This window comes from Raphanus sativus, chromosome 2, assembly GCF_000801105.2.
Source record: "Raphanus sativus cultivar WK10039 chromosome 2, ASM80110v3, whole genome shotgun sequence".
In the NCBI taxonomy this organism is placed as follows: Eukaryota; Viridiplantae; Streptophyta; class Magnoliopsida; order Brassicales; family Brassicaceae; genus Raphanus; species Raphanus sativus.
This window is the reverse complement of record NC_079512.1, coordinates 38777162-38919355: the sequence shown is the minus strand read 5'-3', so window position 1 is coordinate 38919355 and position 142194 is coordinate 38777162. Positions and strand designations below refer to the sequence as shown.

Genomic DNA, 142194 nt, shown 5'->3' with positions numbered 1-142194 from the left:
TAAGGCCGAGGATTGTGACCATCATCGAAGAAGAAGCTGATCTTTTCGGAGAAGAAGAAGGCTTTGACGATGAGTTCTTGAGATCTTTTGGAGAATGCCTGCGTTGGTTTAGGGTTTGTTTCGAGTCGTTGGAAGAGAGTTTTCCGAGGACGAGCAACGAGAGGCTGATGCTTGAACGTGTGGCGGGACGTGCGATCGTTGATTTGGTGGCTTGTGAGCCGTCGGGTTCCACGGAGAGGAGAGAGACGGCGAGGAAGTGGTCGAGGAGGATGAGGAACGGAGGGTTTGGGGCCGTGGGGTATAGTGATGAAGTGGCGGACGACGTCAGAGCTTTGTTGAGGAGGTATAAAGAAGGAGTTTGGTCGATGGTACCGTGCTCTGATGCACCGGAATATTCCTTGTTGGAGAGATCAGCCGGTGGTTTGGGCTAGTGCGTGGCGGCCAACGTAAAAGGGTTTAGGGTTTTTATATTGATATATATGCACGCGCCTTGTTGGTTAAGATAGTTGTTTCACACGTATGGGAATGGTTAATGATGGCTTGGGATTGAGAGTTTACTACTGAGATAATGCGTTCATAATATGAAATTTGCTTTTCGATATATTTTTTGCTTTCTTCTTTGAGTTAAGTTTTGTGATTAGTTTGATTTATGCTAAAGAATTTAATTTTTCCTCTGTAATGAAGGTGTTATTTTTCGTACACTATAAGCTCTAAACGATATCCTGTTTTTTTTTCTTCTTTTTATTTTTTAATATGTCAGTCAGCATTTGATATGAATTAGTTACTGTTAAATTGAATGATTAATTTTTTTTTGAATATATGTTAAATTTATTCAAAAGAAAAACTACTTTCTTACATCAAGTGCAAACTGTTTTTTGAGAAAACTAGAACTTAATTGTAACCCAAGTCTCTTATCTTGTGGCAAATCACATAAACGATTAACTGGAATTCAGAATTCATAATGGATACGAACGTATATTAATGCTACAGCAGCACTTCAAATTCAGCAAGATTTATTACGAATTTAGGTATATAATTTATTTATTCCATGTTACTAATAGATCAAAGAGAGGTGGTTCTACTTCATTTCATTCTGGTTCTTGTGAAGAGGTTCCTCTACATTCCTCTCCTACTTTGGTTGAGGAATCTTTTTGTGGAATCTCGTGAATGTAGCTATTATAGTGGCATGCACGCTTCTGAAAGTGTATTAGCTGTTTTTGATCATTCGTAAACATAAACAAATTGTTTATGTTACAAGCAAGTGGCTAGTGTCTAACTACAAGCAATGCAAGCAATTTGACGTTTAGGCAACACCTGAATATTGCAATTATTAACAGTTCTTACCGTTCACATTCTGATGTGTGGTATGTATTGAACAAAAGTAAAATAATCAGCATTCTTTTTTTTGTGCAAACGGGCTTTTATAATTGATTAAGAAATGTTAATGGCCCATAAGGCCTGCTTAGCCACAAGGTCGGCCCTGACATTGTTTAGCCTAGGAATGAAATTGAAACTAATCGACTTGAATGAAAAAGTAGAGTGGTAGATGTCTCGAAGGATTCCAAAATCTCCGTCTTCATCTCTTTACGGTTGATGATATTGATGAGAGTTTGAGAGTCTGAGGAGAGTGAGATTTCTTCGATCCTGCAAGAGAGGGATTAATTACTCAGAACGGGATAGCTATTCATTTGTCGTTCTTAATGGATACCATTTATTTGTATTGGCTTTGCAGTAATGCATCTTTCAACTTTTGCTTTATAAAAGAGGTAAAGGGACCAATCTTTTTTGTGATCCGTGTATACGTACATATATACATATGTTATGTCTTCAATGGATTGCACATGCATGTACTTAGAAAAGTTCATGTCCCCTTACCCATCATGTTTTTATTTAGTGAACAGCCCATAAAAAGTAAATAGTAATTGAGATAAATAGTTAGTCCATTGATTCCATCGTTTCAACACTTCCATATATGTGCCTTTTAATTTAAGAAAATAAAATATGAAAAGTAGTGGGAACTGCTTTTGAGATATGTGGCTGGTTTTACTACAACTCTCTTTCCCTCATCTTTTGACGAGGCTTTGGCCTCCCCCATGTAATGGTACGATCTTTTTAGCTTCGCTTTTTAAGCTAATCTTTTTTCAAAAATCTAGCTTCTTCTGGTCTGTTTTCTTGTTTATAAAGTCATGCAAAAAGCAAATTAATACAATAAAAATCTACTGGCTGTCCCATTTTTGCTTTAATTCGAATCGAAACCTTGCTGGGTCCCTTGTACCACGACTTGACCATTACTCATCGCTAACTACAAAATGCTTCAATTCATAGGGAATATCATAATTAATCCTCATGATGCAAAGGTTTATTTTTAGGGCACTTGAACCTATTTAACTATTTCTTTATGGACGATACTCATGTTAATTTCATTGAAAAATTGATTGTTAACATTTTAAACACGAAATTTATATTTGTTTGTCAGTTTAATGTCGAGTTTCGAACTGGGAAATATAACTTCATCCGGTAAGCAGTCTTTTGGTCTCACTAAAGAAGAAGCTGAGAAGATTATGGAGAAACTCAAAGCGGTTGGTGCTACTGTTGTTTTGGAATGAATTTAAAGTCACAAATCCGGAATCAAACAATATGGAAATATTATTACAATATTGCTCAGAGTTTGCTTTCTTGCTGTTTTATATTCTCAGCACTGAAATGCCACTCCGGTCAGGTAGTAACTTTTTCATGTAGTACTTGGATTTTCTAGAGAGGTTAATTCTCTGTCTTCTCTTCTCTGGTATCACCTCGATTGAACATTCTTGAAACCCGCGTCTCACAAACCAATCTGCTGTTCGTGTTGTTAGTAGAAACAGCTTCTCTAACCCGAGTGATGAAGCTTTTTTCTCTATGTAATCTGCAAGAAACAGATTCGTGTGTGTCATTGATGTTTTCTCTAGCTTTTTCGGTAGCTTAAAACGTTTTTTACCTAGCAGTTTATCGCCTTGGCCTTGACCGCGGCAATCTGATGCAACTGCAATGGCTGCTACTTCTCCGCATTTGTCTTCAAAGAAGGGAAACAGAGCTGCACAGGCGATGATCTGACCTTCTCTTTCCACAACCACGAACGACTCCAAAGCTCGCAGTAACTGCACTCAAAGATCAAATCTTTTAACAGCGGAAACGATAAAACACTGAGATGGGTTTGTGTTTAACCTCCTCATCGGTTCTGCGAACCAGAATCCCAGATTCCTCCAAGGGTTTGATGATATGTCTAATGCCCGCAAGATCATCCACTTTGGCATCTCTGGTTCCTTCGTACACATCACTGTGGACAAAATGCACATAACAATCAGTACAGTCACTGTAAGAACGATAAAGACCGAAAACAAATGTGTATACCTAGCAACCATAGTCCCCATTCCATCTCTTTTGAAAAGTTCCAACAACAGAACGCCACTTATAGTACCATCCAACAAGTGTACTCTTTTGACTCCACCCTTCGAACCAAACGGTTTCAGATAAAAATAGTTGCCGGTAAGAAACAAGACAAAAGGTTTTCATTAAACACTCACTCTGCAGACAAACGCAGCAGCAGCCAACTCAGAAAGATAACCGTTTAAACGGCTTAGTCTCTCCTCACCACCGATAGCAAAACCTTGCTCACCGGACCATAATCCGTTCCCATTCTCAAATCCAACACCGTTCTGAAAGATTCGAGTGTGGTTTCCGTTTCCCCAAAATGGTGGTCTCCCGTTATGAGAAGGATAAGTATCCTTGCCGTTGGTGTTGTTGTTGTTGTTAGGAGGTTCGTTGTGATAAGTGATACTTCCATCTCCAACAGCTTTTACATAATTAGCAGCAATGTCGCTTTGTTGTGCCCGTTTTCTCACTAACATATCTGCTTCTTGGAGTGTCAAGAAACTAATCAGATGCCCACTCTCATCAAGAATTGGACCGTCCATAATGCAGATAAGCTTATCTGCTCCTATAGCTAATGCACAAGCTGTAGCAACCTCATAGGTACTGCCCAAGTAAAAAGGACTGTCAATACTAGAAGAGTCTAAATCTTTTTTAAGGTTAAGTAGAGTGAGCATACTTGCAATTCAAAACTTCTCCAGAGCTTGAGTGGCCCAAGTTCCTCAACAAGACTACAGAACCACCATCAAGCCTCTCACAAATCCGATCTACATCGATCTTCTTCACTTCCCCTGTCGCTCCAAAATCAACACCATCAACAACACCTCTTCTCTGTCCCCATCAACAACAAGATAAAATCAGTCATAGAAATTCAAAGTCTGACTGAACGAACAAATGAAGAAAGTAGAAAACCTCACTTTTGCAGCAAAAAAGTTACCAGTATCAACCCTGACACCAATATCATGCAAACGACTACTATCACCATGCCTACGGATATTGCAAATAGAAGGTCCAGGAGATAGTTTGGCCTCAAGCATCACTGATATTGCTCCAGCAGCTTCCTTAGCAGCCTGCAAAGATGCTTCATCAGTTACTCTGTAACGTCCCACATATGTAGCCTCGCGTCCTGCAACTCACCCAATTTTTAGGCTCCTAACCCAACATTGTGACAAAAGTAGAGACAAGGTTTTATCTATTTCTGACCTCTCTCAGACAAAAGCTGGTCAATTTGCTCTTGGGTTCCAGGAACTAGCACAAATCTTATTCCCAGATGATGAAGAAACGCAATGTCCTGCACACAGCTTTAACTGAAACAAACCGTCGAACACTTTGTGTGCATCTTTAACATAAATAGAAAAAAAAAGAAACCTTTAAAATGGGATCACAGTAAGGGCCGGAAATGATCTCGCCGGAGATAACAACGACGAAGGTGCAGCCACGGTGGGCCCATAGATAAGGCCAAGCTTCACGGAACCAACGCACAAACTCTTTGTCGTCAACTGGATGCTCAGCCTCCACATCACCGCCTGCCCTCGTCGCGTAGTCGTACATATTGCATTTCGTTGACAGAGAAGATACAGAAGCAACCGGTCTAAACCATGGAGAGATAAAAACCGGGTAGGGGTTCAGCTTATTATTGTTCGGTCTGAAAGACGAAGGTTCGCTTCTTGTTTGGCGAAATTGGAAAGGAACGTACAAGTTTGAAGAAGAAGCGGAACCTAACAATGCTCCTCGCTCCATCATCTTTAGGAGAATTCAGCTCAAATTTTCTTTAAAAAAATTGAATTAATCCGGCAGGAGACGACGGTATAGAGTCGGAGATGGCGGTGGTAGAGTTTGTGTCTTCACGTGGGGTCAATGTTGTTCCATTCATGTTAATGAAATGATTGGAATTTGGTTCAACCGGTCACTCCTGCTACACTATAGTCAATCTCGGTCTGCATCCTAGGGAAAGTGGGTGTGTTGTGTTCACTGATAAATGGGCTTTTAGTGAATATTTTTGTGTGCTCTAGTGGGCTAAACCCATTTAATGTAATACCATATTGGGCTTTTAAGGAATGTCACTAGAGTAGAGTTTTGAGGAATGTTTTAAATGTTAAAATTGTATAAACCCCGTAAGCCCATTTAAAGTGTCACTAGATTGGGCTTTAAGGAATGTTCGTATATTGTCTTTTTTCTTTTTTTGATCAAACCTGTCATGATACAGCTTTTATATAAAGTGAATCATGACTAAAGAGTGACAAGTTACAATCGTCACAATGTGTATATTTTGGGATTACGTACCGACATAAGACTAAAACGTGGAAAATAACAAGCCAAAGAGAACACGAAAATCTCTTGGTTATCCGAATCAAGTAAAAGTACATAATATTCCCACGAGACACCTAAAGATACTCACTCCTGCACGGTGGATATTTCATTATGTTGATTGTTACCTGTTAGGTCCTTCATTTATGCAAATCATACATAGACAACTCACTATGACTTTTTTTATCACTGAAACAATTCACTATGTATGTCGCGATGGAGTCACCATCAATCCTTATTTTCCCTTCAAATACTCAAGAAAGCATTGCATGATTAACTGTTTGATTTTTGTTAGATAGCATTTTCATGTAGTTTCTATCAGAAATTTCATCTATTTTCGTATAATTTACGCGCCAAATACCTTAACTTATCTTATAAATTATAACACCTCGAGAAAGAAAAAAAACAAACATTATTGTATTTGTTAATCGAAATCGATGTTTTCCAAATTCCTCGTACGGCGAAACATCAAAACTAAATTCTTGGCCCAAACCCAAAAAAAAATAAAAATATAAAAGGGGTCCACGGTAATATATGGAAACAGGAAAAAAAAAACAAGTGGTCCTAATTTGAAAAGATGTAAAAATATCAAACCACAAATATAATAATAGCTTCTTTGTGGTTTCAGAGAGCCTCCTCCTCTTCTTCATCCATTCTTTCTCGTTTTCTCGCCTAACGTATCAAAACAGGATCTCTCTCTCTCTCATCCCTTAAGATCTATTTTGATCCACTTTCATTCCCTCTCTCTTGCTCGTGGTGATCTCCCTCTCGCCAACTCTTGAACACACACTATTGGATTAAGGTAATCTTCTCTCAATTTCCTTTGAACCCTTTCTATATTAAAGCTTATGTCAGATCAAAAGCACGATCCTTTAGCTCAATCTCCACATTTAACTCCATCTCTCTGCTCCGAGTTCTTCGGAAGTTTCTCAAGATTTTACCATAAAGCACTGGTTCACCTTTGAATTAGATTTACATATGTGTTGGTTGAATTGATAGAGACAAAAATGGCAGAAGAGATCAAGGAACGTTTACAACCAACAACAAAGGAGAAGAAGAAACAACAACAAGAACAACACAAAAACGTGAAAGGGAAGAGACTATGGCAGAAAGTCAAGTACCAACTCGTGGAGTACCACGCTTTGCCTGCTTACCTCAGAGACAACGAGTACATCCTTGGCCACTACCGTTCCGAATGGCCCCTCAAACACATCCTCCTCAGCATCTTCTCCATCCACAACGAGACCTTGAATGTCTGGACGTAAGTTTTTGATTTCAACCTTTCTTGTTTTGTATTGTATCCTTTGTTATCAGATCTTGAAATGTATTTTTGGGATTTTGCAGGCACTTGATTGGTTTTTTCCTGTTTCTAGCACTTACTATATACACAGCTACCAAAGTCCCAAGCGTTGTGGATCTTCAGCACCGTTTACCTCATCTCCTCAGGAAAACTGATCTTCACAAACTTCACTCTGACCTCATGTCTCGCCTTCCTTCTTCTCCTTCTAAGTGGCATCTCATGGAGCTTCTCTATAACTGTCTCCCTGACAGATTCTCTCTTGCCAACTCCACCGACATGTGTGTTCTGGTAATCAAGACACAATCTTTCTTGATTATTATAAAGGATATGAATCAGTGTTCTAAAATGTGGTGTTGGCGTCCGCTATACCGTAACATTTTCATGTTATATAGTGTTTTTATGTGATTTTTATAGTTGGGAGTATAATAGCTTTTAGACGGATATTATGCCCTAGATCCTAGACGGATTTTAAATATTAATATTCAAAAAACTAAATTATTAATATCTTTTTTTTTTTTTTGGTAAATTGCATTGCAGCATTCAGTGAAGGAAGATGTTGCAAACATGATAGCTCCTTTGATCCTCAGGCCAATCACTCGATGGCCCTTCTACGCATTCCTAGGCGGGGCTATGTTCTGTCTATTAGCAAGCAGCACCTGCCACCTCCTCTCCTGTCACTCAGAGCGAGTCTCTTACATAATGCTTAGGCTTGACTACGCTGGGATCGCAGCTCTCATCTCCACTTCCTTCTACCCTCCCGTCTACTACTCTTTCATGTGTGATCCTTTCTTCTGCAACCTCTACTTAGGATTCATTACAATCCTGGGAATCTCCACGGTCCTCGTCTCCCTCCTACCCGTCTTCCAGAGCCCTGAGTTTCGTGTAGTGAGGGCCTCTCTCTTCTTTGGAATGGGGTTCTCCGGAGCGGCACCGATACTACATAAGCTGATCATCTTTTGGGACCAGCCCGAGGCGCTTCACACGACGGGGTATGAGGTTTTGATGGGTTTGCTTTACGGGTTAGGAGCTTTGGTTTATGCGACTAGGATCCCTGAGAGATGGATGCCTGGTAAGTTTGATATAGCTGGACATAGCCATCAGTTGTTTCATGTTTTGGTGGTTGCCGGTGCCTTCACACATTATAGAGCAGGGCTTGTGTATCTCAAGTGGAGAGACATTGAAGGATGTTGAAAGTATTTGATGGAATCTTCTAATGTTTTTAATCAAACGAAAAAAAATTGGATTGTGTAAAGTGTCTTGATGTGTAAGAAAATGTTATTAGTTTTTCCACTTGTCCTTTGTTCCTAAGCTTAACCATAACTTTAACACAAGGTGGTTTACTCCATGCTTTGCACCATATAGAACATTAGTGAAAATCGGAATAAGAAGAAATAGATTAAGTCGATGAGGGAGGAGGATCTTGGAGAGTTTTGAAGAGTTTGAAAAGAAGTCTTAAACAACACATGGTGGCTATAGTAATCGTGTTAGATTGGCGGGTTGTGTTAAGATATCGCTTGAAAGGCCCAACATGTTAACGTGTTACGTGAGATTAAAGTCAAACTTGAATTTTTATTTTTGGGCCAAAGTTGCCAATATAAAGGCCCTATGCAATACAGGCCACACGATGAATAACTCGAACTCACAGATTCACAGGTGTTAGTTGGTCTATTTCATTTTTTTGTTCTCGGCCCATGATGGAACTACACTCGGAAAACAAAAAATCTCAAACGATACCCGAGAAACCGGCCGAGCTTAAAGTTGTAAAGCAAAAAGAAATAGACACGTAACAATAGGCATGAATAATAGAGAATTGACCATATGCATGCATGGACATACACGAAACACATCTGTCCGTACTGAGATATAACTATTGTTCTAAAAAGCGGTTTAGGTTTAGGCGGCCGTCTAGGCGGTGCTTAGCTGCTAGTCATTATAGGACCGTGACGATTACTCTTTAAACCGTCTAGATAATTATAATATTGTAATAATAAATAATATATAATTTATTGTTAATAAATTTATATTAATATATTGTAATATTTATTCTTATGAAAATAATTTTTATCATATATAAATAATAGTTTTTACTATTATTAAATATAAAATATTACATATATTTAATATATTGCTATAATTTATAAACGCCTAAACTGTTTAACTAATAATCTAGGCGTCCACTTAATCGTTCTAGGCGGTAGGCGTTAGGTCGCCGCCCGCTTAGCGCCTAGAAACTAATGAGAACCCTAATGACGCCACGCGGTAAATCTCAACGAACGTATCCACCACAAACATATAGAAAGCGAAAAGACAGTTCTAAAAAGCCATAATTAGTGGATGCATAACGTCGCTTTGCATCCACCCATTAACTCATACGTAAGCACGCACACACATTAAATAAAATATGTGTGCATCCATTAACTCATACAAAAACCTACAACACTAAAAACAGAAATAGTTGCTGTTATTACAACTTCTCATGGTAATGTAGAAACGATTTGTGATATATATATACACAATGGTTGTATATATAAACATAAAATATTTACAACTATATTTTTTAGAAAGAATGTCAGATATTCTTTTTGTTTCATAATAATTATCATTTCAACATTCTTTCTTGCTTCACAAAAATATTATTTTAGAATTTCAATGCAAATTATATCTGTTTTCAGCTGAAAATTAATTGCAAATTACATTGATTATATAAATAATTTTATTTATCTTAAATATTTTTGGTCAAATAAATATAATTAATAGTAAACTAAATAAATTTTAATAATTTTTTTAATCTGTGTAGAAATGTCAACATATCATTTTTATTAAATAGATAGAATACAAAAATATCAAAATGACTTAGCAACACATTTAGTTTTTTTTTTTAATTTACAAAGTTGTCGTTATATGGCTCATTTTTGGTAGTGGTAAATAAATTTCCGAGAGTTATTGAAGTTACGATTTTTGATGATTTTATATTTTTTGTTTCGTAATTAATATTATTTTAAATTTTTTATTTTATTTCAAAAATGTTATTCTACAATCTCAATGTAATTTTGTACATTAAATCTAATTTTACCAATTTGACTAACTAATAAATTTTTATTTAAACTTAATCATACATTAAATAAAAATATATTAGTTTATTATACAAATTTTTTAATATCCATGAAAAGTGTCGAATTGACAATTATTAAAAAGAGAAATGGTAATAGATTACTTTTATTAAAGTTTTGGCCCCTCGACTTTAATTAAAGGATTTAACTAAACTTTATATAGGAAATATGACCTAACCCGTATCCGTCGGCTTCATGTATATACAAGCGGTGTACGTAATTAAGGACAATGATATATATACAATCAAAACTGATGTCTTTTCCTCAAGCAAAAGAGAAGTTCGTTGACTAAAAGAAGTGTAGAGAAGAAAAAAAAAAAGAAGTATAAAGATTAATGCAATCTGAATGATTCGCAATATTGCATGTACGTTTGAATTATATCCAAGAAATTTATTACATATAAAAATCGGTTGCTCTGCTAGTATTTCTTCGTCTATAACAGCGATGCGAGGATTTTCGTTGAAACTCCTTTTTCTATGATTCTTGTAGTTTTTCTTCATAGTACAGTAGTTAATTTCATCGTCTATTGATTGGAGTTTTGGTTTCTCTGATCTTCACTGTTTAAGAAGGGGATCAATGTTGTTATGCCATTTTTTTCGTTTTGAAATCATTATCTTTTGAGTTAAATATTCGTGTGAGAAAGAATTATAATTAGAATCGAATGTTTTAAACTTCTGGTTTTTTCTGCCGGATCTGATTTGTCTAACTGCTAGGCTCATTTTGTTGGTGTAGGGTTTCAAGGACCTCGTCGTGTTAGTCTTTCGAGTTGTTTTGGATCTGGAGTGAATTCCCCCAAATAGTGGCCAGAGATCTAGTCAATTCGAATTACTTATATTTTTAGGATCATTTTCAGAATAAATCTCGGTCCTTAAAATTATTTTTCGATCAATTTACTTTGTAATTATTGTTCATGTTAGAGCATCCAACATAAAACTTTATATTTCTCTCCAAAATGGAGTAAATGTGAATATGTAGTAAAAATGTTTTAGTCCTACTATATTTTCCATTCCATAATAGAGTAATGAACAAAAAAATAGATTATTCTATTTATGGAGTATATTTCATTATTGAGTGGGATATAGAGTTGGGTTGGAGCATTTCTTACTCCATATTTACTTTTACTCTATTTTGGAGGAAAATATGGAATTAGATTGGAGATACAGTTACAAGCTTCATTGATGTATTAGAATTGAATAGTTAGATAAACTTTAATCGAACTCTATGTTGATTATTAAACCTTGTCATTGAATCACTTTTTATCTTTTTTGCAGCTTTTTTTTACTGTTGTTTAAGTTAGCAAATTGTAGATGCAGTAGATTTCATCCTTCAAAGACTAATATATTTTATATCATTATTTTCATAATGAGTATTCACATTTTTATCAGAAAAAACTATATATAAAATTTTACACATGCCTAATAATATGTAAGGAAATATCAATGTAATTATATAATTTTCTATCATTTTTAGCAGAGGTTTTTAGTTTAGAGATTTGTAAAAATGCGACCCCGTTTCTCAAAATAATAGCATACGTACATGTATATGCGCAACGGAACGTTGATTCATACTATAACAAAATGAAATTTGGATGTTTTTGAAAAGCTAAAATCTAAAGCTTTTTTATTCGACATTAAAGTTTGATTTCACATGAGACCGAACCAAAGACTTTATAATGTACAGATTCACATAATCGTATATAGAATAAAGTACAAACTGAGTGTGCAAAATGATTATGACACAAATGTATAGTTATGTAATATTTTTTTTTATCAAAGTTATGTAATATTATAAATTTAATATAATTATCAAAATATTTTACTAATAATTTTAAAATAGATATTTTATACGAATATGATTACAAAAAACATAAATATAATTACAAAAAAATATAAAAATTAAATTTGTAAAAAAATACAAAAAATATCCATCTTTTGAAAAAAACGGATCAGAATTAAAGTTGATTTCACATAAGATCGAACCAAAGACTTTTATAATGTACAGATTCATATAATCGTATATGGATGTATTTATATATATGAACTGGAACATTGATCTCGATAAAATTAAATTGGAATTATTAAAAGCCATTATATGAAGCTTTTTTATTGAACACTAAAGTTTGATTTCACATGAGACCGAACCAAACACGAGACTGGCCAATTAGAAAAGGTTGGTGTATAATAAATAAGTATACTTGTATTTGTTGTCTTTTATGCTTTATTATATACGTATGAAATTCATGTGGATGTTGCTCCATACTACCTCTGTTTCATTATAAGTGTCGTTTTAGACTTGTGCACACAGATTAAAAAAATATTTAATTTTGCATATTTTCAATATAAAAACATCATTACCGATACAATTCAACCAATAGAAAAATAGAATGGAGAATAAAGTTAATAAGTTTTGCATTGAAATTCTAAAACGACACTTATTTTGCAACGAAAAAATTCTCTAAAACGACACTTAATATGAAACGGAGATAGTATATACTTTTCAATCCTAAATGAGCTAACTAAAGTTATTCAGTTTTTCTTTTTGCTTGAATTTGGTAGTTATTCCGTTTTCTAATACTAGTATAGTTATAATAAATGGTAGTTCAACATGAAAACATTAGTTGATCATAAATTTGTAAATGATTGTGTGATCTAATAAACACATATTTCCATCCTCGTTAATTATTTTTGTCTTGCAACAAACAACAAAAATTAGAACGTTCTTAAATACTGCAATATATATATTATATATATATATATATATATATATATATATATATATATATATATATTACGTGTGTGTGACATTATGAATGATATGCAGCATTTTAACCATAAAACAATCCAGCCTTCAAGCTACTGCTTCTCTTTATGTATTATCTTGGTTTTTTATTAACTAGATTATGTTTTTCAATTTTTTAAAAAGTTATTACAGAATTAATTATCTCGATTTAATATTTGATAAAAACATCAATTTTCACATTTCTTGGTTTCTCAATATTTCTATTGAATCAACTAAACCTAAAATCTAGCTCTAAATTTTCTATATACATTGGTATACTATTAACTTTTCACATTTCTCTGTCCTCAATATTTCTTCTGAATCACCAACTACACTTAAAAATCTCTGGATTTTCTATATACTTTGAATCAGCATATTAGTGGTTTAACATTCAATGTTACCTTGTAGCAAGCAAGTAATATACTTTTGGTCGTAGGTTATAGCCGTATAGGTTTCTTTACATAAAAGCATTGGTCTCATATCTCATGCAAAGCACCAGTTGGGTTCAGTTAATTGGAAAGGGTTCCTTAGATTCTCTATTTCTTTTCAGTTTAATTAATTTTACTCCACTCTTGGTCTGCTTTATTTTTCATTTTAGATTGAAATGATGATTCTTGTCCATCTTCAGTGTCCATCCCGTGTAAAAAGAAATCGAGAAGATTTTTTCTTTTTCTTTAAGAAAGATGACTACCCCTTTATCCAAAAAAAAAAGATGACTAAACAGTGAACCAATGAACCAATCTATCGTGGCTGTCCATGTCACAACAACAAAGTATATGCTCACAAAACAAATATAGGGGTGGCGGCGAATACAAATGGTTTTAGCAAAAAAAAAATAATACAAATGGTTTCTGGATTTGAAGAAAGAAAAAGAGTTAATTGTGATAATATCTTATATATAAAAGCTTCATAAAGTTGAAGTAATGCTAAACCCCACCCCAAAAAATGCTAAATGTTCATTCGAGATAAATAAAAAGAATTATGATCAAATAACTTGTGAAATGTTGTCCTTAATGTAAGTATAATATTTTAAAATAAAGGGTTTGTTCAATATTTTCTTTCTGCCGACAATTGGAGCCACAATAATTAATTTCAAATAAAATTAGACGAAGTATTCAATTTCAATTTGAAAGGTATACCTTTTCTAGAAATATAACAAAATATGTCATTTACAATTAGGTCTGTCACTCTTGTGTAGATATTAAAACGTGTAAAATGTGGACTGTTATCTTCACCACCAAGCTATTACATACATTTGGTTACTTGAAAATTCAAAATTTCTATAAAACAAACAATTGCTATATGGACCTCAAACGAGCAATGGTACCCCACAAAATATTTTATGCTTTTTACAAAAGCTGGCTCCTAAAATTAAAATTGCAAGTTTTTAACCCCACCATAGTGCAACATGACTCAAAAGCTTTTTATACGGTATAATATACGGTCAATCGGTCATATACCGTATTTACATATGACTAAAATACCCCTCTTTGTTTGCCCATAAATATCAGCCTCCAACAATGCAATTCTTCCCTTTTCCCCTTCTAATCACTCATCTCTCTATTAGAAAAATTAAGTAATTATGTTGTCTACTGTACCGGCCTTTTCCTTCCTGGAACCGGGTACGGTTAATCAATTTTCGGGTTTCCAAACTGGATTCACTCCTTGGGAGTGGGACTGCTTTGATCTCTTTTCCGTGAACCAATTGTCTATTGAACCGGCCGTTCCCAGCCCTTGTTATGGTGAATCCAACTCTGGTCTCGTTAGAACTAATTCTGGTTTTGATGATAAAACCGGTTCTGACGAATCTTGTGCCGGTTTCACCAAACCCGGTTTTGACGACACCGTCAGTTCACAGTGCCTCCTACTATGCACTCAAGGAGAAAAACCGGACCCGGACGACCCAGAACAATTGACAGCCATCGCCAAACCTGATTCAGGAGAGCAGAATCATAACCGGAATAAACTGATCAATCCGGAGATGACCGACGAGAGGAAGAGAAAGAGAATGGAGTCAAACCGGGAATCAGCGAGACGGTCAAGAATGCGTAAGCAGAGTCACATTGATAACTTAAGGAACCAAGTAAATCAGCTGGATCTGGAAAACCGTGAGCTCGGTAACCGGCTCCGGTTAGTTATATACCACCTTCAACAAGTGAACACGGACAATAACAGGCTCGTGACGGAACAAGAGATGCTCCGGTTAAGATTCTCGGAGATGAGGCGGATTCTGATTCTCAGACAACTTCAACAACAACAACAACAGTGGGAACTCAATAACAGGAGAATGATCATGTATGAACAAAACCCATCTACGATCATATGATTTAAGTAAATAAAAGATTTGAAAATCTAGAACATTAAGATCAAAGAAAAAAAAATATCTCTCTATGTAGATGAAAGGTTAGGAAGAGAAAATGATGGTTTTCGAATTTTCCTTTCTATTTGCAACTCAGAGAGAAGAATGAAAAAAACTTTTTTTCTGTTCCACTATCGTAGGAATATATAGTTGTAGTGGTTTGACAAATGACTCAAAGAGTCATCATATTAGTGCAATGCAATGATATAATATTATTATTCGTACTTAGTGGAAAGCTTTTATGCGCATTAACATGACATCAATGCCAATGCACGATGCTAAAGTAATCATTTACTATTATTTGTATTATTAAGTTAAAGCGCTAAAGTATTACACCAGCCAACATAAATATTTAAAAGTTTCTTTTTTCTTGTCAACATTTAAAAGTTAACAAGCTATCTCAAATTCCCCTAATTAAATTTTATCACTAAATAGATACTGATCAATCTGCCAACCATCATTAGTTCACTACCTCTTATCAGCCCAAAAATTGCAGGATCTGTAATCTCGGCCCAAAACAATCATTGGATATTCAATCCCGATAAAAGTTTAGATCGTCAAGTCCATACTGAAGAGCACCTAAGTAAGCCCTAACCTTTCTTCTTTTAAGGCTTAGGCTTGGAATGGTCTCTTGCTGGAAAAGAAAAAGGTCTTTTTGGTTCACTTGTAGTCACAATTACAGAGCAAGAAAGCCCTAGTTTGGATCTAAGCAAAGGAATCAAAGGTATTAACTTCAGAATCAAGACTGTTATTATATTAGGTTATCATCAAACTTGAAGATCAAGAAATCGAAAAACAAAGAAAAAAATAGAGTTTTTGGAAGAACAACAGCAGAACAAAAAAAGAGCAATGCACCAAGAAACAAATTAAAGGAAAAAAAAAGACAAAGCCTGCTCATGACACTAGTTTCAGGTTGTGTAATGAAAGTAGTCAACATTGTTGTTTCTGTTGTTCTCCGCAATGGGGCTGCTTACAGAGCTGCTGTTAGAGAGTGAGCAAAACGTGGACTTTTGCAAAACCCCTGTAGGAGACGAACCCAACGTGGGACTACTCGTTGTGCTGTTGTTGTTAAGTACTTCTCCTAATGGACCTCCCAAGGAGTTTCCCCACGAGATTGGAATCCAAGTATTCACCTTTCTCACAGACTCGAGCGTCTCCTGCTGGCTTTGGATCGGTAGGTCAAACTCGCGTGATAGCCTGAGAGGCGAGAGCGTGACTTTTTCTTGAGCTTGAGCGGTGGAGGAAGGAGATGATGATGATGCTACTGGAATTGACATTGAAAGCTGCGTCCAATCTGATTTCAACTCTTCAGGCCAAGAGTTGTTGTGACTGTGATTACCCGAAGTCTTGTTGTCTAGGTACGATGATGTGAGCAATGAAGGAGAGGTAACGTGACCAAACCCAAAAGGGATGTTGTTGTTTCTCTCTTCCTTGGGTTGCAAGTTAACGATGGATGGATATATCGCATTCTGGACTCTGTTTTTTTTGCAAGAATATGTGTAAGCAAAGCTATGAAGAACATGCAAAGTATTGAAAGATACTTATATTACCTGTTGGTAGGCATTTGAGAAGCAGTGGGGAGGGAGCGGTTACGAGATGCAACCGCTTTGGAGGGAGCAGGGGCGGGGGTTAGGCCAGGTTGGACTTCCACAGGCTTTCTTGAACGGTGACGGCCTCTGTTGATGTGTCTTTCACAGTACTTCTGATCAGGAACAGCGTCTTTCGAGCACCGCCATTTCTTTCCATCTGTTCTACGGCATCTCCCTGGCTCAGGATCCATGTTTCCTCCTGCGAAACCTAGATGGAATGTTCCCCATCCAACTGCAAAACATTCGTTATCTCATTAACCAATGTTTGATAAGACTTTTCAACCAAAATGACATTAGAGAACATTTTAAAGTTGGCAAAAAAATCTTGAAAACAGATTATTGGATTGATGTTCTTTGAGAGCTTACAAGAACTGGGAGGCAATGATCCATAAGGGTAAAAGGACTTCTGGATAGAGATGAGCAAACTAGAAGGAACAGGGACATTGGCTGTGATATACTTATAAATCAAGGCCTGTTGCTCTAGCTCAGCCCATTGAGTCAATGTGAAAGGTCCTTTCCCTTGCATGCTCATCATTCCACCAGAACCATATCCTCCTCCTGCCACCATTCCACACAACAAAAGAAAAAGATTCAAAACTTTTAACAGTTTTCACATAAACCCATTTCACCAAATCTAGTCTAAACCCAAACCCATGTTTTTGTTTTACAAAAAGATTATTTAAAAACAAAAAAGTACCTCCTGAGCTTCTACAATAAGGAGGTGGAAGCTGGTGAAGAAACGGGGAGAGAGAGTTCTTGTTGCTATCCAAACCGACATATTTAGTGAAGTCGTAAGCTTCTGGTTTATCTGAGAAGCTAAGCATGTGTTCTTGCCGGCGAGAGTCAGAGGAGAGAAGAGAAGCAGATCTTGTAAGAGGAATGCCTTGATGAAACAGCATTGGTCTGCTATAAGCAGCTGAAGGTAAGTGTTTGTCTTCTGCTATTGTCAATGTTGTTCTAGCTAGCTTCGTGCTTTGTTGCAAGCAATCCTCACCGTCGAAACCGGATCTGTCTTGTTTGGATCCTCTAAGCTCTTTTAGACTTGGTGACCCGTTCACATTACCAGCAACCGACCCAAGATCCATTGAAAAGTTATTAAGAACTTTAATAAAAAAAGAAGCTAGATAATGACTTGAGAGAGACTTGCCATAGGAAGAAGAGAGCTTGAGCAGAGCTCGAGAAGATGAGAGATGGGGAGAAGAACGAGGCAGAAGTGTAACATTTTGTGTATACTATTTAGAGATTTTTTCTTTTTTAATGTGAGAGAGATATTATTATTTTTTTATAAATGAAAAAGATAATAATACTGAAAGATAATTGGTTGAGAGAGATGAAGCTTTGGGAGGAGACAAGAATGGTGTACCTAAAAATACATTCCGGATCTCGGACATGTTACAACATATATATCCCATGCTTTTTATTAATAACTTTGCTTTATATTCTTCTTCTTTGTTTAGTTCTTTTGCTTTATGGGTAAACAAAAATTTTAGCTTATAATTTCCTCCTTTGAGACTATTATTTCAAGTAATTACATGGAGTATATATATCGACATTGGTTAAATATTAAATATCCGAGTGGAAGTCTTCGAGTTTTGTAAAACATGGTCCCAAATCTCATCATTTAAGTATGGTCGTAGTTTCACTGTTGGAACGTAAGATGTTCAACAATGTAGGCTATTTTTTATATATTTTGACATTATATTTTAGCAAAAAAAAAAATGTAGGCTATTTGAAGTATTGGGACATTTTCCCAGTTTGTATGATTTATTTATTGGGTTTTTGTTTTGGATTTTACTTTTTACTAGATTTTCTTTACTTGTGATCTATATGCATGCTAGCTGTAACGGTGTTGAAAACAGGAAAAGTAGCTGTAACCTGTGGATTTATTAGATAGTTTTGGTAACATTCGTATAAAAGTTCTTTATGATTTATAAACATTTTGTATATGATGTATACTTATAGTGTTGTAATTCTTAACTGTATATTTACGGTGGAGCTTCACTGGAATTTGCAGAAGGAAACAAAGGGTATGCTTTGAGTGAGATTTACAATACATATGTATAGTGTGTATCTAATTTATACTCTTTTAAGTTAGATTTTATTTATCTTTTTTGCATCAGTGAGATTTTTTAATCTCAGAAAACAAATAATAGAATTGTCCTATTCAAGTAATGAATAATAGAATTGAGTGGAGTACCAAATATTTACCAAGAATCACGTGGTTCCAATGATATTTTTGGACCATCTTTGTCTTCGCCTTGATGATTTTGGTTATATGGAGTGGGCCACTTTATTCTTGATACAATGTATTGAGTGATATTAGCATCAACTGCGAGTCTGACTACTACATGTAAATAGGTGTAATTAAGAAAAAAAGTGTAACCTTGTTTCATTAATGTGGTTAGTAAGCGTGTTTGGGTTCGATGTGGAATTATGTGCAACAGTTTATTACGACAGCGTTACAAATTATCGAGGTTAACGTGTGGCTAAAATAATTTATTTACTACAGCAAAATATAACTACGAAACGTTGGGTCCAAGCTTGCTAAGCGATTTGAACAGCATCTTCGTTAACTTATATCTCATGAGATAATATAGAAGACTAACACGATACAAGTGCTATCTATGTATTATAACAATACAAAACTTCAAATAGTAAAAACAATTCCAGTGTTGATTATACATATCAAATGGGATAAGTGTAGATTGCTTTAGTATGTCATAAGAGCTGTGTAAGGTTGCAATGTTGTTTGAACTCTGGTTTAACAAATGTACAAATAAGAAAGACAAACTTTGCACACAAAAATAAAGAAGCATAGTACTATTTGTGAATTCGACTTAACAAGAGTTGCATAAGTAACTTACGTCATCTCACCAACAATGATTTCGGAGTTCACTATAAGATCATCTCCAATCCCACTTTATTTTTCACTCTAAAATAGAGTTTAGAGTAAAAAATGCTTCAATGGTATTCTATTTTTCACTCTATAATAGAGTGAAAAATAGGTTTACTCCAAATATAGAGTATGTTGTTTTTTTTGTTCATCACCTTATTTTCTACTCTAAAATAGAGTACCATTGGAGAAAACTTCATCTCTATTATAGAGTCACTCTGTTTTAAAGTAGAAAATAGAGTGAACCGTTGGAGATACTCTAACTTGAGACTACAAATGATTATCATGAGAGAATGTCAAAAGAAACAAAAATGATCGTCTAAATACAAAATTTATGTTTCTTAATTAGACTTGCTTTACATATGTAAACAGTAATAGTTTGGAAATATTAGATCATGGTATATGGACCTATGGTAGGAACTTTTGTGAGCTTTCATTCACATCCAAAGTAAATATCGCAATTTATTTTAAGTTCGAGATCATTTGTATTATTTTGAGGGAGAAAAAGAAAATGCATATCAGAATATTGACGCAGCTTATGGAGAAAGCTGAATTTAATAATGGAAAGACACATAGTGTTACTACCAATACCGTCCGACAAGAAACGTATATGTTAGTTAAAGCTTTGCTTGAATGTCCTGAAAGGAAACTAAAGTCACGAGTGGTGCGCATGCATCGACGATGTATATAATCATTACTTTAGCACACATACGATTGCAAATTAACATTTGATCGAGTTAACGTTAACCATCAAATTCGGTGACAACATTGCTTGTATTAAGTCCATTTTCATAGTATGTAATTTGTAAGACTAACATAAAAGTGCAAATCCCAAACTCTAATAAATAAATGTTCTGGAGTTTAATGCAGATTAAGAAAATATTTAATGATTATAAATATAATACTACTCCCTCCGTTTTTTTTATAAGTCGTTTTAGAATCTTGCACATAGATTAAGAAAAACATAAATTTCTTATATTTTCTAGACAAAACATCATTAATTATTTACATAACCACAAATCAACCAATGAAAAAATAGAATACATATTATCAGTAGTCATACAACATTAACTGTTAATAAATTTTACATAGAAAACCGAAAACGTCATATAATTTGGAACAAAAAAATTTCTCTAAAACGACTTATAAAAGAAAACGGAGGGAGTATATTATTATAACTATTTTCTAAAATTTTAATCCAAACAAAATTTAATAAAATATAATTAACTTCTTTAAAATTTATAATTTACTATTATTATCTAATAAAAATTGCAATGAAAATATTAAAAAATATTTTTTGAAACATTTTCTCTATAAAAACAGTAGAGTGTTATATTATGGTTTAATAATTTTAAGGTTCTTTAGTATATTACCAAAGAAATTCTAAGTTATATAAAATTAAACTCTTTCGTATTTGTAACATCAGTGTTTTTAGCAAGATATGCACAATTACTAGATAGTTGTTTTGTATTCGCTATATGGCTTATATTTGTTCCGTAGAGACGAGTATTCGGTTTGATGATATCTTGTGCATTTGCATGTTTTTAGCTTTGATATCTTGCACATTTTGATCATTTAGAATAGGATTTAGGCTTCTTTAGCTTGCATTTTGCATGCATAAGTCCTTATCAGGTGTTGGAGCATGCTATGGAGTTTTTGGAGGTGTTTGAGATGAGTTATGGATCAAAAGGGGTGAAAGGTGGGGATTGTGCAAATTAGCGTCTGGAGCGGGGTGTTTGGAGCGGGTTCGCAGGTCCGCTGTGATCCAGAGCGAGGTCGGAACGAGTACTTGGAGCGGCGTAAGTAACACCGCTCGGGTTTACGACGAGAAACGGTGTGAAGTGGCTGGAGCGGGGTCTTGGAGCGGAGTCACGACACCGGTGTGAGGTCCGGAGCGGGGTTGAGCAGCCATACGGAGCGGAGTCACCAAGGCCGCTCGGGTTTACCACAGGAGACGAAGCAAAATGGCCGGAGCGGGGTTAGCCAGCGGGGTTGCGACTCCGCTGCGTGTTTTTACTTATGCGACTTGTAATGCTTTTAAGGGTTTTTTAGACCTTTTATTATCAACCATTAGGGTTTGGAAGGATCATATAAATACTTTTTAGACCCAAATGATGGGATTATCTTATTATCTCTGAAGAAAACACAAACCTTTTGGTGATAAAGTTCTTTCCTTTGAATCAAATCATCATTTTGTTCTTGTGTTCTTGAGTTATTTTGAGTTCTTATTTTCTTTCTTTTCATGATTAAGCTTGAATCTCTTATGGGTTTGAGAAGGATCATGGTGATTAGTGAGTAGTCCTCTTAGGATTCATGGGTTAGGGAGATCAAGGGTGATTAAGCTAGATCTAAAGGGTTTTATGTTCTATCTATCTATTTCCTTGCTATTAGAGTAGTCTTATTGCTTCTTTTGAGTTGGCCTCTCAAAGGTTGATCTCTAGACATTTCACACCCGGAAGGTGTTTGATGAAATGTCTGAGTCAACTCTTCTAAGCTCTTAACACACTTTGCCAAAGGAATTTGTTGTTAAAGGTGTTAAGATGGCTAGTAGGCTTGTTTTTAATGATTGCTTTAGCAATATTCAACCAAAGGAATTTGATGCTTGAGTTGCTTTAGCAAATGAACATTCATCTAGGGATAGAGCTTGTTTAGCATTGTGTCTAGGCCTAAGATTGCTAGATTGATTGAAAGTCATCCCCTTTAGTTCAAAACTTGATCACCCAAGATCTAATCCCTATTCCCATGAGTTCTCCCATCTCATAATCAAAGAAAGTTTACAGTTTTACTGCATTTTAGTATTACTCTAGTTTAAAACTCATCTCACTTTTGGTTGCGCTTAGATTAAGCATGGATTTGTATTCTCAGTGCATTGAAATCACCTAGGATTGGTTCGACAACCTTTTATACTACTGCATTTGATAAGGACCTGAAAAGTCCTGTTATCAAATTGGCGCCGTTGCCGGGGATGTTGTGATTTTGACATTGGGATTTAGTCATTTGCTTGAGACTAAGTCATTTTTATTGTTATTGTGATATTGGCTCTGCTTTTTCCTCTTTCTTTTTCATTTCAGGTGTATGAACTTGAGAAGTAGAGGGACTACAAACCTCACTCCTCTAGTACCAGACATCCGGGCTTTGGAAAGAGAGAATACAAGAAGAAGGAGAGAAGAGGAGCAACAGGCTCATTTCAACAGATTGGGTTTTGATATGGCTCACCATCAGAACCAGAATCAAGATGGGGAGATCCCTTTGGGAGCTGCCCAAGAGGGAAATGGTCAAGGAGCTGCCAACCTTCGACCACAACACCCACAGCGCCAAGCTCGCGCCATTGGAACCTATGATCGTCCTCACATTCATGGTCATAGGTTGGGAATCAGAGCACCACCGGTGGAGAACAACAACTTCGAGATCAAGTCAGGGCTACTCAACACAATTGAGCACAACAAGTTTCATGGCCTGGCAGCTGAAGATCCTATCGATCATTTGTACAAGTTTGATCAGTATTGTAGTTTGTCCAAGACAAATGGTGTCTCTGAAGATGCATTCAAGCTGAAGTTGTTTCCCTTCTCTTTGGGAGACAAGGCACATCAGTGGGAGAGGTCTGTCCCAAGTGACACTATCACCACTTGGGAGGGATGTAAGGAAGCCTTCTTGGAGAAATTCTTCTCTACCTCAAGGACAGCTAAGATAAGGAACGAGATTTCTGGTTTCCAGCAGAAGAATCTAGAGAGCTTCAATGAGGCATGGGAGAGATTCAAGGACTACCAAGCTCAGTGTCCTCATCATGGTTTCAGCAAGGAGAGCTTGCTTAGCACTTTCTACAGAGGAGTTCTCCCATCTTGCAGAAACAGGCTTGACACTGCTAGTAATGGTTTCTTCTTGGGCAGAACGGTGGAGGATGCAAAGGAACTGGTGGAGAACATGGCAAAGAGTGACTCAGTCTACAATGAGGAGTATGATAGAGCCAACAGAGGGGATGACCAGCAGACAAGGAGAGATATCAAGTCTTTGCAAGACAAGTTGGACTTGGTTCTTTCAAACCAATCCAAGAAGGAGCAGGTTAGCTTTGTTGGTGATCCTAGTCAAGAGGTTCCTCCTAAGGTGAATGAAGTTGATGGTTTAGAAGGGCAAGAAGAGCTTTGCTTCATCAACAACAATGGTACATGGTACAGAAAGGAGCCCAACTTTCAGTACAACAACTACCAGCAAAGACCTTATTCCAACAACCAACAAGGTGGTTACCAGCCTAGGAACAACCAACAAGGAAGCCATCAACCTCAGCAAAACCCTCCTCCTGGTTTCTCCAATAAAGGAAACCAGTCTACTCAAGCCCAAGGAAGTTCTTCTCAACCTAAGGCTCAAGACACAAGTGTGGAATCAATGTTCAAGCAACTACTTGAAGCTCAATCAAGAAATGAGAAGCAAATTGGTTATGAGTTGAAGAACATCCACTCAAAGATTGATGGGAGCTACAATGAGCTCAACAACAAGTTCAGAGCTTTGGAGAATCAGTTTGCCTCTATGAGTTCTAACTCCAATCGCCAACAAGGAACTCTTCCCGGAAAGCCTGAGCAAAACCCAAAGGAGACAATGAAAGCAATCACTCTAAGGAGTGGCAAAGAGTTGCCTTCAAGAGTTCTCACCAAGGATGATGAGAAACAAGGTGGGGAGGTGGCCATCAACACAGATGATGATGTGGTGATTGTAGATGAGAAGACCAATGATGAGATCTTGGAAAAGATAGTAGAAGCTAAGGGTAAAGGGAAGATTGGAGAAGAGAAGAAAACAGTGAAACACGGTGAAGTTGCTACTCCATCAAAAGAATCTTCTTTTATCCCTCCTCCTTATGAACCCAAGCTCCCATTTCCTGGAAGATTCAAGAGGCAACTGTTGGAGAAGTACAAGGCACTCTTTGAGAAACAAATGAGTGAAGTTCAGGTCACAATGCCTGAGACTAAGTCATTTTTATTGTTATTGTGATATTGGCTCTGCTTTTTCCTCTTTCTTTTTCATTTCAGGTGTATGAACTTGAGAAGTAGAGGGACTACAAACCTCACTCCTCTAGTACCAGACATCCGGGCTTTGGAAAGAGAGAATACAAGAAGAAGGAGAGAAGAGGAGCAACAGGCTCATTTCAACAGATTGGGTTTTGATATGGCTCACCATCAGAACCAGAATCAAGATGGGGAGATCCCTTTGGGAGCTGCCCAAGAGGGAAATGGTCAAGGAGCTGCCAACCTTCGACCACAACACCCACAGCGCCAAGCTCGCGCCATTGGAACCTATGATCGTCCTCACATTCATGGTCATAGGTTGGGAATCAGAGCACCACCGGTGGAGAACAACAACTTCGAGATCAAGTCAGGGCTACTCAACACAATTGAGCACAACAAGTTTCATGGCCTGGCAGCTGAAGATCCTATCGATCATTTGTACAAGTTTGATCAGTATTGTAGTTTGTCCAAGACAAATGGTGTCTCTGAAGATGCATTCAAGCTGAAGTTGTTTCCCTTCTCTTTGGGAGACAAGGCACATCAGTGGGAGAGGTCTGTCCCAAGTGACACTATCACCACTTGGGAGGGATGTAAGGAAGCCTTCTTGGAGAAATTCTTCTCTACCTCAAGGACAGCTAAGATAAGGAACGAGATTTCTGGTTTCCAGCAGAAGAATCTAGAGAGCTTCAATGAGGCATGGGAGAGATTCAAGGACTACCAAGCTCAGTGTCCTCATCATGGTTTCAGCAAGGAGAGCTTGCTTAGCACTTTCTACAGAGGAGTTCTCCCATCTTGCAGAAACAGGCTTGACACTGCTAGTAATGGTTTCTTCTTGGGCAGAACGGTGGAGGATGCAGAGGAACTGGTGGAGAACATGGCAAAGAGTGACTCAGTCTACAATGAGGAGTATGATAGAGCCAACAGAGGGGATGACCAGCAGACAAGGAGAGATATCAAGTCTTTGCAAGACAAGTTGGACTTGGTTCTTTCAAACCAATCCAAGAAGGAGCAGGTTAGCTTTGTTGGTGATCCTAGTCAAGAGGTTCCTCCTAAGGTGAATGAAGTTGATGGTTTAGAAGGGCAAGAAGAGCTTTGCTTCATCAACAACAATGGTACATGGTACAGAAAGGAGCCCAACTTTCAGTACAACAACTACCAGCAAAGACCTTATTCCAACAACCAACAAGGTGGTTACCAGCCTAGGAACAACCAACAAGGAAGCCATCAACCTCAGCAAAACCCTCCTCCTGGTTTCTCCAATAAAGGAAACCAGTCTACTCAAGCCCAAGGAAGTTCTTCTCAACCTAAGGCTCAAGACACAAGTGTGGAATCAATGTTCAAGCAACTACTTGAAGCTCAATCAAGAAATGAGAAGCAAATTGGTTATGAGTTGAAGAACATCCACTCAAAGATTGATGGGAGCTACAATGAGCTCAACAACAAGTTCAGAGCTTTGGAGAATCAGTTTGCCTCTATGAGTTCTAACTCCAATCGCCAACAAGGAACTCTTCCCGGAAAGCCTGAGCAAAACCCAAAGGAGACAATGAAAGCAATCACTCTAAGGAGTGGCAAAGAGTTGCCTTCAAGAGTTCTCACCAAGGATGATGAGAAACAAGGTGGGGAGGTGGCCATCAACATAGATGATGATGTGGTGATTGTAGATGAGAAGACCAATGATGAGATCTTGGAAAAGATAGTAGAAGCTAAGGGTAAAGGGAAGATTGGAGAAGAGAAGAAAACAGTGAAACACGGTGAAGTTGCTACTCCATCAAAAGAATCTTCTTTTATCCCTCCTCCTTATGAACCCAAGCTCCCATTTCCTGGAAGATTCAAGAGGCAACTGTTGGAGAAGTACAAGGCACTCTTTGAGAAACAAATGAGTGAAGTTCAGGTCACAATGCCTATCATTGATGCTTTCATGCTGGTTCCTCAATACAGCAAGTTCTTGAAAGATGCTGTAGCCGCAAAGAAGAAAGAAATGGAAGGCATGATGATCCTTACTCATGAGTGTAGTGCAATCATCCAGAGATTGAACATACCAAAGAAGCTAGAAGATCCAGGATGCTTCACACTCCCTTGTGCCATTGGTCCTATAGAGTTTGAGAAGTGTCTTTGCGATCTTGGGGCTAGTGTCAGTCTCATGCCTTTGTCAGTTGCGAAAAGACTTGGATTCACTCAGTACAAGAAGTGCAGACTTTCATTGGTATTGGCTGATCGATCAGTGAAGTTCCCTGTTGGTATCTTAGAAGATCTCCCAGTGATGGTTGGAAATTGTGAGATTCCTACAGACTTTGTGGTGCTTGAGATGGATGAGGAGGCTAGAGACCCTTTGATCCTTGGTAGACCATTCTTAGCTACAGCAGGAGCTATAGTGAATGTAAAGGAAGGAAAGATTGATCTCCATCTGGGCAAAGGGCATGTTCTCCACTTTGACATCAAGGAAATGATGAAGAAGCCAACTGTGCAAAACCAAGCCTTCTACATAGAGGAAATGGAAGCTCTAGCTGATGAGCTTCTTGAGGAGTTGGGACTAGAAGATTCTCTACAGCATGCTTTGACTATAGACAAAGAGGTTCAAGTAGTAGAGAACAAGGAGAGTGCAGCCTATGGGAGAATGTTGGATTCGCGCAAGGGGTTTGTGGATAAGGAGCAGTATGAGGAGCTACCACAAGCATCTTCAGCTACTCAACAAGAGGACAGTCATCAAGATGACTGGAGTGAGCTCAAAGCCCCTAAGGTGGAGCTTAAACCCCTTCCCCATGGTGTAAGGTACGCCTTTCTTGGCCCTAATGAAACTTACCCTGTCATTGTGAGTAGTGAACTTACTGAACTTGAGCTATCTGAACTTTTAAATGCTCTTAAAAGATTTAGAAAAGCAATAGGGTACTCTCTTGATGACATCAAAGGAATATCACCTACTTTGTGCATGCATAGGATACATCTTGAGGATGAATCTATGACTTCTATAGAACATCAAAGAAGGTTGAATCCCAACTTGAAAGATGTTGTAAAGAAAGAGATTCTTAAACTCTTAGATGCTGGTGTGATCTACCCTATCTCAGATAGTAAGTGGGTATCTCCTGTGCATGTAGTCCCAAAGAAAGGTGGTATCACTGTGGTTAAAAATGAGAAGGATGAATTAATACCAACTAGGACCATAACTGGTCATAGGATGTGTATTGATTACCGAAAACTTAATTCAGCCTCTAGAAAAGATCATTTTCCATTGCCATTCATTGATCAAATGCTTGAGAGGCTTGCAAATCATCCTTTTTATTGCTTTCTTGATGGGTATTCAGGGTTCTTCCAAATCCCCATACATCCCAATGATCAAGAGAAGACAACATTCACATGCCCCTATGGCACCTTCGCTTATCGAAGGATGCCATTTGGGTTATGTAATGCTCCAGCTACCTTTCAAAGGTGCATGATGTCTATCTTCTCTGACCTCATTGAGGATGTTGTGGAGGTGTTTATGGACGACTTCTCTGTCTACGGATCCTCGTTTTCTGCTTGTTTGTCAAATTTGTGCAGGGTCCTACAGAGATGTGAAGACACCAACCTTGTGCTGAACTGGGAGAAGTGCCACTTCATGGTTAAAGAAGGGATTGTGCTTGGGCACAAGATTTCAGAGAAAGGCATTGAGGTGGACAAAGCCAAGATTGAAGTGATGGTGAGGCTGCCTCCACCAAAGACAGTGAAAGACATTAGAAGCTTCCTTGGTCATGCCGGGTTCTACAGAAGATTCATCAAAGACTTCTCCATGATTGCAAGGCCATTGACCAAGCTGTTGTGCAAGGAAGCCACCTTTAGTTTTGAGGTTGAGTGTCTTGAAGCCTTTAAGAAGCTGAAGAATGAGCTTGTTAGTGCACCTATTGTCCAGCCACCAGATTGGAATCTCCCCTTTGAGATCATGTGTGATGCTAGTGACTATGCCGTTGGAGCAGTTTTGGGGCAGAAGAAGGACAAGAAGACACATGTGATCTACTATGCTAGCAGAACTCTTGATGATGCCCAAGTGAAGTACTCTACAACAGAGAAGGAGTTGTTAGCCATTGTCTTTGCCTTTGAAAAGTTCAGGAGCTACCTTGTGGGGTCTAAAGTGATTGTCTACACAGATCATGCAGCTTTGAGGCACCTCCTAGCCAAGAAAGATGCCAAGCCAAGACTGTTGAGGTGGATTCTACTGCTTCAAGAGTTTGATCTTGAGATTAAAGACAGGCCTGGAGTTGAGAATGGTGTGGCTGATCACTTGTCTAGAATGAGAATAGAGTGTGGTATCCCTATTGATGAAGGACTTCCAGAGGAACAGCTTATGGCTATTAGAGCAGTGGTTGCAGTTTGCGAGACTGGTAAGAAGATTGAGGAAGTCAAGGCAACAAATGAGAAGGAACCTTGGTATGCTGATTTTGTCAACTATCTTGTTACTGGGAAAGAGCCACTGAATCTTGAAGGCTATGCCAAGAAGAAGTTTTACAAGGAGTTGAAGAGGTATTATTGGGATGAGCCCTTTCTCTACATACTTTGCAAGGATCAGCTCTATAGAAGGGCAGTGGCTGAAGAAGAAATAGATGGGATCCTCACACACTGTCATGGATCATCATATGGAGGTCACTTTGCTACATTCAAGACAGTTGCTAAGGTGTTACAAGCTGGGTTTTGGTGGCCACACATGTTCAAGGACACTCAAGACTTTGTTTCCAAGTGTGATTCTTGCCAAAGGAGAGGAAACATCTCTAGGAGAAGTGAAATGCCTCAGAACCCAATACTTGAGGTGGAAGTGTTTGATGTATGGGGAATAGACTTCATGGGCCCTTTCCCTTCCTCTTATGGCAACAAATACATCCTTGTAGCTGTTGACTATGTCTCTAAATGGGTTGAAGCAGTGGCAAGCCCCACAAATGATTCAAGAGTAGTAGTCAAGATGTTCAAAAGCATAATCTTCCCAAGGTTTGGAGTCCCTAGAGTGGTTATAAGTGATGGGGGATCACATTTCATCAACAAGTTATTTGAAGGCCTCCTAAGGAAGAAGGGTGTTAAGCACAAGGTAGCCACACCATATCATCCTCAGACTAGTGGGCAAGTGGAGCTTTCCAACAGGGAAATCAAGAGCATACTGGAGAAGATTGTGGGTACTAAGAGGAAAGACTGGTCAGACAAGCTTGATGATGCACTTTGGGCTTATAGGACAGCATACAAGACTCCCTTAGGCACCACACCTTTCAACCTTGTCTATGGAAAAGCTTGCCATCTACCAGTTGAGCTTGAGTATAAGGCAATGTGGGCTGTGAAACTGTTGAACTTTGACATCAAGAGTGCCAAGGAGAAGAGAATGTTTCAGCTACATGAGCTTGATGAGATAAGAATGGATGCTTTTGAGAGCTCAAGGATCTACAAAGAAAAGACCAAAGCTTTTCATGACAAGGGCATTTTGAAGAGAGAGTTCAAGGTTGGAGATCAGGTTCTCCTCTACAACTCTAGGCTGAAATTGTTTCCCGGGAAGCTCAAGTCAAGATGGTCCGGACCTTTCAAAATCAAGGAAGTGAGACCATATGGGGCAATTGTGCTATGGAATAAGAATGGAGGGGAGTTCACAGTCAATGGACAAAGAGTCAAGTTATACATGGCTACTACACCAGAGGAAGATGGGATTTCGGTTCCACTTTCTGATCCCACCCCAACCTAGTCCTAAAGGAAGCAAAGTCAAGCTAGAGACTTAAAACAAGCTCACTTGGGAGGAAGTCCCATGTCTATCCTTGTACATATTCCTTTAGGATTTTCTTTTTTCTAGCCCTTTTGATAAGTGGAGTCAGTGTGGTTTGCTGAGCACATTCCGAGTGTTGAGAAAAATGGAGCTATGGCTGCACAGCGGGGTACTCAGAGCGGGGTTTAGAGGTCGTTTTCAGTATAGAGCGGGGTAGCGACGCGGGGTCATGAGGTCGCTCCAGCCAAGAGCGGGGATACTGCAGCGGAGTATCATGGGTCGCTCGGGTTTACGACGAGTTGGATCAAAAAAACGACGCAGCGGGGTCTCACCGCGGGGACACGACACCGCTCCACGCCCAGGTAAGTGATTTTTTCCCTTTAACCGGATTAAACCGGTTCGAAACCGCTTAAATCGAACCGGATCGTCAAAACCCTGCACCTCCCCACTCGATTTCATCCCTCTCTTTTCACTTCTTCTCCTCACAAACTCTTACACTCTCTCAAACTCCTCTTCACCCAAAATCTCTCAACTCACTCAAATCCCCACCAAATCTCTCCATTCTTCTTTCTAAATCCGAGCTTTAGCCCCTGTAATCTATTTTTAAGCTTCATTTCGCCATTTCCTTTCGCCTAGAGCAAGTTATCTGATTTAAAATTTGATTTTCGTGGGTTCATGAACCCTAATTTTTCAAAGTTCAATTTTGATTAATTTCTTGCTTGATTAGGCTTCAATAGATTTGGTAAAGCTTATATATGTGTGTGGGTTGTTGATTTCGTGGTGGAATTGAGTTGGATTTGAGTTTGAGAAATTAGGGTTCTTGAGAATTGGGAATATTCAAAATTGTGTATAATTGAGTCATGTTGGAGTTTGTTTAAGCTTAGTTTAAATGTTCTAAAGCTTGTGTGAGCTCTTTTGTTCAATAGATTGCTAAGTTGATAAGCTTGCTCTCATTTCTTCAAGCTTTTATCTTTTTGACTCTTGCCAATACTAAAGTTTTCTTCAAGGTTTAATTTTGAAGGTACAATGGTGAGGATAACCCAGGCCCAGAGAAAAGAAAAAGAGCAAGCAGCTGCAGAACAAGAGACTGCCTTGAGAGGAAAAGCTCTAACTTCCATACCTACTGGAGGATCATCTCGACAGCAAGCTTTGGCAGCTAAGAAAGCAAGCGACCTAGAGAAGAAAAAGGGGAAGATGCCAGCATCCTCTACCAGAGACGAAAGCGATGATGACAGTGAGGACGAGCCAGCTCCACCCAAGAAAGCTAAGAAGTCTACTGATCACGGGAAGATGCCATATGCCGACAGAGATAGAGAAAAGAAGCCAACCCCTGCAGTGTTTCTGGACTTCTTGAAGAGAGGTGTGACATGGTCTCCTACACGGTTTGGTGACACTGAGCTGATGGAGGAGATTGGTATCGATGATGACATCAAGGCCATGCTAGGCAACATGCACATGTCAGACTTCTACTCCTTGGCCTATCCCACCTACAAAGATCTGGCTAGTGAGTTCTTGGCTTCATTGAGGGTGACTTACCATCAATCTGTGCATGTGAGGCAAGGATGGGGAAAGATTACATTCACAGTCGAAGGCAAGACCTACAACATAACCTTCAAGAACATTGGGAACGCTCTTGGTCTCAAGGATGCAGGAAACTTTCGTCTCCCCAAGCTCAGAGGACTCGCAAAGGAGGACAACATCCCGGCAAAGGTGTGGAACTTAATTACTGGTACACGCCACAGCTCTGGTGGAGACAAGAGCTCAGCCATTAGGAACCCAGCTATTCGCTACCTTCATAGGATGCTGGTACATGCTTTCTTCCCAAGAAAAGAGCCCGGCAATGTGAATGAAGAGGACTTGAAACTCCTTTGCCTGGCTCTGAAGCGTTTTGCGCCAAAAGACATCCCCTTTGATGTTGATGAGCTCTACAAAGACTTCGGAATGGTAGGGTTCTTCATGACGCGCCTTGAGTATTATAGGGATTGGGCTTGGTCTTCTTCTGATTCAGAGCTTACGATTGGAATTGGTGGCATGATTACACCATTGCTTCAGTTGGCGTATATAGACTTAAAGCGTGATGCAGCAGGACCTACTTTCCTTGATGCCACTCATATGAAGGTTGCTCAATACTTCAGTGGGAGATACTTTGGTTCATGTGTCTACTTGTACAAGAATCAAGGCAATCCTGTTGAGTTAATCCTCCCCAACAAGAGTATCACATGTCTAGAAATTCCAGGAGCTGTCAGCTTTGCTATTGGAGAAGAGCATTTCCTTGGACCTCATGGAAAGTTAGGCCCCATGGCTTTAAGCAAGAGGAAGCAGAGTATGTCAGCAGCTCAATATGCACGCTTGCACAAAGATGAGATTTCTGAGGACACCACTGAAGTAGTCTATGGTCCTCGTCGATACCACTTTCAGCCGTATGCTGGAGCCTTAGCCCCCGGTCCCCTCCGTGACGCTCACGAGCACATTGGAAAGCTTGAGCGATGGAACAAGCATCAGGATAGAACAATCTTCAAGCTCAAGACCAAATGCAAGGAGCTCAGCAAAGCCATGAAGAGGCAAGCACAAGCTTCTGCTAGGTTCATGAAGAAAGTGACTGAAGTCCTAACTAGAGGAGCAATAGCTGGCTGCAGTGCAGCAGACTTCGACCTTGGAGACACTTCAGCTCCTCAACCTCATCCTGGTCCCCTAGCCCTCAGCCTCCCTTTCACAGCCAGACAAATCAGGAGACGGAACAGAAACCCAGACATCCTCCCCTCTAGTTCAGGAAACAAATCTCCATCTCTAAACTCTACTGACGGTGGAGAAGACTCCGAGGAAGAGGCCACCGCCTCTACTCACACTCCATAGAGGTACTCCTACACTCTTTCTTTGTATATATCAGTTTTTCTTTGCATTTAGCTTTGTCTTTGGGTATCTCCTTCAGCTTAATAACACAGAGACTGTGTGATTTAAGTTTGGGGGAGGTACCAAGCATTTGATCATGTTTGCTTTGTTGTCATTGCATTGATGCCATGCATTGTACATATCTATTTACATATAAAAAAAAAAAAAAAAAAAAAACCAAAAAAAATAAGCATGTAGTTGCATTAGCATCCTTTAAGATTGAGTCTAGAAGCATTCATATAGATTGCATCCGTCTGCATAGGGAGCGGTGATTTAAAATGCCTTGCAAAGGGCTTGTTTAGCACTCAAAGTGACGCCCTAGTTAAGCATATCAAGTAGCCTAAGCATCTCTTTAAATCCTTGCACGCTTCGAGCCTTGAAAACTCTTCTTGAAACATGTTGTTTGCTTGATATTGACATTGCTCTTGAAAGCCAACTCCAATTTGAACTTGAACTTAATGAACTTAATCTCTCTTGCATATGGGCACTTGCATACTTGATCATGGATCTCATACACATTTGGGTTATCTTATTCCATTCATTATCCTTTGTTAACCCAAATGGAACTCTCCTACCCCTAAACCCTTAGCCATTCTTTGAGACCAACATTGATTTGCTTGAGTGAGGCCTCCTTTTGATAGCTTGTCATGTGCAAAATCTTGAGAGTATTGGGAGCGACATAGATTTGTTCTCATCTCTTGCTAGCATAGGATCCTCGTTTGAGTTAGCATCTAGGATGGTTAGTGGGTTTGTTTAATCTAAAGTTTGTTATCTTGGGTTTGGGAGAAAAGAAAGATGAGAAAAATGATCAAAAAGTTGAGAAAAGAAGCCACTAAGGATCAAAAATAAGAAATCTCTAGAATTAATCTATTTGAACCTTCCCCCAAAAAAAAAAAGAAAAAAAAAAATGATGAATCAATAAGATGGTGGGAAGGTAGATAGAGCTAAGAGTTACGGAAAGTTAATAAAAAGATCCTTAGATGGTTAAGTTAAAGAGTTCATGAGGTGAGTGTGATAAAGTGGGTTACTTTGGGTATTGGGATGAATATGAAAAGGGGTGAAGCTTGTTATATCACTTGGGAAAGGGTAGAATGATGAGAATGGATCTATGTATGCATAAATTGCTCCTGGTCTTAGATAAATTTTGCATAATGATCAAGCTCCTTGTTCTTGAGTGATTGCCACTTTGAAATGATTTATTTGAGCCATTGTTTTCATTCACATTTGACCACTTTGTTCACCAAGCCAAATGATTAGGATCATGTGCCCATTTGCGAGTATTCACCTTATGTGTTTGTATAAATGAATGTGAGAGTTGGTCTAAAGAGCTTGTTGATGGATAAGCATTGCAACTTGTGTAGAGGTATAGGGGTATTAATAGGCCTAGAGAAGCTAGAGTATAATATGATAGTGTGCTTTTGCTACTTGCTATGTTTCTTTAGGATGTTAAGTTGAGTGTTAGGAAGTTTCTCTTTTGGCTATGAGCTCCCAACTTCAAGCCTCTCTCCCTATGAGTTCTTGCAAGTTCACTTGAGGACAAGTAAAGAACAAGTTTGGGGGAGTTGATATCTTGTGCATTTGCATGTTTTTAGCTTTGATATCTTGCACATTTTGATCATTTAGAATAGGATTTAGGCTTCTTTAGCTTGCATTTTGCATGCATAAGTCCTTATCAGGTGTTGGAGCATGCTATGGAGTTTTTGGAGGTGTTTGAGATGAGTTATGGATCAAAAGGGGTGAAAGGTGGGGATTGTGCAAATTAGCGTCTGGAGCGGGGTGTTTGGAGCGGGTTCGCAGGTCCGCTGTGATCCAGAGCGAGGTCGGAACGAGTACTTGGAGCGGCGTAAGTAACACCGCTCGGGTTTACGACGAGAAACGGTGTGAAGTGGCTGGAGCGGGGTCTTGGAGCGGAGTCACGACACCGGTGTGAGGTCCGGAGCGGGGTTGAGCAGCCATACGGAGCGGAGTCACCAAGGCCGCTCGGGTTTACCACAGGAGACGAAGCAAAATGGCCGGAGCGGGGTTAGCCAGCGGGGTTGCGACTCCGCTGCGTGTTTTTACTTATGCGACTTGTAATGCTTTTAAGGGCTTTTTAGACCTTTTATTATCAACCATTAGGGTTTGGAAGGATCATATAAATACTTTTTAGACCCAAATGATGGGATTATCTTATTATCTCTGAAGAAAACACAAACCTTTTGGTGATAAAGTTCTTTCCTTTGAATCAAATCATCATTTTGTTCTTGTGTTCTTGAGTTATTTTGAGTTCTTATTTTCTTTCTTTTCATGATTAAGCTTGAATCTCTTATGGGTTTGAGAAGGATCATGGTGATTAGTGAGTAGTCCTCTTAGGATTCATGGGTTAGGGAGATCAAGGGTGATTAAGCTAGATCTAAAGGGTTTTATGTTCTATCTATCTATTTCCTTGCTATTAGAGTAGTCTTATTGCTTCTTTTGAGTTGGCCTCTCAAAGGTTGATCTCTAGACATTTCACACCCGGAAGGTGTTTGATGAAATGTCTGAGTCAACTCTTCTAAGCTCTTAACACACTTTGCCAAAGGAATTTGTTGTTAAAGGTGTTAAGATGGCTAGTAGGCTTGTTTTTAATGATTGCTTTAGCAATATTCAACCAAAGGAATTTGATGCTTGAGTTGCTTTAGCAAATGAACATTCATCTAGGGATAGAGCTTGTTTAGCATTGTGTCTAGGCCTAAGATTGCTAGATTGATTGAAAGTCATCCCCTTTAGTTCAAAACTTGATCACCCAAGATCTAATCCCTATTCCCATGAGTTCTCCCATCTCATAATCAAAGAAAGTTTACAGTTTTACTGCATTTTAGTATTACTCTAGTTTAAAACTCATCTCACTTTTGGTTGCGCTTAGATTAAGCATGGATTTGTATTCTCAGTGCATTGAAATCACCTAGGATTGGTTCGACAACCTTTTATACTACTGCATTTGATAAGGACCCGAAAAGTCCTGTTATCATTTGACCAAATTGAATATCAAATAAATGATTTAAATTATTTATAATTATAAAACAAGTAATTATTCAAATAAAAGTAAATAATTAGCGTTGTTTGACTTGTTATTCATTTTTATTAATAAACATATATATATTTTTCTAAATCATATTAAAATATTAGTTTATATTTTCTTTTTTCGTAAGTAAATTAGACATAAGTTATATATTCATATGAGTATCTTGAAGTTTTTCCTTCTTTCTATATTTTGTTTCCAGAATTAAATAAACATATAAAAATAATGAGATATTCTTTATAGATAATGATATTAGTAAACTTTGAATTTCAACTAAATATTAAATAACTTATTAGTAATTAGTTAATTTCCAAGTAACTTACAAGTTCTTTATAAATAAGAAGTAATATTTTTTTTTTTGCAAATCCGTCTTTTTAACAAGTACATAAAATTAGAAGTACAGTCTAAAATTTTACTATTTACAGTATGTTGCAGGCCAAACTGAATATCTAATATACTTAAAATATCAAGTATTTTACATGTTCATTTCTAGTCTTTAGAAAAAATAAGTTAGCTAATGTAATGGTTTTACATTAACTTTTGAGTGCTAGCTTTTTGTATGTTTCTATATTTTTTTTCTAAAATAATGATTTCTATTATAAGATAGATTTACTCCAATATAAACCTCTATAATAATTTTTTTCTATTTTAAAAGAAAATATATAAAATGTTACTTTTTGTCTCTATAGTTAGAGGTAAAAATAGTATATCTCTATATTTTTTTTTCATAAATAGAAAAATTATATTATAGAGACATACATTAGATTAAATCTACATCTATAATATAAATTATATATTAAAAAAAAATATAGAGATAAAAATAGAGGTAAGTTTGGAGATAGTCTTAGGTTTTGACCTATTTACTCTGCCTCCAAAGCCAAGAAAATAAACAAAACTAAAGATGATAAAGCTAATTCTTTATGCAACCAAGGCATTTTGGGGGAATGGATATGCATTCTTTTTAAATCATAAAATACCCTAATAGTTACACTTCTCGATAGTCTACAAAAGCAACAGATGTTTCAAATATCGACTATAAATTGTATTTTATACTATTTTCCATTGGGAAATTTGGAGCCATATACATAGTAGGAAAAATATCAACTATATATCCATAACAAACTGATGGCTATGATATTTGTGTAATATTTGTCATATTGTTCTTCAATGGGTTTTTTTATTTTTTTTTATTTTATAAATATGGTTTCCCCTTCAATTTTTAATTGCTTTCAATTTCTGTAAAAACAATTATACAATTTTATTGTTTAGATAATAAAAACAAGTCTTTTTTCTACACATAATATGTTTTGAAAATTTTAAAATAAACATATATTTTATATAATATTTCATAATCGCAATTTTGAATCTATACTACTTTAAATTACAGTATAGTCTGATAAATTTCTTTTTTCTTCTTTTGTAATTTATATCTCCTTCTCTGCCTCCTGATTTTTCTTACTCACTACTTGATCAGTTACACTGTTTTGTTATCCAACACTGTCGCCACTCATCATCTCTCTCTCTAAAAAAAATTTAGAGAATTTCATATATACAAAGTTTGTAGGAGTGTCGAGTATTTCATACTATAATATATATAGCATAGTCACGAAATGGATAAATGTTTAGATTTAGGGTTTAAGGTTTAAGATTAGGTTTGGGTTTAGGGTATATGGTTTGGGTATATGGTTTGGGTTTAGGATTCAGAGTTTGGGTTGATGATTTAGGGTTTGAGTTTATGGTATATAATTTGGGTTTAGGATTTAATATTTGGGTTTAGGGTTTATGGTTTGGATTTAGGGTTTAGTGTTTGGGTATATGGTTTGGGTTTAAGGTATATGGTTTGGGTTTAGGGTTTAGTGTATATGGTTTTGGTATATAGTTTGGATTTAGGGTATATAGTTTGGATTTAGGGTATTTAGTTTGGATTTAGAGTATAGTGTACTCTTCACAAACCCTTCATCCTTTTGAGCTTTTTTATTTTTTCATTCTTTTTATAATGGTTTTTCTTCATTTTTTTCATAATGGTTGTTGTTATAAAATAATTGTTCTGTACTATATACTGGATAAATATAGTATAGTATGATATTGAGCGTTGTGTTTATTATCTCTCACTTGCTGGAAAAAAGAACGTTGTCTAATTTTATGTCAAATTGACACAACTTTTTATGTATGGTTATATTCTTTATATATGGTGCTGCTATGATTATTAAGCAAATTCACCATTTTCCATTTTTATACTATGTTTCATAGACCAAAACAGATCCTAGTTTTTACACGCAAATATGTAGATATTTTGTTTTTGTAAATTAAATATATAGATATTTGTACGAAATTTACATTGATCAAGTATGTTCTTATGGATGTGATTCTTTTTCAACGACCAGTAATGGACTGATTATGTCATTCCGACCAGTAATGGACTGATTACGTCATTCCGCATATTCAAATCGATCTTCAAACTGCAATTATTATTCAGTGATTACGGTAATATAAATTCATTCAATCAAGCTCAGGACCGAACATATATGTACGGGTATGAGGTCACATGCCCCTTACTGTTTTTATTTTTTCTGGAATGACCTAGACAGATTTGATTAAATTGTTTATAGTTTAGTGAATAAACATAAAAAATGCCTCCAGTTCAAGATTATTTTTGTTATTTTAGGTAGTGTGTCCCCAACTAAAAACATTTGTAGATCCGCCACTGATCAAGCTTCAGTTGTTTGTACATGATACTTATAAATAAAACACTAACTAGACGTAACCAACGCGTGTTGGCCTAGTGGTAAAGGAACTCCGGCTGGAGTGCCCGTCCTGGGTTCGATCCGTGTTGGCCACGAGAGAATTTACATGGGCTTCTCTCGCCTCCCAGACCACTTTGCGTAACCAGGGGCCCTTAAGTGGAGGCTTAAAAATTCCTGTAATGGCATGGGCATAAGCCCGGTGGGCTAGTCGATCACGCTTAGTGGTCGGATACTGGGTTATCAAAAAAAAAAACACTAACTAGACGTCTTAAAGGTTTAATCTCGTCTCAACTCTAGGCTGAAGTATATGTGATGACGTTCTGAGTGTGTTTCGTTGTTTTCCCGTCAAAGAATGATTCACTTCATTCATTACCACACGGGTAACAACAGCAATACAACTGTAAGCCTCACTACAAGATCGAATTACAGAGGCACTAACCAAAAGGAGGGAGTAACAACAAGGTCCCCTAACTCCCACAACATTCTAACCCCGCGTACCATATGTACTGGAAGGTGGAACCTATACCCCGTAAACACCTAACATGCAATAGAGGAAATAGCTTTCACTAGCGAAGAATTCAAATAGCCAAGAAGGATACCTTCGTTTTCAGTGACAATAATACAGTATTTTATTAGCTAATTAATTAAAATCGGAGAGATAATAATAATAATTATCAGGAGGGAGCGTGGTTTTGTCAGAAGTATTTAAGTATTTGTGGAATAAATGTTAAAGGAAATTAAACTCTAACGAAGGAAAAAAACGAGTAACTGTTTAAATATGCATGCAAATATTATGTATTTAGCGCTCCACAACAGCGATTAAAAAACTAGCCCTAAAGCCTAAGACCATACATAAATCGAATAATACTCTCTTTTTCTCACCTGTATATCGAGAAGAAAAGTTTTCATCCGAGAAACAGAATTTCGTTTGGAGTTTTGACATCTCAATTATTGGATATTTTACTTCCCCAAAAAGCAATTGACAAATAATAATTAGCCAGAAAGAAACAAAACATTGGGAACAAGGAAAAAACAGTGGTTAAAAGTTAAATTTGGGTAAGATGTGGTGGTTGTTCAAAAAAAAAAAAAGGTAAGATGTGGTGAATAAATTAAGTCGAGCATCGAGTATCGTGTAGGAGAACAGGGACCCATTGACAGTGTCGACATGATAGGTGAGAGATATGATAGGCTCTCTAGTCTTCTTAGCTTAGGGGTAGACTTTTAGATTAGTAGACAGCTAAGTGGTTTTGTCGTCAAATCCGTTTTTAAGAATTTGGTTTTCGGTTTTGTTTATAGTCAAAGCCTAAAAGCTCATGCGCTACTCTACTACTGTACATGTGCATTTACGCCTAGAGATTACTCGTATCTTATTATGGCCATCGGTAACCTTGCAGAATGCATAATGACGTTTTAATTACGATTCTACAACTTTTTTTTGCCAATCAACAAAATTAAAGAATATATAAGAAAATAAAAAACGTAAATTTATGATTTTTCTGACAAAAATATAAAAAATATCATTAATTGGAAAAATAATATAGATTGTTTACAAGTAACACTTTCACATTGTTAAATTATAAGATAATATCATTTAAATTTTCAATAAATAGTAATATTTTTAACGATAAATAATTATGCTGTAAACAAAATTATATTATAATTTTTATAAGATATCAATTATTATTAAAGATTTATTAAAAATAAGCTAATGTGATAAGAAATGAAGTATGTTTGATAAATTTTAGTTATTTTCACTCGTTGCAATAACTAGTTTAATTACTAGTATTTGTTTTTTCCTATAATAAAGTAAATATTTTATAAAATATTTTAATTAATGTAATATTTTCTACCATCCAAAATTTAATTAATTTTTCGACAGTTTAACTATTTTTTCACGATTCCACAATTAGTTGATGTTTACTGATCGGATTCACTGTTTCGGTCACTCAAATCTAGAGATTACTCGTATCTCTTGCTATTCTTTGATTTCAAATATTTTCATATCCATGTTATGTTTGAAAATAACATGATAAATTCTAAAATATCAAGAGACAAAAAGAATATAAAAGTACTATCTACAAATGTTTGGTCCAATGATGTGTATGAATCTATAGTATACGAGTAATTGTTTGGGTAGTAAGGCGAATCAATATGGTTTGTGTTTGTTGTTAGGAAGCATAAACATGCATGTGTCCAGATCGTATCTCCAGACAAGTTTTTTTACTAAGGAAACAAATTATACGACCAAAATGAACATATGATTTACATTAAAATGGAAGGTTCGTAGAGACGAGAAGCATGGAGACATGGGGCACAAGAAGACATCAAAGCATGGGCTCCATTCTATAATATTTTTCATATTCCCCTTCTCTTTATTGTTAATGTTATTATTAATAATTATTCGATGTAAATTATGGGTCTCCATTTCAATTTCATCCATTGTGTCCAGATTACACACATTCAACGTACATGTCGGTCTTTCCCGTTCTGTTTCTCTTATTTTTCTGTGTTTCCATACTCGTGGTGATCTTCTGTTCATGCATATGCTAGAAAAGTATCCTTTATCCGCGACAAAATAACAAAATAAATACAGTAAGATATTACGAAAAATCTATAGTGACATCATATTGTCAAGTGCGCATTCCGGTTCTGATTAGAAAACCTAGTCTTTTCATTTTGCAAACTGCAAAGTAAGAGTGGACTACTAAAGGCCACTTAAATCAAGGCCCGATAATCATTTTAATAAATTGAGTTTTGTTTTAAAAGCCTTTAAAGCATTCTTCTCGATAAAAATAAAAACAAAACAGCCTGCAAGAAAAGTAAGCGGTAAACCAAGAATGGGTTCAATTGATAAAAGTAAGTGATTAAATCGAGGCCCATTTGATAAATGGGGCCCAAGTGATTCACTACTATGTCTTTATAATACTTTTTGACGTTTATTGAAACAAAATTTTATAAGCAAAACTGCAATCGATCGGTAAATATTCCTTTTGTAATCCATAACAATAATACGTAGATGTGAAAAGTAACTTCCTTGGTGTCTTACTGAAATTTTAGTTTGTAAAGTTAAAATTATCAAAAAAATTGTACATAATAAATTATAAATATAGATCTATAAAGAAAACACTTTCTAACAAAAGGAAATAGCAAAAATAATTAATATTTCGTCTCACGCGTATCAAACAAGAAACTTCTTCTTCTTCCATTCTTTCCTCTCCATCCATGACACCGTAGCAGGTCCAAATGAAGCCTCCATCCAGGATGGCGACAAAGAATGGTGGTTGTGGTGGTTCCCATGTGTATGTTACACTTTCTTCGCCTAGAGGTTTCTATCTTCTATACATGTCTATATTTAGGTATATCGACTGGCCATCAATCGGTTTTTGTTTCAACATTTTTGTACTATAGAATGGTTTGGACAACTGTTTTTGTGGGTAACGTTGGAATCGAAGTTCGTGACTTTAGTTGGTGGTGTACCGATGGACTTAATTTATTTGGTTATACCTTTGCGATCTCTAGTAGTATTTATATCGCCTTGGTGCGATTATCTGCAATATGCAATTTTTTACGAATTCCATTTTTGCAGTTGGTGTTGTGTTCGTGTATTTCTCTTCTTGGTGGTAAATATAAGATAAATTTATTGCCGTCTTTAACCCGATGAATACGGATGTTGTAGGTTATGATTTCATGTTTGTCCCTCGTTTGAATTAGTCTTGTTTCCTAATATTTCCCCCTATATGGAATAAGTTAGATGAACAAATTTTGTTGATATTGCCAAGATCTTTTTCGCATTGCCTGTTTTTCTTTCCGTATGGTGTAGTGTGTGTGGTTCTACGTGTTACACTAGATGTGATCTTGAAGAAACTTATGACATTGTTTTTTTTTTGAAACTTATGACATTGTTACGATACGATTTCATATGATTTCTTTTTGTGATCTGTATCATCATTTTATCTCTTATGTTATCACTGTTCACTGTTGTTGTTTGTTGTCTCTCAGTAGCTCTTTTGAACATTTTTGAGATTAATGTAAATGTTTAAGATTAACATGAATATGGTTTGATTAAAAAAACATGGATCCAGAATTTGAAGACCAGGTCTGTTTATGAATATAATTTAACAACATGATCAACCTGTCCACCATAAATTAAAATAACAATTTTTATTTCTTAAAAACTTAATAAACAAAAGTGGAAGAAAATGAATGGCTGTCATATTCAATACATTCCGATTCTAACTATTGGCTATTTTTATTTTGTTATGTTATAAACTAAATAAACATAAAGGGTAAAACCAGGAACAAAGTCCTCTCTTTGGTCTCATTCTTATTGCTTTTTTCATGAAAAGCCAAAGCCAATAAACAGTGTAAAGAAAAACTATCAGGAAGACAATTCAAAAGGGATCTCGCAGAACTCATGAGAGGCATGTATCACTAAAAGAGACACCTTCGTAAATTATTAGGTTTTTGGAGTTTTCTTTAATATACAAATTTTCTTCTGGATGACTTTTTGACTATAATCAGAAGCATGATATATGAACACTATGAAGCATAAGGAAATTCAAAATTCACATACACTTTGAGATGTGATAATCAAAGCCTGTTCTAAATTTTGGAGTTAGATTCATAGCAACTTGAACATATACATTTTACTAACATAAACATTTTGCAATCCAACTTATCACAAGTTTAATCTTTTAAAGACACTGTTTTGGCCTTACAAGTTTGAGGAAGCTAATATTATATCTATATATTTGAATTACATATTATCAATTACTAGTGCATATAAGTATAGATGACCCTGAATCCATAGTAAATTATTTGAATCATGAATCTAGAAAAAGATATTAAAATTAATAAAGAATTGAAGATCATGGATGCTCCTATTCTCTATTATGCATGGTTTTTATAACATTAATCTGATTTAATTTGTTTTTGAAAATTAAAATCACAATTTTGTCACCCTTTAGACAAAGGAGAGGGACTTCGCTAACTTTTAAATATCCCAGTGGCTTTTTTCTCAATTTTTGCGAAAGAATATCTAACAAAGAAACAATATTTTAACAATTCTTTTCAACGGAGGGGAATAGCTATTACCTTTTTGCATGTATAGAATACGTAGATGTACTAATAACTAGTATGAATAGTTTTTAGAGAAAATACACCATTCCCTTATTCATTATCATTAATAATAAATGTGAACGAATCTAATAACTAATAGGAATAGTTTTTTTTTTGTATACCAGTCGCGATGAGGCCAAAGGATGGATCCAATCCATGGGTAATCAATATGCAGAATAAAGAGAGAATGACATAAGGATTCAGATGTGACATGACATATTGGCCTCGATTACTTGGACTATGACATTTCAGACCTACCGATTTTCGCTGTTCTTAAATACTGGTATAACATTTTTGACATTCAAATGCTTACAAAGTTAAAAGAGTTCATTACAGTTTTGTTTTATCAAATAACCTGTCCATTTAAGTTTACTTTACAGCACCCTACCTGTTTTTGTTGCATTCATATAGTTAGATTTGTGGAATTCTATATAGTGGTGAATTTTCACCATTAGTACCAAGCTTGCAGGTTTTGAGATTAGTGTTGTGTCAAACTTGCTTTAGTTAATTAAGTAAAAAATGTTGCTAGTGCCTTAAAGCTATAATATGATTAAAATCCTGATTAGACAAGAAAAAGTTAAATCAATAGTACTGTTTTGTGATGAATACCCATAATTAAATACATATGGAAAAGGCCCCCAATGGACTATTTATGTTATTTTATCTTCAAGCATGCGAATCGTAATAACTCAGAAAAAATAAAAGAAAAATAAAAATAAAAGTAGAAGACATGCTCTGTTAAGTGGTCGCTGTCTTCACCCTCTAATCTTCTCTGTGTATTTGGCAGTTGAATTTCTCTGCATGCAAAATCTAATTTTAGATTTCGTGTTGGATTCTCAATATCTTCACAAACTCCCAATCTACCCCTGTCATCAAACGTCAACGTTGATATCTCTCTTACATTTCCCTTATTTATATATTAAAATTAAATGTACGATATAATTGAAATTTATCGTGATTTTAATGATTTGTCTATAATTGTGTGTTCTCCTTTGTCTGTCGCCATTCATGCAAAAATCTCCTGCATTCTGTCTCGTTCGGGTAATTATGTAAACAATAGTGGTCCTAATCGACATCTTAAATTTTGATCCGTTCGATAAAAAAAAGTTTTTTTTGTACGTGTGTTTAAGTTCAATAACTATCCACATGTGTATATATTTTTTTATATTGGAAGTATTCATTTAAATGAGTTAGCATTAATGTTTATACGCTGACATTACCAACCAAATGTTTCTGCTTTTATGGATAGTTCTATATGTTGCACTTGATTATAGATACTAGATAAAACCGGGTTTATTATAATCCGTACCCTAAAAAGTTGGACCAGAATGATATCCGTGGATTTGTTTTGCTTTGTTTAACCAACAATGTGATTATGAGTATGAGGGAATAAGTATTTACTAATTCGTGTTTTTATTAATCTACACGTGTACGGGCCTAGTACACTTATACAAATCAATGACACTAGAACTCAAAATATGGAAGAATCTACTGAAGTGTACAGTTACATATATCTTCTTTCTCAACTGCTGAAATTATATAACTTGATAAAATAAATTCAAAGGAGTTTTCATAATCAAACCAATAAAGATGTACAATCAGGGGTATAAGGGGCTTTGCAGAGTCAGCATGAAGCCAAGAGTCGTCTCAGTCCTTAAGAATCTACAGCTGCTTCGCTCGTGAACAGAGAAGAAATTAAATAATGAGTTATCTCGAATTGCATTTACTGTTAGCGTTTTCTATCGCACTTTTGGCGGTTATTAACATTTTGTATTATATCGTCGTTTGATAAAACGTTTTAAAGTTTTATAAATGCTTGCCGGGTTGTTCGTAGCCAAGTGGTTACTGAGCTCTGCCTTCGGGCCGTGGCGTGAGGGGTTCGACCCTTCCTTACCGCAGTTTGAGGATTAAAGGTCCAAAGTGACCAAAATTGACAAGAAAAAAGATTTATAAATGCTTTGAGAGAAAAAAACAATCAAGAAAACTATTGTTGAGAAGACAAAAAACAAAAACTAATTTGATACACAGATATTCCTATTGTTTTTTGGTGAAAGGCGATGGATTAATAAACTTAAAACGTTTTACACAGATATTCCTATTTAAATTTTGATATTTTGTGGAATTGTTAATCATTACCAAAATCAAAGGAAGGGAAGAAGGACCTCTTCGTGCATATGATTTCCCTCCAACGCAACTGCTCCCACTATCCTTTTTTATCTTTCCAACAAAATCATTCGCACTAGAAAATCTGTCTCTCGATCACTCACTGACTCACATGCAAAACAATTTAACTCTCCTTGGTAATTTCTTTCGAAATCTCATAACATTGCTGTTTCCGGTTTATTATTTGATGCTACTATACTTGGATAATCATCTTCGTTACTTTTTACGCCTTATTTCTAATTATCTGTGTAAGGATATTGATATTCATCATTGAACGTATGTAATACTCCACTCCGTTTCAAAAACATGCTTATTGTTTCAAAAATATAAAATATACATTTTTTATATTCTCAATATAATTTTTGTCAATTAATAATAAAAAATTGTAAAGTTAAAAAATATTAATTTACACAGAATAAAATTCGAGCATTGTTAAATAAATTTACGGCTTTCAATAATTATATATTTCTGCATGACATTCAATTGATTATCCAAATAAATTTTCTTATTAACAAAATTGCCTGATTACTGGATCCTTGCAAATCATAAACTTAAAAATGTGATTGTTGTTGAATTTCCTCTTTGTTAGACAAAATTTTCAGTTAAAAAAATGTGATTGTTGTAAATCCAGAAATAATATTATTTGATTCTTGTTTGAATTTCCTCTGCTGCATACTGCAGATATTTGACCAACGACTACTATACATTAAAAGCAAATCATCCAGCAGAAAAAAATGTTTTCATTTGGTCAGAATCAGATAAGTCTTCAATTATCTTTTGCAGGGAAAACTCTCAAGAAAAGTTGAAAAAATATTGTAAAAATATAAAAATCACAAGATTTAGCTATGATATAATTAACGATCCAGATGATTTTAGATACAAGTTTTTTTGTGTATTTATTCGGTTTCAATTTATCTATTGTTGTAAAGTAAAAATTTTCTTTTAAAATAAATATATATTTTTAGTTTTTATCCAAAATTTATTAACAATATTCTGTAATTTATTAGATCGAAATTTAGTTAGGTGTATAAATACATGATATCATTATTTTGAAAATATACAAAATTAATTTTTTTCTTAATTAGTATGGATAAATCTGAAAAAACAATTAAAATAAAACAGATGAATTATTATTTAGCTAAATAATTTATTAATTGCTATAAATCAACGCGAATATTGGTTAAGTATTAACTAAATAGTTTCCATTATAAAATTGGAAAAGAGTGATACTCCCTCTGTTTCATAATAAGTGTCATTCTGAGTTCATTTTCTTGTTACACAAAGAGTGTCACTTTACAATTCCAATGTAAATTATAATAACTTTTAGCTGAAAAATTAATTGCAAACTGCATTGATTTTATAAATAATTTTATTTATCTAAAATACTATTGGTCAAATAGGTATAATTAATTACAACTTACATATATTTCAACAACTTTCTTAATCTGTGTGAAAAATGTCACAACGACACTTTTTAAGAAACGGAGGGAGTAATAATTAAGTCAAAGTGATTAAAGATGGATGTGTAGTTCTTCAGCAAAACGGCGCCGTAGAGGTGTCTTATCCTACAGTACAGCTGGTTGTGGCAGACATCATAGGGCCTACGTACATTTGAGCTTTACTGTACGTAAAGTTTTGACATATCTAGTTAGTTCTCACTGTTAAAAAAAGTTTGACATATCTTGCATGTATCCACATTACGTAAATTTCGTAGATCTACGATATGTGGAAGAAAGAAAATCATCAAAAGTATTAATTTGTTCAATAACAGTTTCTTTGTTTCGTGCATCGGGATCTAGTTCGTCTTTTTCCAAAAAAGAAAGTATCTCCTTAATCCAACCTGTTAAACTCTTGAATACAGTGTGCTGCTCGGGGTACAAACATGTCACGTATATAGAGACAGCTTTTTGTAGATGTATTGCGAAATCAAATATAAATACAAGTAGCGACCACTTGGTTTAAAGTTTTGGAAGGTTACAAAATAAAAAGATGAATACAAAGGATGCAGAGCTATATATGTCGGGTCATTTAGAGCCCCCAGAGGTTCGTCGTAATTTCGACGGTCGGTCATGAGGAATTTTGGAGTTTTGTTCACCCTTTGTGGACTTCTGTATAGTTTTTGTCGGTTTATAGGTTTGTATTCGTATGCACTTTTTTTTGTTCCTCTAATGATTTATACGGAGGCTAACGATTGGAACAACGTTTTAATTCCAATTTTATGCTAGGCAAAATTCCATAAAAATGTCCTAACTAAATTTGGTTAATTTTTTTAATACCCAAACTTTTTCACTATTCAGTTTAATACCCCAACTAATTATTTTGCTCATTTTAATACCCAAACTTTTAAAACTGTGCAGACTTTAATACCCGAACTTTATTTATTTTAATTAAAATACTAATAAATTTCAAATAAAATTTTAAAAATCTCTAAAATTTACAAAACAAACTCAGAAAATTCTAAATTTTTTTGGGGTTTGAGAAATAAAAGTAATTAAATAGTGTAAAATATTAAATTTCGTAATAAAATTTCTAAGTTTTAAATATTGTATTTACTTTGTTTTCTGAAATAAAAAACGAAATTTATTTTTCTCATTTAAGTTCATTTATTTAAAAAAAAAATAGAATTTCCATGCTTTATCTACCTTTGTTCCTAAATCTTAAAATAAAATTAGAATTTTTAATATTTTTTCTTAGATTTTTTAGATTTTTTAAGTTTTGTTTGAAATTTATTAGTATTTTATTAAAATAAATGAAGTTCGGGTATTAAAATAGACACAGTTTTAAAAGTTTGGGTATTAAAATGAACAAAATAATTAGGTGGGGTATTAAATTGGGTAGTAAAAAAGTTTGGGTATTAAAAAGCTTAACAAAATTTAGTTCAGGTATTTTTATGAAATTTTTCCTTTATGTTATTTGTCTCTTTAAAAATGTGATCTGTGCTACACAAGAAATACGACCAAAACAAAAATAAAGGACAGCCCTCAAATATAAAATAAAATATAGGTAGAATTATTTTACTAAGATTTCTCAGGAGTTAACCTTTTTGTAAGAGAGAATTGTTATCATGAGTATATTCGAGTAAAACAACCTATCTAATATTTTGTTAAAGAATCCTGTTATCCGTAGCAAAGAGTGTTAGTGTTTTTGTTAGTACGTAGTTGTCTATCTACGCATCTCGTAGCCATAACAGTATAGTATCAACTTTGAAATGTTACCAAAGACTATAGGAAAACATAATATAAACTATAATGATAAGGTTTTTTTATAAAAATTCAGTTGGGAAAAATAAAACCTATAATGATAAGGTAAGATGGACGATGAGGAATATGCAGGGCTAAAAGCGAAAAAAAAAATGAAATTTAAAAGTAAAGAAACGTCTTTCTCAATAAGAACACAGATCCCAACGGATTCAAACGGCAAACCCTTGTGCATTGCTCTTCGCTCCATATAATAGTAAACTCTCAAAACCCCTTATCTTAAATCCTAAAGCCCCTTCCTTCTTTTCACTTCTCCTCCGAAAGAAATAGAGAATAAAGATGAAGAGTTCGTTCTTTAGTCAATGATTGCGATTTAGCTTACCGCTTCGAGAGATTAAAATTAAAAATATAAAAAAAGAGAAAAAAAGAGAGAGAGGACATTATATATATATATATCGAAGGAAGAAGAGCAGCAAAAAAAAAGAAATGAAGTCTTTCTATGATAATGATGATAGTAATACGACTAATTTGCTAGGGTTCTCGTTGTCTTCGAATATGTTAAAAATGAGTGGAGGTGATGCTCTTTACTCGTCTTCGTCTTCTTCAGCTGCTGCAACTTCTTCTGTTCCACCACAGCTTGTTGTTGGTGACAACAGTAGCAACTATGGAGTTTGCTACGGATCTAACTCAGCAGCTAGGGAAATGTATTCTCAAATGTCTGTGATGCCACTCAGATCTGACGGTTCACTTTGCTTAGTGGAAGCGCTCAACAGATCTTCTCACTCAAATCATCATCACCATACTCAAGGTTAATAGTAGTAATGTGAATATGAACTATCTTTTTTTTCTTCTTGTTGTTGTGTCTTCTTTGATGGGAACATGCTTGGTTTTAAGGATTTATGTTTTTTTTGGGCTTTTTTAGTTTCATCTCCAAAGATGGAAGATTTCTTTGGGACCCATCATCACAACACGAGTCACAAAGAAGCCATGGATCTTAGCTTAGATAGTTTATTCTACAATACCACAAATGCCTCAAACAACAACACCAACTTTCAAGAGTTCTTTAGCTTCCCTCAAACCAGAAACCACCATGAGGAAGAAACAAGAAACTACGAGAATGACCCTGGTTTGACACATGGAGGAGGGTCTTTTAATGTAGGGGCATATGGGGAATTTCAACAGTCACTGAGCTTGTCCATGAGCCCTGGGTCACAATCTAGCTGCATCACTGGCTCTCACCACCACCAAAACCAAAACCAAAACCACCATCAGATCTCTGAAGCTTTGATCGAGACAAATTCTGGATTTGAGACAACAACAATGGCGGCTGCTGCTAAGAAGAAGAGAGGACAAGAAGTCGTGGTTGTTGGACAGAAACAGACTGTTCACAGAAAATCCATTGATACTTTTGGACAACGAACTTCGCAATACCGAGGCGTTACAAGGTTTTATTTTCTTATTAAATTTTTTAAAGAAAAAAATATTTGACTTTTGTTAGGAATTTTCTTGTATTTATTCTAAGGGTTAAATCATGTGAAACAGACATAGATGGACCGGTAGATATGAAGCTCATCTATGGGACAATAGTTTCAAGAAGGAAGGTCATAGCAGAAAAGGAAGACAAGGTTTATTACTTTACATAATTTTATTTATTCTGCTTCGAGCTCAAAATTGAAACTTTTGGAATATTACTTTTTATTGGACATGTTACTGACACTGAGTTCTTATTTTCTCTATGTGTGATTATGATTTGATGATCCTCTTCTCAGTTTATCTGGGTAAGTACACACTTCAATCTTCATGGATTCATGATTCCCCCTAAATTTTCTAGGGAAAAAATGATGGATTTTGACTGCTTTTTGTTTGATTAAATATTTTTTTAGGGGGTTATGATATGGAGGAGAAAGCTGCTCGAGCATATGATCTTGCTGCACTCAAGTACTGGGGTCCCTCTACTCACACTAATTTCTCTGTAAACCATTTTCTCTCTCATTTTTTTTAATTTTGTTTTATTTCCAACTTTATATCTCTTTGATATTAATGTTTTATATTAATGCTAATTGAGCGTTTTTGGGCGGGTTTTTAAAGGTGGAGAATTATCAGAAAGAGATTGATGACATGACGAATATGACTCGACAAGAATACGTCGCACACTTAAGAAGAAAAAGCAGTGGTTTCTCTAGGGGTGCTTCCATCTATAGAGGAGTCACCAGGTACCTTAAAGTTCATTAAAATTTGTAATAACTTTATAGTATATAGTTTTTGTTATTTATTTCATATTGACTTCGTGTTTCTGTTAAAATAGACATCACCAGCATGGAAGGTGGCAAGCTCGGATCGGTAGAGTCGCTGGAAACAAAGATCTCTACCTCGGAACTTTCGGTAATTTTCACCCATGAATGTATGGTCAGTCAAAATCCTCTCCACTTGCTTGTATCTCACGGCATATTTTTTTATCCTATTAGGAACTCAAGAAGAAGCGGCGGAAGCCTACGATGTTGCAGCTATCAAGTTCCGTGGCACAAACGCTGTGACTAACTTTGACATAACAAGGTACGCTGTTGATCGCATAATGGCTAGTAACACACTCTTGTCTGGAGAGATGGCTCGAAGGAACAGCAACAGCATCGTGGTCCGCAACAATAACGACGTGGAAACCGCTCTAACCGCTGTCGTGGACGGTGGTTCTAATAAAGAAGTGGGTAGCCCGGAGAAGGTTTTGAGTTTTCCGACGATATTTGCGTTGCCTCAAGTTGGTCCGAAGATGTTCGGAGCAAATGTGATCGGAAATATGAGTTCTTGGACTACGAACCCTAATGCTGATCTCAAGACCGTTTCTCTTACTCTGCCTCAGATGCCGGTTTTCGCTGCGTGGGCTGATTCTTGATCCAATCTAATGGCTAACTCTGGTTTTCTTGGTTTAGGATCCAAGTGTTTAAGTTTATCTCTGGGTTTATCCGGTTTGATTTATTATTCGGTTTAGTTAATCGGTATAAATAGTCTGCTTAGGAGCGGTATATGTTTCTTTTGAGTTGTATTCATGTGAAACAGAATGAATCTCTCTATAACATATGTTATCAATGAATTTCTTTTTACAAACCATGCCTCGTAATTACATATGCAAATTGTCAAATGAGTCCGTAAATTTATATGGATAATTTTTATATTGTAGTCATCTGATCATGGTGTTTTTTTTAAGTCATCTGATCAAGGAAAAGAGTCTTGAAATCATGGAAAAAGATTTAAGACCATTTCAGACAACACCACATTTTAGTAGCATGCATGTTTAGAAACTCAACGAACTTAGTTATTTTTCGAAAACGTGAACATTTAAAGACTGATGTGATGGCATTGATGGTTTTGGCAATTGATTAGAATGTTAATATCTTATAAAGCTAAGGTAAAAAATATGAAAAGAGAATGTGCGTGGAGATGAAATGATCCATATGACCATATGTAATAATTAGAATTCTTGTCACATCAATATAATTTTTTCTGATACATTTGTTCTTTCTAGTACATCGAAACAAGAAGATGAAAGTAAGTAAAATATGTAACATGTCTCCAATAATGCGATTTGCTTTATTGACCATATAGTCCCACAACAATCCAACATACCTCTCCACCTCATTTCTATATTCCCTCCTTTTGTCTCTTTTTCACACCCCACCCCCGTATCAGCTTTTCCCTAAAGTTTCACCAAAATTTTAATATATTCCCTCCTCCATGATTTTTAGGAAACTTTAAAATAAACAAAAAGAAAATTAGCAATTAAAAAAATTGAGAGAATTTATTGCTCGAAAACTTTTAAGAGACTGAAATAATGATGCCTGACGCAATATAACTGTAGCCCCATACGTATGATAAATGAAGAATGAGTGGTGGTTTATTGGTGAACTTGAAAGCTGAAACCATTGAGCTTAGTACATTACGTAATGTCCTTTGCACATGTTTTCCCACACGTGTGGATGAGTCGGCCCAAATTCGGACGCAAAAGTTTTTATTGAGCCGTGAACAATTAATTATGTTACAAATATGGCCCATTTTATCTAATTCGAAAACAAGTAGACTTGTGATCTGTGAACAGTTGGTTTTAAACCCGTAACGTATATTATCGGTCCATGGCCCAAGTTTGATATAAAATCCAAGTATTTTCACCAGTCCAGGGCCTAAACTATAGGCCCTTTGGGTTATGATTCGACACATTAGTCAATTTGATAATTAATTCAATTTTGCGGTGGTTGATCGGTAGAAAAGTTTGTAGGGTTGGAAACATTTTAGTCCACATGGAGTCATATGTTTTGGCGCTTAGATATTCTGTCCCAATCGAATTTAATTGCAATTTAATTGCGTCGAAAAATGTAACGGTTGTTTGTTATAGGAGATATGAAGGCAATATCATTCCACGTGTCCTCTTCTCTGATAATTTTCGTTGTCACATGTAGGCAGGTCATCGTGATCGACAGATTTGGGTTATATTGGTATACACAACAAATTAAACCTAGAATAGTTATAATTAGCATTTCACTACAAAATAAAAGAACTTGAAACACACGAGACATTGTCATGACTCATGTGTTTAGGTTGATTCTGTAATTACTAAAAATATTATTGCGGTTTACCTATATATTAATTATTATTTTCGTCCTTGCAAACTTGTGAAATTAAAAGGAAGCCACGACTTCGATTCACAACCACAACCTCTTCATCCTTGGCAAATAATAATACCAAACAAGATCGTTTTCCTTACACAAACAGCAAAACTACGCGTCGTTTCGTAATAACCCTCCTCGCATCACCGACACTGATTCGCCCTCTTTGCGCGCGGCGGAGATAAATGGCCGTCGATCACTTAATCCTGACAACATGCTTCGCCTCCCTATTTGCGTCTCTGCTTCTCTACATCTTGCGTCTACGTCACAGCAAGAAGATTGTGAGCAATATCAACCAACCCTTGACGGTGAAACCTGGAAACGATGACGTTGATCTCATCATTGTTGGTGCTGGTGTTGCCGGCGCCGCCCTTGCTCATACACTTGGCAAGGTAATCAAGAATTTGTTTATTATCATTTATTGGTAAACGTTTGTGTTTGAATCTTATTGAATTGTTTATTTAATTATTATTATTCATCGCCTCTAGAGCTTCATTGAATCCTTGCGACACAAGCTATGTTAGGTTTACTTTGACAATCGTGTTCTCTTACATATGAAACATGAGTTTTGCTTGTTGCTGGTTTTATGGTTTCTTGTTGACGTCACGGAACCAAAGTTTTAAGTTCCTTTTGGCATGTTGTGTAGGAAGGGAGAAGAGTTCACGTTATTGAAAGAGACTTAACCGAACCTGACCGGATTGTTGGTGAATTGCTTCAACCAGGTGGATACTTGAAGCTAATCGAACTCGGGCTTGAAGGTAATACCAAAACCAACCAATAAAGTTTCATCTCTTTTTTTTTTCTAGATTGCTGACTTGTTACTACTGCATGATTGTAGATTGTGTGAAGGAGATAGATGCGCAGAGAGTTCTTGGTTATGCACTCTTCAAAGATGGGAAACACACCAAACTCTCTTACCCTTTGGAACAGTTTGATTCTGATATTGCGGGTCGCAGCTTCCACAATGGTAGATTCGTGCAGAGGATGCGAGAGAAAGCTTCTACACTTCCCAAGTAAGAAGTACTCTTTTTTTTTTTGATTAACCTAATGTATCTCGGACCTGCGTAAAAGCGTAGACTTATCCTCAAAATAGGTGAAATCTGACTTTTTCTAGATATTTAAATGAGTTATAAAGTATAGCTTTAGAGCATGATTAATCCTAGTTTTTTAGTCAGGGTTTTTAACTCATGATTTAACACTTTTTTTTTATATTTTTCGGTCAAGAGATATTTTTTATATTTCTCGGTTCTAGTTTTTTTTTAGATTTTAACTACTAAAAGTTAAGAATCGTCTCTTAGTCGAAGCTAAGAACCCCACTTAAGAATCAGTTAACATCTTGTGGTTTACATATATTTTTAGGCCGTTTATTACACTATAGAATCTGACTTGAGTTTTTTTTTCAGTGTTCGAATGGAGCAAGGAACAGTGACATCATTAGTGGAAGAAAAGGGAGTAATAAAAGGAGTTCAATACAAAACCAAAGAAGGACAAGAGCTTAGATCATATGCTCCACTCACCATCGTATGTGATGGTTGTTTCTCCAACTTACGTCGCTCTCTCTGCAAACCCAAAGTGGAAGTACCATCAAACTTCGTTGGTCTCGTGTTAGAGAACTGCGAGCTTCCCTTTCCAAACCACGGCCATGTTGTCCTCGGCGACCCATCACCCATTCTGTTCTACCCAATAAGCAGCTCTGAGGTCCGTTGCTTGGTGGACGTACCTGGCTCCAAACTCCCTTCACTCGCAAACGGCGACATGGCTAAGCATCTCAAGATAACCGTTGCACCACAGATACCTATCGAGATCCGAGAGGCCTTTATCTCAGCTGTTGAGAAAGGTAACATAAGAACAATGCCGAACCGAAGCATGCCTGCTGATCCCATCCCTACACCAGGAGCTTTGCTTCTTGGCGACGCGTTCAACATGCGTCACCCTCTAACAGGTGGTGGTATGACCGTGGCATTGTCTGACATAGTCATCCTACGTGATCTTTTGAACCCTCTCGTGGACTTGACCGATAAAGAGTCTTTGTCTAAGTACATTGAGTCGTTCTACACGTTGAGGAAACCTGTTGCGTCGACTATTAATACACTCGCGGGGGCTTTGTATAAAGTGTTCTTGGCATCTCCTGACGATGCGAGAAGCGAGATGCGTCGAGCTTGCTTTGATTATCTTAGTCTTGGAGGTGTTTGCTCGTCGGGACCAGTGGCTTTGCTCTCTGGTTTGAACCCGAGACCTATGAGTCTTGTTCTTCATTTCTTCGCTGTGGCTATATTCGGTGTTGGTCGTTTGCTTGTTCCTCTTCCTTCAGTTAAACGATTGTGGCTTGGAGCTAGACTTATCTCGGTACGTTGCTTTTCTTGAAATAATAAACTTTGATTAATGTAGAGGTTTTGACGTTGAATCTTTTTTTTTTGTCATTGTTGCGAAACAGAGTGCTTCTGGGATTATATTTCCAATAATTAAAGCAGAAGGTGTGAGGCAGATGTTCTTCCCTCGAACCATTCCTGCCATTTACAGAGCTCCTCCTGCTCATTCTTCTTCTCAATGATGACATCATAAACAACATTGCTTTCAAGACTTTTCAAGTGTGAGAATATAGCTACGTCATGGGTGGTTTTCTATTTGGTCTGAAAAATGTGTCACGTTCATTGAAAAGAAAATAAGCTCTGTCATGTAAAAGTGTATATCTCTCTCTCTCTCTCTCTGTTAATTGTTAAAACTTTTCTGTATGCACAATGAAGTTTGGCTTAAAATCTTTCTTTATTTTAGTCTCATTTTTGCATATTTGTAAACTTCGCTGATTATCAATAACAAAAGCAAAAGCATAAACACCAAAACTATTTATCTATCAAGAGAGCATATGCGCAAGTACTATTTTTTTTTCTTATTAACACACGAGTTTGGGCCTATAAAGCTAAAACTCACACTTGATGGGCTATACTGCATGCGGTATTGTTTACTTGTGATATGGGTTTGGATTGGCATGTTATTAGGCTTTAACCATGATATTCAGTTTTTTCTTTATTTCATATGATTCATGGCTTTCTGTTTCCAAGTTACCGGAAGAATCTAGGTCCAATTCTTAACAAACTTGCAGTCGTTATGGGAATTCTTCAGTGAGTTTGAATGATCTTAAAAAAAAAGAGTTTGAGTGATCTTGTAGATCGGTATGAACATTTGATATATCTTTATTTCAAGAAAATTTGTGAAAACTGTTTACCAAAAACTTCAGTATATACAAGTCATTAATAGAATGTCAATCGCTTTCAAGGCTGCAACTTAAGAAACAAGAGGGAATGGGGGATGGATGATACGAAAACTATTGAAAGGGATCTAAAATGATTTGGAGCTATATACATTAAGGAGTGGAACCCATTAGTAGCCCATTAAACCTACCATTCATCATTTTGATGTTGAGTCTCTTTATTGTCATCATGGATGGCATCATCATATTTCAGCCTTCCTAGGGGCGGATAGATTGTTATCTTTGTGTTAACGTTTATAATGATTTCAATACAGTATTTATTACAACTATAGTAAAAATATATAAAATGATATATATTTTCCATAATTTGTTTATATATTATTTAAACAAATTCTAACAGATGTCAAAACAAAAAAAAACAAATTCTAACTATTGTTTTACCCAAAAGCAAATTGCTATTCCCTTCAATCCACAATAACTGTCGGTGTCACATTTTTTACACAAATTAAACATGGGAAAACAACTATAAAGATAATTAAATTGGATATGCTAGATTCAAAAATAATAGGGAGTATACTACATCGATTTCAAGTTTTCAATATCACTCCCATAGGCCATACACAAACAAGCCCCCAGTCCACGCGTACATTACATAAATTAAACTCTCTTTTTTCTAACTATATTTTTTTCTAACTATATATTTTTTTTTAATTGACAAAAAAAAACTCTCTTTTTTCTAACTATATTCTTTTCTCACACATTGCTATAAACCATTAATATATTTGGTGACGTTTTCAAACATTGTTATTTAGTCAATTAAAATATGTGTCTGTCCCAAATTGATATGTATCCTTCACGACAAAAATTCCACTTTTTAAAAATACTAAATTTTCTATATAAAAGTTTACTCGTTCCTAAAGACTAACAGTGCACCAAGATATTTTTTGGTTAATGGTGATGATGATAAGAATGTTTTTAGTTGCAAAAGACAATGCACTGCTGTCAGAGACAACGGTACTAGAAATGTTGTGATAAGAGTTAGCGATTCCCTTACCAATATGAATATTTGATTATAGTTTAGCCATTTTTAATTAAATTTTATATGGATTAATCAAATGAATATGAGCATTTACAAATAGAGTTTCCTGGAGACAGAATGATATCAGTGGGATCATTGCCTATACGGCATCTCGGTCTGCCTTTAACAACAAAGACCTGGAGTCGACTTGACTGTGAGCCCTTCTTGATCGTTTGCGAAGTCGTTTTATTGCCATAGTTTAGCCTTTTAAAACACAATGTGTAATTTATCTCAAACTTCATGGATAATAAAGATTGACATAGTATGTGTAATTTTCATTGACTTGAACAATGTATATACTATATATGTACATTTCAACCAAGTTTGCAACTTGTTAACGACACACACAAGGGACAATTTCAAGGCCTAAACACTACACAAATATGCAAGCTTCCAAGAAATCGCGTTTAGTTATTGGAACCATTCCATGTAGTGTCGCGTGTTTTCATTGTCTCCAACATGTACGGACATTAATTAACTCGACTCCAACTTGTCACAAATTTTAACAAAAACTAATCCATATACCCGTTTGAATTTCATTGACCTAACTACTTGATTAACCACCATAAGTAAGAATTATATTTACGAAGTACTATATGCCACAAATGCTGGTTTGCCATTCATCGAATATATTTGTTATACTTGTTTTTTTAATGTGTTGATATGAAGAGATTTTAAATATTTTATTTGACCATTTGTATTATCAAATACATGCTTTAGCGAAAAGTGCGACTGATGTCAGAAAAAAACATCGCGGTGATTTGTAGGGTTAACCACAAAACTTCAACCTCTTTTATTTTTTATATAGCACATATGCCACGGGATGAAAAAGAGTCTACATGTTGGGAGTCGACATGAATATGGCTGCGGTCATCGCACTTCGCTAGTCTTTAAATTTCTGGGAGTCTGGGACTAGGTTTTTATCACGGTTATGCAAACCCATTTTTTGGGCTAGTCTCTAACTCTAAGATTTGTAACTTTCATGCTTACTGCGGATAAAAGTAAACTCTGCATAGAACTCAAATTTTTAACTTAAACGATCGGTTTTCATTAATTCAACGGTACTGGATAGTGTTGTCGTTTTTGGGTCGCGTACCCAACACTATTGTCATCCGAGTCAAAAGTACGACATATGAAATTGGATAACATTTGAAAAGTTCGTCAAACTTACAAATATCGAGCTGTTTTTTGTTTTTATATGGAAGGCAAGGGAGACAAAGGAGGTAATGTAAATTGAAAGTGGAGGGGTTGAAGAAGGGTCCTACGTTATGGAGGAGGTGAAGCAAATTGGTCCATATAGTGTCTCCCCTATAGCATTCTTGAGGATCGGAGCAACGTGAACGTCACGTTAGTTGGGACTCGATTTGAATATAGAACCCAAACTATTTATCAGAAAACGACAAAATTAACTATTTATACATTGGCAATACTATAAAACCCACTCCATGGAAATTCACATCGTGGCTATTGATTTTATATAAATATATTTTGCAAACACATAATATTTTACATTTGTCACTGTGGGACATATATGCGTTTGGGCATTCACGTGCTCACTCTTCTCTTACATCGCTAGTCATATACTCCTATTTCTTAAAATTTGGATCATTCGCCACATTATATTATTTCATGAAACAAGTGCACTTTTTATTTTTAAAAACAATTTACTAAACTAAACCAGTAAACCCTATTTTGAATAGTATGACATGTATCATCATACCAATGTTATAATATATTAATTTACCATCATACCAATGCTTTAAAATGTTTATACCTAGACTCATTTCAATTGTATATCTTGTCTATTTGCTTGTTTGTTTTCCCCTTCCACTCAATACATTATAATCTCCAGTAAAAACATATAATCTTAATCCAATAATTTGTGGAAATCATGTCTCAGTACTGATTTATCTCATTGTGAACTTTAAAATTAACTAGGATAATACTCGCGCTTAAAAGCGCGGAGTTATGTTTTTTAATTTTTGGTTTGATTCCAGTTCGGTTATGATTTTTTATTTCAGTTCAAAAATATAGGAACCATTCAAATAACTTCATAAGAAATCTAATAAAATTTTGAGTTCAATTTGAATGCGTGAATCTGAACAGTGTATGGAATTTTCTATTTTGATTCTGGATTAAGTTGCTATATTTTCAATAGTTTGAAAAAGTATTATAGGCGATATTTGGTTTTGTATTTTCTTAGTGTTTTGTCGGCCTCGGAAAAGGGGTTAATGAAATATGTATGATAGCGTTATTATCTTGCCTAGACAAATAAGTTATCTTTTTTACAAAATAGGTAATTTTTATGTGCATTATATCCTGTATTTTTATTTAATAGTTTATATGATTCACGAACAACTATAGTTATAGTCGACATTATTGATGTATTGAAGTTGCATGAATATTGAAATAAAGTAAAATTAAATTTATTTGAACATGAAAGTCTTCAATCATATTGATATAGAACTGCATGGAATGGTTTATTGTACATAATTCAGCAAATAGGTCATCCAATTTTAAGGAACGATGAAAGTGTAGGATAAAAACTGGAATGTGTTGGTATTGCAGAAGTAGAGTGCGGTAACCAAATTAAAATAAAATTTTAAAGTTGGTTTTATCTAAGTTGGGTATGAAGTTATAACTTGTCTATTGTGGTTTGGTATGAAAGTTGGTATTAAAAATAACCGAAGTAATGTGTATTTCTATGTTGGTTTCAATTAAATTGTAAGTTAAGTTGATATATTTAAGGAACCAAACATATTTACATGTCCAAACACGTGCTGTTCTAAAAAAGTTTAAAAATAAATGAAAACTACTAAATGGTAGATAAATTTTAGTACCCTAAATTAATAGAGTAGATTGTATCTTACTAAAAAGATATTGTTAAAGATCAATGAATTATTAATTAACCATAGTATTAGTTTTATGCTTTGGGATTTGCATCCTTTTTGGAATTATACCGCATCTTGTCTTCACTTGTGTATGACTCCAAGGCCACAGAGAGCATCAAAGAATCAAATCAAAGCAAGGTCTTGTCGGAAGATATACATATGGACCCATGCTTGTTGCATCTCAAGATCATATAAGGACCCTATTATAATCGCCTCAGTGTTCTTTGTTACTCTTTCTGTTTCAATTTAGTTATCTTTTTGTAGAATAAAATTTTTGTTTCAAAAAATAAATATTATTTTATAATTTCAATGCAAAATTTAATGATTTATATACTGTTCTATTTTATTGGTTGAAATATAGTGATATAAGTAATGATAACTTTATACTAAAAATAAACAAATTAAATATTTTTGTAATTTGTGTACACATGCATAAAACTATAAATCAAATGGAATAGAATAACTAATCTCAGACTTGTTAGCGACATTTTCCCCGCATTGTTCCATTATGTGATGCTCTAATCATTTCTTGACTGGTAAAAAATATAATATCATATCTAACATATCAATACTATTAAAACATGAACATGACCTATTGATATAGGTGTGGTGTAACTATTTTAGTATAATTGTTAGAACTTCTTAGTATTCATTCAAAAAAATATATTATATAATTAAGAACACAAATATAAAATTTAATTTTTTTTCAAAAAATGTAAAACAAAAATATACCGACCTTTTTAAGGGCGGGTAAGAATCCAATAAACTTATAAAAGTTGTTACGTAGCACCGCTATGTGCACGCGTGGTAAAACATTTCAAATTTGATCAGTATATACAATTTTATTTATCTGAAATAAATACTTATATTCTCCTAAAATTGTGAAATATAGGGCATAGCAGATAAACTGAATCCAAAAATCCGAACCGAATATGATCCGATATAAATGAATCGGAACCTAAATATTGAATGGATTTTGTTTATGATATTTCGGGCTATGAGTTTTATCCGAACCGAATCTGAATCTAAATAGATATCCAATAGAATCTGAAACATTCAAACCCTAAAAATACATTGTACCAAACATGATCTCAACTCTTAATATATATTCGAAATATATTAAGATATATTAAACATCTAGAATATTTATCTATTATATGAAAGTTGGTGGTTCTATTACATGAATGTTGATGACTGAATGTGGCTGTTGAATCTTGAAATATTTACATTTTGATTTTGTTTTCTTTAAAAATATTTCTCATTTTATGAGAACTTGGTTTTTATTTTATGTTTTTATTTATTTGGTTTTCTTTTTTGTCAATAAATATGTTTCTTTTTTCATTTGATTTTGAATGATAACTGTAGATGTTCTTTTATTATTTCTGAATCGATTTTACTTATGTTTTGGTTACAAAAAAGTTCAAAGCAAATATTTTAAATCTGAAGAACCGATTTTACTTATGTTTTGGTTACAAAGTAAATATGAATCAGGTATTTTAAAACCGTAAAACCGATTGGGATCGACCCGAAATTATATTGGATTATACTGATTTCTGAAGATTTACTAACCCCGATCCGAATTCGGTAGAATCCGAACTGGTTCGAGAACCAAAATTTCAAATAATCTAAATGTGACTAATTTTGGTAAACTCAGAAAATCAAAATTTGATTGGATAAAATCGAAATTCTATTGGATCCCTGCCGAGGCCTATAAATTCTTAGAGGTAAAAATACTGACTTCGAAGTCAGCCGATATTTGAAATATAGTGAAGAAACAAGAATATCCATATTACATCAATGCGCAGTTTGACAATGAAACGTAGCCGAAGAAAATTCTTGGCAAGCTATTAAATGTTTTGATTCGGACCAAAGTTTGACTAAATCGACCGGCCATAATCAATGAATTATCAGACTTAACATACATATATTTGGAAATTCCGGTCACTCCAAAGGCAAATCGTACAATAACATTTTTCAGAGAGTCAAAAACTTGTCGCTAAATATTTCTTTTTATAATTTACAAACCGAACGTCGAAAAGTTATGTTTTAGTGGGTTTCAAGTGCTTCCAGTCTCCCTCATGTTTTTTCTCAACCTGTATTAATTGTTGGTGAGTTCTCGGTAATTCTATGTGTGGGTTTCTCGGTTGAAAGCGCTCGTGGATATTGTCTTGCAGCTCAACTTATTAGGTGTGCATTGCTCTCTCTCTCATATCCAGTCAGCTTCACCAGTGCTACAGTCTTTCATATATCTCCACCAGCCTCCTCATCTTTGTTTTTAATTTTAGTCTAGTTTCTGGTTTCAGTGTTAGTATCAATCTGTATTTCTGGATGGTGTCCATCACCGAACCAGCTTATGGCTCCAGAAAGGTCTTATCACCTTTGCTGGCTTTGTGTACTCCCATTTTCAAAATTAATATAAATCCATCAGATGACAAAAAAAAAACGTCGAAAAGTTAGAAAATGAAGCATCGTATGAAGTTGCGAACGAACACCCGAGTGTTAAAATATTGAGAAAATATACACAGAAGACTTCAAGCAGACGTGATGAGATATCTCTACTGGTTAGAGCATTGGAGGCCAATTGTCATACTCCCGGATTCGACCCCAGCCGGAGACGAACTGTCTCTTTCATATCACTAATAATGTTTTTCTGGGTGAAGTGGTCCGCTGCCTGATCTGGCCTAAGGAATGACCTGCGAACCGAGGAACCCTGGATTATCAAAAAAAAAAAAGACTTCAAGCAATCAACTATTATCGACCTCTTGTTAACAATTTGCTCTAGAATCAAATGTCGAGACATCACAACTACTCCTAGTTTAAAATACAGTACTAAGTAGTTTCAAAAAAAAAAATACAGTACTAAGTACTAACTAATTAATTTGCTAATGCAGTTATGAAATGTCAATAGTTTCTAATTTATTAAAGAGTGAACTAATTTTATTTTTTAAATTGGTGTGGTATATGTAAACATGAAATATTATACGTGTGGGGGTTTAATCAATGAAAAGAAAATACAGTTTTTTTGTTGTAAATCTTTAATATATTCGCTGCGGAAGAAAAAACGAAACCGAATTGGAGATCTCAAAAGGGGATCCCATCATGTTACATTAAGCAAACTATTATCATGTTTTACTTTTTTTTTGTCACATCTTTGTCATGTCAAACTATTAAGCAAACTATTATCATGTTTTACATGCAACATATATTACACGTTGAAGCGAGTATTTTTTTTGCTAATACCGTTAACGACTTAACGTGTTGATTAGATTAAAATTTGATGAATGAGCTGTAGGCTGAAAAGCTAACAAAGGATCTTTTTTTTAATAAGTAACAATAGATCATATAATTTTTTTTTGACGAACAATCACTTACGAGTAACAATCATATACATACATAGAAAATATTCATTTACGAGAAAATAAAGAAAATATGGAGATATGGAGGTGTAATAAAAATTTGATGAAACATAACATTTTATAGTAAGTAGGAGTAAGATTTATTAGGTTCTTTTTAAAATGGACATTAAAAACTCTAAGAACACCATACGTTTTGTAGGAGAGATTCTATAAGTCTATGAATTCTCTATACAATTTTTAATCATCTTTATAAAATATGGAATGACAGAAAGGTAATCATTTGAGAACTTAAAAATAAAAGTACATAATGTATTGAACTGGTTCATAATTAAGGTGTGGTACTGTGGTGATCAGAATGTGCATATACAATGGGACACTGATTAATCAGGGAGCTACAAACTAAGGGCGCGTTTACTGAACATGTATATTAAGTTGTTGAAAAATAGTTGTTGTCTCAGTTTTTATTTTATTTCATAATTATTTTTAGCATTTTACTTACAAGCTGGAAATATAAAAAACAATTTGATCATCGCAAAATATTAAGAATAAGTAGGTAAAAAATGTAGAGGAATAAAATTATAAAAAATAAAAAAATTATTATTTTTTATTAATTTTGGTGACAAACAAATTTGTTCTATATTTTTCTTGAATAAAAAAAGGAAAAAATGGAAAGAAAAAATTACTATTTATAAATAATAATAAAAAATTAAAAATAATAAAAAAATCATTGTTCTTTTTTTGTACTTGTTGGTCACCGGTTAGACCTTGTATAAAATAAAACAAAAGTAACAAAAAAATGAAAAGAAGAAGCAAACGAAATATAGCCGACATGTGTTAAAGTTTAAACTGAAAAACATGTGGCTAGGTAATGTGATTCGGCATCAGAAGAAGGATCAATTTTTCAATAACGGGAAGTACAAGATGAGAATGAGATATGAAATTAGAAAGTCGACTATAATTTTCACACCTTAAAATAGTTAACTAATTACTGGTCGGATATCCAACTTTCTATCTTTTTCCAAAATAGGTACTTATGCATTTATTATGCATTTCAAAAAACAAAAAGGTACTTATGCATTTATTATTAATATAATTTATAATTTAAGCTGGGCTTGGTAAGTTCCGACACGTTTCCGGCGAGAAAACTAACTATATCAGTCGTTCAAAGATTTCATGTTCTTCTGGTTCCCATTGGTTTTAAAACGTTTTAATTTCGTTTGTACACGTCATCGAGCATAATTGCATATTTTAATTTGGTCAGAGAACATGATTACTATATTTTCTTAGCCTCGATGTAACATTATCATTCCAATACTTTGCCTTTCAGTCTAGTATTGTGAAATTTTATAGAGATATATTTGAAATCTATAAATTAGTTTTACATAAAAGATACTCTTTTTAGATATATAAATAGACTATTAGTTGAGAACAAAATACAAATACAGCCGACACACGTCACCACATGTGTGGATGGAAACCATTGTAGTAAGCGTAAAAAACCATTGTAGTAACTTTAAACTCACACAATAAAAAACAACTTTAGAAGAGAGCATAAACCATTGTAGTAAGCGTAATAATAACACTTTAAGCTGAGCTTGTTTGAGTGAGCAGGGACGGTGGATGGAAACGCGTGAATTGATTATTATTTATTTAATTCTCTTAATTAATCTATACAAAATAATTGATTTACGTAAATTAACTAATATGCTAGACACACAAATTTCTGTCGTGGCCTAGCATGAAAACTATATATAAACATCCACACATGCCTAGTGACTTCTCGATCATAGCTTACCTACAAAACTCAAAATCCAATCAAAACACCAACTTTTTTTTCCTCTCTCTCTCTCAAATATCGTTTGTCTACTCTTTCTCTCCATTTTATTCTCCTACCCTCTCGTTCTCTAGAGCTAAACAATGGGTCTATTGTCAAGAAAAGCTACTTGCAACACTCATGGACAAGACTCTTCGTACTTTTTGGGTTGGGAGGAATACGAAAAGAACCCTTACGACGACATCAAGAACCCAGACGGCATTATCCAGATGGGTCTCGCAGAAAATCAGGTAATTTAATCACTTGCACTAATCAGTAAAAGTTTTAAACGAAACGTATTGTAAGTATATTCAACAATGTATAGCAGAAACTATAAGGTTCTTTTTTTTTGTAAAAGAAATTTATGCATATATTACGATCGTACGATCTTGCAGTTATCTTTCGATCTTATTGAATCATGGCTTTCCAAGAACCCGGAAGCGGCAAACTTCGAAAGAGAAGGCCAATCTATTTTCCGGGAACTAGCTCTTTTCCAAGACTATCATGGCCTGCCTTCCTTCAAGAATGTAAGATTATATATACGGTTCAAAGTATTTTTAAAATGATTGGACAAATATTACCACAGTTTACCAGTTCTAAAAAAAGACCACAGTTTGACCCAAAAGAAAAAGACGACAGTTTAGTAAACATGGCTGTTTTTTTTGTCAACTATTTTCAGGCTATGGCAGATTTCATGTCGGAAAATAGAGGAAACCGAGTTTCTTTTGATCCGAAAAAGCTTGTCCTCACCGCGGGTGCTACTTCGGCTAACGAAACTCTTATGTTCTGTCTCGCTGATGCCGGAGACGCTTTCTTGCTCCCTACTCCATATTATCCAGGGTTAGTTAACTTTTTTTTTGGAGTCAAACCATTGCTTTATTCACAAGTAACATGAAACTTACGCTAACTAAAACACTTTTCTTATACATTTAAAAATCACAGATTTGATAGGGATTTGAAATGGCGAACCGGAGCTGAGATCGTACCAATCCAGTGCACGAGTGCAAACGGATTCCAAATCACTAAATCCGCACTCGAAGAAGCCTACGAGCAAGCTCAAAAGCTACACCTAAAAGTTAAAGGAGTCCTTATAACCAACCCATCTAACCCGTTGGGTACTACAACGACACGAACCGAACTAAACCATCTCTTAGACTTTGTTTCACGTAAGAATATACATTTGATAAGCGACGAGATCTACTCGGGTACCGTTTTCACGTCTCCTGGTTTCATCAGCGTCATGGAAGTTCTCAAAGAGAAAAAGCTCGAAAACACCGATGTTTCCAAACGTGTCCACATCGTTTACAGTTTGTCTAAAGATCTAGGCCTACCTGGTTTTCGCGTTGGAGTTATTTACTCTAACGATGATATTGTTGTCGATGCAGCGACAAAAATGTCCAGTTTTGGTCTAATCTCTTCTCAAACGCAATACCTCTTATCAGCATTGTTATCGGACAAAAACTTCACCCAGAACTACCTCAAAGAGAACCAAATCCGACTCAAAAAGCGGCACGCGAAGCTCGTGTCGGGTCTAGAGGCTGCTGGTGTCGAGTGTCTCAAGAGCAACGCCGGACTCTTCTGTTGGGTCGACATGAGACACCTGCTGAGTTCGAACACGTTTGAAGCTGAGATTGAGCTATGGAAAAAGATCGTATATGAGGTTAAGCTTAATATCTCCCCCGGTTCTTCGTGCCATTGCAATGAACCGGGTTGGTTTAGGGTTTGTTTCGCGAATATGAGCGAAGAAACACTAAAGGTTGCATTAAATAGATTGAAGATGTTCGTTGATGGACCGTCATCTACTTCAAGAAGTCAAAGTGAACATCAAAGACTGAAGAGTTTAAGAAAGATGAAAGTCTCTAATTGGGTTTTCCGGCTATCGTTTCAGGATCGAGAGCCCGAGGAACGGTAGCCTTGTTTTTTTGCTTTTAATCAAAGTGTAATAAATATGATTGTTTAGGTCGTTATTTACATATTTTTATCATAATCTTATAATCTGGTATAGTTTTAGAGAGAAAATTAACTCTGTCCGAACGTGAAACCGGATACTGCAGTGTGGCTTTTTGTATAATATGTTTTCACATATTAATGATAGTATGTGAAAATAAAATTTGTCAAAAAATTGCTTCAGTCAAGCTTTTTTCAAAAAAAAAAAAATTGCTTCAGTTTTACGTTAAAACATGCCACGTGTTAAAATTTGCCGGCAAATTTCTGGTTGAGAAGCCTTAATGAGTCCGGGCAATAAATCCGTTCATTAACTATTATGTAATTAATTAGAACCTACTTCTTAGTACTATAGAATTAAACTATACAATTCACATTTGTTAATTTTCTGAATAACTCCGAGAATTCCTTTATTACTCTAGTTGACAATAGACATAAGTTGGTGCATTCAATATTAAATTCTCTAATCGCTTTAATTGGTTTTGAAGTGATCGATTTCGTTTAAATGACTTCTCAGTCAACGAAAAATACCATTGAAAGTCAAAAGACTACCCATTTTATATACTCACAGCCACGTATGCACTCACCAGGTAGAAGCGTCAATATGAGTTATACTTCTATGACTTGCTCATATCATCTCGATTTTTCGTGAGCAATGTCAAAATGAGCTAACTCATGAGGTTGGTCGTATATACATAAAATATAATTTCTATGTTAATCATATTTATTTTTTAAATTAAAATATAAAACCAAAATTTTATAATACATATAAAAATATAAAAAAATATTAATATCAATCCTCGTATCTTTCATGTTTATAACTAAATATAAAGAAAAATATTCCAAAGACTTTTTTACGGAATATAGATCATTACGATTTGAATAAATGAAGAGTCTGAAAATAAATCATCTCAACACTCTTGCGTAGAATATATTTTAGATCACTTATTTAGCTTTGATTTATTATATTATCAGGTGTTGGTTTATTCGATATTCAATATTAACGTTTTGAATTTTTAATATTTAAATTATAAAACAATTTTATTCCTTTTTATTTTTATTTTTTAGATTTAATCATGAGTTAACTCATTTAACTCATGATCCAGATGATCTGAGTTCGAGCTTACATATTGAAACTCATATAATAAATGAGCTGTATTGAGTTATCTCATGAAAGATCTGAATTTATTATGAACTGAATTGAGTTGAGCGAGATAACTCATTTCGACACTTTGCTCACAAGTATGACGATCTATACAATTTTGCTATTACATGTTCTCTTTCTTTCATAATAAATATCATTTTAGTTTTTATTTTATTTCAAAATAAGTGTCATTCTACAATTTTAATATAATTTTGTATATTAAATCTATTTTTACCTTTTCGAATGATCAATAGGTTTTTATTTGAATAATTTTTATTTAATTAATCATGTATTAAATATCAATATATTAATCTATTATAGAATTTTTTTAATCTCCATTGAAAATGTCGAAGTGATATTTATAATAAAACAAAAGCAATATAATTGAAATCAATTACTAGTTCGTTAGCTGATTAATTTATAAGTGAGTAAATGGCGAGACTACACTAAATGTTTGATAACAGAATAAGACCAATCTCAACAACTACATTCTCATTCAAAAACTAAATCAGAAAATAGTATATTGATATGTATTGGAAAATGTATTGAGGAGTAAAACACTAAAAGGATTCTTGTGTTATACTCCCTATGTTTGTTTTGTTTGTTCTATTATATAAGTAGTTTAAGTTTAAAATGATAATATTAAAAAATATTACTTAAAAGATAGCATTACCAATAAAATATGAATCATTAGATTGATCCCATAATATCTAATAAATGCAAAATATATTTTCGTTATAAATAATATATTCTCTTTCATATTTTATTGGTAATGCTATCTTTTCGAAAATATGAAGGTGTTATACTCTCTATATATTATTTAATATCTTTTAAATTTTTTGACGTGGGATATAATATCTTTCTTCAAAATGATGATTCTTATCGGTCGATCGAGTTAATTACGACATTTATACAAGTCGAATATGGTTATATTAATTAAGGGTTTAAAATATTTAAGATCTAAACTATAATACCTTGTTAGATTCATCTTTATTACAGATTTTCAATTTAATTACTGAATTACCACTAATTTTTATATATTATTTAATGTCTTTTAGAATTCGAGTGTGATGTGGATATAACACCCTAATATCTTAACCTTGTATCTTCAGCACACATTTATACATTCTATGCAAAACTAATTCTTACTAAATTAATTCCTTTAATAGATTTTTATAATCATGATGGAGTAACCGGTAAATAAATGGGCAAATCTCTAAAATAACACTTTTTAAGTTTTTGTCACAAAAATAGAACTCAAAAAATAATATGACCAAAATAGCATCTTTTTGTTTTGAAAAATTTAATATTTATTTTTTATTTTTAAAAATTTGAACACATTCCTAAAACCCCACCCTTTGACTCTAAACCCTAAGTCTTAAATTAATTAACCGAAGAGTTATAAATGCATATTTATCCTTCAATAAAACTTCTTTTGGTCATTTTTCTCATCGTGATGCTATTTTTTTCTTTTTCTCTAAATAAATGCACAGATGCGAAATGAATGTCTTTGGGATAGTTGTCAAATGTCACTGCGGCATGTGGGATTCACATGGCAAAAGAAAACAGAGAACATCTGCTAACGTTTTCTGATTGGTTACTTCGCAAATATATTCTACCATTTTCGACCAACCTTGTATTTGTATATTTGTCATTGGTTGATATGTTATGTTTGCGTAGACCGACGCATCCGGGGCCATATGACCATGGTACACGGGCCTACGTTGCTTCCATGTCCCAAATATAAATACTTATGTTTGGGTTAAATATTAATACTTTTTAAAAATAAATATTAATATTTATCCGTAATGTTTTCAATTGAATTTTTATAATTTGCTTTAGTGGTTATATATGTCATTCTATTCCAGTATATATTTGCTACAGCTCTTTTACCATGTAAGTATTATAAAATACAATCATCATAGCTATACGACCGTACATTTGATTGGTTGAGTATTGGTGGAAAGTAATAACAGTAAAATTATAAAGTATAAATAAATGAAGATATAAATGAAGGCATCATCTGCTTTTCGTTCACTCCTAGTTTTTTTATAGGTTGAATCTTACAACCGAAAGCTAAACACCTCTTTGTAATAAAGAACACTAGGCAGACAAAAAATCCCATAGTCACATTTTTGTGATGGCATTGTTTTCTTCGTGGAGTAGTATATGTCTTAGTGTTTGAAACTCTGAGGACATGACGTTACGTTTTTCAACGAGCTTTGTATTCCATGAATAATAAAGTTTAAGTTTGAAGTTCGATTTATGTAAAACCTTGATATGTATCTAAGTTTTCTTTTCACTACGGTGTATGTGCCAAATCAAATTAATCTTATATTATTATTCTAGGTACAACTCGAAAGAAAAAGAAAAAAAGTTCAGCTCCAAATCATTAAATAAGAAAAGGTCTATGATTCTCTTGTATACTATCCACAAAACGTCGCCATGGAATGACGATTCAAAGGTTGATTTTTCAACTTTCAAAGTTGTATATAATTCAAAGACAAAAGGCCGAAAGCTATTCTTGTCTCTGCAGAAGCTTTCTCCAACACAAAAACTTTACCTTTTTTGTTAGTCATGAATATAGAGTTCACGTATTTTCTTTATTTTTCAATTTCACTCTTTTTTTGAACGACTATTTTTCAATTTCACTTATAAAACATTTGATATACTGCCATTTGTGACAAATAAACTCTTTTATCAAAAATAATAAAATTGTGTAATAGCACTATGCTTACATTCAAATAAAAAAGAATGTTGCAAACTACATTTCTATTAAATTAATCAATGTAGTTTCCATGTGAAGAATTCAACTAGTAAATTTTTTTAAAAGTAATTATAAATAATAAAAATTGACTGTATAACCTAAAGATAATTATAAATAATAAAAAATGAATTGACTCCATAACAAGAACACACCCGACAAATACGCAAATAAAAAAAATAAAAAAATGCAAACCCAAATGTACATAATATGATTAGTCAGTTGGTCGAGATTTCTTGTGGGTTTGTGTTATTAGGTTTGTTGTTTGTGTTTTGGGTCGACTTTTCTTACTTGTTTAGAATTTTTTTTTGTCAGCTACTTGTTTAGAATAAATTTTATACTTTTTGGGGTGTTTGAATCAAATATTTGTCTTTGGATTAAAGTAGGATTTCGTATTTTGGGGTGTTTGAATCAAATATTTTTTGGGGTGTTTGAATCAAATACAGTATGTCTTTGGATTAAAGTAGGATTTCGTAATCATAGTAATAAACGTAAAATGAAAAATTACAGCCCAGAAGCCCATGATTAGAAGTCTGGTCCAGAACATAGAAACTCACAAAAACCGGGAAACTAAACTGATATACTTTTGGTTTTGGGCTTATAGCCGATTATAAGCTTTTATTGAGACGGGTTATAGAAGCGGTGGACAACCACTTTTTTTTTCTTTTACATTTTAATTATGAAACAATCATTACTTTTAAATCAAACTTACCACCTCAATTCTAAAATCAGTACTACTAAAACATGAATGGTCTAAATATTTTAATATAATTATTAAATATTTTATTAATTATTTTAAAAATATTATACAAATAAAAATATAAATATAATTAGAAAAACAAATTAAAAAAATATTTTTTTTTTAAATTGTAAAACAAAAATATATCTGTCTTTTTAAGGGCGGATCAAAATCTAATAAATACTTAGACCATCATTATCAGTGGCCTTTAGGCCAGCCCTTATGTTTTTTTGGATCAAAAATAAATCAAAAATCAGTAAGGCCATCCCGAATGGGCCTAAAATAAGTGTTCATTTCTTTGGTCCTTAAGGCAACGTGGCATAACGTGATTGGGTCTAAAATAAGGGCTTCTATGTCTGCTCTCGTTCTCTTGTCGCCTCCTCTTCTCCTCGACTCGCGATCATCCCTGATCAGGGTCACTCTTCTCTTCCTGTTCCGACCTTACACACAAGATTATTTCATACTCCTCCAATGAAGTTATTGATTAAAGGCTGTGTTTTTTTTTTGTTTTTTTAATTGTTCGATTATCTATCAATTAGAGAGTGTTCTGTATGAATGAGTTTCTAATAACGTTAGCACTGAGAAATTTTTTTACTTTTTTATCCGTGTGGTATTTCCATGTATGTGTGTGTGAGAGAGAGAGAGCTTAGGATAAGAACATGGTTGAAAAAGGAGTTTAGTTTTATATTGAATTTTCATGTGTTGCGTAGATTTGGGTGACCTGACCAAAGTGTTATTCTTTTGGTGATGTTTTTAGTAGGGTTACGTTTGCAGAGGTACTACTACTTAATCATTGAAGAAGAATTCTCCGGTATGGGGACATCACCTCTATCACCACACCACCTCTGTTGTTGAGGTTTCCACTTTACCCCTCCCTGTATTTACTTACAACATTATTTCCATTGAATCATCATGTCATGATGAGCTTATACTTTGATCCTCTCTTGTGGAAGAAAAAAAAACCAACTGTTTGATTTTTTTTATTGTTTGTTTCTCATCTGATTGAGAGTTTGGTTATTTTAAAATGTAATTTATAAAGTTTCTATGAATTGAATAAAATGTTTGTTTCCTTTTTTCTATTATGATGTTTGTGATGTTTTTTTTCTTTGTAATTTGTTTAAATTATCAATTTTAATGTTGAATTTGAGTTTTATATGTTTTATATAAAACTTCTCTTTCATATATTATTATTTATTAAAATAAACACTTAAATTATTAGGGGACAAAATAAATTCCTTACCAATAATCAGCATTTTTAAAAATGCCCTTAATTAAGTCTCTTAACATACCAATTATAATAAAAAATATCTAAGGGCCCAAAATCATGGGACACCTATAATGATGCTCTTAGAGCTACAATCTCATCTAATCAAACCCTAAGTACCGATTAAAAATGGAAATGATGTGTCATAATTTCTTTTACCCTGTACCAAGTCGATGCGCAAGTTGAACCTTAAACCAGGAACATGTGATAATTTTTTTGTCTTTTAATGTGACAAGAAAATTGGTGGCAAAATTGTAGTTGATTTGTTTGGTATGTGTCCATTTCACACATTGCATCACCGCTGTTCACACAATCACTCTTCATACACCTATATTATTTTCAATTTTACATGTATACTTTGTGGGAATTTAAGGGGAATTTATTTGTACTTCTGTAACAAAAAGATCTATTTTTTTTCATTAATGCAAAATTTAATATATAATGCAAAGTAATAATGACTTACAAAAGAAACATTTAACAAATAATTCAACATGATAATGATTTTGACCTCAATTACAATATGACGAGTGACGACCTATGTTAGCGTTCATATGAAATGGTTAAAATTTATATATTTCTCTTTATAGAAGTATCCAACGAAATCCAAATAAAGTTGATAACAATGTCTTGACTTTTGGGGATACTCACTACTAAGTCAGAAACAGATTTATCGGGCTTATTTATGATATGACCAAAAAATAAAATAAAATTAGTTTTATAGAGTGAGAGTAGAGAGAGATAGGAAGAGAAAAGAGGAGAGAGAGTGTAATTTTGGTTAGATAATGTATTATGAATTTTTGTTTGGTTATCTCACCTAATTTCCCAAAGCCTCCCTAGCTTTTTGATCTTTATGGTGTTGATGAATGGTTCCCTCCTACCTGCTCACTACTACTACATACGCCAGATTTTATTAATAAACACTAAAATATATATTGACGGATAAAAAACCGGCATAAACCACAGAAAGTCCAAATAAAAGAAGTATACAAACATATCATTTGTGTGAACTGTAGAGATATCAAGTTCTAGGATTCCCATTATTTCAGCATCTACCTGAATTTTTTATTCACGACTCAGGAGAGCACAAAAGTAGCTTTTCGCATTAATAAATGAACAATGACACCAATAAAACAAAATGATATCATTTATTCAAACTGCAAAAAGGCAAACAAAAAATATGTTACAAACACTAGGGTTTTATTGTTCATACCTTCAACATCCTAAAAGATAACACGTAAACATATAAGATATATAATATTCAGTATCTAACAAATCATTAATCAATCATCTCTCATTATCTTTTAGAGGATAATCAACGAAGGAGTTGATTTCATGACCCAAGCAGTTATTGTCCAGCGTCTCCGTTCCACGAAACTCGAATTCTGCCGTGTTGTTATTGATTATCTCATCGAATAGCTCGTTTTGAAGATTATCAAACCCGGCCATGAAGAACATCTCTTGATCACCCTGATCATTGTTATTTATGGTGTAGTGCGACATTTGTAGAGATGAATTAGTACCAATGCTACTACTAGTAGTAGTAGTCATGGAGTTCAAGTGTGGGGATGCGTGATGATGATAAGAAGACGAAGCTGCATTATGATCAATATCAAACCAAACCCTGTTTTGCTCCCAAGAAAATAATTCCAGTACCGGATCTTTGACGTCCATTCTTTTTTCTTCCATGGCGAAGGATGTTATTGATGGATCCGCCTTTTGGTTGTGTAAGGTTTGGTTCAACGGCGGTTTCGAATTCTCATCATGAATCATTAGGATCTGGTTTTGACCAAACGATGATCTTTTCGATATTGTTTCTGGCTCGAGTCTGAGACTAAGTTGTTGATGAATTGCCTTCCCTTGCTTACTTATTAGCTTCTTTTTAAGCCTTGTGTTCCAGTAGTTCTTGATATCGTTGTCTGTTCTTCCAGGTAATTGTGAAGCAATGATAGACCACCTTCATCAACAAAATCTAATTAATATACACCAGATCTAAATGCAGATTTGTATATAAAAGCGCACGAATCATATATATATATCATTAGAATAAGAAATATAAATAATAAACCTGCTTCCAATTGTAATGTATAGGCTACAAATGATGTAATCTTCTTCATTAGTGAAGCCTCCATGCTTTAAGTTAGGCCTCAAGTAATTAAGCCATCTCAAACGACAACTCTTTCCACATCTCTTGATCCCTTTTATCAAAATGTAACATTGTTAAAATTGTATGCGATAAACTATGTTGTATCTGAAAAGTAAAATAAATTAAAGTGGTTTTATATAAATACCGATTTTGTGAGGGAGCTGAATCCAGTTGTTGCCGGTGCCGTGTTTTTCAATGTAGAACTTAAGCATGGCGTCTTCCTCCGGCGACCATGGCCCTTTCTTCACCACCGTCTTATCACAGCACGGTGCTCTTCCCATTTCTTTTTGAATATGTTCTCTGCTTCTCAATGGGGTTTGTTGTTGTCTAGGTACCTATCTTTCGTAGTGCCTATCAATATGAATATGTATATATATGAGGAAACTTAACAAAGAATGATGACAAGTGGATTTCTGTTTGTACTGTATACATATAGTATGCAGGTGAGGAAAGAGGTATCGGTCTCCTAAAATTCAAATAAATGTAAAAATGAATAAGGTTATGGGTTTGTGTTAAAAAAAAAAGAATAAGGTTATGGGTACTTTAAGATTATTTCAAACAAGGCAAACTTTATCAAAGTAATGGTATAATATGTTTATGTTATAAAAGTATTTCGCTGACAAAAAAAAATGTTATAAGTATTTCTAAATTGAAAGGAAAGAAAATATATCACATAAACAGAGATTTTGGATTGTTTGTTATTCCCGCATGTATGTTATTGAAAGAAAAAGTCACAACAAACGTGTTTGTTACTCCGGCAGTTTATGTTATTTCAGCATCTATATGTGGTAGCAGATATTTTTATTTGATGGGAATGGTTGTGTTATAGTCCATCATATATATATATCCTCTTCTAATCTCTGTGGTTTGATTCAATAAAGAAAATCGTTGACCAAAAAACGCATACATATATAATCCAAATAGGAATTCACCTTCCAGAGAGCTAGATGAATGAAATAACCTTTGCTTGTTTCTTTCTTAACTGTTTATCTATATTTTGGATTGTCTCATTATGTTGTAACTCACGATTGTTTCATTATTGTAGTTATGAGTTATATTTGAACCATCATAATCTTCTAGATGAAAAAGCAAATGGCTGACTTGACCTGAGACCCAAAGAGTAACGACAATAAAAATAAAAAGAACATTACATTCTTTGGATAATCCAGTTTACAAAAAACAACTGGTTGCAAGAAAAAGTGTCAGAAAACCACAAACAAAATTTTAACTATTTTTTAACACCACACGATTTTAACTAAAAGACCTTTTTCAACACGCTATTGAAGAATCAGTCTTCTAGACGAGTACAAATATCTTGACGGAGTCAAGTGATGTCAGTGTATAGATTATATAAATATGGTACATATGATATGAGTAGTCTTACCCTCGAAAAGGAAAATCGTAAATTTAGATACTATTTTCTTTGTTTTATATTAAGTAACCTTTAAAAAAAATTGTTGCTTAAAAAATATCACTTTATAAATTTTAATATAATTTAAATTTAATTTTAGTTCAATTTTAATTACAAAATGCATTTATCTTATAAATAAATCTATTTATCTAAAATGCTATCGATTAAATTAATGATATTAACGCAAATATAAATGAATTTCAATCAGTTTTTTTAATATACATGAAAAATATATAAGTAACATTCTCTGTGAAACAGATAGAGTATATTAAGCAAGCACTCCAATGCATCTAATTAGATTCGTTGAATGAGTATTAAGATGTTAACAAATACTGGTTTCTCATTGCAGTGGAAAAAAATTAACTGATCCTTTCAATTTCGCGATTAAAAAGCTTAAATATCGTATAGTTGATTAGTATAATACAGTGCCTGACATATGTAAACGAGTAAGACAAATTAAGCAGATACGACTTTTGAATTATTGACTTAAGTATTTCAAGCTTTTTTACTAATCCACGAGACAATTCTTGAATTAGATCTTTTGGGGTTTTGAGCCAACAATTTACTTTTATTTACAGAACTAAAGATTGATCGTATCTTTATTATTTTGGTTCTCAAAGTAAATGGAAACTTAATGATTGAATCAATATGCATATATTCCTCGTGTTATAGGAAATTGGTCTCCTTAGAGCATCAATATCCCTAGGCCTTTAAGCCATCCCTTAAAGAAAAAGGGAAGAAGACCAAGAAAAATAATGGAGAAAATTCCTTATATAAGGGACAAATAAAAGTGTCCCTTAGATTACCATGACCAGAACAAAAAAAAAAAAAAAAAAAAGATTTAAGGGACTTGTGGAGTCCCTAAGGATACTAATGCTCTTAGCTTTAGAACAAACAAGTGAGATTTCGCAAAATAATAAGAGCACTTTTAGTGAGTGTCTCTCAATTAGTCTCTCACCAAGAAACAAGTAGATTTAAAAAAAATAAGAGAAAGTGAAAAATTGTTTCCTCCTATAGGAATTAAAGAAACACGAATGATGAGTGTCAACTATTTTATAACTAGGTGATTCTTCCGTGTTCATGCACGGGTATAAATATATATAAAGTAAATATATTGTAATAATGTATTAATAGTTTAATTTCATTATTTTATAATTTATATAAACAATATTATATTGTTTTAGTTAGACATGTGGTTTTGGATGTGTAATATCTGATTGGTCTGATTTTTATTTGGGTATATTAGACAACATCAAATTCTTTGAAATCAATTATAATATATCTTTTATTCTAAATATATTAAAATTTTGAATAATTTGTGATTTTAATTTAAATGGGTTGTTTTTTAGATTTTCAAATAAATTTTGGTAATATTATAAATAGCATTATATATATATATATTGTTTTGAAAATCAATTAGAAAACTAAACTTCATTGTTGATCGATTCAGAATACATAAATAAATATCACGATAATATTTTAAAATCTCATGCATATATGTTTTACAAAAGAAATAATCTCTAACAATTAGTTAACATTTTAGTTTTATTTATTAGTATGGTTTGAAGCAAACCGTAATTTATATGTATAAAAATAAATAAACATTACTATAAAATAATTTGTTTCTTTATTTAACCAAATCAAATTAGTTTTGTTTTTCACATTAATTCAGTTTTTCATCTTAAATGTGTAAATATATTTTCATAATATTTATATAATTTGATATATGTTGATTTTCTAAAAATATTTTAAAATAAAACAATGATAAGTAGAAAGCTATAAAGGAGAATAATTGATAAAATTTTGTAAGCTCATGAACACATATAGATATTTATAATAATTAAAATATTTTGTAAGCTCTAAGTAATGTTATATCTTAAATTTATAAAAGTAAAATGAAATTTATTTTAAATAATCTTAAATATAATAACTCAGATTTGCTTATCAGCTTTTATCATAGATATGTTGGATTGTACAAATATAAAGGAAAAAAGAAAACTAAATATTAATCAAAAATATATATTTTTTAATTCATATAATATGTTCATTTCATTAAAGCTATCTAAATTTATGTTATTTAAAACCATTTTAAATTATTTTTTTCAAAATATTCTTCTGGTAAAATTAATTTTCATAAAAATATCATTTAACATTACAAATAAATACCAGGTTCTTAATTTTTTTCTTGAGAAATTATTTATATAAGTAAAATGTTTTATAGACATTTTTTTGTTGTAATTATAAAATTTTATTAGTTAATAAATATTATAATAATGAATAAAATTTAATTAATACTAATTATAAAATATTATTATTCAGCTAAAGATATCTTGGTTTATCTAATCACATTTTTATCTGCAATTATTTGAGAAAATATATGGATATAAAAATGTTTTTCTTACTTTGAAAATATAGTTATATTTCTTAAGAATATGTTTAAGGGAAATATTTATTTTTATCAATATAAAAATTATTTTTGTTAATTTTCCTTTTTATCAAATCATTTCATATATAAATATATTTTATTATTTCAAATTCGTTTTTAATTATAAATATTTTAATTATATATGTTATCTGAAAAAGGAATCTTCTCACTAATAAAAATTATTAAAAAGGAAAATTTTGTTTTAGCATAGTAATTATAAATATATTTTCAATTCATTAAGGGTATCACTGTAATCAACTAAGAGTTAACGTGAGCGCGACACGTAGGAAACTGACTTCTCAAATAATATTATAGAGATTTATATGTATAAAAATAAATAAACATTACTATAAAATAATTTGTTTCTTTATTTAACCAAATCAAATTAGTTTTGTTTTTCGCATTAATTCAGTTTTTCATCTTAAATGTGTAAATATATTTTCATAATATTTATATAATTTGATATATGTTGATTTTCTAAAATATTTTAAAAAATAAAACAATGATAAGTAGAAAGCTATAAAGAAGAATAACTGATAAAATTTTGTAAGCTCATGAACACATATATATATTTATAATAATTAAAATATTTTGTAAGCTCTAAGTAATGTTATATCTTAAATTTATAAAAGTAAACTGAAATTTATTTCAAATAATCTTAAATATAATAACTCAGATTTGCTTATCAGCTTTTATCATAGATATGTTGGATTGTACAAATATAAAGGAAAAAAAAGAAAACTAATATTAATCAAAAATATATATTTTTAATTCTGGCAAAATCTAATATGTTCATTTCATTAAAACTATCTAGATTTATGTTATTTAAAACCATTTTTAATTATTTTGTTCAAAATATTCTTCTAGTAAAATTAATTTTCATAAAAATATCATTTAAGATTAAAAATAAATACCAGGTTCTTAATTTTTTTCTTGAGAAATTATTTTATATAAGTAAAATATTTTATAGAGATTTTTTGTTTTGTTGTAATTATAAAATGTTATTAGTTAATAAATATTATAATAATGAATAAAAAATAATTAATACTAATTATAAAATATTATTATTCAGCTAAAGATATCTTGGTTTATCTAATCACATTTTTATCTGCAATTATTTGAGAAAATATATAGATATAAAAACGTTTTCTTACTTTGAAAATATAGTTATATTTCTTAAGAATATGTTTAAGGGAAATATTTATTTTTTTCAATATAAAAATTATTTTTGTTAAGTTTCCTTTTTATCAAATCATTTCATATATAAATATATTTTATTATTTCAAATTCGTTTTTAAATTATAAATGTTTTTAATTATATGTGTTATCTGAAAAAGGAAACTTCTCACTAATAGAAATTATTCAAAAGGAAAATCTGTTTTAGCATAGTAATTATAAATATATTTTCAATTCATTAAGGGTATCATTGTAATCAACCATCGTGAGAGTTAACGTGAGCGCGACACGTAGAAAATTGACTTCTCAAATAATATTATAGAGATTAAACTTTCAATAAATTAATTTTTGCAAAAGTTTAATGAATTTTCTTAGAACATCATCAACAATGTCTTTTAAAAGAATCTATTACACATAAAATATAATAAAAATACGAGACGAGTAAGGAAAGAGTCAAGAACGTGCTCTGAGAGGAGAACAATCTAAAAGAACACTGAACACAGCTTTCCAAGTGTTACTTACTTAGTGGTTGAACTTTTGATCAAAAAAAAAACTTAGTGGTTGAACTATTTAAATTTTAGTGAGAAAAATAAATTTTACTAAAATATTAATATAGTACAGAGGAGAAACTCTGAGAGTGCATCCTAGCAATGCGAATACTCTTATCACTGTTAGAGTGCATCCTAGCAATACTAAAATATTGTTTTATTATTATAGTTTGTGTTGGTGTGTGTGGTGTTATTTTGTAGATTTCGCTTCTCCTCGTCTCATCTCCTAATTTCTTTTGATAAACGATGTGAATTAAATATTTGGAATAAAGTAATCTAAAACATTTATTAGTCATATATTTGGAATTGAAACTAATTGTGGTCTCTCATAGACTCATGGCGTATCTGTGTAAAACGATGTCGTCACTTTCGATTTCGAATATGCGAAGGCCCTACTAGAATCTGGGTCATAGATATGGATTTGAAATTATACAGTAAGAGGCCTAGTTCCAACAGCTTGAAAGATTGTGGGCTATTATGGTTAGAACGTGAGCTTTTCGATTTTATTAGTTTACTTCCTAAACTTTTTGCCACCTAATTTCCAATTTCTCTAATGGATTCAAATTTAATTTATATTACAGTTGGGTTGTGTTTATACTTCGGCTTCATATTGCGGCCTTTTTGTAAGTAAAATTAAAGCAACCACCTAAAGTTTTTCTTTTAAGCAACGACCTAAAGTTGTGGGCCATATAATATGATAATACTAAAAAACAAATAATCATATAGTAATAATAATAAAAACTGATAGTGACGGCTAATGTAGAAGATGTATACCAATTACCAAAAGACATCGATGTAAAAATCACCATCAGGAGTGAGGACCCAAATATCTTTCAAGATCTTTGGTTGCGAAAAATTACAAAATTACACTGTTGTTCCTTTTTTTTAATAGGTATTCTGGCCCCACTAAAGTGGTTCAGACTAGTCACGTATTGTCACGTGTCGGTCTTCTGTCAGGGACGATATAATTGCAGTTATTAATATATTTCAAAAAATTATAAATGTGTTAAAATAATTATTAATCTGTTACACTATTGATATAATTGCAGTACAACAATGATTTCTGTTTCCTTTGTTGCTTGAGTGAGACCAGAGTTCGATATTTAGGTATAGTGTTTTTTAGAATATTAATTATTTTAGTTTGGAACGATAAAACAACGTCGTTTAAGCATATTAAAGTTACCAAAAACGACCAAGGTGAGATTTATTCGTCGAGCTAAGTAAAACACTCATATATACTATTTAAACAATTTTCTTCGCGATCTAAACAGAATCAATATAACAAGTATAAGGGGGTGCGTTTAAAACGTCAGTTTCGTGAGTAAGCGGAAAAAATATCCTTTAAATCGTTATACAATGTGACCCAAACTATACTACAAAACTTGACAAAAGAAAATGTTGATACCTAACAATGATGAGAATAGACTATTCCGAAGGACGAAGACACGGAGAGACGCACCGACTTTATTAGGCCGAATCAAAAGAGAGAAAAAAGGTCATCGTTTCGCTTTCCTCTCTTTTTAACTTGCTTTTCGCAACCACATACACATATACTGATATATACACATACGTGTAAAACTATATCTATATGAATTTGGTAGACAAAGCTTGCATCATTGATGCTTGTGTTCACAAGTCTTTATAGACACGAGAGTCCATCGTCAGTTAGTCACTAATCCACTACAGTGACTCACTATTTTCCCTAAGTGTATATGTATATTACACCCCCAACGATTTCAAACTCGTACACGCTTAGTTGATTTGACATAACTTTTAGTAGTGTGGAATGTAAATATCAGTCCATGGAAGAAAAATTAAACATCTGTGCATTATCGTAATTCTGTGAGTTATTATTAACTTTAGCACAGAATCTTTAAAAATTGCCGAGAATCTCTATATTAGTTTTATACACCCAAATTCTTGTGGTATTCTACTCTAATCTAGTCCATCTTTCTTTTGTTACGATGCCAACCCAAATAGCTCGTAATATTATGTGTGTGTATATATATATATATATATATATTTACCCTGATTATTTAGTAAATGATATACTCTCTCTGTTTCATATTAAGTGTCGTTTTATAGAATTTTTTTTCGTTGCAAAATAAGTGTCGTTTTAAAGTTTCAATGCAAAATTTATTAACTTTATTCTCCATTCTATTTTTCTATTGGTTGAATTGTATCGGTAATGATGTTTTTATATTGAAAATATGCAAAATTAAATGTTTTTTTAATTCGTGTGCACAAGTCTAAAACGACACTTATAATGAAACAGAGGGAGTATATTCCTAGAGTAGACTTTTGCTGTCAAAGGCTCAATGATTCGTCTCTTTACAAAGTCAAGATCTCGACGTGATTGAAGAATATTTACCTATATTCCTAATAATCATGCAGTTTTATCCTATGGATTATTGCGGTTATTCATTTAAATAATCAATCAATCCCTTTCTCTATTCTCCAATATGGTTCAACTATTCGCGCGCGTTTACATTTGAGGGTATTATTCGCTGCAAGCTTTTGAACTTTAGAACATACGAATAGTTGATAATTCTTCACAAAAAGAAAAAAAATATTTATGTTCAATTCTCAGATGCTCTTTGTTAACAAAAAAAGATGAGGGGTTTGTATGTTTATAAAGTTCATTAAGCGTGCAAACTATGATAGCCTTTAAGAAGCACACGCTTAAGACATGATATATAGTTAGAATAAGTTTCGTCCGACAATAATCTTCTATATATGTATAATGTATGATAACATTATAATATTCCTTTTGACATTCGGCAAAAGAAATAATTTGAAAACAGAAAATCCATCCTGGATGCCAATATTTTCGCACATAATTCATAGTATATATTCTGATCAACGTAGATAGACCGTCAATTTTGGTTGCTTTGTTAGTTGTTACAATCTAAAGTGATGATGGATAGATCTTTTGTCATTATTGTTACCCAAAACTGGGTGCTGCATAGTTAAATAAAAAGGAAAATAAAATAAATTGAAAGAGAACAAAAATAAAGACACGAAAGCAATATGTCTGGTTGGCCGCAGAGCCGGAAGGTGACAAAAAAGGACCAGACAATGCTTCTATCAGTCATCCAGCTGAGTTCTTCCTTTGCTATGCAAATTATAGTTCAGAAACTAAGAATATTCTACTCCCTCCGTTTTTAATATAAATCTTTTTACGATTGTTCACATAGATTAAGAAAATAATTAATTTTTTACATTTTCTAAAAAAAACATCACTAATTATTTATCTAACCATAACAAAACCAATAATAAAATAGATTGTTTATTATCATTAGTCAAATAACATTAATTGTCAGTAAACTTTACATAAAAAACTGAATACATCTTATAATTTGGAACAAAAAAATTATCTAAAACTGACTTATATAAAAAACGGAAGAAGTATATAATAATTAATTCCAGACTAGGCATTCTATCTGATTAACCAACTCAGAAACTTAGGACATGTTTTCCACGCTTTTAAACAAAATCATGTTGTCAACAAAAAAGTTCATTTATTTCGATATTTGTTATATGTCTGTTGTTGATTTTTTTTCTTTTGTATATTAGTCATGTGTTCCTTTAACAAATAGTTATTAGTTTTTATATTTCATTTTGCACATAACGCAAAGTACATGTTTCTCAATTATTATCGGCTTTTAAATTTTAGGTCCCTACCACTATAAAATTAGATAATTAATTTTAAAAATAAAATTGTTAAGATTGTACCTTGTCTTTTTTATACATTAATCGGTTTTCTCAATTTACCCGGACCAGACAAATTGTCTTGAATATCTATTTTCATATAGTTACAAACTTTAAAACAAAAGTAAACCAATTGAACAAAACCCAAATCAATTTTATTTTTAAAGTAAAAAGGAAAAGATAGCTTCAAATCATTTTACATATTTAAACCAAATAAATCCGGTATAAACCGATTACAAAACTGATCCTCGTTTTACAGATGTTTTACTCTCACCTTAACAAATTTGTTGAACAAAATACTTTTCTTTTTGTTCAAAGAACGAAATACAAATACTCAAACGCCTTAATGTGGGCGCTGAATTGGAATTAGATACTCTACCATACCAAATCATTGAAGGGACCTACATGTCGGAAACTGACACGTGTCGAACTTGACAGACAATTATACTGTTTGTGAGTTTCGTAATTGGTTGGTCTTTCTCTTTTTTTTATCTCTCATGTCCTGTGAGGCATCGCATGATAGATAGATGGTGCCTAATTTCTCTCCTAATCTTTCTACTTTTATTCCAATTTTCCTATTATAAATTGGGAAAATTGCCAAAACGGAACAAAAATTCAGCATGGTTGTCCCTATAGTATAAAACCATCATTTAGTTGTCCCTTTAGTATAATTTTTTTCATAATCCCAAAACTAACCCTTGATTAATCTAATTAAACACATTAAACTAATATAATTTAAAATAATAATAATTAAAAACGTTTAAAAAGAGAATTTTTTAATAAAAAACAGTTTACAAAGTTTTATTTTTTATAAGAAGTTTAAAATGTTTGTAAACTTTTAATTTTATCAAAAATTTTAATAAAATAAAAAAATTAAAATGTATTTTTCTAAAGTTTGTTTAAACTTTTATTAAAAACTTTTTGTAAAGTTTTATTTTTATTTTATAAAGTTTACAAATTTTATAAATTTTATTTAAAGTTTTTATTAAACACAATAAACTAAAAGAATTTTTTAAAAATTAATTAAAAACGTTTTAAAAAGGGAAAATAAAATAAAACTTTTAATTGTTTTAATAAAAATAAACTTTGTAAAAATAAAAATAATTTACAATTTTTAATAAAACGTTAAATAAACTTATTAAAAAACATTTTACAAAGTTTTATTTTTATAAAAAGTTTAAAATGTTTTTAATAAAACTTTAATTAAATAAAAATTTTAAACTTTATAAAAATAAAAATAAAACTTTACTAATTTTTTTAAATAAAAGCTTTAAACTAACTTTATAAAAAACAATTTACAAATTTTATTTTTATAAAAAATTTAAAATTTTGTAACCTTTTGAATTTTATCGAACTTTTTAATAAAAATAAAACTTTTAAAAATGTTTTTAATAAAACTTTAATAAAAATAAAATTTGTAAACTTTATAAAATAAAAATTAAACTTTACAAAAAATGCACCTAATTTCAAAACACCACATGTTGTATAGATATGTATCATAGAGAATAAGAGTTTGTGAAAAAAAATCAAAAGAAAAACTATGGAAAACCCATAGATTAATGAAGAAGACAAGGTATAATCATTTTTTAAAAGTTTTTGACAAGTAAAATCGAAAATAACACGTTTTAGGAAGTTAGAATATTTTTAGGAGATTTTTAGAATATTTCCTTAACTGAATTTTTCATTAATTTTCGCAAAAAACAGGTATCTTATCCGTAGAAGGCGCCTTCTAAAAGTTTAGAACATTGACAAAAATCTAGAACACGCTTTCTACTTTTAGTAGACGGAAGAGTACATTTTAGAAAACACATTCCGCGAAATTTAGAATACTTAATAAAAGTAGAAGATGCTTCCGGACGAAAAGTAGATAGCTTTAGGATTAGTAGAATGCGCATTCCACTTTCTTAGAAAATTAGTAAATAGTAGAATGTACTTTCTAAAAATAGTAGATGAACGTGTTTATTTTAGAAATCGCTTTCTACTATACCATTTTCCGTAGAAGGCACATTCTACCTTTAGTAGAACGTATTTTCAAATTTTTATTTATCAACTTTTTGAAAAAAAAATAAAAAAACCAGCATGTGTATATAGGTGTTTTATTAATTCTGTATATTTTTAATTTTTTTTTGATTCACAAAAGTATTTATTTCATTAGTTTTCAGAAATACAAAGGGTAAAAAGGAGAAAAATTGGACAAAAAATGATTTATACCAAAGGGACAACACCCTTATTTTTTTGTTCTCTATTGGCAATTTTCCCTTATAAATTTGATCAACAAACGTATGTCATGCATCTTTTTGTTGGTTTATGCTGTGGTTGTGGCCAAGGTTTTTTTTTTGTTTTTGTAACACGGTTGTGTGACTAAGGTTTGTTTTGTTTTTCTTGTTGAGGTTTGATTGGTCCAAATCTATTCTAAAAATAGTCTTTCCAATCATCTAAACCCATCCGAAAAGGTATTAAAAATTGGGGTCACACCATTATTACTATTTTTGTATGCACCAATACTTTTCTTATAATATGACATCTTTTTTTCTTATATAATATGACATATTTTACACTTTTGTCTTTATTCTCCCTTTCTTTTCCGCATTCTTTTTTTATTGGCTCTGTTTTCCCCCACCCTTCTCACAAGTCAGTGTCTATCTATTTAAAATTTGTTTAAAATCATGAATTTTTTACTTAATGCCAAAAAAATCTTTATTTTAAACGAAGTTAACTGCATATAATTTATACATAAACATCAACATTTCTTCGTGGTTTTGCACGTCCAGCTAGCATGTAGTAGCTTTTCTAAAGAAGTCATAAATATAAGTTGTATTGAAAAAAAAATTCCGTGATTCCATACTTATTATCTGGTATTCTTTTTAAAGTAAAAGCTCGAGACATTAATATTTTGGTCGAAAACACTTCATTTGTTTCACAAAAAATATTTCTAAAGAAGCAATTTGGATTTTCACCAAATTATTTAAAATCAAAACTTAAACTCAGTTCATTATATATTAATAATCTATTCACTAATGGTATATATTTGAAAATTCCCCTAGAATTATTATATATATATAATATATATATATATATATATATAATCTGGATTAAAAGATTAAAATAGCAGTCGTTATAAAATAAAATGCAATATTTGAATGATTTTTTTTGAATTTATATCACACAAAGCTTATTCATCAACTTTACCTTTCATGTGAATAAATTTAAAAACGGATCATTAAGGTCTTTTATATGCTCGAACTTTTTTTGACATATAATGCGATTAGTTTGATATGGTCTAGAAAACAAATTGAAATAATATTTTAATTATAAAAAAATAAGATGAAAACAGAAAATAGTCACGCATGTGATTTTTAGGAGATCACTGAATCATTACTCCCTCGGTTTCAAAAAATGATGTTTTAGAGAAATATTTTGTTTCAATTTTTTATATTTCTAATGCAATTTTCTTAATTAATAATAAAAATTATATAGGTCAAAAATATTAATTACATTTTAAAGATTTTATTGATTTAAAATATAGAAAATATAAAATTAAAAAACTGTACATTTATAACTAAGTTTTAATATTTATTAAAAAATATGAAAATTCTAAAAATATTTATTGTTTTGAAACGGATGGAGTAGATTAGATTATCGAATCACTAAATTATTACTTTGTCTTATCGTCTTTGCCTTGAAAATTTAGATTTAAATTTATGTTTTTAAGGTAAATAAATTAATATCTAAATTTAAAAATAGTTTCAAAAGAATTTTGGATTTCAAAAGAAATTTGAAAAACCTGAAAACAAAAATTTTAAAGCAAACTAAAAATGTATTTTAAATATAATAAATATTATTCTTATTAATTTATTAATTATGTAAATAATTATTTATATTTATATATCTAAAATATAATAATATTTTATCTTTTTAATGAAATTATTTAGGTCGTCGTTTGTGTATTCTTTTGGTTAAAACACATTTTAATGTTTTGAAGATAATTTCTCTAAATATAATACTAGGACTAATTAATTGATAAATAATATTTTATATAACTCAGTGTCAACCAGTTTACCACCTTTCCCCTTATTAATTTAGTTTTATGAAACTCTTCTGGGACGATATTATGAATTCCGAATTTAAAATTGATAATAAGAGAAAATCATATAAAAAATCTTTAAAGTGGTACTTTTAAACATTTTAAATCTTTATTTTTTCTGACTAGCATTTTAAATCCTTAACCTGATACTTTTTTCATAATAATTTTCAACTTAGTTTACTTGTTCATCAAGTTAAAAATGTAACAAGAATGGTTTACTTATGGATAAAAATTGTGATGTGTCATAAATAAAACCTAAATAAATTAAATAAATAAAATCATAAAATTAAAAAATAGAAAATAAATATTTTTTAATCATTTTTTTTTGAAAAAGACTAAAATATATTCAAATATTTTTATAAACTGTCTAAAATTCAAATAAAACCATGTTTCTAAGAAAATATGACAAAATATCCAAAGTAAGATTATTAGACTCAAAAGTTCTATTATTTTTTTCTTTTATTTTGGACATAATTTTCTATTCTTTTATTTTTGACAAACATAATTTTCAATTATTTTTAAATTACTTTTAGGATTGAAGATGAATGATACAAGATGAATGAAACAATTCACATTACAGCGATGAGTATAATGAGTAATGCATATTTTGTCTAAATATTCTTGGTTAAAATAATAAAAAGAAAATTTTAAAACCACGTTTCTAAGAAAGTATGCCAAAATATCCAAAATGATATAACTTTGATACGATAAAAGCTTATGTGGGAATTTATGAAATTGGAATAATAGTTGCAAGTGGGATGCTCATTGGTCAACCTTTATAAGTGAGAAAATAAAAGGTAAGAGAACTGTGACATCATAAGTTCCCACATTTATTTTTCCAAAAAATACAGAAAATAACCTAAGCATAAGGGAAAATTTTACAAATTATAATTATAGAGTTAATTATAATTATGAGCCACCCACCCATAAAAATATTAAAACAAAATACCAAAAAAACCTCTCTCTTCTCCTTTTTAAAGGAGAAGCCTCTCCGTTTCATTTCCTTCCAGAGTTATCTTCCAAACTTCACCAAAATAATTTCTTGACAAACAAATTAAAAAAGAAGCTTTGGTTATAAGAAGAGAAAGTTCGAAGATCATTTTATAACCTTCAGATGGGTCTTGATGATTCTTGCAACACAGGTCTTGTTCTTGGTTTAGGCCTCTCGCCAACACCTAATAATTACAGTCATGCTATCAAGAAATCTTCCACCACCGTTGAGCACCACTTCGATCCGTCCTTGACCCTAAGCCTCTCCGGTGAGAGCTACAAGACCAAGACGGTTGAGATGACCGATGCCGGCGCCGGAGACCAGATTTTTCGACAGACTTCTTCTCACAGCGGAATCTCATCTTTCTCGAGCGGAAGGGTAAAGAGAGAAAGAGAAGTTTTAGGCGGTGATGTCGAAGAAGAGGCGGAGGAGACGACGGAGAGAGTGGTGTGTTCGAGAGTGAGTGATGATCATGAAGACGAAGAAGGTGTTAGTGCTCGTAAAAAGCTTAGACTCACTAAACAACAATCCGCTCTTCTTGAAGATAGCTTCAAAGTTCATAGCACTCTTAATCCCGTATGATATCTTTAATTATTTATTTAATTAGTCTAATTATTTTCTTCTTATTTACGTTAATCATATCTCGATAAATTTTCTATAAATTAACAGAAGCAAAAACAAGTTCTTGCAAGACAGCTAAATCTAAGGCCCAGGCAAGTTGAAGTGTGGTTCCAAAACAGGAGGGCTAGGTAAATAAGATTGATTTGAATTCAAGAAATTTCTAGTCCATGTATTACTTTTTATTTTTCATTTAAAAAATAAAAAAATTAAACTGGGCAGGACAAAACTAAAGCAAACAGAAGTGGATTGTGAGTTTTTGAAGAAATGTTGTGAGACTTTAACGGATGAGAATAGAAGGCTTCAAAAAGAGCTTCAAGATCTTAAGGCTTTAAAAATGTCTCAGCCTTTTTACATGCATATGCCGCCGGCGACTTTGACGATGTGCCCTTCTTGTGAGAGACTCAGCGGTGGTGCTGCTGGAGGAGGCGGAGGAGGTACGGTGGCGGTTGATGGAGAAACGGGGAAGGGAGCTTTCTCCATCGTCACAAAGCCTCGCTTTTACAGCCATTTCACTAATCCTTCTGCAGCTTGTTAACTACTTACTAATTAATTTGTTTTTTCATATATCCATTTAGAAATTAGTTAGAAGGTCCCACGGGAAAAGTCTAATGTTAAAAATTGGGGGAAATGGGTAGTCCTTATAGATAAGACTCTTCAACGATCCCGCTTTATTTTTCGGTGGGATTGTTTAATGAAGAAAAAAAATAGTTTGTAATTATAGTTTGCAATTTGTAGAGAAAAAGAAGAATATTAGTAGTACTTACTAATCCATCTTCTTTTGTTATTTTCTTTAAATGTATTATAATTATGGTGTAATTTTGCTTGTAGTAAACATGAATATTATTTTTATTTTATTTTCTTACAACTTTGCAATGATTTATTACGTCTTCCTTAACAATTGATTGATTGTTCATGCGAGTAAAATGTTGATTTGTTATATTTTTCTATCATAAGTTTATGGATAGTTACGGGTTACAATCTAGGTTCACACTTAAAGCGACGTAAACTATTAAACATATCGCTTTGCTCCTTTTTAAAGAAGGGTTCTATTCTTAGATTTATTCTATTAATAACAGGATGATCTTGTATATAGTTGTAAAAATATCCATTGAGATTAATAATTAATTCCGATGATCCATTGTTTTTACTGGTCATTTATCTAACTGAGTTACTGAGACACTGGTGCCAACTTGGTTTTGTTTTCAACCGTAGAACCTAAAAAATGGATATATAATTGATTGAAATAGATTCCCACCAAGAAATAAAACATTATAACTAAAAAGAATAAAAGATTGAGAATCTTAAAATTTAGAGAAGGCTAAAGGTGGTGACTAAAAAGAAAAGAGAATATAAATGTAGTAAAAAAGGGGCTCAAGAAGGTAGTAATTTTGATAAGCCAAACAATTGCCCATTGAATCAGAACATTACTATTTTGATAATTTAAATCGAAATATTATTTTAAACTAACATTTTCAAATTACACATTTATTTGGCTCCGGAAAATGATTTTATTTTTATATTATCTAGAAGCAACACTTTTTTATTATCATTTGATGGGTGTGAATGATTTTAAGTGAGGGAGATAAAAGGTGTGTGTGGCTAAGAGGTTAGCTCACGTGTAATGATACATCTCCTTAAACTTAAGACTATTTATCCAACCAATTATAACAATAATAAATCATATATAGAAGAAAGCTTAAACGCTCGATAAACACGGACGATTTTTTATTTATTTATCACGGACAAATTAGAGGAGCCGATACACACAAATACAACGCAGAAACGTGTTCACATATGTAGTCGAATATTACCCATAAATTACAACAATTACTCGATTCGTGAACACATCTAAATGTATCATAGTAGTGAATCTTAACAACTGTTCAAGCGTAAATTCAACACTAGCTTGCATGGATGCAGTTTATCTAAGCCCATAATAAATATGGAATCTTTTAAAACTGTTTTAATGCAAAATCTAAACATAGTATTTTGCTGGAACGTAGTAGCTAAACTATTTCATACAACGTGTTATAAATTTATACTCCCTCTGTTTCATAATACTTGATGTTTTACCTAATGCACAAAGATTAAAAAAATTATATTTCTTTAATAAAAAATATTTTAAAGATATAATTTTAAAATCAGTTAACCAATAATTAAAAAGACTGTAAAATCTAATTGATTGAACAGTTTCCAATAAAGTTAAAGTAACCTTAAAATCTCAAAACTTCATCTAATTTGAAACAAAATTATCCTTCTAAAACATCATCTATTATGAAACGGAGGGAGTATTCTCTTTATATACGAAAATTGATGTTTTTATATACAAATGGTTGATGTTTTATTTACTCAAAAAGATTAATGTTTTATATTTAACCAAGGTATTTCATTTTATACCTAAAACATAAATAAAATCTGTAAATGTGACTAGTATAACCTTATTTGGAATCAATAAAATTAAAAAAAAAACTAAAAATTTAAAATATGAAATTAATTTTTATTAATATGCATGTAAATCCTAAAACTTCTTTTGTATAGAATTTAAAAAATAATTTTGCATGTGCCATCACCATAATGATTTTGAAAAATGACAACATGAAATAGTAATAATGTACATCTAATATTAATTTATATTTTTTGGTAAGTTTTTATAATATGGTAATAACTTATAATTTTTTATTGATACAATAACAAATAATATAATAGGAGTAATAATTTTAAGATAAGTATTTTATTGATTTTATCTGTGAAGATTTAATTTATAAAGTTACAACTATTTAAAAAACATTTTACTATTAATTTATAGTTATTATAATTATAAATTAGACATATTGTAATTCTTATAGATTATAATTTATTTTTATAATGCACATGTGATGACGGAAGATGAGGTGACGAGCGTGTACCCAAGAACATAATAGGATTGGTGACCCTGAATTTATGGTGGTGGACCATTTAGTGATGAGGTGACTTTCCGGAAAATGGGTGACTTTCTCGGAATCTCAATCTATTTTCACAGATTCATTCCCTTTTGGTGTCCCATTTTCTTATTTTTCTCTTTCCCCCTTTAGGTTTGTTAGTATTATTACTTTATACGAAAAAAGAAAATTCAATCCAAACTCTAGTTTAACTCTACGATGCTTAATCCGCATTTCAGTGGTAGTTTTTTTAGTTTCCAGGCTTAGAATAATAGTAGCCGAGAAAAAACAACCGAAAATATCATTTATTTTCTTTTTGATTGAAGCAAATATAAGCTTTTTGCTTGCTTATCTTTTTTTGTTTTATTTTTAAATGCAAAAGAAAAAAACTAATTGTTATACGTGTGTGTCTACGATTCTACATTTATAGTGGCAAGTGAAGTTCGTAGTTGGATTAGCAGAAACTATTACCTTACTATAAGCATTTGACGACTTCAGACTTGGAAGATTATTAATCACTTTTCAAATATACGTGGTCATTGAGGGCATGTATTTTTTATGATATTCATATGAGTGTGTATTAACTATTAAGTGACTAATTATATGGCGTTGTTAATAGTAAGCCCTTTTTCAAAAAAAAATTATATGGCGTTGTTTCTTTTAATGACTGGGAGATTTGCCTTACGTGTGCATGAACGTAATTAGTGTATTAGGAAATTAGCAAAAGACACGTGTCTATTGCTGGTTAAATTGTCGGTTTGTCGAACTCTTGCTCCTACCTGTCAGTTGGTAATATGTACCGATATTTTTTAACACTGATTTATTACTCTCTCTGTTCAAAAAAATAGATATTTTAGATTTTCACATATATTAAAATTTGATTACAAATGCATTGTTTTTTGTGAACAACAAATTTTCATAATTTTTATCCAATAGAAATCTAATAAACAACATTATTTTTTTTGAAATTTACAAATTTTCGTTAAATAAATATACATTGAAAAATTTAAAAATGAACCTGTTTGAAACAGTTTTTTTTTTAGAATATAGATCTTTCTAAGACATGTAAGAGAGTATGATATTACAACTATAAATAAGATTATGTAAACGATTCAATAACAGCGGTGAAGGGAGAAAATTAATTTACATGGGTCAATTTGATAGCACTTATATTTTACAAGGGTCAACAAATTTAATCCTTTAGATTTTTATGCAAGAACTATATATAAACTTTTCACAAAATTTCACATGCACATACCACTGCCCTAGTTATGTTATTGTTCGACAATCAATAATACTACCTAAACAATATTACTTATCTTATGAAATCTACGTATAACCGCATCTTGTTCATTCTTTTTATTCAAGTAAGAATTTGGTAGAAGACTCTAAAATAATAGTACTTTTAATTTCTTGATTGTTAAGTAGGTTGCTAAATTTGATATTTGAAAACATAAGTCAGGATAACAACCGTCGTGTCATAGGTTTGTACGCGTTACTTTTACCAAATATCAATATAATACTTCCTCGATATCAATTTAAATGGTGTTTAATGCTTTTGCACAGATATTAAAAAACCACATTTTTTCAGTTTGTATTGGTTATTGATATTAAATAAAACTAATTCAACCAATAAAAAAATATAGTATTTTGTAATTGATCATAAATTTTGAATGACACTAAATTTTGTTTAGAATAATAAAAACATCACTTATTATGAAACAAAAATAAACGGAGGAAGTAGTATATATACTTTTGCTTTATTTTGTAATAATTTAACCAATTATTAGTTTGATTTTAAGTACTAACTAATGGTGGCCGTAGGAAATGCTTCGTTTATTTCCATCCTATGTCGTTTCAAGAATAAAACTCATCTCTTTCTTTTCCACCAGATTTTGCAATTGTATTTCTATGTTTTTTTCTAAATTGTTTATTATCGAGAGAGAAATAGAACGAAAGTGACAAACTCTAAAAGCTGTATGTTTATTTTAGTTAGATGAAGATAAGGTTAGTTGACAATTTTTGATCTTTAGTCACAAACTACCCCTATAACAACGAGTGACTTATATAATGAAATAAAAAGACCAAATGTGATTCAGAGTGTAAATTACTTCGTTACCGCACAAAAATTAAGAAACTTATTTTCTTCTAAAAAACATTTCTAAATATATAATTCCAAAATTATTCAACTAATTATAGAAAACTGTAAAATCTAATTGGTTGAATAATTTTCAATAAAGTTAATTTTAAAAATTCAAACATCTTATATTTTGACAACATAAATTTTTTAAAACATCATATAATTTGAAACGGAGAAAGTAATATAAAAGAAAATATATTAATATATTATATATATACATTACTATTGCATTAATATAGTAAATGAGCTTTAAATTTTCCATAAAAGAGAAAGAAGAGATGGGACTATTGAATGATTGGAACATAGTAGATTTACTAGATGCGGCTCATAGCATGTGGTAACATATAATATGATTAGTCAAAAAGCCAAATGTATGGTAGTGTATGCCCATTTTGCTTCACTTGTGATGTGCCATGTTAAAATAAATCTGGACCCTTTTAAGTAACTGATTGATGCATAGAATGTGGAGAACCATGTGATTTTGTCCCTCCTCCTCCAGACTCTCTGTCAATTCTACAACAATATCTACACTTTTGTCGTTTTGATTAATATATTAATTTGGTATATATACTTTCTTACATGATTAATCTAATATAAATCTAAGATATCAGAAATTGTTTTTATTTTTGGTTAATATTAATCAAAATTATACTGTGCTGACATATAGAATATAGAACTATAAAAATGAAATTTAGGAAAAATAGAGACACTAAAGCTGACAGGTTTGGTGTTTTAAACTTTTTTTTACATTTAAGTCATCTCCAATTCCACTCTATTTTTCATTTTAAAATAGAGTTTAGAGTAAAAATATTCAAATAGTACTTTATTTATTATTTTATAATAGAGTAAAAAATATGTTTATTCCAAATATACAATAACTTGTTTATTTTTTGTTCATCACTCTATTTTTAACTCTAAAATAGAATACAAATGAAGCAAACTTCAATTCTATAATAGAATTACTATATTTTAGAGTAAAAAGCAGAGTAACCCATTAGAGATGGTGTTAGACTCCAAACCAACAAGAAAAGATAGATACGCCGCTGGACTCAAGTAAGGTTCTTGGAGTATAGATTAAGTCGGAGCCAATTTTGAATTGTGCTGTTTCACTGTTTATTTTGCATATAAGGAAGCATGAATCGAGAATCTAAGAGCAGGCGCATTAGTGATGCGGTAGGGGAGTTCATCATTTTTTTATTTTTTTTTACCTTTTCTGTTTGATTTTTTTTTTTTTTAAAAGAGGACCAATAGCGGGCCACCGCATGTCGTGGAGCCCGCGCTACAGTTGATGAATCGGTTCATGCGGAAGGATCGTGGGGGAGATGAGGTCGTGACTGTTTCATTATTTTATAATTTTTTTTCTTGATTCTCGCACGAACTCGTCGACAAACCCGTTGATGCGGATATCCTAAGAATCATAGTTAGAAGATTTCTTTTAGTCTCCTTTTAAAAAAATATTTTTAATCTAATTAGTTAATCATGAATCACATTTTTGGATATATGAAAAACAACATCAATAATATATCCAGGCTTTTTTTCTTTAGAAAAACCAGTTTCTTTTTGTTACTTCTTCTGTTTCAATATACAAGATATTTTAGATAATTTTTAATGTTTCATAATAAATAATTTTTCACATATCTAGATAATTAACAAATCTTGCAATTTTGTTTTGGTGGTAGAATATCTCGCTGGTTTTCGAATAATTTGTAAACTTGTTTCAGTGGTAGAATTAGATGCTTCAAAAGATGGTTCATCTTAGGTCGTTGGATGAATTCATTTTGCATGGTAAAAAAATATAACGTTGATTCGAGATTGGGTAACATAGGATTCTTCTAAGTATTTTTGGTTAATACTAGATCTTAATGTTGTATGCGTGATTAAATCTCTGTAAGATTAAATTTTATATTCACAAATTGGTTAATGAAATTTGAAGCTGAGAAAAAAAAAACAATTCTTGGACGAGTGAGTGAAAGCTTCCATCTAGTTTATCGTTTCAAATCTCCAAACAACACCTCAATCCATGAATTTCATGATCCAATTAGTCAAACCATTTTATCTTTAGTAGCTACATGGACACGTGGAAAACTTCCTTTTTAGTCAAGATTGTGGACGTTCATGTTCCTCTAATTATTACATGCCTATAACAGATCACCGGCTGTTTTTGGTGTTTACAAAAAAGAGAATACTGTTAGAGTGTTTTCATATGCATATAAAGTTAGAAAATACGTCTGTATTTTAACTAGTAAAACATTAAGTACAAAATATTATGTATAATTAAATCAAATCCTTTTCGAAACCAAAAACATCTGATGTGTATCATAAAATCACAATATCTGATAACGAAATGGAGTATACTGTTGTTGATTATCAAGAAGAATTCTCAGTTAGTTTATGTTGGTATTGTTAACTTGTTATCATTTTAGACGTATGCGACTGTGACGTTATAAGGACTGAATCAAGATAACTTTTTTTGATTCATTGATACATTAGAAACTATAATAATATGTGCGGTAGCTTGGCAATTCTTCTTTCTATATTTTTTTGGGTTTGCTGTGGATATTTGATTAAATATCTTTTGCATAAATTTTCTTTTATATATGAGACGAAAGTTAAGTGATAAATCTGTTTTTCATCTCTTTTTTTTTGAATTCTGTTAGAGCTATTATTTCGTTTATATTTTTCTTTCAGTGTAAGGTTTGATTTAGGTTTGTATATGGTTTGTAATAGCTACAGTTTTAAGATAAACAGTATAAAGAAACTAAGAAAATTTAAAAGCAAGGAAAGGGACGGTGAAGGCAACGGTTTTTACAAATTTACATAATGTCCCAACTTCCATTCAGTTGTGAGCTGTTGCAATATAGTTTGTGTTTATCAAACTACATCACTTTTCATTTCCTTCTCCCCATTTACTAATTACAGAATATAAAAAGTATGTTATAAACAGCTGATAAAAGATGAAAGCAGCCAAAAACCTGTCATTATGGAAGCTTCAAGTTGCATATAAAAGAAGCGAAAAGAAAAAGCATTAGCTTATGAGATGCTTAGCTACCACCCATCAATTCTCCACGGAGAGAAGATATACAAATTTGGACCATTCCAGTTATCTCTAATGGACCTAATATTACTTAATTGCTTTTTGATCAAACCAAACCATATTTTGTAGCCACTCGTGAATCCCATACTGATCTCATTTGATCCTAAACCACTAATTACCATCATAATTTTGTCATCACATTCATACAAAGATATCAACATTAAATTGTTCACAGTCGATCTGGTTGTGGTTAACATTTATATGAATATCTTTGGAATTTACTTTATGTTCTCATTCTATATTGTTGAAAGAGTGAAAGAGTCGTACTTGTTTGTAAGAATGTGTATTTTGGCTTTGGGTTTGGTTTACCAAGGATTCGTCTGAACCAAAAAGTAGCAAATATCAGTTTAGTAGAACAGAAAAACAAACCAGTATTTATTGAGTTAACAATTTTTTTTTTACATATTGGTTTGTTCTTTTTGCCGTCTAAGAACAAAAATTGTTTTGAGGGTTTTAAATTTTGATGATAGTTTTGGTTGTCACTTGGGTCTGGGAATAAGTTTCATATTAATGTGCATAATATTATTTCCGTCTTCACTTGGGTTCGGTCCAGAGCCGACCGAACTAAGCCGAATCTGTCAAATCCAATCTTTTGTAAGTAGCCGTAAAATTATGAAGCTGGATCTGGATTCTAAGAAGTTGGGTCAAATATGGAATACTATGTAAAGCAGCAACACCTCTTCACATGAGCTCATCAATAAATTTCTAGAGACAACAATCACATCTCAGCGTGGAAACCACTTGGGAGTTGATCTTGTTTCTAGGACAAGACATGTTCGGATCATATTCCGGCCAGTGGTGGAGGCAGTTCATAGTGAGGTCGGTCATATGACCCATGTGAAATCAAGGAATTTTTTACTTGTGTTTTTACGGAGAAGATTGAGAAAATATAATAAAATAGGCTTATTGACCCATGTAATATATGCTTGACTCTAAAACTGATCCTGATAAAGACTTTGGCTGGCTCCGCCACTGATTCCGGCCGAACATTCCGGGGGAGGAACAGGAAAATGAGACATGTCGGTACAATAATCATAGACCATATGGTTCACTCGGACCCATCTATAGCGTCGAGCTTCAACCGGACTCAATTGGTGGTACGCACTGCCTTCTAACCAATTCATTGGATTAGCGGGACAATCTGCTGGTCCTGAAACCGGACATCCTTCTATATCAAAATCTTTATAGTAAGCATAAAATGGCACTCCCGACCAATTGGTCTTTTTCTAATCCTCCACGTGTTGCCCAATCATCGGCTTCCCACAATTTGGAATATACACCCATTGGTTGGAATCTTGGTATGGTATTTTCCTAACCTCATTGTTCTTATAAAACCTGATCGGCACATTGTCTACGTAGAACCTACAAACCACACATATTGGACGTTTAGAAAATGAATATTAGTTTTACTTACGTGAATTATTGCAACAAACAGATCTACATTTGATTTTTCTTTTTTTTTTTTTTTTTTTTTTAATAAAAATATATTATAATCATCCGTAAAAACGGGATTTAGTTTCGATTACAAACTCGACTCGAACAAAAGCTTCCATGCCTATATATTACAACAACTAGCTTCGCCCACCCACTAAACCCGGCACATTCCGCTAGAGTGTTTTTAATAAACCTAGAAATCGAATCCTGTTCTCAACCATTAACGAAAACCACGAAGAAGTGAGGTTCTCCTCGTTACCGAGGATGCCGGGAGTCCCCGCGTCGTTTCTGGAGTAGCTAGGTTTCGATGAACTCGCCGAAGCTTATAATCGTCACCACCGTGAAGCACATAACGCTAATGAAGAAGGAGTGGAAGACATACCATCGGAAAAATGCTCCAATCCCGCTGTACAACCCCACAAGCGCCATAACCGAACTAAGCCTAAAAGACCCAAAGGTCTAAGAAGCCCAAATCGGAGAGCAAAAAGACGGGACGAGACTACCGTAACACCCTGAAACCAATAAAGCTCTGAACCTGCAAAAGAAACTGAAACAACACTACTTCGAACCCGCCAAGGGAAGGCTGAAGCATCGGGATGCGTTGAATCACCATTAGGAGTCACCAAAGCAAAAGAAAACCCACAAACCACGCGAGCCTCTAATGCCAAGCCCAACGCCGCCTCCGAGAACCGGAGAACGGAAACCTCTTGCGGACAGGAAACAGAGCCGGTGACAACGACTCCGAACAAACAATGAATGCACCCAAAACAAATATGCGGACAGCTCTTCCTCTGCTTCTTCTGATTCTAGTCGCAGTTTCAGGTCTGTTTCTTCTCCTCTAATGATACAGGAACCATCACATGACCGCGTAGACTTTTGCAACTGTTGCAGAACGTTAACTCTTTTGTTCTCTTTCTGTAGATTATTGCTTTAGTAACAACATAACAGTCTGGTTGTCGAGAGAAGTGACCAACCGTTACAGTCTTAACCATGCAACCATAAGCGACGCAGTTGAGTCAGAGAACGGTGTTGTCGGGGCTGACGACGGGTGCTCGGATATTGGTGCTTCTGTTCTCAGAAGAGGTGGACAAGCTGTTGACGCCGCCGTGGGCCGTGGCTACTTCCTTATGTGTCGGTGTTATTAACCCCATGTCTAGCGGCATACGCGGTGGAGCCTTCTTGATAATTAGATCTATGGAAGATTCAAAAGCTGAGGCCTTTGACATGAGAGAAACCGCTCCATTAGCTGCTTCTAAGGTTAAGGTCCCAAATGCCTTAGCCCAACAAAGGTTAAGAGTTATAATTTAACCTAAAAGGTTGTGGCCTTTGTGGGAATAGCTTTTTTCTGTATAAATTGCATGAATTATGTACGGAAAAAGTGCCTATTTCAATATGAACTTTACGCGTCGTGTCTATTTCTTCACAAACTTTGTAGTAGTGCGTATTCCACACTGAACTAAACAAATTTTTTAAAATACTATATGAACTTTATGCGTCGTGTCTATTCCTTCATGAACTTTATAGTAGTGCGTATTTCATATTGAACAAAACCAAAATCAAAAATACTACATAGACTCTCAAAATCGTGCTTATTTCAATATTGAGTGTTAAATGTGTTAGTCATCCGTTAATGTATCAAAACAACGTTATTTTGTATAAATTTATGAAATTAAAAATTAAAAATTAAAAATAAAATACACTCTCAAATTTGTGCTTATATATATTGACTGTAAAAAGTAATAGTCATCATTGATTTTATCAAAAGACTATTTTGGATAAATTCTATGAAATTGTCCGTCGTTTTTTATTTTTTTCATTTTACAAAAAATTTATCCAAAATGACGTTGTTTTAATAAATTAATGTATGACTTAACTAACACCTTTCACTTACTGACAAAGAAAGACTAACATCTTTGACAGTCAATATATATATATATATATATATATAATCACGATTTTGAGCGTCAAAGGTGTTCGTCTTTTTTTTTGTCAGCAAATCAAAGGTGTAGTCATATATATATGTACATTAACCGTCAAAAGTGTTAGTATTTTTCTGTTTAGGAAATCAAAAGTGTTAGTCATACGTTAATTTATCAAAATAACGTCATTTTGATAGATTTTATAAAAATAAAAATTACAAATTTACGGATAATTTCATAGAATTTATCCAAAATAAAATCTTTTGATAAATTAAAACATGACTAACACCTTTGACAGTCAATATATAAGTACAATTTTGAGAGGTTTTTGGTAAATTAAAGAATGACTATTACATTTGACAGTCAATATATATAAGCACAATTTTAAGAGTCTATATTTTATTTTGATTTTTAATTTCACAAAATTTATTCAAAATGACGTTGTTTTGATAAATTAACGGATAACTAACACATTTAACGCTCAATATTGAAATAAGCACTATTTTGAGAGTCTATACAGTATTTTTTTATTTTTGTTTAGTTCAATATGAAATACGTACTACTATAAAGTTCGTGAAGGAATAGACACGACGCATAAAGTTCATATAGTATTTTAAAAAATTTGTTTAGTTCAGTGTGGAATACGCACTGCTACAAAGTTTGTGAAGGAATAGACACGACGCGTAAAGTTCATATTGAAATAGACACTTTTTCCAATTACGTACCCGTTGTAGAAACGGGCCGATAACAGGCCCATGGCATGGATACGACGAACTCACATCTAGGAAGACTATATGGTCTTACAAAATGCCCAATGGTACAAACCGGCTAAAATTATGATTGTTGCAGTAGAATAGCCAGCCCACGAAAAATGGGCTTAGGGTCGTAATTATTTAGTCCAACACCTTTTCTAAAATATTCTGAAAACTACATTTATTTTCAGTATTCGAGTATATTTGGAGAAAAAAACAAAAAATAGTTGGATCTATAAATTACTGTCAGGGTTTGAGTTTTTATTTATTGGTTGTAAAAGTTCATGTTTTCATAGTTTACATAAATATATACTTACCATACCACCACCTAAATGTTTAAGCTTGAATTAAAAAGAAAATGTTTAACAGCGGTTAACTGCACATAGCAATTGACAATATAATTGTTTTTAATCATTGCAAAAAAGAATTGGGAAGGGTGAGCGAAACGTGACGACACAATTCTATATTAATATTATTATTTAGTAATTTATTTTTGGTCTGAAATTATCTAAATAATGATTTTTTTTATCAAGTCCTAAATAATGAATCTGTAAGAATTTTGGTGAGAAGATTACGAAAAGGCAAGGACGCACTGTATTGGCCGGTCAGGTGAGGTGGGTCCTTTTACTGCTCCAGTCAGTCTACTACCACAAGAAACCGCAGAAACCAAGACTCAAAAAGCAACTCAATTTTATAAAATACAGAGAATATAACTTCTTTTTTTTGGGCAACTGATTACTTAGATTAATTTAAAGAAATGTTTGACCAAAAAAAAAGATTAATTTAAAGAAACAAAGCATAACATATTTTTTTAAGTACTTTAGTGACTAAAAAAATCAAATATAAACAGCTGTGAAGGAATGTCAGTTCTTATTAAAATCCTTGAATATTTACTTTTAAGTTTACAAAGAAAATAACAAAATTCCTTTAAATTTCTTGTCTTTTGACCTTTATCTTTTTATTTTCTTCTTTATAAAGATTCATTATCTTCTCTTTTATATACTAATTTAATTTAATGTATTTTATTATTTTCAAAATTTTAATTTTAACTTCAATTTTACATTCTTATATATTTTAGTCTTTTTATTTGGTTAATTACTTGATATTTTAACTGTTCTCTTTCGTCAAAATAGATTATTCACCCTGCTTTTGTTACCTACGCATTTCTTCTTTTCTTTTTTTCACCTTGTTCTTTTTTTTTGGATCAATTTTCACCTTGTTCTTTTTTTTTGTTTAACTATTTTCACCTTGTTCTTGTTTTATCTGAATCCCGTTAAGTACTACACATCATATATATTTAAACAGTGTATATTTGTGACAAAAAAACAGTGTATATAAAATATGGGAGTCCCGGTATATTTTGTATTTTTCTTCTTAAATATTCTCAACACATATATTTGACAATGTGATGAATGATACAAAAAAATATAGTAAAAAATATTCATATATTAACATATTATATATATCAACGCTTACATTGTCAAGGGCTTGTTCAAGCCATCGAATCGGACCGAAGACCGGTGAAACTCTACGGAGTATTATCCGACATCAGAACTCTTCAACTATTTTTTTCTTCTCTGCTTTTCAGTTTCATTCCTCGAGATCGTAATGGGCCTGCTGATGCTCTTGCAAAAGCATGTCTTTGTAACAAACTCATTAGTTTGGGCTTTGGCCCAATCTAGATTTCATTTTTTAATCAATTGGTTGTTAAAAAAAAAATATATATATATATATACTAGTGATATTCCGGTGCTACGCGCCAGGTTCGTATGTTATACTTTTACATAAATATATAAATTATTATATGGTCTTAACAAATAAAATATGTTAAATATAAAAATAAAAATATATTAAAATGATATTTTCTGATCTTTATTGATAGTGGTTAGTGACCTTATTTGAAGTTGTTTAGTTCAAAGTAGAATAGGATAAGTAGTTGTTACTAATAAATTTAATAAAAATAGAATAAAAAGCCGATAGTCATAAACAAAGTTGATGTTTTATATAGAAAACATACTTATATTATTAATTATTAAAGTAACTATAAATAAACTATAAAACTTTTACTAATATATTTAGTTCAAATAATAGAAAGATGTAATACTGTTCAAATTTTATAAATTTGATAAAAAATATGGGTGAAGTGTCAATTTTTGATAAAATAATTGGTGAGTATCTAATATATATTTTTAAAATTACCATGTTGACTTTTAAAATATAGAGTGCGAGCTGTATGTGTTACTTTAGTTTTAAGGTCTCTCAAAAAGATGTATCTTAAAATAAGAAACATAATGGAAGATTTTGTATGTGTTCATAACGAAATTCTTGTTTGTCCACCCTTATTTAGAAATATCAACGAATCTTAATATTAATCTAAATATGTTTTTAGCTAAAAAACTATAAATGGTTCATAAACTCCTCTATTTAATGGACTACTTCTATTTTAACCGGAATATAAGAATTTCACCAAATCTTCCTAGTAAAAAATCAATTTGTTAATTAGTAAATGAGATGTTAGCATCTATAACGATCATCAGAAAGATAATTTCTAACTATCTGTGACATTCGGGCTTACTGACTTGTTGCATTTAGTAATGGTTTTGACAATAAATGGTTAGTGTGGTGCAAAGGATTAATGGTAAGGGTGGTGTGTGGTTTACATCAATTTTAAATAACTTTAGCAACCAGGCAACGTTTTTAAATTTCTCTCAGATTGGAAGTAATGATTCTTTTTGTTTAGTTAAGTTTTATGAGTATATTAATCATGTTCACGGTTTTTAAAATGTACACACGGATAGCATGCATCAGGGAAGTTATTAGTTTCCTTGTACAGTGTAACATGGGAAGATACCATAGAGTTTATGTGCCAATACCAATAGACCAAATGTTAGTCTTTTGGACATGAATCGTCATCAGTTACTAAACATTATTAGATTGGGATAAGTAGAATTTCTAGATTGATTATATGGCGGTTACGTCGATTGCATTGAAGAAGGGGAATCGTAGAGGCTCCATTTTCCATCGTCAACATCAAATATAAAGAAATCCTATAAACCAATGTTTTGACACCCGACCCGGACACTGAATCGGACAATTTACCGGGTCTCTGGATCATTGGATCAACCGTGGGTGAACCGCGGTTTAATAAATGAATTAGTTTTATTATAAGATAATATATTAGCTATGAAAATAAATATATAAAAATTAAAGTTAATATTTTAAATATTTTCAAACATAAAGTAGTAGTTTGGATATGTATCTATTTTATGTTTAATTTTTTTGAAAATAATTAACTTTAGTTTCCATTTTTGTATTTTTATTTGACATACAAAATATTAAAAAATATTTTAAAAGTATTTAAAAGAAATATGTAACATAAGAGTTATGAAATCTAAAGAAAATCAAGACATAAAATTCATAATAAATTAAATTTTCAATCTAAAATTAAAACATCATTGTAATAAATTGTCAAAACTTTCAATCTAAAACTAAAACATCATTGTAATAAATTGTCAATAACAAAAATAAACTAACACCTAGTAACAATTAACACCAAAACACATTAAATAAAGTTGAGAACAAATTTTAATTATTAAAAGGAGAATGTCACATGTCATTTTCCCCCAAGGAGAAAAAAAACTCAACTTTATTATATAAGATATATATATCAACGCTTACATGCATATATGTCCGTGCGTGTAGTATAGTTTAGGAAAAAAATATTTGCCCTTCAAAGGATAATCGAGTCTCCTTTTATTTTCTTACTTACAAAAATCTTCTTCTACGCATCAAGACGCAGTGAGAGAGAAGAGAGAGAAGAGAGAGAAAGTCCGATTGTTTCTCCTGTAAACTGCAAAGTGCAAACCGACCTTGTGTCTGAAAATGGCTTTGTGCAGCAGCCAATTATCAAGCTTTCTACTGATTTTGTTGATTCTCAATTCGACCCATTTCAGTCCAATGGCTAATGGTAAATGGGTCAACGTCACATTTCTATATTTTAGATCAAAATTTCCAAAATCTTAATTCTTCTTTTACTTCTTATGACATTCTCAGGTAGACCAGAGCCAAACTCGTATGAAACCACTAATGTATAGTTCTTCAACCTCCTCTCTTTTATTTTCTTCTAATTAAATTGATTTTGAAAATGTCACTAATTTTGACAGGTAGGTGATCAAGACCAGAAGATGATGATGAGAGGTTTAATAGGATCAAGTCCACCAAGATGCGAGAGAGTGAGATGTCGTGCGTGTGGACACTGTGAAGCAATACAAGTTCCTACTAATCCTCAAACAAAGCTTCATCAATCTCCTTCTTCCTCTGAGATTATCAATCTTGATTACACCAGAGGAGACGACAGTACTAATTACAAACCAATGAGCTGGAAATGCAAATGTGGTAACTCTATCTATAACCCTTAAAGAAATTCCTTACTTTTGATCGATACATTTTATTTCTTTCCTTTTGGGTTCAGATTCTAAAGTATCTGTGTACATATATGTATATACGTTTTAGTTGTAATCTTCTGAGTTTCTAAAAATTCTGCGTTATTTTGATTCTGATGATGTTTATTATTATAGTATATATATATGTATATATGATGTTAACAAATAACAGAGATAAACAAACATTTTTTTGCTTAAAATTTGAGACAAATAAAACTTGTGTTATCGAAATTGATTTTTTGATTATTATAGATAATGGATTTTGATTTTGCAAATTGTGAAAGTTAAATCTTTTAAAAATAAAGGTAATATGATTAGAAGAACACGCATCGTAAACAGAACGCACGGAAACCTATTTTCAAGACGATTCTGACAAATACCAATTTTATGGATGAAAGTTACATCACACACGTACGTATGCATCTATGTAAATACATTATACATGGTATATACGAGCTTTGTTGATTTGATAAACAGACAAATATACTGGATACTTTTTTTTGATCACAAAAAAATACTGGATACTTATTTTTGTCATCGATAATATATATATCCATAGAGATGAGATGATGTCAAAATATAAAAAAGTTCCATAGATAATGGACAAATAATCAGTCGTTTTCGCCGTTTTAACGATTATGTCATAACATTGGATTTTGGCTGTACTTTGTTATCAAAAGGATTAATTTATTTATTAGTGATCACTGGTGGATTTTCACTTGTTTCTTGTTTCAGTAGTGCAAAGGATTAAATTATTTAGTGACTGGTAATTTATTTAGTGACCGCTGGTAATTTATTTACTTTAAATGACATCCTTATATCCCCTGAATGAAATATTCAAAGAAAAACCTGAAACCAAGAAACTAAATAAGATCTCTTCACTAACTGAGCAGTAGAAGAGAACTAATGGATACACTGCGATAAATGTTAAAATGAATAATCAGCAATCTATATATTACAAAGCGATGATAGGTATTATGTCTACTTTTAAGTCAATGATCAATTTCTACTTATAGGCCACAAAAATTATAGCATGTTTTTTCGTTTTAGTCAGACTTAACATCCGGAATATACACATTATTAACATGTGGAAGTATATGAGACTGGGACAAACACTATTAGGCATAGAGAAAATTATAGAGTGTGAGGTGATGGGATTGATCATATGGAAAGACGAAGGGAATCGACAAAACATAAGAAGATGTGTGTTTGTGTCTGTAGGGTTTTACCCATTTCACAAATCAAGCAAAGCAAACAGTCTTGAATCTCTCTACTGTTTTTCCTTTGGATTACATTACTTCATTTTTTGTTTGTTTTCATTTCATTTATTACTTAATAGTGGTGCAGCTCAATAGTTAAATAATAAGTAAACATATTCGAAATTGGGTGGAGACCCATGTTGTGTCAATCAGAGTCACTATACGCCTGCCACAGTGCTACCGATTTAACTAATCTTCAACGCCTGCTCCAAAATATTTAATATAATATCTTCAAGATGAGTCCCTTATAAGAGTTTCTTTTTTTTGTTGCTAAAACCCTTATAAGAGTTAACATGCAGAAATTATAATACACGTTATCATAGTATGGGTATATCGTCCAAAATTCGATGGAGAATACTGTGTTATGCGTGGTTCGATGACTTGATATAAAAACACTTTGTAATATTTCTCGCTGTTTAAATCAATTATATGAACATTGTTAAATCATTTTTGCTAATATGTGTACCGCCGACAGAATTCAAAATGCTACCTCCCCATGATATGTTTATAGACGATTGATTGCATATTGTCTCACGATCGTTGAACCCATTAAAAGCAAAGTGACAAAATGAAAAGACTCGAAAGAAGAGACAGAGAAGGAAAAAATGAGAGTTCCAAAGCATAAAATACTATGGCCATTCCCATCTCTTTTGTTTCTGTTTCTTACCGTTTGTTTAACTGTTTTTGATATCTTCTCTGTTGCATCACTTCCTTGGAACTATGGATGCAATAAAAGGCTTAGAGATTTAGCCATTGGAGATAAAATCGTTAAAGCACACAGTTGACAAGGTACAATCACGTGGATGCACTTTGGACATATCCATAATTACTTTCTCTGTTTCAATGATCTATTTTGACGTCCATTGCTCCATACCTAATTTATTGTTCTTGTACGATACATGCCTTTGTTCATCATAATATATGAATGGTAAATGCTTCCACGTGCGATGGAAGTAATATATGAGATCGTATGTGAGGACCGACATGTGGCAACACGTGACTAGTCTGGACCACTTCGGTGGGGCCAGGATACCTCTGTATAATTCAAAAAAAAAAAAAGATTGTAAATATATTATTTCATTACTTCAAATAATATGGATGAATGGTCAACCATATTTCTTCATGACCTAAAAGTCAGGCAGAGTTGATCACTCTGATGCTTACTATATATATCCGGTTTTAAATCCAGTATTTCACAGAATAAAGTTAAAAATTTACAGCATAGAAAGTTCATTTAAGCATACATACACACACCCACACACTAATATCTCTCTCTATATATATATATTTCATATTTGTAATCTAGACAAAACTGAATTAAATCATGCAGAGAATAATTATTTTGAAAGAGTTGAAGACAAATCTTACAGGAAATAAGTGGAGGAGATTCCAATGGTCCAATATAGATTTTGGTCTTTAATTTGGATAAATGGCAAACACATCTCAAATGAATCTTCTTTTGTCAACATCTCAAATGTTTATATGCATATTGGTTTTCTGTATATTATTTTCTTCTTTGTTTCTTTGTTAAAGGATATATATCTTGCCGGTTAATATGTATATGCACCAATTCGTTGATTCATTCCCAAGTTTACATTATTAGTGGACACACCTGTGGTTAATTAAATAAATGAACACACCATGATAACACTTGGAAATTTTATTTTATTTTTCTGAAAAAGAGAGTTGGAATTTATGGTATAGCCTCCGTGACATCTGTACAACTATACCATCACAGCTTGGCTCACAGGCTCAACTCATATTGAAAAATGTCAAACAATGTGATAATATTAGATTGGTCTTTTTTTTTTTTTTTTGGCACTGATATTAGATTGGTCTATCTACTGTTATATGAATGAAAAGGACGAGGTACTCGATGAGTACGTACATGGTTTAAAGCTTACATGGATAGGGAATTTTGAAAGAAGCTATATGAAGGGTTCTTAAATTAGTTGAAAGCTTATAGCATCTGAGGTTTAGCGAAAATATCTTTACAAAATAGTAATTGAAAAATAAAAAATAGGAGAGATCTCAAATAAGATGTTTCAGAACTTCTTTAGAACTTAAATACATTAATAGTAAATATCAAAAAATAATATTATTTTGTTATTAAGATACTCAAACGATCTTCCTCACCATAAGATTACTTTTATGTTAGATGGAGAAAATAAAACCTGCATGAGTACTGTATTTATCACTGTAAGATGAAAAATCTTTAAAACTTTAATAAAATACGAGTATATGTACCCTACTTAGATAGATTGAAGCAATTGATTTATATTTGTCTAGGTTTAGATTATACTTTTTATGCAACTGATCCTTTAAAAAAAATCAGTGTAACGGGTCAGAAATGTTATTCATCGTAATATTTTGTTTAATCTCCCATGTCTCCTTGACCCTTGATCTAATCGGATAAAATAGTGATGTAAAATACAGTTTAATGCTGAGTTTTAAATAAATGAAAAAGCAGACATTTGCATGAGTGTGGAGCAAATAGGTCATTGTAAGGGCACTTTCATGGGACCATCACGGCATGCATAGAAGCGTCAATACGAGCTGAAACTTGCAGTGCAATCCGGTCTGGTCCTGTATTTAACTTGCTATGGTGTATAAGTTTTTTAAAAATCTATGTAATAAGTGAGTTATACGGCTAATTCTTGTGATAGATAGATCACACGAGTAAATCATAAAAAGAATTATATAGTTGTTTCTCAAAATGAAATTTGAAAATGTTACAGAGATCAGTAGTGAAGAAGCTACAGAGAAGAATAACATCAACAATGAGAAAAAAATGAGCTGGTGTTGGAACTTTGGTGCCAAGTTAGTAATGAAATAGTATGTTTTCAGTGAAAAAAAGAGAATCTACTAATTAGTCAAATACCCAAGACAAGAGTGATGACTGATAACAAAAATATTGATGAAACCATGAGTGAATCTGGCAAACCAGCAAAGCAAATCAGATCCTGATATAGGAACCAGAGGATGACACTTAAAATCAGAGTCGGATAAATAGTTAAAATTTATAAAATTACCGACACATACGAGACCGATAACGATCAAGAACATAACGAGCCCACTAGGGAAAATAGTGTTCCTTAAGATTAACTGATCTGAAAACTCTTCCTCAGTGATTCATTAACAAAAGTTGTCATGTATTTGTAAACATACTTTAATACTCTTCATGTCTTAATTCCCAATTATTGATTCTGTATCACTATATAGAGTACTCTTTATCACTAGTTCTGTATCAACATCTTTGTTTATCGAGATTGAATCATAAGAGATTTGAAGAGAACATAGAGTCTTTAATGATTGACAAAAAAAAGTAGCATTCTTAATTCCCAGCACAAGAAAGGAGGATTGGAATACCAAATAGCTAACGAAGTTATTAAACAAAGACGATAAGCATTGTAAAGACGCAACATCTCAGTGCCCATCGTTGTGCTTCACCTCAAACAGACCGTCTGGACCTGAGAACAGTAAAACAGAACAGAGTAAATCACAGAAACTAAGGTAAAAAATCTTTTTAGGAGAAGCCATGATTAAAAAGAGACACTCTTTGTCACATCTAAAACCAATATAAACAAAGTTACATACATACCCCAAGGAAACTCCTTGTTACGGGTGTGCATATAAGGATACGCCTGTAAAACAAAGAAAAACATAATTTGAGTGAGAAAAGAGAGTAACAACAATCATCTGCATACTCATATCCAATTCAAGTGTTAGCTAAGCTTACAGGAGGATCGTCGCCGTGAAGATGACCCTTGGACAAAACATAGGCGGCAAGAAGAGTGCAACTAAAAATGCCCCCGTATGTTATGCTCTCCCACTTTCTAGCTTCGACTGTTTAACAACAACAACAACTGATTCACACTGTCTAAAAAAGTTCCTAATAAAGTTAGAACTGGAGAATCTACCAAATCGTCAGGATTGAGTGAAATCGAGACGATTCTTAAAGAAAAAACAAACCCTAGGTCGTATGGAAATGGTGAGAAAAGAAGATTACAAGCATCGTCAAGGCCGGCAGAAGATGAAAATCTCCGCTTTGGAGCAAGGGATGTCCTCGGAGCTGCGCGGATAGCTGCTCGGGATAGAGCTGAACGTATTATCGCCGTCGCCATTCTCCTGATCTCTCTCTCTCTCTCTCTCTCTCTCTCGTTTCTCAGTGTGACTCCTCACTGTTGGGGACCAGTGTGCTGACCCTACAATCAACATTACTTGGAAAGCCCAATGGGCTTTTGTGTTTTGTGGGCACCATTATACTTGCAGTTACGTATTATTACTTTGGTCACAACAAAGTGGGCTCTTGCATCATCAAAGCGCCCATGATCATATTGTTTTTAACTTTGATCACTGATCAAATATGTGGAAGGAATCTCACTTAGTCTACTAATGGTTTTACCGAAAGTTTATTAAATGTTTTTAATTTCCAAAAAATCTAATAGAGAAAAAAGTTTATTAATAATTATATAAATTAATGATTGATAGTAGACCTTTAATATATAGAGGGCAACTAGAAATATAATAGAAAAAAGAGAAACTAACTACAATATAACATTTTTAAATTAATAATCTATAAATTAATATCTATATAAATTAATATAATTTCATAGTTCCAAACTGAGTTTTTGGTTTAATTAGTATTTCGATAAATTAATAATCTCTACAAATTAATAAAAAATTATAGTTTTGGTGTAGTCCCAACATTATTAATCTATAGAGATTTCACTGTATTTTAATAGCATTTAGTTTCTTGCAAGTAAATGTAATAGATATCGAAAAATAATATTTAGAAGCTAAACATTAAAATAGAGTTTAAATATTGATGCAATTTCGAGTGAAAAAATAGATTTTAAATAAATAATGATATTGTGTTAGGAAAAAATTGATGGACTTCATCTTTCATGGTTTGATTGCTTATAGGAGCTTTGGTGTTTGTTGTAATCAGTTGTTTAACGAGGCTTTATATATATATACTAGAGTCGGATGTTTAGGAATATGCTACTGGGAAGAATTTATTTAGGAATATTTTCTTGTTGAAACCGTTTGGTACTCGGGTATATTTCTAAAGAACAGAATTTAAACTGAAAAGATATACGTAAATCGTCAAATCTAAATCCAAGGATGGGCTTTTCGGTTTAATTATATGTTTAGTTTGGGTTCGGTTCGGTTCGGTTCGGTTTGGTTTATTTGGATCTAAGAAAACCTTAATCAAAGTCAATCCAAATTAGTTTGGTTTGATTTGTGTTCGGTTTTACTTCGGTTTGGTGTATGTTTGGTTCAATTTTTGTTCGGTTTGGTTTGTGTTTGATTCGATTTAATTTGGTTTTGTTTGTATCTGTTCAATTTAATCAAGTTGATCTTTTTTTTAGTTTTCTTTAGTTTTGTTATAAAAATATAATTTCATAAACACAGAAATAAATCATCATTGAACACTAAATCATTATTTTCTTCCTATTAAAATGCAAAACTAAACATCGTAATAAAAATCTAAAAGATTTAATCCAATAATTTTATATTTATCTTCAAAACTAATATAAATATCATAAGCAATTTTCAGTTTTGATGTTAAGGTATGAGATTTATATTCTTTTATTTTATTTGATACTAAATTGTATTTTTTTGCAAAATATATAACTATTAGCCCTTGATATTTTAATTTTTAAATAGAAAAATATAAATTTTAGAGGTACAACTAATATATCTACACATAATTTTTTACTGTAAAAAACTACAACTACAAGCTACAGTTCAACCATACAGTCACAATTTGTTTTTCATTTAATTTTTACAGCTACAAAAGATACAGTTATAATTTAAAACATTACCGACTAAATTCTACAGTAAAATTTTTATAATTAGAAATCAGTCAGTCACTACTTAAATGTTTCATCAGTAAAAACTAGTTTTAATATTCACAGTAGAATTAATGTTATGGTCGTAGATTTTATTGATGTAAAATTTTAATTGTAGTTTTTCTTAAAATATAAAAAAGTTCATGATTAGGAAAGTTTGGGAGGATGTAGTGGAATGGAGAAATAGAGAAGAGATCAAAAATGAGGTGGTTAAAATACCCACAGCAGAAGCACCAACAGAAAGTGGAACCCTCCACCTCCAATGACTCTGAAGTGCAATACTGATGGTTCGTGGTTAAAGAAAACAGAGAGTGGTGGAGCGGGTTGGGTTTTGAGAGACCATCAAGGGGCACTGGTGTGGGCGGGAGTAAGGAAACTACCAGTAGTGAGATCGGTGATAGAGGCAGAAGCAGAAGCCATTAGATGGACAATTCAAACATTGGCGGGCTTTGGTTACAAAAAGGTAACTGTTGAAACTGATTCCCTAGTCTTGACAAGAATGCTCAATGGTGAGGAAGAAGTCTGGCCGGTGCTTGAGTCCATTATGCAAGACATTTCGAGATCATTGGTAGTGAATGCCGATTATGAAGTGGTGTATTTTCACATGAGTGATAATAAGTTAACATATAGAATAGCGAAGGAGACTTCAACATTTACTGTCCTTTATCTCTAAATTATATTTTATGGTGCCTTTGTGGTTAAACTCATGTATTGAAGCTGATAAGCCACTTGTAAAAAACTGAGTTTGGATTAATATAAAGTTGTTGTTGAGCCCAAAAAAAAGTGTTTCAAAAAAAAAAGAACAATGATATTCGCTCTGGTTGTCTTTTTTTGTTTAATATCTAGATTTTAACGTTACCGCAAGCGGCAAAGAAAAGAGCTCCGGCACCAGATCCACCGTGAGAATGTTCGATGACGACATGATCTGAAAACTCGTCGCCAAGCATTTCCCATACACTGCTATGAAGATAGTTTCTAAAGACCCTGTAATGATCATACAATCCCCCTTCAACTATTACGATGCTCATCTTCTTCTCTAACCTTCCCAGCTTCTTTATCATTCCAACTATTCCTGCTCCTGCCACACGAGCCGCTCTTTCTGCCACTACATCGCACACTTCAACCACCACTTCTCTCGCCCCAAGAGTTGAGTCCATGATCTGCATGTTATATACATATGCCAGTAGTTCACATAAAAAAAGATTCAAGGTTTGCTTCGTTTCAACACAATCATTTGCGTAAGTATCTTGGTATCAATTTAACATAGTTTACACATTGTAAGATTCCCCCTTCAGTTTTTATTTAGAGTTTGCGCTTAAAAATTGCAAAATGAACTTGATTAAACATAGAAGCTAATATGTTACGTTTTAAACATAGACGCAAAAAAGCTTGAAATACAAGTAAGTATAATGAATTCTTACCCCGAAAACTTCCTTGAGCTTTTTGTTTACGATCTCTCGGTCTTCAGATATATCTTGATGCATCGCAGCCATATCCGGGGACCTGAACATGTGGGAAAAAATATTGCATTGTGTCACAATGATTAGCATAGTCTATAGTTTTGTAAAAGAGTCAGAAAGTTTAGTAGCTAGGTACCCTAAAATGTAAGGAACTTTGAGTTTTGGAGGCACTGTATCTCCAAATAGAGCAGATTCTTCAGACATTCTTAGTAACACTCTTCTCACTATCTCCCCTAAGTATCCTCCAGACACCATCTTCTCAAATACCTTGAAGAAGCGTAACCAAGAATATTCTCAAAAACACAAAACATGAATTTCTTTAAGAGATAAACTAATTGATATGTGTTCTTACGCGGCTTCCTGGATTCAAGCTTTCCGCATCAAGAGCAGCATCAAATTCAGTTAAAGGAAGATGATAAGATCTAAAATCTCCCCACTCGGTGCTAATGACCTATACAATCATATCATGCACAAAGCACAATCACTTGATGGTAGCTTTGGAAAGGCTTATCAATGTGTTTGAAATTATCTTTAAAATAAAAAGTATCTTAACATACAATCTCTTGTGGCTCGTTTGGTGTAGTGGATTTCCATCTCATAACCTCTTGAGCTTGTTCGATGTAAGCAGCGTTAGTTCCCATACCTAAAGTGACTGCAGCCACAGTGTCTTTATGATAGTATCTTCCTCCAGCCAATACTCCTATTGTGTCATCCACCTAATCTCAAAAACAAGATTCTCACCACATTATTATAAAAACATAGTCAGAGATGAGTCTTCATCACGGATCATCTTTAGACCGGCTTACCAGCGCCATGTTCATCCGAATATTCAGACCGTGTTTATCAAATGATTCGTTCATATCATTCACAAACTCCTTCAAAGCCTTCTCATCATCACCATCTGCCAAACTCTTTCTTTGTATCGTTAAGATTGAACTCGCGCTAATCTGCTCGACATAACGTGTCAACGTAAACCCTAGATTCTTAACGACTTCAGTTTCTTCGCCAGGATTCATCCCAAGAAATTTAACTAGCTCCAAGGATATATAATCGCACAACTCCTAAAACAGAAAAATCTTCAGTTTCAAGTAACCTAGCTTGTAATTCAAGGAACTATGTATATATATTTTGTATACCTTGGAAAAACCGTTTAAAACATCCTCAGGGATTGAAATCTCCTGCTTATGTACATCGGAAATAGGCTCTTCGTTCCCTCCTAAAGTCCCACGTAACAAGAGAAGTTCCTTGCCTCGCAAGTTAGCTCCATAATGTACCCCCTTCTCATCACTACAAGTTAAAACACCATTAATTAACGGTAATCTATAACACTCCCGATCTAAAATAGAGATTCTTCTTACCCTGAAGGGAGAGAACCTGCAAATGCAACGAGCATGTTGAGGAAACCGCGACTCTCGGCGGAGGTGGGTGATGCGAGAAAGGCGGTCATGTCAGAGACCATGGCGTCCGCCACCGTCCACAGCTTCGAAACCGGCGTAGCGCATTCTCTAGCAAATTTCCTCAAAATGCGCTGCGTCTGTTTCCGCCGCCGCTCCTTCCTCCGCATCCACCGGCCTAGTAGTACAGCCGCTGCAACCGTTGCAGCAGTGACGGCCACCACCACCACTTTCCTGGTCATTTTCTCTATGGATTATTTTTTTTTCCCGTTCTCCGATTAACACATTTACGATCTCAAGAAGATAAGATGCGTTCTCTTGTAGTCTCGTTAGCATGTTTTGCGTATCAAGTTTGAAGCATTCAAACCTTTTTTATTATTATTTACTTCTTTTTATAAACCGGATAAATCGTTTCGCTCGTTTTTATTTTCGGGTTATCTATATGGTTGGTCTTTCTCAGTTTTAAGCAAAGTGTACCTCATTATTTGGATGATTAAAATTTGGTTTGATTTAGGTTTGTCTATAGTCCTGTTGGAGCTGACATTATGTAATTTTGCTTCGGTTACAGACACCCTCTAGTCTCCCGAGAAATTTATTTTGATCAACTCAAATTGTAACATTTTCTTTTGTAGGAACATCAGCTAAAAAGTTCCGTAATTCTTTTTTTTTTTTACTGAAAAAGTTCTTTAAATTAATCGAACTTAAATGACTTAACCAACATTTGTAGCAATTCAACCTAACCTACTGATTAAACTTAAATGACTTAACCAAGTACTATCAAATTAGAAAACTCTCCAGCCTTGTATCAAGTGAACTGTTACAAAAAAATTACAAAACTGGCATCCTCACTTGGTTGTTCATCTGAAACAAATTTAATTTTTCTATGTTTACATTTTCAATTAGTTTGTATTTATCCTTATTCATTCAATTTTTTTCTTCTTTATTTCAGTTTTGTGTCGCTCCTTTTGAGCTAATGTTTACATCCTAATCTACTCGTTAGCTCAATAAAGAGAGATAAAAGTGGAACCAAGATATAAATGATGAATACAGACTAATTCAAAATGTAAACGTTTTTAAATGCCTACAGCTTATGGGCTTAATCGATTACCAAAAAAAAAGCTTATGGGCTTATTTATATGCACATGACCTCACACATGGTGCGATTCCTGCCATCATTTCCATTTTGAATATGTAAAAATACTGTTTATTGCAAAAAAAATCTGGGCCTAGGCCAGTAATCCTTTTTAGGCTGGACAGATATGTGTAAAAGAAACTGATATTTATATAGAAAATATAAATAAATGTATTAAAAGCAAGAAAAAGACAAAAATGCCAAAGTTCAAGGAGAGGGAAACCTAAATTTTCAAGTTCTATTCACAACTCATAACAGCAAAACGTCCATTTCTACTAGAGTGTGCTAATACAAGAACGTGCATGGTCAAAATCATACCATTTTCATTAATATTCACATAATATATTTTATTTAAATTGATACATATATAATATATTGAGCAAAGTGCCCCCGTTTGACAATGATAAAATTTAGGCCAGCAATTCCTACTGGGCAAAATATAAATGAATTTTGATTTGATTCTTTAATTATTTCGATTTAAACAGATAAAAATTAAATATCCGTAATTCTATGAAGTAACTTAAATATTTATATGCAATATTTTTTAGAAATGATTGTATCGAATCGGATAATTAATTATTCAGTTAATGTTCAGTTGTAATTCCCACGTTTTCATTTCATTTTTATATTATGAAAATAGTACTTCCCGATTTTTAAAGTATTACAGTATTACGTAGCTTTGTTTTTGTTTCAGTAATGTAATGCGATTGGCTACTTTGGTACGTGATATGTCTAATAGACCGTGTAGTCATACCAGGTGGATGTCGTCGTTTAGACTATAAATATATTTAGATGATAATGTATTTTATGAACTATGATCATGAAGAATATGATTGGTTTCCACCCTACTACTAACCGCAATCTTTTGCGGTTAGTAATGGTTGTTAGTATTTTGTAACAATTAGAAAAAATAATATAAATTATTCATTTAGTGGATAAAATTTATGGTTTTATTTTTTTGGAAATTTTCTTTAAAGAGAAACAATAGAAAAAAATACTTAATAAAAACTTTTAACTTGAAATAATACATATACTAAAATTTATATATTATATTTTAATTTATATTATAAAACTTTAAAACAAAAATATTTTTCTATAGTTTTAAAAAAAATAATACTATAATTCTATCAGTATAATTTATAACTATTATAATATTATGATTTTTAATATTTTATAATTATAAAAACGTAAATATTGTTAATTTATTATTTAGCTGACATTTGGTAGTTAACGAGTTATAGATATCCTGTAATCACACCATCTTTTAACTATTGTACCAGTCGTATAAATCTCTCAAAAAAAGTTTAAAACCATAATTAACCATATTTGTAACCACATCCACAACTACACCCGCAAACCGCAGTGAGTACACCAGTCACGCGCTTAATCTTATCTGAAAAATTTTCTGCTTTGAAGTTAACTAGAGTCGATGAAACACGTGATTCCTTTCTTCAACCCAAACTTATTTTTCCTTTATAATTCCTACTAAAATAGAATAGCTCTATTATATAATAAGTTTTGCTCCAACGGTTTACTATATAATAGAGTTACTCTATTATAAAATAGGAAATAAGAAAAAGTAATACTTCGGTTCGAGTCAGGTTCGGTTTTGGTTCTTTATATATCAAAATTTTAAATATGTTTGGATATTTAATCAATTTCGATTCGGATTCGATATACTTTTTCGGATCGAATTTGGTTTGATTATTTGGATTTATGTTTTTTGCCCAGTCCTACTTGACATCTAATTAAGGACATAATATTTGTTGAGTTAGGGTTGTTGATATATATATATATTAAGCGTTTGAGTATTAGAGAATGGATCAACCAGATCAAATTCATTAGTTCAAATATATACCGTTCTTAATATTCGCTACTTTTGCAACCAATAAATACTATTTAAATAGGTAAATACTCTCAACAGCTTTGATTGGACCCATACCTGGCACGAAAACATTTAATTTAGTTTGAATCTTTTTTTTTTGATGAGACGTAATTATTATTTTTTGTAATGTCTTGCCCATTTCAAGTTCGGTTGAAATGTTCTTTCTCTAGCTAGTCTTCGATCGACAAAGATAAACACTATTGGGCCATAAATTTAATATATTATTGTAGGCTAAAGTGATGTAATGGTTACGGATTGGTAGTGCGATCTGGACAGGATATGCCGTCCAGAAAAAAAAACCATATAACAAGGACAAATCTCGACGGTGCGTCATGTTCTTACTTAATTATGTTTGATCATCATATAATTATAATTTTCTGTCTTAATTCAGTATAGGTAATATTACTTCGTCATTGTGTTGAACCAATCTTCTTCCATTTTTGGGTTATGCCTACCATTGAGTTATCTGGACCAACAACGGAATATTATATCCGAACTCGGCAGATGCATCACTGGTTTCACATTAATTTGACATCATCGAGCCCATAAACAAGAATATACTACAATAGTAGTATTATCCCACGTTTTAGATTCAATTTAATATGTATTTGGTAACCCGCTTCTTAAGGAATTTCCCCTTTTTTATTTCTCTATTCTTTTTCACTTGAATCAAATTAGTTGTTTTAATTTAGATCAAAAGGCAAATGAGAGAAAGAGACGGAGTTATCATAACTGACGGCAGAAATAAGATAGGTGAGTTGTCACGTGAAGGATGAACAATAGGTTTAGACAGCAACCCAGATTCCATGAAACACGTGAAGGATGAAGTCAAAAACTTAATATTTTGAATCGTAAATTAGGAAGAGTCATCAGTCATGTAAAAGTCTTCTAAAACATATTAACGAAAACTTATTTCTTGCTTCTATTGTTTTAGAACTTATAGAAGCCATTCATTAGAAAAATGAACTTATAGAAGTATATTTTACTACATATAGTTCTAGTAACGTATATAAAATTCTATTTAGATAGTAAATTACATAGCTATAAAAATTCTAAATAAGCTACATATAATTATTCTTTTATACTTAGATGATGAACTATGTTTTACATATTCTTCTGTATGTATAAAGACTCATAATGTCAACTTGATCCTGCTCAAGCAATCCACCATACAACTCTAACTTGTTTTTTGGCCATCTAACTCTAAATTATTTATCACACATTACTTTACGGTATTACTCAAAAAATGGAGATGATATACGGTTAAAACAAAAAAAGCAATATATACATATATAAATATTTTGGATATAACTCTAATAATAGTATTAGTCAAATTGTTTTTTTTTCTAAAAACAAAGTCAATAATAATGACAATAGTAATAGTAGCAATAATTATAAGAATAATAAGAAAATAATGCTATAAACAAACATCAAAACTAAACATTATTTATTAATAATTTGTAACATAGTTCCCAATAGATTTGACAGTAGATCTATGTCCAGCATGTCAATATTAACTTAACTATAAAGTGTAATTTCTGCTGTATACGTATATCGGGTTAGCTAGATTCACCAAAAATCTTCACTAGATCATAATATTTTTTTTTTTTTTTTTGATCAAACCATACTTGTATTTAAATCATAGAGGTTCAAACTCCATCAAAAGAGGATACAACAAAGCTAAATCGAGCCAAACAAACCAAAGAGCTGGTAAAATAAAAGATAGGATGGCGACACAAATCATAAAAAGATACCATAAGAAATCGCATTACAACGGTTTCATAAGCTTCTTGAAAGATAGCATCTAGTGTAACCCATAGGACCACACATACTACACCAGACGCAGAGGAGAGCACTCGATGGGAGGAAGATCCTTGCAATACCAACGACGGCGCTTGTAAATCCAAATCACTCCATACAAGAGGACATATTGGAAAAAGGGGGTGCTCCAAGCAGGAGACAAACGGATAACCTGTACCCGCCATAATCATATTCATCCAGCTAACTATAGCAATGAACTTCTCCTTCAACTGCCACCAAAAGGAGAAATACCAATACACAAGACCAAAAGCTAGAATGAATACAGTAAGACTGCACACAGCAGTAAGAAGACTGCACACAGCAGTAAGCCTGCACACAGCAGTAAGAGGACTGCACACAGCAGTAAAAGGACTGCACACAGCAGTAAGAGATCGCACCAAGGCGACATAAGGATCATCAAAGAGCACAATGGTAGAACCAACAGAAGTTAAGTCCGTAAGTACATCATTGGCTAAAGCTATGGTCCTCAATTCCAATGTCACACAGACAAATAGCTGGAAACCCATAAAAGTGAGGTTAGATAAGTCGGAGCCAGAGCTAATGGAAGACCAGTCCATGTGTCCACATGAAAACGACCTGCATACAGCACGGAACAACCGCCCATAGACGAAAGTACTACCACCGGTGGACACAAGAGGAACACCACCACCACCACTTATCTTAGAAACCATCCATGGAAGAGGAGGCTTTAGATCTAGGATTCGGGTAAGAGCTTGGGGAGAGTGAACGGAGAAGGAGATGGGACTTCGAGGAAGAGCGAGGAGAGAGGAAACGTCAGGAGGTTCTGGAGGTTCCGGTGGAACGATGGGAGAGGGAGCTTTAACCGGAGTGGGCTTACGCGGCGGCGGATCTGGAGGCGGCCTGAAACGCGACGGAGGAGCAGTCACCATCAAAGTCATGGAGGAGGAGAGTTGCTTCAAACGGAGGAGGAGGGATGAGCGGCGGAGCTGGAGCGGAAGAGAGCCATCCAAACGGCGTGCCTAGGGAAGCGGGCCTGAGAGGATATTTTCTCCTTTTTTCAAACGCAATTTGAGACAAATGCTCCACTAGATCATAATATATATTGCGACAAAAGTATACACATCTACAATAAAGTTCCACTTGGATGTAGGTTTCAGATGATAACAGTAAACAGATTAGATGTAATCAACGGTGAAAAATGATAAGAAATGAAAAATAAAAAATGATTAACAATACAGTACTTACAAAACAAATATCAAATTTGACCAATTTATTTATGTTCGGAACAACACAAAAAGTAGTATTCTGATAATTTTTGCTTATTAATAAAGTTTAGCTTTTTTCATTTTGAAATCAAAAGAAAAACTCCCTTATACACCATGATCAGTTAATGCTATAAGTATGTGTTTCTTCACATTTGTTCATGCATATTTTTCAAAATGGTTCTTTTAGATTTTAAATGATGGTATGCTCTAGAAAAAAAATGTGATGGTATGCTTATACTGTAGCAAAGTTATATACTAAATGTGTATATTACAAGGCGATTGCATAAAAAATATTAAACTATTACTTTTCATTTTGGAGTGACATGTTTAAAACGTCTTTTTATATAACAGATATGTAAAATATTTAATAACAATAACTGAAATAAAGAGAGGTTATCCACCTTCCTAATACTTTATCTTTTTCCTAATTCCTAATTCCTAATTCTTCCTAATACATTATCGCATTCCTTGACTTCACTATCCCGTTTTTTTTTGTAACACGACTTCATTATTCGGTTGAGATGATATATAAGGGTATAAGACACTCTTTTCAAAATATTTCAAAACTTTAATCCAATAGGTAAATTTTGACACCAAAAAAAAACCCAATAGGTAAACAGTAGTGACTAGACTTATGTACTGTATTCTATATATTTCCTCAGAACATATGCCAATATTACTATATTTTGAAACAGTGGATATGTATTAATTCTTCTCATCAGCATGATGATCTTGAATTAATCTTGAAGCTTAATGGTTTTCAGGTTCTTCTTTATTTTATTTTTGCTCTTCGTCCTATTTCACATTTTGTTTCATACTTTTGAAATAAAATACACAGAGCATTCCGCAAAGAAAAAAAGAAGAAGAAGAAGAAGAAGAATTCGATGCTTGATAGCTAATTTAGTCTTAACAAATACATATACTTATTATTTGCCGCGTTATACTTATGGCTTCATAAAGTATCAAAAAAGAACGAAGAAGACGATTTCCCCTAAAATTTATAGAAGATAAATGTAAACATTACCGTTAATATGTATGTTTCGAGACCGCCGATACATCACAAAATATTAACACACTTGAGTAATTTGGTATACAATTAAAAGACATACGATACACAAGAGGAAACATATACAACATGAACGAGAGTCAAAGAAAAATAATCATTGTCTCACACTGAATTAGACAAATAAGAGTGATAAACATCTTTATAAATCCAGAAATAATATAAATTGAAAATTGAATTGATATCGGTACGTAAGAGAGGAATGATTCTTCAACTATTCCAATCAAACTTATCAATAAAAATTAACTTTTTCATGGAGCACGAACTTTCGACGACATGTAAGCCCAAAGAAATCGACGTTTAGCATGAAATTTGAAACAAATCACAAGAACTTCGATAAAGCAGACCTCAAGCTCTTTACAACATCCATGAGTGTCATGTCGAAATCACTCTCCTTCTGCAAAAACACATTTACACTATAAGCGGTGTTACTCTAAAAGTTAGACCAAGTTCTTTGCTTGTATAATTGTATACGTGTGTCCCTGACAATATTTATGCATACCTTAGCTATAATGGTGATATCAAGTGTTGGTCCAAAGGGCAAAACACTTGAGTTGGTTACTGAAAAATTAAATTTCTCAATCTCGGCCATAATCTTGGCAACATGGCCCTTTTGCTTCTCGCAAAGGATCTTAATCAGGACATCTTTATCCGAGAATCTTACTTCGATTTCGGGAAGATCTAAGCCCGAGGAGCCATCTTCACAACACGAAGACGTAGATGATTGATTATTATCATCCAAAATCAGCTTAGACTTCTTCACAAGAACCACTGATTCTAACCTTCTTTCTCTCTTTTGTTCCTCAAACTCTCCTACTTTTTCTTGGAGATACTTGATATGCTTTAGTGCATCACCCAACACAGAAGCCTTGTCCATCTATACACATACTTTCAAAGAATTAACAATAATATTATTTTAAATAATATAAGAAGGGAGATTTGATGTGGTATGTACCTTTTTCAGACCAGGAACTAGAGAAGAAAGAGCTACAAATCGTTGAGTAAGTTTCTCTCTACGTTTTCTTTCGGCGATTATGTGATCTTGCGCATTAGTTTGGTTTCTGTGCAAAGGTTGAGCCCTCTTGGTCCCTTTTCGATTAATCGGCTCATTCATCCGACTTGGCGGCGCTCCACCCTCAACTTTGGGATTAATGGTTGAGTCTAGATAGGCGGGAGCGTACTCATGATCCATAGCATTTGGAGAGGCATTCTCGAAAGAAAGAATTCTTGAGGCAGGCTGATGATGAAGATGAGTCTTTGAATTAGGAGGAAGAGGAAAAGATGGTGGTGGTGGTGGCAATTTTGGTGATATGTAAGTTGTCTTCAGGATCTTGGATGGTTTCACTTCCATCAAATCATCGTAAGAAGGATCATTGATTGTGGTCCTAAGAGTTGAGAAAGTGTGTGGAAGAGTGTGTTGACCTTCATGGATCTCTCCTACTATTGAGTTCATCTGATATTGTTGAATGATGCTATTTTCTTCTAGTTCCTATATCATCACAACAACAAATAATAATATGGTGATTTAATATATGACCACACACGTTTTAGATGAATAGATAGATAGATGTGTATACATGTTTGTGTGTTTGTATACCTGCTCAGAAAACCATCTTGTGGAGAACGTATTCATCTTCTTATCTGGGAATCAAAATCTGATATAAACAAGAAAATATAAGTAAACTAATAATAGATCTTGGTTTATTCATATATATATGATCATGATCTGACATTTATGAACCGGCAGGGATCAAGAAACATTAATAAGTGGTGTGATTTATGTTTCTTGAATTCTAAAGAAAGACGTTTAGTTGGTGTAGCCCTAGAAAATTGAAGAAGGTTGTATCCAAAACAAAACAAAAAAGTTGTAGAATGTTGAATTGAAACTCACCTTCTTCCTGTAAGTGGAGAGAGAGACAGAGAGGTATTGGGGGTTTTCTGTGTGAAGTTGTATATACGTATATATAGACACAAGTATGGAGTAATTTGCACGTGTGAAATATATTTAAGAATATTCCGTTTTCTCCCCTTTTTTGGGTTTCCAACTAATCAACAAGATATATGCTTATGTGAGCTATATTACTTCTAATAACAACAGTATTAGTGGTTGTCTACATATTCAGTTTGATTAATAAACCTAGTACTGAATTTACCATACTTCACCACTACCCTTTTGTCTAATTTTTGATACAATTTTAATCAGTTAACACCGCTCTCTCTCCCCCTGAAAACACTTGTTCCGTTTTGCATCATCAATCATCGGTAACACACATGAACCTGTAGTAAAACAAATATGTTATTTTTTTTGTTCCTAAAAGAACCAATAAGAAGGAATGCATTACAGCTTCCTGATCGTATATCGAACATTCTTATACAGTAATAAGAGAAAAAAGACAGATGAGGACTGAGAAACTCTACATAAATTCAAAGCAAATGGTGGGTCCCAATATAATTGAATATATTCTAAATTTATTTAGTAATCTTTACTTTTATTGTGTAAAACTAAATGTGGAAGGCACCAACCAAAGATCTCCCTGGGATTTTGTGGGAATTTTCTATGGTATTGGGTTAGACATTGTTAAACTATCTGCTTTCCATTATTTTCTTTTCAAACAAAAAGTAAAAGAATACTATATAGGACAACAACAAAACAGTAATATTAATTTCCAAGTATTCATATATGATATGTGTAACCGTTTACTTTACACAACTTTTTAACCAGTAAGTTTTCAATCAGCTCAAGTATTTCATACACGGCTAGGTTAAATATGTCAGCATACCAAGATTGACTATCTTGCCAATCAGACGTTACAGCATCATAGATAGTCGACCATATATATTACTTCCTTTTTTTTTTCAAGCGACGCCCAGCGAGCTTAAATTGAGTTTCGGTGCGGGACGAAACTTCATGCGTAGCAGCGGAAGATATTTGGATTGATTCTCCATTAAGGTATTAATTAAGTTTGAAATAATTTAATTGAGCTTAGGAAATTAAACCTATTGATTATTGAGTGTGATCATAACAATAAAAGATGCCACTGAGTTTAAATAATGAAATGACATATAGAAAGAGTATATTTAGAGAAAACGTTTGCTTATCATATGGAAGTTGCATATGTTTTCACCTGTTCTCAATTAGGCTTTTTCCACTTTTTTTTGGGCCTTTTTAAAACTTTTTAAGTTCCTCCGATCAAGTTGTAAAGAAAACATTTTCCAGCTTTGGTAATAAAATTCACATTTTATCCAAAAAAAAAAGTTGCATATGTGCGTCAGTTAAACGTTACCGCCGGTCAAATAAATTCGTAATACTTTCTTAAGGATTGGTTCAATCAAAATTATCATTTGAGTTTAGTTTGATCTCTATATAGACCCATTATAAATCATTGACATGTTATTGTTTGTACATAGTCGTTAACAGAGAGACAAGACACATGTGGACAGTTTCATGAGCTCTTGTGTCTTGTGCAAACGTGCTAGTCTGAATATAGTTAAAAAAGTTCCATATATCATGACATCACTTAGGTAAAAAATGTTAAGATTCTAGTATTATTTAATACTATTAAATATTTATCGAAAGTGTTGAACTTCATAGAAATGCTAGGCAAACAAAATTAAAAGGCACGTGAGCTATTAACTATTGAACTAGAACTGCCAGTTCAGTTACAGGCTATCTCTCTCGCTCTATATGCCTCCCCATTTATTTACTCACTCGCATGATAGAAGCATTTTGGCTACTGCGAAAAAGGTTTACGATTTTAGATCCGTTTTTAAATTGATTTCATATCTCCAGATCTATATACTAAATTACTTCTCATATAAAATATAACTCTCTCGATCTGTATCATTGGCTAACGTGGGCGCCTAATTATTCCTGAAGTCAAACCCTAAATGGAAACGAAAGAAAACAAACAGATACAGACAAATGTGTATACAATTAAAACAGATAAATATTATTATAGAAGCTTTAAGATACTTTTAGTGAGACTAGACCTTTTAATTATTTATTTTCTCTGCCATTATGTGTTGGTTTATGAATTTAGAGCAAGTTGGCCCTATAATTGATGGATTTGCTGTGGTTTGATAGCTCTGTTTCATCCTAATCCTTAGTTTTTTAACCTAACAAACTTATTAATGAACCAAAAGAAATCTTCAGAACACAGTTTCCGAATGAAACGAACCCTAAAACATTAACTAGGCCCATATGACAAAAAATAAATAAACGTACCACTTCCGTTCCAAAAAATCAATGTTTAGGAAAAAAATTATTTCAAAAAGATATATTTTTAATTCAGTATTTAATGGTAAATTGTAAAATCTAAAAATATAATTGTGTTTATTAAAATTATATTAGTTAAAAATTATGACGAATAGTTAGTTACAAAAAATATTATATTAATAATCAATATTTTATATGTTTTTTTAATACATGTAAAAATTCTAAAACATAAATCTTTTGGAAAGTACAGATGGAGCATCATTTAATAGTTGTGATATAGATCAACAAAAAAATTGCGACTTGAATATGCAAATACAAATACAATTACCAATTTACCAGCATAAAACAGCATGCTTTAATTGATGTGGTCATGTCTTCTGTTCATAGAAATATTCAAACCCATTTTTGTCCTTTATTCTTTTTCATTGTACTGATGTCTTCACTTAATTGCCTGGTTCATTACAAAGACAACCACTTGCAACAAGATCGATCCTAAAGTGGAGCTCCACATGAAACATTGAATGGGCTTGTATGCATATTGTTTCTGTTATATACTTGCATCTCATTTGCTTCCTTTAACTGTCACACAAATCAACCAAACAAGATAGTGATCTAGAACCTGAAACTTTATTTTATTTTGGCTAAGAATCTATAACCTGAAATTACCCTGCAAACATTCTTCAGCTTCTCAGATTATTCCATATACTACCCCCTTTCTTTCAACTTGCCGTGTAAACATTCTTTCTGAGCGTGACCTCTGTTCAGCGCACATCACTATACAAACGATCTTTGATTTCTACAAGCTTTCTTTTAACTGGATCCTCAAAAGCGCCTTGGCAGCGTTAACTATACCTCGAATCTTTCTCTACGATAGATCATCAAAGTTTCAACGAACAAAACCATACATTGAATACATATACAACAACCAAACAAGCACTAGCCCCATGTAAACTTTAACAATAAAATTTGACTCAACCAAAGCACTGATCAGAAACTTGTGGGAATTTGAGTCCAAGCTAAGCTCTTGATAACAATCTCAAACAATAGAGATTGGATACTCAAAGAACTTATTGAAACATAAATAAGAAGTAGCTCAGTGAGCTTTATTGTGCAAGAAAGTAAAGATCTTTAGATTGTCACCAAGAACACAAGAACTAAAATTGATATATCATTAAGGATAAGAGGGGCTGCCTTTCAGGGCAGCAAGGTTGCAAGACATTAAGCATATAGCGACATATATATAGTCCTAAGAAACCTAGTTACAAGAGCTTAGATAATGGGCTTGCGGTCTTTACTTGGGCCTTGCTAATACTCCCCCGCAAACTTTGCATCCGTTTCTAAGGTGTGAAGTTTGTAAAGGCAACTGAAAGTGGCTGGATGGAAGCATGAGCTGTTGAAGATGATTGAGATGTAGGAAGATTGTTGAATTCACCATGGAGAATAAACTTAGTGTGAGATCTTTTCAGGTCTGTACATGGCAAGTATTGCATGACTCACTCAGAGGTATTCTCTTGATACTTGGCGAGTTTAGTCAATCTCACTCAGAGGTACTTAAAGCCTATTTGTCTCACTAAGAATATGGGTTTCTCTTACCCATTCTCCTAAACTATCTCATGAAGAAGAACCCTCTTTCCATACATATTAAACAATCCTACTCACTTTATGCTTCCTATCCATTAGCCACTATCATCTTCTATGTCTCTTTGACATTGTACCAAACACTTGATGTGCATCAAAATGGAAACCTCCTTCCATATACCCATCGTTAGCAAAAACCAGAACCAGCCTAAGCATCGTAGTGTTCCAAACCTATCTAAGTTCTCAACCTAAGAATATACGCCAACCAGCAACTCAAGCCCACAAACGACATTTAATCTTTCATCATTTGTTCTGTCTCAATAGAAAGAAACAGAGCTGGTACCGTAGATAAGTCGTGAGTGAATAAGTCTTCATTCTTCTCTGTCCATTCCGAGACCTGCCTAAAGCTTCAACGACAACATCTTGTAGCAACTTTCTCGCCCACTTTTATAGACACCGCAACGTTTGAGAGAATGGATACTCGTCGGATCTGACATGAAGCTTCGAAAACCCAATGACGTCTCTTCAAAGAAGAAACCGGCCTCCCTTGTGAAGTAGAAGCGGGTGAGACTCTTTCCATAGAAAAGCTCGGGCCTTTTTTTTTTTTTTTTGGAGCTTTGGTGATGGAAAAGTAACGGAGAAAGATTGGAGCTTTAGTGGTAGAGGTTGGTCGTAAGTTTAAAGCTGGTGAGGACAAAACCCATAAAACAGGATCTACTCCCTGGTGCTCTGATACCATGATAACAATCTCAAACAATAGAGATTGGATACTCAAAGAACTTATTGAAACATAAATAAGAAGTAGCTCAGTGAGCTTTATTGTGCAAGAAAGTAAAGATCTTTAGATTGTCACCAAGAACACAAGAACTAAAATTGATATATCATTAAGGATAAGAGGGGCTGCCTTTCAGGGCAGCAAGGTTGCAAGACATTAAGCATATAGCGACATATATATAGTCCTAAGAAACCTAGTTACAAGAGCTTAGATAATGGGCTTGCGGTCTTTACTTGGGCCTTGCTAATAGCTCTCAATTAAATCGGGTAAAACAGCATTGCTTATATGTAAACTATGTAAAATGTCTAATTTAAAATGCGTAACTCTTTCTCAGACATTGATTTTACTAATAATCATCATTTGAGCTAGTTTGATCCTTTTTCAGAACCCTAGACTTAAAATATTGGAATCTCATGGTTTGTAAATAGTACTAGTTATGAAGAGAGAGACACACAGGCCTGGAGACACATGTGGACACTTGCATGTCATGGGTTCTTGTGTCCTGTGCAAACGTGCTATTCTGAATACAGTAAAAGAGGTGAGTTGTACATCAGTAAGTTTAAAAATGAAAAATAATTTAAACAACAATCGTAAGTGTAAAGAACCACGTAGAAATGCTAAGCTATGCAAAAAAAAAACACGTGGGCTATTACATAACCAACGACTAATAGAAAATAAAAGCCAGTTAATTTACAGCTAATCTCTGTCTCCTCCATTACTAAGCCCCATGATAGAAGCATCTTGGCTACTGCAATCAAGATTTCGTATTTATACTAGTATTATTTACATTAAAATTTCAATATAGATATCCCAGTACCATAACTTTTCAAAACTCCAACTATATACATGATTAGGGTATGATTTTAAAATCTTATTTCAATTCTCAAGAATTAATCCGTATCATTGGTTAAACTGCGAGAGGGTAATAACATTTTAAAGTCAAACCCTAACATGCAAACGAAAAAGAACAAACAGATACAGACAAATGGTAATAGAATCAAACAGAGAACCTTATCTGAATATGTCACGCAAGAAAACCTTTAGTGAGACTTGATTCTTTAATTATTATTATTTTTCCACAGCAATTATATGTTGGTTGATGAATTTAGAGAACACTTGACAATATAATTGATGGATTTGATATGGATATGATGGCACTGTTTCATCTTAATCCTCAAATGTTTAACTTAACAAACTTGAAAATGACCTCTAACCAGCTGCTAATTGATTACTTCAAATTTGAATATCTGATGCCTTTTATTAATAGAGAAAGAAGAAACGTACTATGACTTGTACCTAATATCGCATTAGCAATCATATTAACAAGAAACTAAAAGTGATGATGTATCACCGATAATAACACCCTGTAAACAACAAATGATTTAATGGTTCATCTTCTGTCTCTTCTCCTTTCTCATGAGTCTTTCTCGCTTTTCATCTTCTTCTATCAACCGTAGTTGTTCCGCGTCTTCTTTCTTCGCAAGTTTCTCACTGTTATCAAACAAACAAACAAACATGAACTTTGGTTTCCCGTGGAAATATTCAAAAACATCTTAACCATTGCTGGTAATGTAAATATGTACGTACCTTCGTTTCTCTTCTTTGATGATATCTTCTAAGGTAGCTTCCATGCATCTGTCATCATAATCATCTAAATCACGCCTGGCAAAACGATCAGTCTTGCACATCTCTCTAATCATTCTCAACGCCTCTTCATCTTCTTCTGACAGCTTCTTCTTCAGTTGATGAGCTTGCTTCAATGGTGGTTTGCTAACCTCCCGTTGTTTGGAAGGAGGCAATGCTTGTTTTCTTGGAACCACTTGAGAAGATCGTTTGGTTTCGTTGGAAACTTTCCTCTGTTCTTTGGGATCAGATGTCAATGGCTTTGATGAGGAACTTGGCTTCTGAGTTAGCTTCTTGCTATGGTCCATTGGTACAGATATTCTTGCAGGAGCTGCTGGCCTCTGAGGACGTAATTTGGAACCAAGCTTTGTTTGTGGTTGACCTTTAGTAGATGAACGTGGTCTTGATGAATGGCTTCCTCTGGAACTGGCTCTAGAGTTGGGAACAAGAGAAGAAGGTGGTTCCTTAATGGAAACAGGAAGCTCGGCATCATCAGAGAAAAGGAAAGAGTAGTCTCTTGATTCTTTAAGTTGCTTAGCTTTTCTTTTCAACTGTTGCAAGAAAAAAAAGGCATATTAATATTAGCAAAAGTTAACCTCACTCATTTAAGCAAAACATCAAAATCAATGATTGCGTTTGGAATTTTTTTACCTCATTAGCTTCTGAGACACTCGTTGGACTAGGAGTACTCTTGTTCTGCACGCATTACAAGAAAAGCAATTTCATCAGCATCAACAACAAGAGCTTGTATGAAACAGAAACGGTTGGGATGAGATTTTTACAATTTGGATCGAGTCGAGCGCTTTAGCGGCAAGAAGCTCGTCTTTTAAAAGTGGTTTGCTTTCTTGTAATACTCTTGAAGCAATACCAGGCTGAGAAGGACCAAAGAAGCTACCAAACCTAATAAGAAGAAGAAAGAAAACAGAGTTATTTAATATTCTTGCTTAATTATATAAAACACAAAGCAGCATTAAATGAAGAAATTAATATCACTTACTCGTGTAGTTTTTGTCTTTTGCTTGGCATTGAGTCTTCTTCTGAGGTTGGAGCAAGAAGATCGTTTCCGTTTTGAGTCTTGTTCCTGATGGATTCCTTAATACGTTGACGAAATTCAAGAAACTCTGCTTCAGAACGTCGCTTCAGTTCTGTAAGATAGTTTGATGACATAGTGATTTGCCCTGCAAGGTAGAAACCAAGTAAACAAAAGAGAAGAGAATTAGGGTTTCTGCCTCTCAAAGCAGGCGGCAATCAACTAGACAAAAACGACATTATAACGCATGAGGCGGCTCCAGTACCAATTCACAAACTAATCTTAGGGTTTAAAGTTTCTACCAGATACAATAACGTAATTAACTAGGACAAGTTTCAATTAGGTTTGATCACTGGAAACGAAAGACACTTTGCAACAAGAAATTATTAGCAATGTTGATATTACTATAACTTAAAAGAGAAACTTACTTTGAATCCACACGAAGGATCGATACTGCTTGGTCTCAGAGGAAAATAGACGAAGCTTGCGATTTAGTTGAGAGACTCAAAGAGAGCGAGAGAGAGGATATGAAGAAATACAAATATATTATTGTGAAGTTTTTATAGGCGAAAGGATTTGGGTTTTCGAATTTCCTTTCTACTGTTTTCAGTTTCCTTTTCTTTTCCTTTTGAGTTAGAAAACACTAATATAATTTTTATTTCTTCAGATATTATCTACCTTTTTTCTAAGAGTATTTTTTTAATCAACCTGAACCTGGTTAAAATTTTATTTTAAAGAATATATATTATGTTATGATTAATGTATAAAGATATGAAATTACGTAATGGCCATATAAAAATGACTATTTCATTAATGAATTATGTATTTGTCCAATGGACCAGACAATATTATGATTAGCCCACTTCTGCAATATAAACTCTTCTTAAATTATTTTAACGAAAATAAATGAAAAAAGATGAAATCATAAGGTCATATTTCATATATCAACCACGTTTGGAAGTTCTCGAGACCACTTCATATCAAGTACTCTCTCAACAAACACACACACAGAGTCCTTTATTCTTGATAATATATCTTTTGTTTTTTTTGGTTTCGACAACATCACATCTCTTAAAAGATAGGACCAGCAGCGAGAATCTCCTCCGTGAGCTTACCATCCACACCAATCTTGTGGCTAGCAAACGTCTCAAAGTTCTTCTTGAACAAACCTCCCAGCTTCAACAGAGTCTCCTTATGTGCTTTCTTATCAGACCACTGCATTTTTTTCAAGAGTTCATCAGTTATCAATAATTCAAAAAGAGTTTTGATAGTTTTTTTTTCTTTTTCTAGAGAAACTAACCGAGTTGACAGGATCCAAGATCTCAGATGGTATCCCTTCGATCTCAGTTGGGATTTCAAACCCAAAGATATCGGTTTTCTTGTAGTTGGCCTTCAAAAGGCTACCTGAATGGATTGCATCAATGATCTTCCTAGTATATGCCAGCTTGATCCTGTTTCCAACACCATAGCTGCCACCAGACCAGCCAGTGTTAACGAGCCATCCGGTAGCACCTTGTGACTTCATCTTTTCGGCTAGCATAGCTGCATACTTTGTAGGATGCAGCATTATGAACGCTGCACCAAAGCATGCTGAGAATGTTGCTGTTGGCTCCTTGATCCCATCCTCTGTCCCAGCAACCTAATGTACATATTCTCACATTGTTTGGTTAAGCTCTTAAAGGTCATGGAAACTGATCACCAACATAAAAGAAATTCTTGGAACGTACCAGAGCAGTGTAACCACTGATGAAGTGGTACATGGTCTGCGCCAGATTCAGCTTGCTCACAGGTGGGAGAACACCAAAGGCATCACAGGCCAGAAGTATCACGTTCTTGGGGTGTGGACCAACACAAGGTATTTTCGCATTTGGAATGAACTCAATCGGGTATGCAGCACGTGTGTTCTCTGCAAGACAAGAAGAATCAACGATGATCATTCGGTTGCTTAAGAGAAAATAAAGATTAAATTATTTTTACCTGTAACAGATTTATCAGAATAGTCCACTTCTCTAGTGTGCTCATCAAACACAACATTTTCTAAAACTGCATACAAGATCAAAACTCTATTGTTATCTCACAGTTTTGTAATAACAATTCAAATATAGATTGTGTGTTCTTTTTACCTGTTCCAAATTTGATGGCGTTCCAGATATCAGGCTCCTTCTCCCTCGAAAGATCAACGCACTTAGCATAGCATCCTCCCTCAATGTTCGAGACACCAGTCTCAGTCCAACAATGCTCATCATCTCCAATCAGATACCTATTGTGATCAGTAGACAGTGTCGTCTTCCCGGTCCCTGAAAAAACCAACATTCATAGAAAAAAAAAAAACTTCAGTCTCAATCCACACAGCTCATTACAGCACAAAAGGCAATCAGTTGTTCTTATTTTGTTGTCCCTTCACCATCACCAAATCATGGTGACGACACTACCAGTATACCTGACAGTCCAAAGAAGAGAGCAACATCTCCATCTTTCCCCATATTGCAACCAGAGTGAAGGGAGAGGATCCTACGCTTAGGCATAAGGTAATGCATCACACTGAAAAGACCCTTCTTCATCTCACCCGCATACTGAGTCCCCAGTATAACCATCTCCCTCCTACTGAGATTTAAGTCCACGCTAGTGGAGGAAGTCATGTAGTGAGTGTAACGGTTACACGGAAACTGTCCAGCATTGTATATAGTGAAGTCCGGAGTACCGAAGCTCTCAAGCTCCTCTGGAGTTGGTCGGATACACCTGCCACCCCTCACCAATTATCCATTTTGTTGTGTATTCATTCATTCACTCAACGCCAGGCTCAAGAGGGTACAACATTGTTGTTCATAAACATTAAAAAGGAAAAGGTTTTTAAGTCTTACATGTTGTGCATAAAGAGTGAATGGTAAGCTCTAGCTGAGACGATCCTGACTTTGATTCTGTTCTCCGGATCCCAGTTCAAGAACTGATCATTCACAAACACCTAACAACCCCCAAACCGTAACAACACGTTTATTAACTAAGATCAAAACTCTAAAGATCACAAGAGGTTGATTCAAAGTTTATACCTTTTCCAAGGAGTTCAAGTAATCAACAGCTCTTTCTCTGTTCACCATGAAGGTATGTTCATCCATCTCGATATTCGGCGAACCCCTAAAATCAAAATTTCAAAAAAGATCAAATCTTTGATGATTTCCATCTGAAACGGAGTTATGAAAACAGAGGATAAACAGAGTAAAACAGAGGAAAAACAGAGTTGCGAAAACAGAGGATACTCACTTTCCCCACCAAAGCTCGCCCTCTGTCGTCGCATCTCTAACGACACGCTTATCCCTGGGAGCACGACCAGTCTTGGCCCCCGAGAGCGTCGCCAAAGCTCCATTGGAAGTGATGAACGAACCTTTCTCGTACTTGATAGCCTGCTCGTAGAGCTCTGCAGGAGAAAGGTTGTAGAGGACGTGGGTGAATTTCAAGGAGCTGTCACTGACGGCTCCTAAGTCCGGAGTGAAGATGGAGTGATGCTGGCCGTGAGCGTACGGAGTAGTGGAACCGTCGGCCTTCTTCTCCGCCGGGTCTCCTCTCACCACTTTGGGTCCTGACTCTCTCGTCAACGACGCTAATGATGCACTGTCTCACACACCAAAAATTTAAATTTATTTTCCACGTGTCATTTTATACCACGTGTCATGTACTTAAATATTTCATCGGGTAACAGTCGCTATGGTGCATTAAATTCTCTCTAAATAATCCTTACAACAAAATAGATAATTTATTGAGCAAAAACGTAAATTATATCAAACTAAAAGACAATTCTAAAAAAAAAACTCCTGATTTTGTTATTATTTTTATAAGAAAACGATCGACACGAAAACGCAATATTTTGCTTAATTCGATATAAAATATTTTAAATCTAACAAAACTTAGTTATAAAAATCTGTAACGTCTAAATCATCTAGTAATGTTAATAAAGTTATAATGGACCTGATAGACTGGAGTTGAATCTTCTGGCGCTCCTCCTCCGATGCGAAAGCGGCAGCGCCGCTTTGGTTAATAGGCGTTGTGGGAGCAGAACGCTTCTTCTGTAACGAGTGAAGCTCATCGATCGTCGTCGCCTTCACCGTCGGACCACTGTCATCGTGGCATATTTCGCTACCCCTCTTAGCTCCCGTTGTTATCTTCGGCATCGCCGGTCCTTTCGGGAAGCTGAATCCTCCGTCACCGTTAGCATTTCCATTACCTGCCGACATGTTTTTTTCCGTTTCCTGTAACCACACACAAAAACTTATTAACTCCTAAGTCTTAGCGTTACACTATAATTAAAAAAACACCCTCGACGTTGATTATTATTACCGGAGGAAGGAAGAGAGATCACGATCGAGAAGACTTGAGAAAGATAAAAGAGATTAATGATCGGAGGAGAAGATCATTTGATGTGTATGGAAGAGACGATGAAATGATGCGAAGTGAAGAGAGGCCCAAAGTGGGCTTTTTAAAGGTTAGATTTTTTAAACCATGGTTAATATTTAACCTTGATTAATGGTTAAGAGTTAACTATAGTTAAGATCTATCCTACCTAGGAGGAGCCCATTTTTAATTTTTTTTTTTCTCTTCCTAACATCATAGCCGCTGGTCTGATAAAGATGACTAGACCATTTATTACGGGCCCCTACGTGATAATGTAAGATAGTTTTGATAGTTTTCTGATGAAAAAAGTATTTATCAATTTTTTGTTTGAAAAATTTGGATTGCTCTCCTACGGTTGAATTCCACGTAGTTGGTATGAAATTCAACTTTAGTTCGGGAATCAACAATAAGATTTGACTTTGCTAACAATAATTAAACCATACTATATAAAAGGGATTTATCTAAAATAGTTTTGATGGGAAATAAATCCTTAAGAAACCAATGTTAACGTGTAATAATTTTTCTCTCCAACCTCTCTCTACAAAACAAGCCGCCGTGAAATCTTGATTCCGGCCGACGGGTGGGCTTTCACAGCCACCGTCGGTCCGGCTTACGTTTTTTTAGTTTTCTTTTCGGTTTTTTCAGTTTAAATAGTATCGGCTCCGGGTTTTCCCGTTTTGACTCCGACGACGTTCTTTTCCGATGAAGTCGTCCGGCTTTGACTCTGGCGTCGTCGCTTCTCTTCTGGTGATGACGGCCGGCTATAGGTGTTGTTCGATGGAGGCTGTCTGTCTCGATTGCTATCGAGTGATATTCTCCGATGTCAGGGGTGGTGAAGACGAAGACGGATGCGTTGCAGACGCATGCCGTGGAAGTGGACCGATGAAGCGTCGTATTGTCTTGCGGCGGTTTTCATTCGGTGTCAGGCACCGATGCAACCCTATACCTCCAATACAGTCGTTGGAGGTGGGTTTCGTCGGCAAAGAGAACGGAGATGGAGTTTCTCCGATTTGGTTGGGTTCGATTCGGAAGGTCGGCGGCCGGATGTTTTTCTCCGGCGTTTGGACCTCGATCTGGTGAAAAGGAGACGCGTGGTTCGAGCGGTGGTTGGAGTGGACACGTGGATGGTCACGGGAAGACTTCACACGCGTGGCAGAGTCACCGTTTTCCTTTCTAGTTTGGGCTAGGCCCAAGTTCATTTACCCTTCATGTCGGGTTTTTACTGATGTAATCGGGCCTGATGGCTCTTCTGCTTTTGTTTAGTTTGGGCTGGGCTCAATGTTTGGGCCTTGACCTTAATAATATTTTCATAGATGGGAAAAAAAAAAAAAATGTTAACGTGTAATAAGCAAGCAACTTGGTTTTCATTCAGCTCGTTTTAGAAAAAAAAATCGAAAGAAAAATCTGTGAGTTGTGCAACCCATGCCATGATTTTACTTTTTTTTTTTTTTTTTTTTTTTTGATTAACCAGGTGGTTGACCCCTTCGGGACCCATCCACCTAGGCCCGGCGCCAGCCTGTGTCTGTACCGTTTAAGGCCCTGGACACGCCTCCCCTCCCCGCGAGTCGAACTCGGGTTGCCCCTCAGTGACCGAAGCCTGGGGTGTACCACTGGACTACGAGGTCCGGGTATGCCATGATTTTACTTGAAAGTTTTTTTTTCTTATTTTACTTGAAAGTTTGATTCGTTATACAATAATTTTTGCAAGTGTCATTTTTATCAAGTTGTTTTCAGACTTAAATTTTTATTTTTCGAATAGAAATTTATAAATTTATCACAATGATGATATCACTAACGACATTATTTTAGTTATTTTTATCATGGCTTTTGTTTTATTTTAGTTGTTATGTAGTCTGAGATCGTAAGTGTGTTATAATTATCAAATGAACACATCCGTTTTGTGCTCGTTACTATGATACTTTGCCAATCTGATCAATATGTGGAAGGTGTATGTAACTTTAACTGACTTTGAGGGAAGACAGATCACAGGCAACTTGATGTTGGGCAATACCAGAAATAAAAGAAAACTAACTCTTTGTTAAATTTTAACGTTGCTATTTAAAGTAAAACGACTATTCAATAGTGAAATCATTTTCACGATTTTAAGAGGATTTTGTGTCTTAATTTTTTCAAAAGAGAACTAATATTGTTCCCAAATAGTTTCTATCTTTTTATTTAATGTTCAAAAAAGTATTTATATTTCGACTTGTCCTATTTTATCTGTACCGATAAAGTAAAACAGATTTGAAATTCGCTTGGTCGTTTTAGCAGAATATCAAAACGATTATATTTTAGGAGTGGGCACGCATCTCAAAGCAAGCGGATTCGTAGGAAGACACGCAAGGCTGAAAACACGTATATACATACGAACACTGATTTATAATTAGATTCGTACTGTAGTTCGATATGTATCAGGAACATACAAGTACAAGGTTACGTTATGATTGTTAATTTACAATTTACAAGTACCTTCATCACGTCGTTTTGGTATTTGATGTTTATGTCAAATCACTTGATTATGTCAATTATCAGTAATGATAAAGTCTAGCTTTCCGAGCCCAAAAAGGGGAGGAGAATAATGTTTTCAGAGACGTAGCAAATTGCATGCAAGCATGGGCGCAGGGTAATGAGTACAAGATAATAAACAGACTGTAACCATTTTCAAAAAGCTGGGGCCAAGAATCTACCCTTCGGATTTTAAAAAACAAACAAATAAAAGACTTTTAACAAATAAAAGTCTTGTGATGGCTAGATTGGTATTAATTGTGAAATGAAAAAGGTGTATGTAATTGTCATAAAGTAGGCGCTACGTAATATCACTATTGAACACGGGGTTCGCATTTTGATGACAGATATATATGTTTATTAAAACTTATCTTTAGCTATAAGAGAATATGCATAAATCTCCAGTAAGATACAAACGTATGTTTATAAACTTTTAGTTACCACAAATGTCTATAGGGTTAAGACTTAAGATTGAAAGGTATAGGGAGATGAAAGTCTTTGGTTGGCACACATGTTAACGTGATGGAGAGAGCTCACAATTCACAACTAACGCGCGAGAGTCCCATAAAATTTCATGAGTTTTTTTTGGGTTGTCGGTCTTGGCCGTGACCGATAGATGCTCACATCAATGATCTAAATTCAAAAAAAGAAAAGCAAAAGTTATTGTTAATTTGAATATTAATTCAATGCTGAATATATTGAGAAAGCTATATATATAGTACATAGTTTGTCAA

At 33.4% G+C, this 142194-nt stretch overlaps 17 protein-coding genes, 1 long non-coding RNA gene and 2 other non-coding genes across 20 annotated transcripts in view; 10 read left to right on the top strand and 10 right to left on the bottom strand.

Moving 5' to 3' along the window:
- The window catches only part of LOC130508331 (protein SHORT-ROOT-like), a 1668-nt gene extending 1237 nt beyond the window's left edge, over positions 1-431 (top strand). The window contains exon 1 of the mRNA XM_057003778.1: positions 1-431. This exon is cut by the window's left edge and continues 1237 nt beyond it. Coding sequence (XP_056859758.1) covers positions 1-431 — 431 coding nt within the window.
- Positions 432-2568: 2137 nt separating this feature from the next.
- Positions 2569-5307, bottom strand: LOC130508330 (probable amino-acid acetyltransferase NAGS2, chloroplastic). Its single transcript, XM_057003777.1, has 9 exons — positions 4774-5307; positions 4609-4696; positions 4323-4531; positions 4085-4236; positions 3561-4011; positions 3388-3485; positions 3202-3313; positions 2975-3134; positions 2569-2902 (listed from the first exon to the last, which is right to left on the bottom strand). Exons 1-9 carry the CDS (start codon positions 5146-5148, stop codon positions 2685-2687), a joined length of 1863 nt encoding a protein of 620 aa, XP_056859757.1. The 5' UTR covers positions 5149-5307; the 3' UTR covers positions 2569-2684.
- Positions 5308-6327: 1020 nt separating this feature from the next.
- Positions 6328-8302, top strand: LOC130508329 (heptahelical transmembrane protein 4-like). Its single transcript, XM_057003776.1, has 4 exons — positions 6328-6514; positions 6712-6973; positions 7057-7300; positions 7550-8302. The coding sequence occupies exons 2-4, from the start codon at positions 6720-6722 to the stop codon at positions 8201-8203; spliced, it is 1152 nt and encodes a 383-aa protein (XP_056859756.1). The 5' UTR covers positions 6328-6514; positions 6712-6719; the 3' UTR covers positions 8204-8302.
- A 6135-nt stretch (positions 8303-14437) lies between these two features.
- LOC108824609 (light-inducible protein CPRF2) lies at positions 14438-15402 on the top strand. Its single transcript, XM_018598033.2, has one exon. The coding sequence runs from the start codon at positions 14483-14485 to the stop codon at positions 15224-15226; it is 744 nt and encodes a 247-aa protein (XP_018453535.1). The 5' UTR covers positions 14438-14482; the 3' UTR covers positions 15227-15402.
- Positions 15403-15986: 584 nt separating this feature from the next.
- On the bottom strand, positions 15987-18198 carry LOC108840001 (growth-regulating factor 2). Its single transcript, XM_018612814.2, has 4 exons — positions 17546-18198; positions 17215-17406; positions 16810-17080; positions 15987-16735 (listed from the first exon to the last, which is right to left on the bottom strand). Exons 1-4 carry the CDS (start codon positions 17931-17933, stop codon positions 16168-16170), a joined length of 1419 nt encoding a protein of 472 aa, XP_018468316.1. The 5' UTR covers positions 17934-18198; the 3' UTR covers positions 15987-16167.
- A 5227-nt stretch (positions 18199-23425) lies between these two features.
- On the bottom strand, positions 23426-23532 carry LOC130508940 (small nucleolar RNA R71). Its single transcript, XR_008943124.1, has one exon. It is a non-coding gene; the product is annotated as a small nucleolar RNA R71 (small nucleolar RNA).
- Positions 23533-25372: 1840 nt separating this feature from the next.
- Positions 25373-25479, bottom strand: LOC130508939 (small nucleolar RNA R71). The gene has a single exon (XR_008943123.1). It is a non-coding gene; the product is annotated as a small nucleolar RNA R71 (small nucleolar RNA).
- A 24335-nt stretch (positions 25480-49814) lies between these two features.
- On the top strand, positions 49815-52689 carry LOC108820976 (AP2-like ethylene-responsive transcription factor ANT). The gene is made up of 8 exons (XM_018594024.2): positions 49815-50398; positions 50513-51035; positions 51133-51215; positions 51360-51368; positions 51474-51562; positions 51679-51803; positions 51896-51972; positions 52056-52689. The coding sequence occupies exons 1-8, from the start codon at positions 50077-50079 to the stop codon at positions 52475-52477; spliced, it is 1650 nt and encodes a 549-aa protein (XP_018449526.1). The 5' UTR covers positions 49815-50076; the 3' UTR covers positions 52478-52689.
- Positions 52690-54235: 1546 nt separating this feature from the next.
- On the top strand, positions 54236-57013 carry LOC108818016 (squalene epoxidase 3). Its single transcript, XM_018590866.2, has 5 exons — positions 54236-54634; positions 54889-55000; positions 55081-55255; positions 55646-56588; positions 56677-57013. Exons 1-5 carry the CDS (start codon positions 54428-54430, stop codon positions 56791-56793), a joined length of 1554 nt encoding a protein of 517 aa, XP_018446368.1. The 5' UTR covers positions 54236-54427; the 3' UTR covers positions 56794-57013.
- A 9552-nt stretch (positions 57014-66565) lies between these two features.
- LOC108841986 (1-aminocyclopropane-1-carboxylate synthase 8) lies at positions 66566-68592 on the top strand. Its single transcript, XM_018614775.2, has 4 exons — positions 66566-66839; positions 66984-67115; positions 67268-67428; positions 67531-68592. The coding sequence occupies exons 1-4, from the start codon at positions 66693-66695 to the stop codon at positions 68498-68500; spliced, it is 1410 nt and encodes a 469-aa protein (XP_018470277.1). The 5' UTR covers positions 66566-66692; the 3' UTR covers positions 68501-68592.
- A 4890-nt stretch (positions 68593-73482) lies between these two features.
- On the top strand, positions 73483-74261 carry LOC130498969 (uncharacterized). The gene is made up of 2 exons (XR_008937968.1): positions 73483-73594; positions 73940-74261. It is a non-coding gene; the product is annotated as an uncharacterized LOC130498969 (long non-coding RNA).
- A 1306-nt stretch (positions 74262-75567) lies between these two features.
- On the bottom strand, positions 75568-77078 carry LOC108840418 (transcription factor MYB87). The gene is made up of 3 exons (XM_018613249.2): positions 76732-77078; positions 76509-76638; positions 75568-76397 (listed from the first exon to the last, which is right to left on the bottom strand). The coding sequence occupies exons 1-3, from the start codon at positions 76865-76867 to the stop codon at positions 75728-75730; spliced, it is 936 nt and encodes a 311-aa protein (XP_018468751.1). The 5' UTR covers positions 76868-77078; the 3' UTR covers positions 75568-75727.
- A 13821-nt stretch (positions 77079-90899) lies between these two features.
- Positions 90900-92411, top strand: LOC108818928 (homeobox-leucine zipper protein HAT22). The gene is made up of 3 exons (XM_018591887.2): positions 90900-91508; positions 91602-91681; positions 91773-92411. The coding sequence occupies exons 1-3, from the start codon at positions 91056-91058 to the stop codon at positions 92086-92088; spliced, it is 849 nt and encodes a 282-aa protein (XP_018447389.1). The 5' UTR covers positions 90900-91055; the 3' UTR covers positions 92089-92411.
- Positions 92412-107519: 15108 nt separating this feature from the next.
- Positions 107520-108363, top strand: LOC108841314 (EPIDERMAL PATTERNING FACTOR-like protein 2). Its single transcript, XM_018614085.2, has 3 exons — positions 107520-107777; positions 107864-107898; positions 107974-108363. Exons 1-3 carry the CDS (start codon positions 107693-107695, stop codon positions 108226-108228), a joined length of 375 nt encoding a protein of 124 aa, XP_018469587.1. The 5' UTR covers positions 107520-107692; the 3' UTR covers positions 108229-108363.
- A 4432-nt stretch (positions 108364-112795) lies between these two features.
- Positions 112796-113705, bottom strand: LOC108840590 (cytochrome c oxidase subunit 6a, mitochondrial). Its single transcript, XM_018613424.2, has 4 exons — positions 113521-113705; positions 113251-113357; positions 113113-113155; positions 112796-112981 (listed from the first exon to the last, which is right to left on the bottom strand). The coding sequence occupies exons 1-4, from the start codon at positions 113633-113635 to the stop codon at positions 112938-112940; spliced, it is 309 nt and encodes a 102-aa protein (XP_018468926.1). The 5' UTR covers positions 113636-113705; the 3' UTR covers positions 112796-112937.
- A 1926-nt stretch (positions 113706-115631) lies between these two features.
- On the top strand, positions 115632-116042 carry LOC108839593 (uncharacterized). The gene has a single exon (XM_018612343.1). The coding sequence runs from the start codon at positions 115632-115634 to the stop codon at positions 116040-116042; it is 411 nt and encodes a 136-aa protein (XP_018467845.1).
- A 104-nt stretch (positions 116043-116146) lies between these two features.
- Positions 116147-118537, bottom strand: LOC108841414 (probable hexokinase-like 2 protein). Its single transcript, XM_018614169.2, has 8 exons — positions 118188-118537; positions 117966-118116; positions 117636-117890; positions 117387-117545; positions 117182-117280; positions 116966-117096; positions 116791-116872; positions 116147-116529 (listed from the first exon to the last, which is right to left on the bottom strand). The coding sequence occupies exons 1-8, from the start codon at positions 118463-118465 to the stop codon at positions 116212-116214; spliced, it is 1473 nt and encodes a 490-aa protein (XP_018469671.1). The 5' UTR covers positions 118466-118537; the 3' UTR covers positions 116147-116211.
- Positions 118538-125437: 6900 nt separating this feature from the next.
- LOC108841416 (transcription factor bHLH25) lies at positions 125438-127276 on the bottom strand. The gene is made up of 5 exons (XM_018614171.2): positions 127242-127276; positions 126948-127005; positions 126306-126839; positions 125853-126227; positions 125438-125747 (listed from the first exon to the last, which is right to left on the bottom strand). Exons 2-5 carry the CDS (start codon positions 126981-126983, stop codon positions 125673-125675), a joined length of 1020 nt encoding a protein of 339 aa, XP_018469673.1. The 5' UTR covers positions 126984-127005; positions 127242-127276; the 3' UTR covers positions 125438-125672.
- Positions 127277-130718: 3442 nt separating this feature from the next.
- On the bottom strand, positions 130719-135137 carry LOC130508327 (uncharacterized). The gene is made up of 6 exons (XM_057003775.1): positions 135001-135137; positions 134540-134720; positions 134325-134442; positions 134194-134238; positions 133507-134093; positions 130719-133410 (listed from the first exon to the last, which is right to left on the bottom strand). Exons 2-6 carry the CDS (start codon positions 134707-134709, stop codon positions 133302-133304), a joined length of 1029 nt encoding a protein of 342 aa, XP_056859755.1. The 5' UTR covers positions 134710-134720; positions 135001-135137; the 3' UTR covers positions 130719-133301.
- A 352-nt stretch (positions 135138-135489) lies between these two features.
- On the bottom strand, positions 135490-139054 carry LOC108841419 (phosphoenolpyruvate carboxykinase (ATP) 1). Its single transcript, XM_018614174.2, has 11 exons — positions 138902-139054; positions 138533-138813; positions 137831-138178; positions 137620-137704; positions 137434-137534; positions 137013-137311; positions 136696-136869; positions 136550-136615; positions 136300-136478; positions 135873-136211; positions 135490-135787 (listed from the first exon to the last, which is right to left on the bottom strand). The coding sequence occupies exons 2-11, from the start codon at positions 138796-138798 to the stop codon at positions 135644-135646; spliced, it is 2001 nt and encodes a 666-aa protein (XP_018469676.1). The 5' UTR covers positions 138799-138813; positions 138902-139054; the 3' UTR covers positions 135490-135643.
- Between the last annotated feature and the right edge of the window lie 3140 nt (positions 139055-142194).

Bases quoted from the DNA above. Each gene is read 5' to 3' on its own strand.
- LOC108818016 (XM_018590866.2), top strand. From the start codon at position 54,428: ATGGCCGTCGATCACTTAATCCTGACAACATGCTTCGCCTCCCTATTT. The intron at 54,635-54,888 runs GTAATCAAGAAT...CATGTTGTGTAG, and splicing joins TTGCTCATACACTTGGCAAG to GAAGGGAGAAGAGTTCACGT. The intron at 55,256-55,645 runs GTAAGAAGTACT...TTTTTTTTTCAG, and splicing joins AAAGCTTCTACACTTCCCAA to TGTTCGAATGGAGCAAGGAA.
- LOC108841986 (XM_018614775.2), top strand. From the start codon at position 66,693: ATGGGTCTATTGTCAAGAAAAGCTACTTGCAACACTCATGGACAAGAC. The intron at 66,840-66,983 runs GTAATTTAATCA...ACGATCTTGCAG, and splicing joins TGGGTCTCGCAGAAAATCAG to TTATCTTTCGATCTTATTGA. The intron at 67,429-67,530 runs GTTAGTTAACTT...TAAAAATCACAG, and splicing joins CCTACTCCATATTATCCAGG to ATTTGATAGGGATTTGAAAT.
- LOC108841414 (XM_018614169.2), bottom strand. From the start codon at position 118,465: ATGACCAGGAAAGTGGTGGTGGTGGCCGTCACTGCTGCAACGGTTGCA. The intron at 117,281-117,386 runs GTATGTTAAGAT...ATGATTGTATAG, and splicing joins CAAACGAGCCACAAGAGATT to GTCATTAGCACCGAGTGGGG. The intron at 117,097-117,181 runs GTAAGAACACAT...CGCTTCTTCAAG, and splicing joins GCTTGAATCCAGGAAGCCGC to GTATTTGAGAAGATGGTGTC.
- LOC108820976 (XM_018594024.2), top strand. From the start codon at position 50,077: ATGAAGTCTTTCTATGATAATGATGATAGTAATACGACTAATTTGCTA. The intron at 50,399-50,512 runs GTTAATAGTAGT...GGGCTTTTTTAG, and splicing joins TCATCATCACCATACTCAAG to TTTCATCTCCAAAGATGGAA. The intron at 51,036-51,132 runs GTTTTATTTTCT...CATGTGAAACAG, and splicing joins CAATACCGAGGCGTTACAAG to ACATAGATGGACCGGTAGAT.
- LOC108841416 (XM_018614171.2), bottom strand. From the start codon at position 126,983: ATGAATACGTTCTCCACAAGATGGTTTTCTGAGCAG. The intron at 126,228-126,305 runs GTACATACCACA...GTATGTGTATAG, and splicing joins TAGTTCCTGGTCTGAAAAAG to ATGGACAAGGCTTCTGTGTT. The intron at 125,748-125,852 runs GTATGCATAAAT...GTGTTTTTGCAG, and splicing joins ATATCACCATTATAGCTAAG to AAGGAGAGTGATTTCGACAT.
- LOC108839593 (XM_018612343.1), top strand. From the start codon at position 115,632: ATGACTCTGAAGTGCAATACTGATGGTTCGTGGTTAAAGAAAACAGAG.
- LOC108841419 (XM_018614174.2), bottom strand. From the start codon at position 138,798: ATGTCGGCAGGTAATGGAAATGCTAACGGTGACGGAGGATTCAGCTTC. The intron at 138,179-138,532 runs GTCCATTATAAC...TGTGTGAGACAG, and splicing joins ATTCAACTCCAGTCTATCAG to TGCATCATTAGCGTCGTTGA. The intron at 137,535-137,619 runs GTATAAACTTTG...GGGGGTTGTTAG, and splicing joins ACTTGAACTCCTTGGAAAAG to GTGTTTGTGAATGATCAGTT.
- LOC108840590 (XM_018613424.2), bottom strand. From the start codon at position 113,635: ATGGCGACGGCGATAATACGTTCAGCTCTATCCCGAGCAGCTATCCGC. The intron at 113,358-113,520 runs GTAATCTTCTTT...GTTGTTAAACAG, and splicing joins TGCCGGCCTTGACGATGCTT to TCGAAGCTAGAAAGTGGGAG. The intron at 113,156-113,250 runs GTAAGCTTAGCT...TTTGTTTTACAG, and splicing joins TTCACGGCGACGATCCTCCT to GCGTATCCTTATATGCACAC.
- LOC108840418 (XM_018613249.2), bottom strand. From the start codon at position 76,867: ATGGGAAGAGCACCGTGCTGTGATAAGACGGTGGTGAAGAAAGGGCCA. The intron at 76,639-76,731 runs GTATTTATATAA...TTTTGATAAAAG, and splicing joins TCAGCTCCCTCACAAAATCG to GGATCAAGAGATGTGGAAAG. The intron at 76,398-76,508 runs GTTTATTATTTA...TTGTTGATGAAG, and splicing joins TACATTACAATTGGAAGCAG to GTGGTCTATCATTGCTTCAC.
- LOC108841314 (XM_018614085.2), top strand. From the start codon at position 107,693: ATGGCTTTGTGCAGCAGCCAATTATCAAGCTTTCTACTGATTTTGTTG. The intron at 107,778-107,863 runs GTAAATGGGTCA...TGACATTCTCAG, and splicing joins TTTCAGTCCAATGGCTAATG to GTAGACCAGAGCCAAACTCG. The intron at 107,899-107,973 runs GTATAGTTCTTC...TAATTTTGACAG, and splicing joins ACTCGTATGAAACCACTAAT to GTAGGTGATCAAGACCAGAA.
- LOC130508329 (XM_057003776.1), top strand. From the start codon at position 6,720: ATGGCAGAAGAGATCAAGGAACGTTTACAACCAACAACAAAGGAGAAG. The intron at 6,974-7,056 runs GTAAGTTTTTGA...GGGATTTTGCAG, and splicing joins GAGACCTTGAATGTCTGGAC to GCACTTGATTGGTTTTTTCC. The intron at 7,301-7,549 runs GTAATCAAGACA...ATTGCATTGCAG, and splicing joins CCACCGACATGTGTGTTCTG to CATTCAGTGAAGGAAGATGT.
- LOC108824609 (XM_018598033.2), top strand. From the start codon at position 14,483: ATGTTGTCTACTGTACCGGCCTTTTCCTTCCTGGAACCGGGTACGGTT.
- LOC130508330 (XM_057003777.1), bottom strand. From the start codon at position 5,148: ATGATGGAGCGAGGAGCATTGTTAGGTTCCGCTTCTTCTTCAAACTTG. The intron at 4,697-4,773 runs GTTTCTTTTTTT...AGCTGTGTGCAG, and splicing joins ACTGTGATCCCATTTTAAAG to GACATTGCGTTTCTTCATCA. The intron at 3,314-3,387 runs GTATACACATTT...TTTTGTCCACAG, and splicing joins ATGGGGACTATGGTTGCTAG to TGATGTGTACGAAGGAACCA.
- LOC108840001 (XM_018612814.2), bottom strand. From the start codon at position 17,933: ATGGATCTTGGGTCGGTTGCTGGTAATGTGAACGGGTCACCAAGTCTA. The intron at 17,081-17,214 runs GTAAGCTCTCAA...AATGTTTTGCAG, and splicing joins ATCATTGCCTCCCAGTTCTT to TTGGATGGGGAACATTCCAT. The intron at 16,736-16,809 runs GTAATATAAGTA...CAAAAAAAACAG, and splicing joins TCTCAAATGCCTACCAACAG to AGTCCAGAATGCGATATATC.
- LOC130508327 (XM_057003775.1), bottom strand. From the start codon at position 134,709: ATGTCATCAAACTATCTTACAGAACTGAAGCGACGTTCTGAAGCAGAG. The intron at 134,443-134,539 runs GTAAGTGATATT...TCTTCTTATTAG, and splicing joins AAAAGACAAAAACTACACGA to GTTTGGTAGCTTCTTTGGTC. The intron at 134,094-134,193 runs GTAAAAAAATTC...TTCTTGCAACAG, and splicing joins GTGTCTCAGAAGCTAATGAG to TTGAAAAGAAAAGCTAAGCA.
- LOC108818928 (XM_018591887.2), top strand. From the start codon at position 91,056: ATGGGTCTTGATGATTCTTGCAACACAGGTCTTGTTCTTGGTTTAGGC. The intron at 91,509-91,601 runs GTATGATATCTT...ATAAATTAACAG, and splicing joins TTCATAGCACTCTTAATCCC to AAGCAAAAACAAGTTCTTGC. The intron at 91,682-91,772 runs GTAAATAAGATT...TAAACTGGGCAG, and splicing joins TTCCAAAACAGGAGGGCTAG to GACAAAACTAAAGCAAACAG.